This window comes from Coturnix japonica, chromosome 1 (genome assembly GCF_054131305.1).
Source record: "Coturnix japonica strain WE chromosome 1, WE-NBRP24, whole genome shotgun sequence".
Classification (NCBI taxonomy): domain Eukaryota; kingdom Metazoa; phylum Chordata; class Aves; order Galliformes; family Phasianidae; genus Coturnix; species Coturnix japonica.
In genome coordinates this window covers 17,590,573-17,710,730 of record NC_140663.1, presented here as the reverse complement: position 1 = coordinate 17,710,730, position 120,158 = coordinate 17,590,573, and the positions used below count along the sequence as shown (strand labels likewise).

The window sequence follows — 120,158 nt, the reverse complement described above, 5'->3', positions numbered from 1 at the left end:
TCCCACTAGTTCAGCTGTAGATCCGCTGGTAATTTTTGGTTCAGAGCTGAGGATCGCTGTCTTAGCCTGCAGAAAACACCTCACCTGATCTGATGTGATTTGGCAGTTCATCTGCTTGGGGGCACAGCGTGAACCCTGGAAGCCGCTTCTCCACTTCATGATGCTGCACCCTGATTGTGTCAACAGGATCAGCACTTTCACTTACGACTGCTTCAGGCTCTGCTGGCTCAGCAAGAGCAGAGGGAGCTGAACATGCCTTTACAAGGACCAAGCTAAGATGCAGGTCTCTGCTAATATGAAGCAATGCCGAAGGAGTGTCTGTGCTGTTTCTGCCTGCTCTGTGGCATACAACATTCCTCGGAGATGAAGGAGCACGGAGATAGGAAGAAGTTTACCAAACAGGAAAGGCCTTGGTCCTGCTGCGGCCAGCAATCCCAGGGGCCAGCAGCCATGCTGGGGTGCTCTGAGGTGCCCTCGTGCCAGAGCTCTGCAGTGAGGCAGCAGGCACTGCTGACAGCTGTGGCCCCAGTGCTGGAGCATGCATGGCTGCAAGTCGTGCTCTGGTCCATATTTGTAAAGATTTGTTGTAGTTGAATGCCCCATTTATTTGCAATTACAAGGTGGGTCACTGGTGTCTGCTGAGTGGCCGGCTGTAACACATATATTGGGCTCTTAAAGGTTTGCTTTTAATACTTAGTATATCTTCTTTAAATGTCATTGTTGGCATGGGATTACGTGGAGGCCAGGGGTGGATGCCTATAGTTAGGAGAGGCTTTGGCAGCTCTTTCATGGATTTCTCAGGGTTTCAACTCAGCTTTAAATGCTCTTTGTGTTAAACTGAAACAGTCTCACTGAATTAGGCACAGCACAGGTACATCTGGGGTCATGTATGAATATATGTGTGGAGAGTCACAAAGACTCCTTCTGCACACAGCTTTTAGGCACAGCTATTTCCAGAAAGGGGTGCACACCTCTCCCTGCCCTCACATTATCACAGTATCACAGTCTCGTGCGGGTTGGAAGGGACCTTAGAGATCATCAAGTCCAACCCCCAGGATTCGAGCCTCCTGTGTAGCAGAGCGGCACTTCTACCCTCCCTCTTCTCTTCTTCACTACCACCATCCTGCTTCCCAATCCTTTCTTCTATCTCACCTCTCTGCCTCTCATCTCCTCCTCTCCTTAGGAACCAGTAGCAGTGAGAATGGCATTAGCTGCAGTTCTATTGTCTTCTGTGTGCTCTGAACACAGAGACTGGGAGACATCTGAATCAACCCAGGGCAGGCTGCAGGCAGCTTTGGGTGGGCATTTGTCTCCCCCATTCACAACGGGCTCTCAAGAACTTGCAGTAACAAAGGATTCACACTAAACAGTCCTGCCATTAAAAATCCTTAGCACCACGAAATCGTTCAGGCACCCAATGCTTGGACACAGGCACAGCATCCTTGCAGGTATCTTCTCTGCAGGTAAGAAAGACAGACCGTTCCCATGCCTTTGCAGCCTCACCTGTTCAAACATCCTCGTGCTTTAAGACTCACAGAAGCCAAATTAATATTTACCTCCCGAGTCACGGCCTCTGGCCAGCTGTGGCAGTGCTGCTCCATGTCTCTCCCGTTGTCGCCGGTTGGGTATCAGGTGCCTCCGGGCTCGCGGGGCTGTGGTGCCCTCTGCCGGTCCCCTGGTGTTCTGCGGTTCTGGTTCTCGCTCCATTCACTCCCGCACTTCTGTTATCACTCAGAACGAGCATCCTAAGGCCAGCTCTGATGAGCTCAGCGGTGTGGAGTATATTTATGTTCCTTCAAAACAGGGGGCATCATCTGCACTGCAGGCAGTCTGCTGACAGGGAGATTAAAGCGTACTTTGCTGCTGGGAGAGATGCAGCCTGTCCATTCCTCACAGAGGCCAGGGCAGGCAGACATTGCTGATAACCATATTAGAAGATTGCCAGCCAGGCTCAGAGGGCAACATGGTATCAGTGCACCTGTTTCTGAGGGGACACGACCCCCAGCAGCACTGTGATGCTCTCAGACTTGCTCCTTCAGCACTGCATCGGAGGGCATGAAATGCTGCACGTGGCTAGTACTGCTCTGATAAGGCTGAGCTGGGAAGTTGCATGAGCCAGCCTGCACTATGGATCAGCTCAGCCTCATCTAAACTCCACAATTTAACCTTAACCTATTTACTGTGCTTGGGGCCAGTCCATCACTCCTGGCCCTGTGAAACACAGGCAGACATGCAGCCTGCTGTACCCATATGGAACTGGATGGTGCTGATGGGACCAAGGCCTACAGCCCCCCTGTTCTTCCTCTGCTTCTCTCCCTTCATCTCCCCCTTCCCACTGAATTAGCAGCAGATTAGCACAGCACTGTTCAGTGTAGGGTAAGCTGGGGCAAGAGAAGCTGTTCGCTGTGTCAGCACAGGGCTGTGTTCTGCATCGTTTGTGTGGGAGGCACTGGGCTGATGTGACAGTCCAGAGTTTCTGCTGCTTCACAGGGAAGGCTGGGAAAGCAGCAAAACAGTGAGGGAGCCTGGAGTGGCACCAGTGACTGTTTCCGTTCACCAGACATAACAAGCAGTCCCACATTAGAACACAATGCCAGTAGGCTTTGGAAGACAAAGAGAGACAATGAAGCTATTATAGATGGTCTTGTTCCTACACACAAACAATTAATCCACGCAGCGCTGTTTTCAAATAATAACAGTCTGGATTAGAGCCACGGAGCAGAAAAGTCTGGGCTAAAGCCAACTTGCAACTCTTAGCACACACTATTCTGCCTCAGATTTGAAAGCCGTATGACTGTATGAGAACCTTTTGGTGTAGTCACACAATAAATGAATTACAGATAAACGCAGAGTTATGAATCACTGAAAATCACTGCTCATAATGATGTGAGATACGTGTACAAGGATTAAAAGGATGGGTCCAGTACTTTAAGGTTGTATTGAAAAGATGCTGTTAACACAGTGTTTTCCTAAACTGTGCCAGCTTTCAAGTCTCTGGTCCAAAACCTGTAAGTGCTATAAGGAAATGGCTGAAGTACTGAAGGAGGAAAATAGTGTGGGATCATTCTTGCTGGAAGTGAAATCTCTATGTACGTACATATGCGTATATATATCATACTCAGATAAATATCTGCCATGGAAAATTTCAGCCCAGGGTAGTTAAAGACTTTAAAAGAACACAAAAATTGTCTCAAAAAATGGAAAGTAATAAGCAGGCTTTCCTATAAGAAAATCCAATAAACTGCTTGTAATCCTCATATTTGCTATCATGCTGATAAGTGCTTTATGCATATATATGCTCTTCTCACTGGTGACAAGTGACAGGACGAGGGGAAATGGCCTCAAGTTGCACCAGGGCAAGTTTAGGTTGGATATTAGGAAACACTATTTCACAGAAAGGGTAGTTAAACACTGGAAAAGGCTCCCCAGGGAGGTGGTTGAGTTGCCATCCCTGTATGTGTTTAAGAGCCGTTTGGATGTGGTGCTCAGGGATATGATTTAGTGTAGGGTCGTTAGAGTTAGGGTACTATGGTTAGACTGCGGTTGGACTTGATGATCTTCAAGGTCTTTTCCAACCTGGGTAATTCTATGATATGCAAACAAGATCATTTTATAAATAGTGCAGCGATTCAAAGAAAATTGTAGTAAGAATGTTTAAGATTTTACCATTCTAGGAGAGCTAAAAAACATTCTTCATATCTGGGCTTATCAGAGGTGACAGGCAGGCTGACAAGTAGTTGCCTCGATAAAGGCAGCGATCCTCATGTGATGCACTGTTTGCATGTGGACTGTTTCCTTTAAATAAGGCTTTCTGTGACCTTTACAAGAGGCGAGAGTGATGCTGGCTCCAGGACAGCACACCATGTGACAATACAAGGAAGCTGTAAAAGTCCACGGATCTGGACCCCAAGGCTTGGAAAGTCTTCTGGTGCTCTAATGTCGCTGCTTTATGGGAACTCCGTAACTGTTCACCTCAGCAAGGACAAAGGTTACAGTGACCCTGAGATAACAGTCTGTGCCCCATGGCGTTCTTCAGCTACTCAGAACAGTGCATGGTCACACTGTCCTCTGCCTGTGGTGGCATCTGTCAGAGCCTGGAAACGTGGCAGAAAGAACATTGTCATAATTAGTATTATGGCATTTGTTTCAGATAAGATGGGAAAAGAAAATGAGGTTTAAAGAAGTAATCATCGAAGCCAGCAAAACTGATGGAAAATTAAACCAAGCAAGTGAAAGGTGGGATAGATTTCTGCTGCTGCAGATCTTGGAAATCCCCCTTATCCGTGGAAATTCTTATTGGTAAGTGCAGATAAGTAGTGTAGGCAAGTATTATATGAATAATGATCTGCCAAGTACACCTAACTGCTGCCACAAATACATTATATAAATCCCAGCATGTGAAATACTTCATACTTTCAGAATCAAATTCAACAAGAAGAAATGGAGAATTAATAATAATACATCCAGCTGTTTTTCAATTCAGGCATAAATTGGACGATGTTTGAGCTTGTCTTCTCTTCCTATTGCTCTCTGAAATGAAAAGCTTATTTTCCCATTCCTCTGACATGGTATTTTGTCAGTCTTTCCCACCCATCCACCCTGCACGCTATTTAGATACATTAGCATTGAAACATAGCTGATGTTCAGCATATTTTCCTGTGGGCTAACTGGAAAGTGCCCTGAATTTTCCTTGAGGCTCACCCACGGTATGGGTCATGTTACCCCTTGGAACTCCTGTGAAACTGCAGCTAAAATTACATTTTGTCTTTTATTTTAAGGTTAAAAAATGCATTAGACGTTAATTATTAACCCAAAGGAGCTCCGATCCTTGCTATTAATAGCAAAGCAGCTGATATATAATAAAGATTGTATACTTTAGTTCCTAAAATTAGTTCAGTTTGAGAAACGTCCCATTGCTGCTGTGACTATTTTTGTGAAGTACATTCCAAGAAACACAAGGCTGGGTTCTGCCCTGGGATCACACTTGCTTCAGGCTAAGACATTTCCTGCTCAGATATGCTGGCTGTAATTACACCATTCTGCAGCTCTGGTCTGTGCAGGCAACGTACCACAGTCTGTGCTGCCAACGGCAGCAGGTGATCCAATATTTCCTCTCATATCAGGGGTCTGTGAAGGTGCCAGGTGTATGTGGTGTTCCATAACCTTCTAATTACCCAAAGGGACTTGCAACTGGAAACAAGTTAATACATTTCCTTCACAGCTAATGGGAAGATCAAGGAGAAATTCTCTCTTCCTCCTAGCCCATTTTCTCTCTTTATCCCACCTGGGCTTGCACCAGACCCATGTTGCACAGCAGTCACTGGGAAGGAGTGAAAAGCTATGACTATTATCCCATTTCATTCAGTTTTACATAAAAATCATGTCATTCACTTGATTCTGATAAATTTCCTCATACTGAATACCTACTCTTCCTATTGAATTAAATGGGATTTATGGTATAAGATACCCAACATGACAGAACATCACAAAATCAGGCTTTAACACAAGTAAATGTTCTTGTGGTGTATTTATTGAGCTCTCACAGGACACAAAAATACCCATTAGTTGTTAAAGCATCAACAGCATGCTGCTGTAACATCAGCAGGACACTACAAGGGCATCACAGCAGTTCTTGTTCAGGTACTTTGGCGGATAAAGTGCAGTTTTGTGAGTCGTGCCATGAAAATCTCATTTGGATATTCAAAGAAAGCAAAACTGTGAGCTCTGCTTTTCTTCTGAGAATCTGTAAGTACTGGAAAAAGGCTGGGTTATCTCAGCAGATATCACCATCACAGCTGTCTCAAGGCCTTTCTGGCACCTCATTTCCCCTTTAACAAAGCCATAGCATGGGATGAAACAGAACTGGAAAAGTCTGATTTGCAGTTTCTTAGGCCCAAATAACAGATTCAAATGGAAATACTAAGCAAACACTGACCAGAACATCACACTGCACAGCTCTTTCAGCCTCCCCACACAAAGCATTATTTCACTTCCTTCCAGTAGCAAAAGAAGTTGAATTCAGGTGTCCTTATTTGAGGCAGGTGCTCACAACCTGAAGGTGCTGGAAAAAAACAAAGGGTGGGGAAAAGACTTTTCCTCCTCTCTGCTTTGCATTAGTTGCTAAACCCGTATGTCCTTGAGAAGACCTGCATAAACAGATACAGACAGCATGGCAAAATGAAGAGCTGATTTTGTGTATCTCCTGAGACAGAGGGGAGATCAGGATTCCAGGCTGTTACCCCAAGTGTAAAGGAACTCCTACATAGGAGTTCCTATCTAGGAGTTCCTTTCTGCACCGCTAGAAATATGAAACAGTATCTAGACTCAATCTGCCTCTGGGAATTGGGGGTGGAGTTTTCAGAATCTAAATTCAGAAGTTGATACTTTCATCCCTTTTGTGAATGCAGCTGGTATTAGCAGCTACCCATGTAATTTCAAATCTAATTTATCACCAGCAATCTTCATTTTCAAGAGAAATCTGTGCATTCCCTTCACATTAATTCTCTCTCCCGAGGAGGGAGCTCAAGCAGAAAACCACAGAGAACGCTGTTAAAAGAAGTAAGCGCTGGGAGAGAAATAAGGAGTATTGTTGTGGAGAAATGACAATTACCTTGAAATATGTAAATCACAGCTCAGTTCAAGCAGGGTATATTCAGACTCTGTCATCGTTTACAACACTCGAGACAGGCCTAAAACAAGGGAACACATTTTCCACAACAATTCTGATTTTCAAACCTGTACTTTGTTCCTACATGGCACAATGCACCCTAAGATATCCCACCCTGCCCAGCTGCTTTCACTATGAGGACAATTAATAACAAAAGCATTTTTATCTGCTTTCTTTAATGTGGATCTCTAACCTTCAGATCTTATAATCTGAGACAAACTCTCTGGTTTGCCCCATAAAGAAGGGGCTGTAGCCCTTCACTAGGACTGTCCAACAGAGCCAGTGCAGCCCTTCTACTGGTTTCAGCTGTCTGCAGTGCAAGACCTCGTTCTGAAAAAGATAAGTTGTGAGAAAGAACAGGGAGAAAATACACAGAGCCACGTGAGATAAGAAAACTGCAGTGGGTAATGCTGAAATGTGGACAGCTAGCACTTCATGGACTCAAAAGGAAAAACACTGATATTAAAATGTGTAACATCCTAAGAGAATAGAACAAGTGGCCGGAGGATGGCAACTCTGCAACAACCAGCCCATTCCAAGGACGGCAAAGAAATTTCCCTGCATGACAAACACCTGGTGGGCCAATGGAGACCTGCTGATCCAGAAGAAAGTCTCCTCATGAAGTGCCACCTTCAGGGCTTCCCAACTTAGGATCATAAAATCATGGAATCATTAAGGTTGGAAAAGACCACTATGATCACTAAGTCCAAACATCGACCCATCACCACCATGCCCACTAACCACGTCCCAGGGTCTCTAACTTCAACACAAAGATTACAATGAGAACACAATTAAACCTAAGGAGACAGTACTGAAGGAGATGATAAGGATATGAGCAACAGGGTTCTCGGACTTAAATTCTTGATGTGATTATAGTATACACAAATGGGAAACCTCAGTTTTACTGCAAGTTATATGACGGAAACTTGGAAGGACTGTCTCAGACCTTAGAGGAAAAAAGAAGAGACGGACAGCTTGAAATGCACAGTGATCCAGTGAACTGCACAGGTTACAGATCCTTCACCAGCCTGTGAAATCGTAACAAGCACTTTATTAGAAAATTTCTTTAAAATCATTATTATTTTTAAGCAATGCAAACATTGATGGCAGTCTGATAGCACGTCAGTATACAACAAAACTAATTTCTTAAGCTGCTGAAGACATAGGAAGGTCAGCTTTGTGTCCTGAGGTGGCTTTGAGTCATTTCTGTTCGCAGAAGATGGTATGAAACCTTACGAGGAACACGACGTACCTCTTGTGGTGCTGACAAGAAGTGCCAAAGAGACACCACTCACCCAGTGCAAATAGCGGCGGGGAGGCACGGCTATCACTGCTTCCTCTACAGTTTCTCATTTGATGTTTCTTATGTGGCACGTAGATTTTCTTTAGCCATGAGGTTGCACTGCAGAGCTGGTGTACATGAAGGGCACTCTCGTGCCAGACCTTCCATGGGCCACCTGTAACACAGCACTGGAGGACATTCTCCGCTGCCGTTTTTCGCCTTTCCTGGTGCTCAGCGTGACGGTGGGGAAAATCAGCTGAGTATTTAACAGGGTCAAGCAGGCTGGAAAATAGCTTCCAGCCGGGCAAAGTGAGACAGACGAACGACTGCATCGTCAGTTACCGTTCAGGTACACATTTTAGGGCTTATTTCTTTCAAGCACCCTCCCAGAGCAGGTTAACGCACAAACACCTCAGCGTTTCAGCGCGGCTCGGTGTGTGAGGGGCAGGGCGGCCAAACGCCGGCGGCGGCCGCGCCCCCGAACCGGGTGTTGAAAAGGGTCGGGGCGGACAGCCGGGACACTGCAGCACGCCCGGCCGACGGGAAGAGCTCCGCACCGCCGTCCTGGGCCGAAGTTGGCGGCCCCTCAGCGCCGTCATGACCGTGCTGAAGTTATCCCTCATGGCTTTCAGCTTCGTCTTCTGGGCGGCGGGGCTGACCATGCTCATCGTCGGCCTCTGGGCTAAGGTGCGGCTGGGGGGCTACCTGGCGCTGTCGGCCAACGACTCCCCCGGCGCCCCCGCCATCCTCCTGGCTACGGGCACCGCCGTCATCGTCTGGGCCTTCCTGGGCTGCTTCAGCGCCGCCACCGAGCACCGCGGCCTCCTGCGCACCTACGGCACCTTCCTCGTGGCCGTGCTGCTGGCCGGGCTGACCGCGGGGCTGTCGGCGCTCCTGTACCGCCAGGACATCGCGCGGGGCTTTCGAGAGGGGCTGCGCCAGGCCCTGAGCGACTACGGCGAGGACGAGGGGAAGGCGGACGCCCTGGACGCTTTGCAGCGCACTCTGAGCTGCTGCGGCGTGGACAGCTACCGGGACTGGCTCTCCACGCCCTGGGCGCTCCGGCTGAACGCCTCGGTGCCGCTCAGCTGCTGCCGGGACCGGCGGGGCTGCCCGCTCGGCTCGGCCGGAGCGCACGGCCTGCACCCGGACGGCTGCTTCGGCAGGGTCTCGGCCTTTGTCAGCGGCAACATGTTCTGCGTTGCCACCGCTGCCCTGGGGCTGGCGGTGCTGCAGGTCGTTGGCATCGTGCTGGCTTGCCTCATGGCTGCCCGTGTCCCTGCTCGCGTTACCGCCCCGCACTGAGACCTTCCCCAGGTCTGGCCCTCGTCACCTCCTGCTCCCTTCGTTCCCCTGGATCTGGGAGATCTGGGTGTGCCCCGTCTGGAAGGCCTCTTCATTGTCCCCCATTTCACCCTTCCTCTGAAGTCTGTTTCCTCTGCTGGAGCCTGTGCCACGTATGCCAACACCACAGGCATCTCCACAGCCTCTTGGAGCTGTCTCCTATCCTGGCTGTGTCCCCTGCATGACAGCAGGTTTCCACTTCCCCCCAGAGCCTCTGGGCACAGAGTGGAGAGCGACAGCATGGACAGACATCACCCTGTTGGGCCAGATGGACAGCTGGGTGACAGCTCAGCAGATGTCTGGGTGATGTGAACAGACAGAGGTACTGAAATGGGAGCAGGAAAGAGAAGAAGGCTCGTGGGAGCAAGGCAGACATCTCAGCATTGTATTGGAGCTGCTGGAAGATCGGTGTCATTGGGATGCTGGAGTGCACAAGTGGCATGTGTGGTCCGGGTGGGTCTGGGGACAGCCTCTGCTTGAGGAACTGCCCTGCAACATGCATCGCACCACTGTGCTTCACTCTAGTGAGTTCCTTGCAAAGATGTCCAGGTCTAGACATTTCCACCATAGGAATTAGGAATTTAGCTAGCAAACCTGTAGAGAATAGGTAAATGCCAGCAAAAGGGAGCAGGACAGGAAATCATCAGTGACAGGAGTAACAGCCTGGGAGGGGAGAGTGGAGTTTCCCGGGGCAAAGGGAATTAGCAGTAGGGCCCAAGTAAAGAATGTGCTGGAATGAAGAGTGAGGAAAACCAGACTTTGTAGAAGTAGGCTTCTGAGATTTCATGACAGTGTTCCTGGGGTGAAGCCAGGGCAAAACTTACATTTAACTCCCAAAGATTCTGATTTCAGGTATTTTTGCTGCTTGTAATTGTTCGTGCCATTTAAAAATACCTGGAAATGCCACTATTTTTGTCTTTTGTGGCAGTGAAGCCCTTTCCTTGTTCTCTGCATTTCCTTTTGTTTGAGAGAGGGACTGATTGGTCAGTTCTGTGATGAATTTGTCCAATCTGTAGAACTGGAACTGTTTCTGACCTGGGGACAGTACTTCATTTGGCCTATTAATGACTGCCCCTGACCACATGAACTGCTCTGCGCCTAAAACACAGAGGTCTGTACATCACCCTTTGGGTGAGCAGTTCTAGTCAGCACGGATGGATGGAGCCGACAGTTGTGGGTTAACAGTTATGTTGTGCCTGAGTGTTAGTGGTGCTTTCATGTACCTTCCATTTGCTCAGACATCAGGTGGCTACGTTAAATAATCAGGCTCCAGCTAATGAGTGCAATGCAAACAGGTTTCTCAGCCATTTGACAATTCATCTGCATAGATGAACTCTGGATACGTGTTGGGAATCTCTTTTTAGAGCCAACATTTCATTTTAGTACTGTTTAGTTTATTTTTTTTTATAATTTCTTGTTTTAAATAATGGAATTGCTGTTGTTGTTTATGAGTGTCCCTGTACTGACATGTTTTTGATGGTCTTTTGGAGCTGGACCCTAATGGAACTCTGCTGTTTTCTGAAAATCCTGGTCATTTTGTACAGTCTTAATAGTGTGTAATTTGTATGAGAAATGGTACTTCAGAAATAAAGTAGTGTTACAAGTAGTACAAGTCACTGAATCCAACTCAGTACCTGTGTTTGTGTATGTCTCTGCAAGCAAAATGAAGTGTACATTGAGATGTAAAGACAGAAGTATTTTTGTTATTCAGAAAAATAAACAGTAAAGCAGAGATTGTGGGGAGTGCTGGAAAGGAACATGGAGTTGCCTTGTATTTATGAGAACTGTCTTCGCCTGAATCAATAAGCTTGGAAAGTTACAAGAATATTGCTCGGGTCTTTTTTTGCACCACAGGTTGCTCATTTATTTCTGATATTGATACAGTTTGCATTGTATGACAGGCAGCGGGCAGTCAGAATGAAGGATGCTGGTGAAGCCTGCTTGATCTAAAACCTTGTGTTGACATTCCCCTTCAGTGCATGTATTGTTTTAAGCCGTTTAAAGAAGTTTTAAATGAATAGGAGTGATAGGAGCCAGCTTTAAGCGTACCACTGCGTGTTTGTGTGCTGGCCAGGCCTGAGTCTCAGGACATCACATTAATGTGATGAATAGTTGAAAATGGAGACCGCTCTACACGTGGTCTGCGCTCACTGGAGTAGGATAAACCTTGGCACGTGCTCACAGAAAGGTTACGTATCCTTGTAACGCTGCAGGGTGGCTGTGAGGTCTCCTTGGCTGTTTATTGCTAGTTCAAGAATAATCCATCACAACATTAACTTTTGTAGATGAATGGGAGAAATGCCATTCTTTTCTAATTAGCTCCCAGATGAGCAGATTCCCAGAAGCTGTTCGAGTTGTCTCAACTTCTTTGTGCTCTGTGGCCAAATTCTAATTTAAAAAATGTTTTAGATTCAATCTCATTTTTGTTCTGAATGGTCAGAACAGCTGTAACTGGAAGATGTTAAAGCAGATGGCACCATTGCTGCAATATGTAGTTGTCTTCTGTCATCCTCTTCTGGGCACAGTTTCTTACACTTTAAGAAAGCCCGATCCCATCTTTTACAACTACATTAGATGTGAGTTGATGAATTAAAAACCATACCATAATGGGGGCAAGCTGTGTTGCAATTGTAGAAACAACAGCGCTGTTGTTTGGACAAACTGAGCCTTAGGATTAGCAGCGATAAGATTAGCCCCCTGTTATAAAACGAGGACTGTTTTGTAACAATGATCACGAATATGACTCCAGCAAATTTCAGGGCTGTTCTGGTCTTTTACCTTACGTCGGTTACTCAGTGTACTTGTGTATCGCTGAGTTTCACTATACAGATAACCAGAATGAAAAGTGAGCTTCTTAATGGATTGTGAACCTTGATAGGAGGTGGCATCCCTGGGTCTCCTCCTCATCACATCCCAAATTGTGTCTCAACCAGCTGACAAAAGAGAAGTTGAAAGAGGCCACTGTAATTTGCTGAGAAACCAGCGAAACATAATGAGGCATTAAACAGTATCAAATATTACAATGCCCACACATTGTCAAGCAACATGGAGACACACATTTTCAGAAGCTGATTGGATATGTGAGTTTGCACATAAAACACTGACAGAAGAAAAGATAGGGGCTATTGAAGCATCGTAACATTCTGTCCTTCATATTAACTCTCATTTTCAGCAAACACTCACTACTGCCTATTGATAATGATTTTAATCCATGTAATAGAATTTAGTAGAGAATCTTATCTGGGCCACAGGATTAAACTTATGGAAGTAAGCATTATTTGTTATTATTTCAAATGCTGTAATCATTCTAGAAGGATTTCTCAATTGGAGCAATTTCTGTGAAGCCTTGCTCCTCCCTTTCTCCTGTTGTGCTAATGTCTGGAGTTGTTCTTAGGCCTCTTAGTGCCTCTTATGGTACCAGCATGTTAAAATGGTGAGCCGTGCTCTGTAATAAAACCTCAGGAAAGGAATCTTTCCTGTTTAGCGTTCATCGTTTCTGATAGCCCCAGTTCTTCCAGCTCACAAGGGATGGAGGCAGGGAGTATCCCTGGTCAGTTCTAGGACTGACTGGAGACCTGGGACCAACAACATCTTGCCTATAATACACATGTCGGTTACAGTGGTCTTAATGATTTCTTACTATTCAGAGTGCATTTTCCATGGCCTTTCCTGTGCTGTTTGATTTCTTGACTCTATGTAGTAGTACTGTGTAAAGGTAGGTTACTGCTACCTGTTAGTAATTACAGGTGACTAAATTGGTAGCATTGGGAAAATGTCCTCTGCAAGAAGGTGTTCTGCTTTCTGTGATTTCAGCATTCCTAACACTAGACAAAGGAAATCTCTCCAAGTAATGATGTCTTTTCTGTTGTTTTAAGATCTTTTTATTGTTGTTTATCGAAATGCTGGTGCTTCCACATGGTAAAGATCCCCTTGGAGGACCAGAGCAGTGGTGTCCCTGCTGCTCATGCCAGCCCCTGCTGTGCTGAAGGTACTGCAGGAGTCCCTGCTTCTGGAGCAGCTCAGTGCCGCGAGGGGATTCTCTGAGCAGAGGACTTTGCCTTCAAGTCCTGTCCCATTTTGATAACCCATGAAGACACTGCAAAACATCCCACTAGTGAAGCGTGTTCACACTTTCCCATCCATTTAGCCTTTCCACGTTTCTATTGCTCCTTTGGTTGAGTTTGTTGTTGCTGTTGGTTTGCTGAAATGATAAACTGTGCAATTTGGGTAGAAGCTAAATTTAAGGAAATGAAGTGGCTTTGGACCAGCTCAAGTGGTTAATAAATGTAGGTGATTATGTTCAGAAGGTACCACTGAGTGAATTCAACAGCAAATAAACTTGTCAGTAGATGTTTTCCTGAGAATGTGGAGGCAGAATTCAGGCCTTTCTTCCAGATACATTCCAGACCCCCAGAAATTCATCTTTGTGGCTTGAAAACAGTGTAGAGCTAAATTTTAAATCACCTGATAGAAGTCATTGGAATGTACGCCCACTACTAAATCAACTGCTTACTGTAGCTCTCCCTACCAAATGGAAATGGAGATGGGAGTGCTGATAGGTTATCCTTAATTTAACTTGGAACTCTTTTCCAGAGCATGTTGGCACAAAGCTGGAAGCCATTGGGAGCTTAAAATCAAACCTCAGATGCAGGATCTTTAGGTTCTTTTGTTTTACAGTACCATTGATAGTGACTTCTATAAATGATTATAAAAATATGATTGTGCAGTCTATAAAGTAGTGTGTGCACATCTCTGTACAGTCTGATTGACTGTCCTAAACTTGGAGTTAATCTACAGATAAAAGTGGGGGCAGTTCTCCTACATGCTTTCTGAGACCTCCTTCAATAAATGTGCTCTGACAATAGAGCTGGTGTCTCTGAAAGTAGCCAGCTGCCATACAACTTAGTAGCAGGAGAATCCTTATTACTGCTGGTGCTGGTCACAGCAGTGTTCCTCTTCAGTGATTCTCCCTGAATTTAATCAGTGCAGTGCAGTGCTCTGTTACTGAACTGTACACAAGCAGCGACCAGAAAAATGGAGTGTTTCCATTTGTCTTTCCACATAACAAATGTGGAGCTGAGACCTTATGTGAAGAATGCATCCTCATCTGCAAGGAGAAATCAGACGTCACTGTCCATCCCACACAGCCCCCAGATCCGTGTTCATTTTTGCAGGGCTTGTAGGAATGGCAGTTTTTTGGTTCTGTATTTTTATAGTCTGTATAAACAGAAAACTCCACGTGGAGCAGGTCAATGACTGTGTCATGCTGATACCATGAGAGATCATAGCTGGTGTGAAGGCTGTTAACTGGCATGGGTGAGCATATGTTCAGAAATAAGAAGATACTCTGAAATGAGAATGCAGACTGAGGATGTCAGTTCATCTGAGTAGACTCTACAGATGAGAAGAAAATAAATACAATATCTTCCTCCTTAGGATTTCTTTTGAAATCCATTGCTTTAGAATTTTGTTCCATTTTTAGTTTTGCAGAAGAGGACCTGGCAGCTGTGAAGGATGAACAAGAACCCGCAGTTTGCCCTTGCAGCAAAGGTGGCTAACCATGTCTTGGTCTGTATTTAAGTGTAGCCAGCAGGCTCAGAAAGGAAGTTGATTGTCTCTGGGATTCATGAGGTTGCATCTGGAGTGCTGTATCTGGTCTGGTTTCAGACGAGGAATTGACCAGCTGGAACTTATCTGAATGAGGGCCACCAAGACAGCGTGGGAGCTGGAGAGCTTGACAGATGAGGAGAGGCTGAGGGAGGTGGCTGTGTTCAGCCTGGAGAGAAGACTTGGCAGTTGGTCATGATGCTGTCCTCACCTGTGTTGTGGCACCATTTTAGGATACCCAGTATGGAGTTCTCTGAATATCAGAGCTGTCTACATCGGAAGATCCTGCACTTTGTTTGGCCACACGGTGATTGCTCACAGGAGCTGAGACACGATAGTCACACTTCAGGACTGAGGCAAAACTAATGAGAAAAAACAACCCTTAGATGAGCAGACACAGTCTGCAGGATACACGACTGGGCAGTCCCAGCACCACTCTGCCAGATAGACCCTGACAACCCATCATTACATACAAGAAAGATGAATGTTTAATTTCAGTCCCACTATGTCAGGGACAAAAAGCAGTGCCTGTTTCACTACCTTATCCAGCCATTTCAGGACAACTCTTTTCATATTTATGTCCAGAGATTTTTTACATCATTCATCACCTTCCCGTTCCTGTTCTCGAGGCAGGCTGGCTGAATGGAGCAGTGCCAAGAGGAGGCACTCCGGATGAGGGCTACAAGTTCCCATTGTGCAGTTGTCCTTCCCTCACCCGCTCTTATGGAGGTTTTCCATTTAGAAGGGACTGAAGAAGCATGGCTTAGCCAGGAGCGGAGGCCCAGAGGAACCCAGGACAGACATCCCAGCTGGTGAGTCTCCATGGCTCAGTGAAGTGCTGTGTAAATCTGCCAGCCTGGGCCGCAAAGCTTCCTGTCTAGCTGGGGCAGAGCACACACTGGCATCGCTAACCCTGCTCTGGCTGCAGCGATGGCTCCCGCGGAGCTAACTGAAGCATCTCTGCATGCCGCTTCTGGGGTTTACTCACTGTGGTCACCAGCCCGGATGAGTCTGTACTCATTGTGTACAGAGTTGAGCCGCTGGTTTATGGAAGGGCTGGATCACACTTTGGGAGAAACATAACCAAATGCTGAACAATAGCCACTGACTGGTAACAGATGTGGCTACATCAGTCAAGTGTTCTGGATGCCTTGCCTCAGCACGCAGCTGCTTTTGGACCAGCATATAGCTAAAGCACAGTCCTGTGTTCTCATTTTCTGTGTCGTGGGAACGTGTTGGAACGTGTTACACGCTCTGAAGAAGCCAGGATAAATGCCAGTTACAAATGTGTTATAAATCCAAACCCGGTAAGAGAAATCTCAGTATTGAAAATATGCTGCAGTTCTTTTTGGCACCTTTCAGCTACGTTTGATTTACATTAAGCTTCAGTAGAAAGGTTGGGAAGTTGCAGTATGATGCTATGAGGCATCGTATCATCACTTACCAAGCAGCGTGCCTTGAGGCTGTTGTTGATCATTCTTATTTGTGTGGGCACATTTCGGAAAGCGGGAGATCATAGGTGTCAGATCACAGGAGGCGCCCTTAGGCACAGTGCTGAATGATACTGCTCGCCCAGATGATGCACTTCTGGAAGCAGGACTTGTGCAGACACAACCTGAAGGTTGACACGAGTCTTGGAAATCTGGGGTGCTAAAAAATGAAACCGCCTCAAAGTAAAAGGCACCACGTATCCCATTTCTTTGCTGTGACAGTGCCCTGTTACGTTCTCAGCAGGAGTAAAACTAACCCATGAAATCATGTCAGTCGTTTTTAAAGTAGGAAATAAGAAGTAGGAGATGGTTGGACTAGATGATCTTGTAGGTCCTTTCCAACCTTGTGATTCTACGATTCTATGAGAACTTAAATATTTTCATTTATTATTCAAAGTTCAGAAGAAATAAAGTAATTCAATAGGTTAATGGACCATCTCTGTGAAAACATGATTACAAAGATAGCTCCATGTAGAAAAAAACATTAATACTGTGTGACATTGTGTAGCTTAAGTTGAGCTCTTCAAACCCAGGAACCTTTCCATAATGATTAACTGTTTTCCTGCAGAACAAAGGCAGGCTCCATCTGTCTTTTGCAGATCCTAGCTCAGAGCATTGCCAAAGCAAGACAGCTTTAGATCCAGAGGGCAGCACACCTGTGTGTCTTATAGGCTGCTTACCAAAGAGCCTTGTACCCTGTAATGAGGGGAAATAGCATGGAGGAAGCCAGGCTGACCACAGATGGGTGACCGCTTCTGCTGGGTCTATGCAGACCCAGCCCTGCTCCCTATAGGCTGCCCTTCCTTAAAGGTGTCACAATACCACACATCTATTCGATGGCTTTTCCCAATTTGCATTTTGTTCTCTGATCTGAAAAAGGAAGGAAGGAAGGAAGGAAGGAAGGAAGGAAGGAAGGAAGGAAGGAAGGAAGGAAGGAAGGAAGGAAGGAAGGAAGGAAGGAAGGAAGGAAGGAAGGAAGGAAGGAAGGAAGGAAGGAAGGAAGGAAGGAAGGAAGGAAGGAAGGAAGGAAGGAAGGAAGGAAGGAAGGAAGGAAGGAAGGAAGGAAGGAAGGAAGGAAGGAAGGAAGGAAGGAAGGAAGGAAGGAAGGAAGGAAGGAAGGAAGGAAGGAAGGAAGGAAGGAAGGAAGGAAGGAAGGAAGGAAGGGAGGGAGGGAGGGAGGGAGGGAGGGAGGGAGGGAGGGAGGGAGGGAGGGAGGGAGGGAGGGAGGGAGGGAGGGAGGGAGGGAGGGAGGGAGGGAGGGAGGGAGGGAGGGAGGGAGGGAGGGAGGGAGGGAGGGAGGGAGGGAGGGAGGGAGGGAGGGAGGGAGGGAGGGAGGATAAACCACCACTTTCCTGTTTCATTTCCTGTTTGACCTTTTCTGCCTGTGCATTTTTACTGCATGTATTTCTTCTCCCTAGAGACAAATGCCTTTGCCCTGCTGCTAGCACCTTTCAGGCTGATACACCTTTGGGAAATTTGGGCTGTAAGTGCCAGCAAACATTCTTTAATTTCATGGGTCACTTACACAGGTGTTCCGGCACGATACGATCAAATACTCATCATTTCAGTGACTGACTTTGCTCATCTGCAAACGAGCCGTTAAAAGGAATTTCACCTTTTTTGCAGCTAGAGGCACAGATTGATGAGGAAAAGCCCTGCCCACAGCAGTGCTGCAGATACATGCTGTACATGGGCTGCCACCTCTGCTCAGTTTTGTCACCTGGGGACGTTTACACTGGTTGTGAAACTGATCCCATAGCACATCTCTATCGATTTGATTTGTACCAAACCAAGCTTTGGAGTTTAACTTCACACTGATCTTCAACAAGAAGTTGCCTCGAAAAGGTTTAATTTCCCTGTGAGCTGCTGGGGTCTCTGGGTATCCATAAGGACGCTTACTCTGCTACTTTAGAGCAGAGAAACGTGACAGACTGCACAGGGATGCAGTGCCTCTGAGTAAGCACAGGGCTGAGCTGCTGGGTGCAGGCAGGTGCCCTGGTGCCACCCAGAGGTGCTGCCTGCACAGAGCTGGCCCCAGCTGTGCTGCTCCCCACAGCCTCTGCATCTGCTCTTTTCTGTCCTCCATCATTCAGTCCTGCCGTGTGATGGGAACTCCCTGCTGCTTTCAGTCACAGCATTCTGCTGGAACAAGTTGCCCAAGGAGGTTGTGGATGCCCCATCCCTGGAGGCATTCAAGGCCAGGGTGGCTGTGGCTTTAGTCTGGTGTCATGGTTTAATAATGGTTGGTGTCCCTGCCCATGGCAGGGGGTTAAAACCAGATGATCATTGTGGTCCTTTTCAACCCAGGCCATTCTATGATTCTGTGACTAAACTGAGCTGCTCTGTCGGCCTTCAGTCCCAGCTCATTTTCTCTGGATGTAATTACAGCCTGCTTGTCTCTGCTGCTCCTGTAGCTGCACTTGGCAATTCTGTCTCTGCTTCCTATCAGAAAAGCCATTTCACTTCACTTGAGGTGACTGCACTTCACAAGTGGGTGAAGGGATTTCTGAACACAGCATGAAACGCATTTAACTGAGGGTTATTTTTACCTGTTTACAGGCAGAACACAGTGGATGTGTTGGTCAGCAAAGGAGGTGGAAGCTGAAGCTTTCCAGACACGCATCTGAGAGGCATCTGGCTGATAACAGAAAGTAAAGCAATCCTTCTTTTCTGAAAGCCGACCCTTTCCCCTGGCAAGGTAAATCCAATTACGGTAACTGCACTGATTTCATTGCGGCGCCACTGGGAGCACTCTAAATCCATGAAGGAAACACAAAGCACACTTGGCAGATATATCGGAAAATAATTGCAGGCTCTTTCTGTGTAGTATTAAGATCTTTCTCAAAGCTGCAAAGCTTGCTTGCCAGTCAGGGCTGAGTGCTTACAGCCACACTAGGCTTGCAGTGGCCATGGAAGCGCTGCTGCTCACTACCTGGACAGCATTTCTTTGTAGCAGCCTTTGTAAAAGGAGAATTTCTGCTCTCCCATCCCTGGCATTAATTTGAACCCAGTTTCTCAAGTTCTGTGGGAATATACTGTCCTTGTTTCTGTCACCTGCAGTTAAGATAGTTTGGGATTTGATTCTGAAATTGCATGGAAGGTGATACAGCTTTCAGCTGTATTTGCTCATTCTTATATCTACCTTCAGGCAAGGCTTGAATGTTAATTGCTGTCATTGGGTGAATGTATAATTAATGCAATATACAATTAAGGTAATGCCTAATTAATTGCTCTTGTAGCTCATTTAGGAAGCCTGTTATTGATGCTAGTTACCTGGATAACAGCTGAGACTGTAACAAATACTTTTTATTAAAACCAGGCTAGATGGAGTGAACAAATGGCAATATTTTCTCTCTTTTAATAACGTTAATAATGGATTCTGTAGGAATACTAACCAACAAAATTGGTCTTTTAATGACTGTAGTTAGGATTGGTTCATGTTCAGGCTAGCGAAGTCATATGGGAAATGTCAGCTTTTGGATTAATCAGAGGAAATAGATGTTTGCTCATTTCTGAACCTTTCAGTTCCACTTCAGCACATTGACTGTGATCAAATGCAGTTCTGATGTTAACAGAGATGTTTTTACACGTAGCTCCCATTTACATTATTGCAGTCTCCAGGGAAGAGAGGGAGGAGCTGCTGTGAGCTGGTTAGAAACATTCATTGTGTATTGTTTGTAGGAATGGTACATCGTGTTTTCTTGCCACGTGCACACAGCACAGGTGACCGAGCAGACCTGTTGGACTCCTGTAAGGTAACATGTGAATACTGAGCAGCACATTTTAGCCCAAAGTAATTCAACAGGTTATGAATTTGTTCTCTGTCCATTAAACCCCTCCACCCATTAAACCCCTTCTCCAGTGCCAGTTACCCACACTTCAGTCCTCTGTTGGAGGGGGATGGAAGAAAGAGTGATGCAGGAAGGTCATTAAAAACTCGTTTCAGACTTTATCTGCATCTCCATGGTCCCAAATTAGTGGGGTGAGCTTCCATGCACCACATCTACCACGAAGGCTCATCAGCAGACAGCCATCCTGCAGTCGTGGTCCTTGTGAGCACCAGGACCAAGACATTTGCTGCTCCATCCCACTGAACGCAGAGAGTTCATCCTGACTGCCCCACAGAACTCAGCTTGGCAAAGCAGTGGGAGCAGCTTCTAGTCCAACCCAGGTGACTGGGATATAAACAGTTCAGGCTGATTTAAAGGGCAGGTGACTCCATTTCACTTGTAGAGGTTTTGTGTTTGAACTCTCCAATTAAAAGGGAAGGATTCAGTATATCAGCGTAAAAGCAGATATATTTTAACATTTCAGAAGGCAGTTATGGGAGCTATCAAGAGGAAGATGTTCTAACAAAAACATTTGAAGGTAATGTATCATTGGCATAATGGTTTTGCTGAATATTAGGAGTTACTGCTCCAGGAATGAGAGATAATGGGACCAGCATATACTCATTACCTAGTGCACAGGGAAAGTCGATTAGCTGATTGCCAAGCTGCTAACAGAATCTATGTTATCTTATTCATACATTTGCTGCTTAATTAACATTCAGAGGGAAGAAAATGGAAATGATGCCATAAAATCCTCCATTTGTATTCAGGTACGGCAGCAACTTCTATGCCATAAAATCTTTATGTGTCAGCCACCCACACTTAACAATCTTACTGGTGTTCCTCGAGAGCCAAATGCTCTGAGGTTTTGTTTCTGCTGTAAATCAGTGGAGGAAGCATAATTAAGCCTAACTATTTGTGTAGTCATGTATTATTCTGAACCTGATAGATTGCTCAGCACAGTCCGAGCATGTTGAGGCACATTTGGTATCACTTCAGGTCTTTGGCAAAACGAACAACTTAACATGTAACGCTGCAATGGTGATACTGGTGTTCTGGTCTCTAGGGAGTGTCCTAATGGAGTAAATCCCACAGAACACAAGATTTCCTTTTAAAAAGGTCTGTGACAAATTACATTTTGACTAGAAAATAAGGGCAGAGCTTCACAAAACTGGCCAGAAGGGCGGCCTGTGGCAATAGGCCTTGTACGTGTGTCCGTTTGGTAAAGCAAAGCTTGTTCTTCGGTGAGAACGGGGGCATCGTTCAACATTCAGTGTGGGATAATGTGCAGTTACCACACAGAGGTAGTGAGTGCACTGTAAATCCATAGTGTAATTGAACTCCATGGCACTAAATTACTGGCTGATGGAGTAACCAGTAAAACCCAGGTGTGGTGTCTATAGGAACTGGCTTTAGAATAGTTTTGATGTGCAGAGAGGGATACAGAGGAGAAGGAGGGCAGCGTTACAGAAGGCAGCCTGGCAGGTAGGGACGTCCTGGTCCTGGGAGGAAGACTGTGGACTTTGGCTGAAGGGAAAGGAGGCAGAAACAAGTTAGTGTTCTAGTGAAAGATATCATGGCTGCATGACCTTTGTGTGTGACTTGCTGGTGTGTGACTGTGGCCTTTGGTTGTTGTGGGCCCTGCCTTAGCTGCCTTGTGCTCATTGCCTGCTCTCTTGTGAGATCAAGCAAGCCAGGTCAGCTCTCTGGTGCCTGTATATACTGTACAGCAAAGGCAGCAGCTTTCATTTCTCAGCTTGTGATGCTTTGGCCTGCAGGAACAAAGCGGGCAGGCCTCCAGCCCCAGAGGGTGCCTGTTCAGAAGCAGTGCGAAGGCTTCTTGGCCAGGGCTGCACTACTAGTCTGCGTCAGCTGCCAAGCAACACTGCTCTCCAAACACTGGGTACTGATATGTCATGAGTTAGTAAGTTATCTCATCAGATTAGATGCTGGGGAAGTTTTTCACTCAGAGGGTGGCCAGGCACTGGCACAGCTGCCCAGAGAAGCTGTGTGTGCCCCATCCATGGAGGCACTCAAGGCCAGGTTGGATGCCATGGCAGGGCTTGGGAATGGATGATCTTGGAGGTCCCTTCCAACCCAAGCCACTGTATGATTCTCATCAGAAATCTCCTGCCTTAACATTGCACGTGCAACCTGTCATCAAGAATCTTGTAATCTATTGTTAGCCCCAGCAAGAAACATTTAAAAAGCAGTGAATCACACATCATAATTTGTTACACAATTTAAACGGAAATTAAATGATCTTCCATGGATTTTGTTTCAGTTTAATTTCAATGCTTAGGCTAAAAATAAATAAATAAATAAAATTAGCATTTGCAGTGAAAAGAATGTTTCTGTTTTAATATGGATTTGCTGAGGAAGGCAGAATGCTATAAAACATTAGGTTTTAATTATGGCTATGTAAAGCCTTGGGCCAGAACCTCCAGAGGAGATGTTTGGTCTGCGGGAAAAGAGAGGAGTGTTCCTCCTGCAGATATTTCATCTGACAGCCCTCAATTCCTCTGGTGTTTCCCAGAGTCTGTGTAACATAAACCTTTATGAATGCAGTCAGAGAGAAAATGAGGAAAATGCTCTTGCTTTATGGGCGAGAATCTCTTTCCAAGGCTTTGCCCTTGGATCTGTGCTTGGTTCCTATCCTGTGGTTACTTTAAAATGAGTTTTAGCTTAAACAAAAGGTCTTATGGCAGCAGACCAGGCCTCCTTGGCACTTGAGAAGAAACTGATGATTTAGTGCAAATTAGGCAGTGGCAGGAAAAGCCAGCAACTCATAAATAAAGACAGCTTTGCAGAGAGATCATTTTGACTGCTGGTGTGGGACGTTCTGACAAATCTGAGGGGACAGGAGTTAAACAGACCTTTGCAAATATAAAGGAATACACAGAGAAAAATACATATTTGTACATATGTTGTAGTGTTGGCTTTTCCTAGGCAGACTCTCCCTTTCCACAGCAGTCCCCTGATTTCATGTGGTCTGAGAGTGGCTGCCAGGAGGGCAGCTGGGCTGCTGTGGGACCATGGACTGGGGGTCTGCATGATGGCAGAGACCTTGGATATCTTGAATACAGATGATATGTTGTTTCAGTGTGGGCAAATACTACACTGTGAGGACTTTGTCTATGAGGGATGTTTGCTGTACACCAGAGAAGCAGCAGGCGCTGTGTGGGAGCAGCATTTTCCAGCCCAGCTTCTTTGTCCTGGCTGCTGCTGGTTGCAGAATGACAGAGGGGCTGAGGCTGTGGGCCCTCTGGGTCCATCTGCCCAAGCCCTGCTCCAGCAGGGACACCCAGAGCAGGGTGCCCAGACCCATGTGCAGGCATTTGAAGAGATCCCTCCATGGAGGAGACTCCGCAGCCTCTAAGCAGCCTGTGCCAGTGCTCTGTCCCACACACTGCATGTCAGTGCTTCCTGGTGTTTAGATGGATCCTCCTGTGTCCCAGTTTGTACCCTTTGCCCCTTGTCCCGGCACTGGGCACCACTGAAATGAGTTTGGCTCTATCCTCTTTGCACCCTCTTTCAGCTGTTTATGGATATTGTTGAGATACACTTGAACTTCCTCCAGGCTAAACAGGCCCAGCTCCCTCAGCCCCTCCTCACAGATGAGCTGCTTCAGTCTCTTTGTCATCTTTGTGGCCCTGTGCTGACTCTTCCCAATATGTCCATGTCCATCCTCTGCTGCTGGACTAGAGGGGCTTTCCTTTCACTTTGTACCCCATGGGCTCCTCCAGCTGCTTTCACTGCAGTCACTTGAGGCCTTCTCAGGTATTACAATATTCCCTTCCATGGCTTTGCAGTCATCTTCATACAAGACTATCAGTCTCTTTCACTCTGCCTCATTTTTCTCTATGGCTCTGGGCATCCCTTCACATTATGTGGGCCTTTCCAACAACAGGCTAAACCTGTCAGCGGGAAATGTGCCGGACTGTATGTATAGGACAAAGAGTACAGAGATTTCCTGGTTCTCATTCTGGCACATCCTCTACCCAAGCTTTTGTGGATGAACACATCCATCACTTCACAAAGGAAGTTCTTGAGTTGCTCCCAGGAGCTGGTTCTCTCAACAACAAACTGTCCCCATCTGCCCCCTCACTGCGCACCCCAGGCCCCACTTCTTGTCCCAGAGCAACAACTGCAGTGACTCTCATGGCTTCAGTGACACACTACAAAAGCTCCAAGAACAAAAACAGTAGAATCTGTGAAGCACATGAACTTTCTTTACAGGCATCTGCAGTAGAGCAGAGAGGGGAGTTTTTCTCTTATCTCATGCAAGACATCAGATTTTGCTTACAAAGCATGCATTCCTCTCCCAGGGATTTATTGTGCACTGCATGGATGTGTTTTTGGAAAGACAGGCTGGTGAATGCCATGAGCCCTAAGATTATAAAGCAGAATGATTTCTAGTTAACCAATGGAGCCAGTAAACTTCTTTGCTCTTAAGCCCAGCAGGAGCCCCAGAACTTCTTTCAGATTAAGCTGGCTTTGGCTCTGGGCTAATTCATCCTGTGAATAAACAGCAAGTCAGCAAGGCATTAAGTCAGAACATCAGTAACCACTGAGGACAGCAGGATTGACTGGGCAGCGTTTCGCTGTGACCTGCAGAACCCCGAGGTTCTCATTGGTGGTTGTGGTGGAGTCACCCATAAATTTTTCTGTTTGCAAAGTGTTGCAAAATAGCTGAGCAGGGCTTCAAACTGCTCAGAGAACAGCAAAAGCTGAAATGTTGTTGCTTGTAAGTAATGCACATAGAATGTTTTCCCATTAGTTATAGTCTGTTTACAGGCAGAGCGGAATGTTCCTCATTACAAGCCAGCAAATATTGGAAGGTGTCTGGAAAATAACTGTCCTGCTTAAAACTCCTGCTGTGCTCTGAGGGCTGTGCTTTAGCAGAACGATTTTACTGAGAAAACCCATTGTTTCTTTAAGGAAGAACATTCTGTGATCAGTATTCTACAGTGCTTCTGGAAGGGGAGGAAAGGAAAAGGTGTTTTGTGCTAGAATTCCAAGAGCTTTCCAGCAGCACACAAAGATCCCCCATTACTGCGCTGTCCCACCTGTGCAATCTCATCTCTGCTTCAGACACAGCCTAAGTAGCTTTGGGACTAATTGTCTCACCTTCCTGTGCCTCAGTGGCTTTATCTGTAAGCTGGGACAATGGTGATACGTATCTTCTAGAGCTCAAAACCAGGGACTGATTTGCTGTCAGCATCGAAATATGAAATACCCAGCACCCCTAATTCAGCATGGAGCGCAGCCTCATCACTGTCATGCCCAGCAGCAGGAAATTCCAGCGACGAAGCATGTTGATGAGTTGGGCAACGGTTATTGGAAATAAAGATTTCCATGTATAGCTTCTTTGCAAAGCAGAGTCTATATGCAAAATGTGTTTACATGTATATACAGCATTTACAGGTACGTAGCTGGTACAGAGAAGCTTGGATGTGTTTGTGTATATGAACAGGGAAATGTTAGTAGCACCAGTGCTAAAAAGCATTACTGCACTAAATAAATCCCAACAAAGCACTTCTGTAAGTGTGAGATGGAGCTGGCTGGTCTCCTGCTAGGTCTGCCAAAAGATGCTGCTGACACCTGTCCTTGCTGTCTGGTTGTGTAATGCACTCTGAAGAAGTACCCTGAAGAAAAGGGTTTCTGTGGGACAGCAGCCATTAACCCTCATGGGAGAGCAGGTCCTCGAAGAAGCTGTGTGTGTAGTCAAATTGGAGCCATTTATGTGCCTGAAAAGAAAATGTAATTCTAGTTACAAGATTGTGCATGACGGAATATAATGCAGGGGGGCATTCAGCTCACCTCCAAAGCCTGGATGTGCCACTGACCTCAGATGAGCCTCCACAGATGGCAGCTACTGGCCTTGTTTGCAGTCCATTCATGCTCCACTCCCAAGGTGCCCACCTGGAGAAAGCTTGCAGGACTTGGCTGCGCAGGTCCAGGTTTGTTTTGTAGAACCTTCACACTGCTCTACCAATTGACAGATAACAGTGATGTCAAGCACCCTCAAATGGGTTAGCAGAGGGGTGGTCAACCTATGGCCTAGAGCCGTAGGCAGCTGGCAAACAGCTCAAGTGCTCGCTCACCCCAGGCAGTCTCACACAGAAGGCTCCACAGCGCTGGGACCTCAACAGGCCCATCCTGCAGCCATTCCTGGTGTTCCTTCCCCTGAATGTGCTACACACCCTGTGGTTTATTTCTTGATAGTTGGCTGTTTGGGCTGAAAACGCTGCACAGAACTGAAGTACTGTATGGGGGAATAGTGGTTTTACACGTCCCACCTACTGCTTCTACCAACATCCCACCCGTATGGCACTACACTAGGACACAGTACGCATTAAGCTATTCAGAATAGTATGTATTTATTTTCAGTGCTATTGTCATTAAATACTGGTATCATATATCCATGTCTGAGGTAATAAATTAAAAATAGATTCAAGATTTCAATCCTGTATTTGTGCTGCGTATTTCTTCTACCATTCATTATACATAATTTGATGCAAACACACATAGTCCATAATTCTGGTAGTAATATTATTTCAACACAGTCACTTTTTGTTTCACTATCATTTTGCTGAGAATGGTTATTGCATGATACATTTTTAATAGATGTTTTAGTTATACTAGAATTTTCTATTAAATCACACATATCAAAGTTATAGGAAGATGGGGATGAAGATGTGCTTTGAGCCAAGGAAGGCAAATATTGAATCTGAACGATAGCACATACAGCAGGATCATTGTGTGCTTGCACTAGAGTCCAGATCCAGCAAAGCTACTTCAGTATGTGCTTAGCTTTAGAAAGAACATATGGGTCATTTCAGTGACGTCCATAGCCTTAAATGTTTGCTGAATCAAGAACTAGCCAAGCTGGGACACCTCAACTCAACTCTTTAGTCCTGTTATTTGAATACGATTTTGCTGGTTTCATATTTTGTAGGATATTTTGCAACAACCTCTGTAAGATTTTTCACCAGTGAAGCACCCATAGAAGTTTCTAACCTGGTTCATAAATACACTATGAAAAAATAAGCAGCTACGATGACTCTCTTGTAACGCGATTTGTTAAAAGCAACAAACACCTGGTTTGAAAAGTTAGTAATTTTTTTTTTCTTTTCCCATGGTAAAATATATTTAAAAAAATAAACTCTTCATTTCAGCATCTTCCATCACACATAAAAGCTCGTTAAAGGGCAGGGCGTACCTCAGGTATTGTCATTTATAAATGCAAGAGGTTGAACGTATCCATTCCTTTTGCACTTAAATGCTGCTGGTGGTAGTAAGGCCCTTCCAGCTAAGTCTCCATCGAGCCCAACGTCAGTGAGCTAAAGAAACAAACAAACAAAAATTGGCTTGCATATAACTAGTTTGTAATCCTGAATTGAAAAAAAAACAAACACCTACTTTCTGCTTAGGAAAAAAACCCCTCTTATTTAACTACTGCCATTAAAAAAGCATACCTCACCTCCACGTCCTTTTAACTTTCATCAGTGATTCTGAATGCAAATGGTCTAAATACTCGCTACAGTTACTGTGGCATGCCATCAGACTCCTAGTGTTCATAAGTTGTGCTAAAACCAATTCAATCAGGAAGCTATAGTTCAGAGCTAATGGTTGTCTTGGTGTTAAAGGTCTACTTCCACCAGGTTTTACTTATTCTATGTGGTAAATGACAGTGCTCATGACGCGATCCTGAAAAACGGTTTGGTGTTATTACCAAGAGCTATAGTTTGTATGAAAGCTCTCCATGCTCATGCAGTGAAGTGCAGTGTTGAAGGAGATGACGCTTCTCACTGCACTGCCTTGGGCTTGGCCACCAGAGAGCAGCCATGGGGCTTCAGTACTCCACCGAGCTCACGATTGCCATCGGCTCATCAAACGTTGCCAGCCGTATCTGCTTAGGGGTGGGGATGGAGAGGATCTCCCCCGTGTCAGTCGGGGAGTGAATCCCATTGTCGATTATGTTTGAAACCTCCTCCTCGTGATCCTCATACAGCGTGTTGATGTGCAGCAGAGGGTGGGTGGGGTTGCAGTTCAGTGTGGGGGCTGGTTCTGCTTTGGCTGTGTTCAAAGTCACACTTGTCGCAGTGGTCGTGGCTATATGGTTGTGGTTGCATGTGACAAAAGCCCCAGCAGCAGGCACATTTCTGCATGCCTCAGATGAGTACAGCATCTCTTTTGCAGGATGAGGGGTGTCTAGAAGAAATCAAAAGAGCCAGTTAGAAGACAGGCAGTCCTTCACCCTCCTGGTGCATCACAGAGCAGTGTACTCAACCAATAAAGATGGTCCTGCTGTTGCTTTCAATGGGAGCAGGAGAGGACTCCAAAATGAATTTTCTTGGTATCTGAGAAATCCAACAGGGCTGTTTTTATAACAACAGGATTGTAAGCTCAGGGAAATGGGACAAACAACAAACGGGTTTTGTAAATCTCACTTTCTATGCATGCTCATGCTTCCTAATGTGAATGGTATTTTTGTAAAACGAGCAGAAAACAACTGAAAAGTATCTTTTACTCTCCTCTGTGGTTTGGCAGATGTTTTTCACATGTTATGATTGAATGTTTTGACAAATGTTATGAATGTTGAAACCCACACGATGGAACACAAAATGCGCCGATATTCTCAATGGGAAAAAATAGTGGTTACATATTGTAAGCCACTTGTCTTTAGGAAGAACTCAACAATTTGTCATCAACTGATGTCTCTTTCCAGAAATTAGAAGTCTGCCTTACCTGATGGACTGCAATGTTGGTCTAACTCAAAAGCAAAGCTGAATACGTCTAATTGCAATGGAGAGTAACAGAACCCCAAAACTACAGCAATTATTATTCACTCTTAAGATATTCAAGCACTAATTTAGATGAAGGCAATTGAGACCAGAAAACCCCAGTAGTTTTGAGGAGTTGAAATCAGAGCAGGTGAACTGATAAGGAAAGCTGTAGAATAGCTCACATGCACATCAGGGAGTTGGAGGGCTCTAAGGAGCATAACGGTTGGAAGTGACAGAAATTTTTATACCTCAAATCACTTCTTTGCTGGGCAGTGGGGTGACGGTAGCTGTCAGTCTGTCGAGGCCCAGTGGGAGGTCTTAGCTTGTAATGAGATGAGAGCCATTGCTTTAAGTACGTACAAATCTTTCTGCACAGTGTTTCTTATGTCAGTAGCTTACAAAATCAACAAGATATATATCTGCTTGTCAGCTTATCTACTGATCACTTTTCTTAGTGCCTACATGGCTTTCCCCATCTCTCCAGCATACAGCAACTGCTGAAATGTTTGGAAAAGTCCTTTAAGGCAGAAAAGGGTTTACATTTGCAAGACACATGCATGGAGCTGAGGCACAGGAGTGCCTCTTGTGAGGCCGCATGGGAAGTGAATGGTTGAATTCCCAAATCCCAGACCAGCAGCCACACTTCAGACTATTCATCATTTGGTCCACATGAGACAGAGCAATTTAAGATGTTGTTGGGGTGAAGAACAACATAATGTGAGTTGTGCCTCCATAGGTGGCAAATGCCAGTCCCTAGGAATTGGTAATCAAAGGGATTTATTTCTATATAACTTGAGAAAAAAAGCTGATTTGAAAAATGCCAGATGCTGGTGGAGCAGGAATAGTGTTTTAGAGGCTGAACTCTCCTTATTTTCTTAGTAAGACACAACTATTTTAATAGCAGTGAAAATCTGCTTACATTTGAAAAACTACCTGCAGCAATAACTTGCAGGCTGTTTTGTACGGCTCTACCTGAAATTATGCTTATTCTCCATATAGCAGTATTCTGACAGAGACAGAGAACTACAGTTTCTGAAGCCTACGCATCCTAATGTTACTGCTTATCCCAAAATCTATCAAAGTAGGTAAAAAAGTTCAAATAAGCTTTGCGTTCCTGAAGATCACTACAAAAATCATGACCTGTGAAGGTGGTACTGTCATTACAATATACTGTACCTTTGAGAGAGGAGGTAACGTGTACTATGACATTCTCTTCCTGGTTTAGAAATCCACCCTCTTGGCTTTTTGATGTAGGCATCGAGGGGATGGCTGGAATCTCTGGCTTGGATTTTTTACTGCTAAGTATATATGGATGTACATCCAAGGAAAAGTGCCGCGTGTGTTTTTTTTCACTGCCTGTGCTCGGGACGGCGTTTGACTCAGTTTTATGAGCTGATGATTGCTGTGAGGTTTTTGCAGCAGATTCTAACAAGGGAGCAATCAGGCTGTCCGTCGCCGTTTTCCTCCGCACAGGCTTAGGCTTTTCAGGTTTATGATTTTCGACCTTCATGATGGCCAACTGCTCCTTGAAAGGCTGAGGAAGTGGATTGGTAGTTGGGATCCATTTCATCTTCTTCCTTGGTCTCTTAATGATAAGCTGCTCGTTGCCGTCGATGTCTGCTGGGTCGACACTTGGGTCTATTGTCTGGATCCCCGAATCTCGCATGGTTGGGGTGGCATCATGATTTGACTGGGCCAGCGCCGCCAGCAGTTGGCGTACCACGTTGTCATACATCAGATCACTTTCATTCGTAATAAAATCCAGACGGTTCAGTGATTTTATGTGGTCCCGATTCTCATTGCAAAACATAGCCAAAATATTAATGTCACAAAACTGGGACTTCTGCCACTGTTTCTTAGTCTTTATTCCAACTTTGTTCAGTTTATCAAATATGAAGTTGGACTTGCGAAATATGAAGAGGTGAATTAAGTTGATAAGGATGATCAAGTTCATGAAGCAGAGGAGAAAGATATCTACGCCTGCAATAATCCGCTGGAGCTGGACAGATGGCAGCTTACAGTTCACTCTGATGTGCAATTTGGAGCTGCTTGTCTTGTCTGGAGGCTCTCCTAGAGCACACGTGAATTCATTTTGCTTCTGTGTAGCATAGTAGGTGGATAAGTATGTAATTGGTATGATGCTTAAAAAGATGATGAACAAATGTCTCGCGAGATAAAGCTTAGCTAAGAAGTTACTTCGTCCTCTTCTTTCCAGGTATTTCTCAAACAAGTTCTGTTCAGGGCTTTTTTCCTTCTCTGCGTTCTCAATGATTTCTCTTTTCTCTCTCTCTGTGATCCCTGGGCCTTTGGACTGGATCTGTTTCTCTATTTTTGGTGCCCGTCCTTCAGCTGCGCGGTGGTAGCAATTATCGATCTCCTGAAGCAAAAAATTAAGCTCTGAAGTCAGTCGGGTGGAGGCCAGAAATTCCCAGCCCAGAGCTGGAATGTACATTATCCCAGCAAAAGCCAGCAGCGCATAAGGTAGGAACTTATGCTCAAACAAGGAGGGCCAGTGGCTGGCATCAACTCCTGGCAAGGCATCTTTTAATTCTGTCCAACAATATCCTCTGGCATACAAGGCTTGATCGCGGGTGAAGTTGTGTGGTGTGTAACAGTATATTGGCTCCTCTGTATAACAGAGAGAAAAGTCACTGCTGTGCATTTAACCTACAAAAGGAGCTCTGGAAAATAAACATTTCAAATGATATCAATTTTACTTTACTGTATTTTTACATGACTGTCCATCCCACAATGTGCATTAAACAGCTCAGCCTGCGTGCATCTTCACAAGCCTACAGGTAAAGCTATTTACCTGGAAGCTTTATGATGAACCTACACTAGACACCTTAGCAAGGAATAGATACTTTGCTTCTGTTACCTCCCTGAGAACAATACCCTAAGCTAAACTGTGGCCTGAACTCTGGAAATATAAGACCTAGTATGCACTATGTATATTCAGCATGTTATGCTGGCATATGTACTAACACTGAAAGGCTCATCCAGGTAAAATTTAAGGCTTATCCCAGCTAAATGTTCTTACAAATAAATAGAAAAAAAAGATATAGTTGAAAACAATCTTTTTAATCCTTATTAACAGTGTCTTCTCATTGGATATGGTGAAAAAAATATCTGCACTAAAAGCATTTAGTCAGCTGTATCTCAGCTAACAGTCGGAATTAAAGCATTACCAACCAAATCAGAATCCACTGTGTTAACTGTATTTACCACTGTATTTACAATTATGTATATATATTTTCTTTGTACAGTGTGCAATTAAATGGTGCAACTCAGTGCCCTACGGTATTATTGGAAGCAACAAATACAGCAGATCAAGAAAGCAGCTAGACAAAAGTAATGGAGAAGAAAGTATAGCAGGAACTATTAAACACAGAAAATTATATGATTATACATATCATCTTCAAGCCACAGGCTGCTGGACAGTGGGAGGGTTTATGCAAGAAAATAATACCACATGCTTGTCTATTTTAACACTCCTTCCTAAGCATTTGGGTTTCACCACCACCACAGACAGGATATTGGGCTACAGGGCTTTGACCCAGTAGATGCATTTTGTTTTCATGCAATTACATTTTTCTAACAATGGATATGAAAGTAAGACAGAACAACTTGTGAAAGTTAGAATAGCATTAAGTGCCCCAAGAACAATGATCACTTTCAAAACACCCTCTTCAAGTATGGAGACTGTATTTTAATGCTTTGGTAAGCAGAACAAAAGGAATATAATTTACACTGTTCTGGTATACCTTAAAAAGAATCCTAAGACAAGCTCCACAGGAAGAAGGTATGTTCTCTTGAGCTGAGAACTGCTCAAGAAAACCAAGCTTGCTCCGGTTCTGAATGCAGTCTATAACTCTGATCGAGAACAGCTTACTTGAAGAGTGTGGTTGTACTGTTCTCTTACTAATGCAAGTTATGAAGAGAAATAATAAAATGTTATGTCATTTGATAACAGCAATCAAATGCTAAAAATTAACAATCAGGCCAAAAAGCCTTTTTTGGCTGTTTTGGCTTAACAGAAGAATCCTTAGTTGACCAACTACTTCTCATATCCAAGTAAATAAAAAGCGTTTCCTAGGGCTGTGATAAAATGCTGATGTATAAATGTATCCTCTGAGCTAAAGAACTACATGCTAAAGACTGCATATTTTTAAAAAGGAATTCAGGGAGGATTCTCTTCTTAAAATATAACCAATTTGAACAGAATAATGTTACCCAAGACAGGACATAAATTGAATAAGCCCTATAAACTCCTGAATATCACTTTTGAAAACTATTTTATCATGATCCAGCTTCAACCTTTCTCAGAGGAGAGCTTAAAGCACTCTAATGTTACCAAAATTCCCACTTAGGCTACATTCATGTATTTACAGTCATCAGTTACAAGAAAAATATTCATTAACTCTCATCTTCAGTAATTACATGCCCTCCAAACCCTAACCACAAAGGGATGCACACACAAAAAATTCAGCTCTAACTACTGAAGAGTTACTGTATGATTTCCCAGGAGACTCCTACGTGAAAATATTCCCACAGGGAAAACAAGCAAGTAGCTTTGAGTATTCCTCATAAACAGAGATATTTTGAATTGGGTGTCCCCAGGCTTAGTAGAACCTGCCAACATGGAATTTAAATTACTGTGAAATACGTGAGTTCACTTCTCCTGGATCTCAACAGCATGAATACGCGGGAAGACAGCAGGCATTCATTCAATTCATCCACAAAGATTACTTTTGGAATCATCTATCAGTTGCTACTACCAAATAAATGGTAGAAAGTTCACCTCAATGAGGCCTGACAGGCTATGGTGATTTCTGGTGAAATGTCATATATACAACAACAAATAGTGACCTAATAAATAAATAAACAAATGAATAAATAAAAAGGAAACAAATAAAAAAGTCCTTTAACATTTACATTTACATTGGACAAACCACTTGGCAACTATCTGCACTCTGTCCACTGACACTGCTTCAGTGTAGAACTGAACAGCTGCACAACTTCAGTTTGGGCTTCATAGCATCACTGGAGGCTACTTCAAAAATACTGAGCTGCCCAGCTCAGTAAGGAAAGCAAATGCCATTTTAAAGAAATTTGTTTGCTTTCTTGTCACACATCGTTTAGCTGCTCCCACTTCCTGCTAGGTTGTGAGATATCTCTACTGGGATAGCTGAGCACGGTGCCCCATGCTGATTCAGTGTTGCTGTTTACTGATGCTAGTCTCATATTTTTTGGCGTGTTTATTAAATTGACATGACTTTATGTGCCAGGTAAATCCCAAGACCCTTCAGACCAAACTCTTATTCCCAGCCAGTAGGACTTGATAACTGATTGATGTGGAGGAAAGATTCCAGGGTGATTTTATTCAAACAATTTTCTAATACGTTTGAGTCATACCCACAGTCAGTGAATGTCACTAATTCTGGTAGCTACAGCACAGGGGAGTTGAGCTTAACCTTCACAGCACAGGACATGACTCACAAAGCACAGCATCACTCTGGGGAAGCTCATTCATCTAGACAGTGGAGAGGAGGGGAAGACCCTTCCAGACAATGATTCAAAGCAAAAGTCTAATTTACCTGTTGCCTGGAGGAACCTGTCTCTCTTCATTGACAAGAGGCTGCCAAGCAAGATCATCACTCCGTTTAAGTTAGCTTTTGTGAATGCTCCTTAGGCAATAGCAGCATTTTACCTTGCATTTAACATAGCATTTAACACCATGAAGGTGTTTGATCCCATCATACTAGGGCATGGACCGTTTCTCCTCTACTGCAATCTGTGTCAATCAGGAATAAATGAGAAAGAAAAGCATGATGTCAGTAATGAATCCTGTTTGTATGAAAGATGGCAGCAACATACAGCTGGATCTCAAAATGCCTATCTGCTGAGGATGGAAGAGTGATGAGTTGTTCTCACACACACTGCTCACTAAGCTTCAAGCCCTGCTTAACACACGTTCAGTTTCATGAAGATATGTCAGCCGACTTTTTCTGATGCAGTGATGTGATAGATAAGCAGCAATAAAAAGGCAGTAAGAGTGTTATCACTATAGCTCTGACACTGGATCATACAATGTGAAAAACATATTTGCTTTTAGGTCTATATTCAGTTTCTACTGATGCTTGTATTTCACTATCAAGCAGTTCAGGAATTTTCCATAGAATAAATCCAGATACTGTGAAATGCATCTTTTCCCTCAAACTCAGCAGTTGAATATGGAATAATTAATTATACAGCTGTGTAGGAAATGGTCAGGTATGGTTGGGAAAAGTTTTTGGAAAGCTTAGGGGGCACTATTATGATTGGGTGGGTTGGTCCTCTTGGGAGTGTTAAGTGGAATCTATCCCTACACACTCTGACAGCTACACTCCTGTGAGCTCAGGAGACAGTAATTCCTACTGTGTGCATCGGAAGCAACAGTGGAAAATATAAGACAGTACTCAACTAACCTGTAATCATTATGGGGAGCTGGAACACTAAACTCAACACTTCTTCGTTACATGTTGTGGCCTACTGTACGAGTTTCAGAGTCAAATCTTGGGAAGTTTATAGTCTGAAGGTCTGCCCTTAGGCCCACCTACAACAATGCATTAACTGCATGCCAGCATATTAAGTTCAACACAGCTGTTTCAGAACAGAATCACTTGGAATAGCTGAGAATTCTGTCTTTTGCAGTACTTACCTACAGCCATTGTCATTCCCACAAACTGTACCTTGTAAACAACTTGCTAAGAGATTAAGTAAAACCAGGCTAATGTTCTTCAAAAATGATTTCCACATAAGAAAAAACTCATTGATATCAATAGATTACAAGGTATATTATACTTTATCCTATACTGAGCACAAAGATGCATAGTAGGAAGCTTTGCTTCCCTTTTTTAATATCGTTAGATAGGAACAGTACATCAGATGTTTTCAACAGTTGTAGATAAATATGTTTTATCTTGCTTGATGTTCACATAAGTAGTTTCTAGAAATTCATAACATGTCTCATTATTAAAATATGAGGCATCTCAGTAAATCTTTTCAGACATACAAATAAGATGAAACAGTGGAAGAGGAACAAATTACTCAGTTGTGGAATATAATTGCATTATGCCAATTGAAAAATTAGAAATGTTTTTTCAGGTTTCATTCTGTGCCATACAACCCTACTCAAACAGGGAACAGTGACTTCCAGATAGTATAGCAGTACAAAGGGCAGACTTCAGGGAAGTTAGAGAACACGGCTGGGAGAAGAGAACCAAGGTAGGGAGAGGGATAAAGGCAGGGACTGTGCTCAAAAAACTCTCTAGAAAGAATCTGAACACGCTGTATGGGAGCATAGAAACCAGGTGATGCCAAGTCTGCTGCCTGTGAATACATACTCTTGAGACATTCATTTCTGTTTTTTAAATAAGAATAACAATACCAACCTCTGAGTATTCAACACAGTAAAAAAATAAACCCTGTTCCTAAAAAGACATAAACTTCATGCATTGGGCAGTTTCTTTGAAGCCAATGAGATTACTCACGGTGCATAAAATTAGGCATGTGCATCTCTTTGAAGAGCTGACTGCAGGGGATTCAATTTCAAGCTTCAAAAGCACTGTTACATGCAATAGTCAAAAGATATTTAAATAAATACGGACAATGCATTTACAATGCTTTTGGTAAACATCAGCGCACCCTCAGTAGGTCTGCAGATGATACCAAGCTGAGTGGTGCCATCAATACATTGGAAGGAAGCCATCCAGAGGGACCTGGATAGGAGGAAGTTTTTCACACAGAGGGTGGTGATGCACTGGAACAGGTTGACCAGGGAGGTTGTGGATGCCCCATCCCTGGAGGCATTCAAGGGCAGGCTGGATGTGGCTCTGGGCAGCCTGGTCTGGTGGTTGGTGGCCCTGCATATGGTGGGGGGGTTGAAACTAGATGATCATTATGGACCTTTTCAACCCAGGCCATTCTATGATTCTATGATTAAAAAGTAATAAAGGAAAATATTAGCAATACACAGTATACAACCCTATATAAAAGGGCAAACAACCCTTCACACCTACCATATTCTCACTATAAGTATATTCACCAAAAGCAAACTATGAAGTACAATAAACTGTAAATACACCCTATGATTTCTTTTAGAATTTAGACTGAGAAAGAAATCAGACCTCATTAATCCTCCAACTAAACTGCATGTTTCAGTGTTCTAGACCAACAATTCAATAATGTAGGTGGAACAGAACCATTTCCTGACAGCAGACAAAAGAAGAAGAAAAAAAAAAGGAAATTAATTTTCAGAAAATATAATTGATAAATGAAAGAGACAAACCTCTTGTGCTTACTACATCAAGACAAAGGTAAGCATGTTTCTTGTCCTAAAAATTCTTTGATACTCTAGAAATAAACATGCAAGCAAGCCAAACAGGCAACCTTGTCAACTCATGCTCTGACTCTGACAGACAAGCTAAGAGGGAACGCCAGTGGGAGGATGGACCAACTCCAGACACCTGGGGTTAAGTCATAGGGAAGCATATTGTTAAGATGATTATTTAATGAGTATAATAAACTGCTGATTCACCCAGGGCTTTAGAACTTTCTACCAGTCATCTTTTCATCCTCTTGAAGAGGACTGTTAAATCATCCTTATGCAGACGCTCAACCTGCATACAAAGAAAAGGTGACATGTCAGTCAAGTTCTCTGAAGAGCTCCTTGTAAAGTCCTCTCCACTTGTCTGTAAGGAGAAATTCAGTGTTCAAGTAGGCTCTCTTGGTTAGCAGCCAAGGTAAATGAGATGTTTCCTGAATTCAGACACAGATGCTAATATTTGACAAGTGTATCCTACCACGCTGTTCATCCCCCCATCAGACATACATGCCTCATTCATCTTGGGTACTAAAGGGAATGCACAAGCAAGCAGGTAGAAAACCGTTTATTAATGAAACTGAAATAATTTATTTTGTAGCTTTCAGTATATTTTAAAAGGCAAGGAAGAAACATCCTGATCCTTTTCTCCCTGCAAAAAAGAGAACAAAAAATATTCATGTAACAAAAGCTGAAAATGTAGTCTTAGGAAGTACTATGTCATCTAAACAGCAAACAGATTTTACATGCCAGCCAGAAGCTTCCATAAGGAATATCAAAGTCTGCTTTGGATGTGATTTTAATAAATGATGGCTAGTATCCAAATCAACTCACAGCCAAATAAAGAACTCCCTTAATTTAGCAGCTTTATATCAACTACTTTATTTAAAGGGTATTTAAATGTTAGATATTAGTACAACATGAGAATGGTTTCCTGAGGTTACATTTGTGTATCAACTGCAGTCATGCAGTCCCATTTAACTCACTGAATAAGAAGATACAGTGTTCTTAGAACTAAGCCATAAATTAGCAAGCTAATTATTAAGAATTATTAATTCATCAAAGCAAAAAGACAATTCCTTTACCTTTGTTAGGGAGTATTCCTTCCAAAGAATATAGGTTCCATGCCCAGGAAGTCTTCCTAAGGTACAAATTTCTCCATGGTCAACAAGGTAAGGTACAGCCTTTTTTGACCACTCTCTGAAACCACTTGTCCTGTTTAAGAAAAAAATCTTAAAAAGAAAGCCCCTAAAGAAATGAGACAGGAAACCACTGCCGCTACTAAGTTTCATTTATCTATATTCTACAAGTATTAGTATGTTACAAGTATATTCCTGTGCAACCAACTTGAGGGAACCAGGTTTCGCAGGAGAGTTGGACTAGATGATCTTTAGATGTCCTTTTCAATCTCTACAGTTCTGTGACTTCGTGCAGCGTTAGGCATAATGGGTGAGATGTAGCCAATCAGTTCCAAAGGCTGATAGGTAATTGGTTTCCATAGGGGTGTTCCCCTATTTAGAACATGGAACCTTTCTTCTTCCAAGACTGTTGCTTGAACTGCCTGTATTTGGTTATCCGGTCACTAAAATAACGCACACTTGCAGTGGATATATAAATTTACAGGCTATATTCCCTGTGAGCTCTTCTAAAATTAGCTGGTATGCTGAAGTTCACTTACCAGCAACGTGAGGCTTAACAACCCGTAATACCTGCCCAACATATTCCGGGAAAGATTCCTGCTTGGTTCATGTGTTGAAGTCTGTTAGAGCGTTCCAGAAATGGCAACTGTTACATGGAAGGTGCAGAAACACCTAAAGGAAATCCCTTGGGTTGTTGTTATGGAGAATTTTTTCCTCAATAATGAGCTACCATCACTGTATGACGGCCAAACAGTACGGTGGTAATGCCATCAGAAAAAGAGCTTATCTATAGTCACTGTACTAGGTACTATAGTCACTGTACTGCAAGAACACAAATGCCAAAGTGAAATGAATTCCTGTGAAACTGATGATGGACAGGGGGGGCTTCTCAAACCAAGGGTGAAGTACAAGACACACAGACAGGAATCAAAAGGAAACAGCAGGTTTGTTCTATTGCATCATTGCATTTTAATGATCAGAAATGAAAAAGAATGATGGCCGTAAATACAGTAGCAAGAAAACTTCTTGTTAAAAAGTAAATATCAAGTAGTTATCTCATTAGGTAGTTACATTATTTTAACATCATAGTATTTGGAGGAAGAGATGACTGGTCTACTGCTTTCTGGAAAAATGATCCCTCCATGGCAGGGGAGTTGGAACTAGATGATCTTTAAGCAGTCCTCCAATATAAGCCATTCCATGATTCCACTCTATGTACAGAGAAACTGAGTTTGTTACAAAGTATCACAATTGTGTTGATCTAACACGATAGAGCAAGGAGAATCTGACCCCAGGGTCTCTAAAACTTCCAGTGTGAATCCCATAGTAGACAAGGCACGTCAACCTCACAAATGATTATAATGGGGGTAAATGGGATGAAACTACAGTATAGGAAGTTCTGCACGAATGTGTGGAAGAACTTCTTTACGGTGCTGGTGACGGAGCACTGGAACAGGCTGCACAGGGAGGTGGTGGAGTCTCCTTCTCTGGAGATATACAAGACCCGCCTGGACGCCTACCTGTGTGACATGGTGTAGGGAGCCTGCTTTGGCAGGGGGGTTGGACTCGATGATCTCTAGAGGTCCCTTCCAACCCCTACAATTCTGTGATTACCTCAGCATATGGCTGAGAAGCTTCAGAAATAGTCACGGAGCTCCAAACTGCAAAAAATGCTCCGTGCTTCTCAGCAACTGTCTGCACTGCTGCTCTGGTAACTTCTTCCAATTTGCATGACATGCATGGTACCACAAAAGCAAACAATCCTAAACCTTGCTATGGTAGGAAGTACCACTGTACTGCCAAATTCAAATGCAAGAGTACTAAGTCCTTTATGATGGAAATACCTGCACTGCTTCCACTGTTTGCTTAGAATAAATCCTGTACCATGTGAAACAAAAGAAACCCCTACAAGAATGCTGCCAGCCCGCTGTGACATAATTCAGCTTTTGTAATTCAGTGTGCAGACCTACCCAGCCTAGTGAGAAAAAAGCTCCAAGAACAGCCTCAGTGTTACTCATTCATTCAAAATACTCCCTCTTGAGAAAGACGAATTAATTAATTAGCTCTTAAAAATAGTTTTCACCATCTACATGTTCAGATAGTTGAAGTTATCTTCAAGCACACATTAAGCTAAATCTCATCCACATTTTGGACCTGTTCACATACAATGATAGTAGAAAATGAAGGGGTCAATATAATATATGATTTTTGCCCTATGCTTTTACCACTAACAATAATCATTTGGAAAAATGCATTCACTTTTTCTTACTTTACATGGCTTTAAGTGCACTTAAAGAGTAGACATGAAAAATAAGCTCAAAAGTCAGCTCACACTCAAGCCAGGGAAGTGAGTGTGTAAATATGTTGCCCACAACCTGTAACAGATACAAATGAGAAAAGTTGACCAGAAACGCAAATTAAAATGTCATCTTGTAATACAGAAATCCTCAGCATATACTGTTTCAAACAGGTGAAATGCACAGCGCTGAACTGACACATACACTGTATGCCGTATTGAAGTCAGCACTGCTTATGCAAAATTATTACAAAGCAGAAAAAACAACATAGAACTTGAAGTGACTCTTCATTTAACTTACTGTCTCCCTCCATTACTTTGCCATGAGAATTTTCTATCAGAAGGGTGGTAAGAGGGCTGAGCTACGTAACTGCTAAGACACACAGGAATACATTACTAATTACGAGCAACTTGCTGTATTTGGCAGGCAGTGATTTACCAATGTAGCAAGAAAAATCAATGCCACAGCTTGGCTTCCAAGTACAGCATAGCAATCAAGCGGATGACTGTTTTGCTTTGTTTTAATCAAGTGTTGGTACTGAAAAACTTCTGAGGGAAAGCAAACATGACTGCAATAATAGAATGATTCACTGTGAATGGAAAGCACAAGGCGCTATACATGAGAGATATGACTTAGCCATTGCTGTAGTTGACAACATGAATCCTACAGCTTGGAAACCAAAATGTTCAACACTGTGAAGATAGCACATAACAATAACAGCAATGGATTCTCTTTTGGGGCCTACCTTACAGAGCGAACATCTCACAGACATTACTGACGGTGTTGCTGTTCAACACAGCACACTGAAGCAGTGTTTAAACACAAAGTAAGCAGCTCATAATGAGAGCCAAGTATATCTTCCTCTACTGTACAGAAGAAGAGGACCTTTCACTGCAGAAGGCTGCCATTCACTGCCAGCAGCACCATTGCCAGCCAGAGGACACAACATAGCACAAGTTGATGAAGAGCAGTTTTCAGTACCCAACAGCCTCCTGCTTGTGGTTGTGGACAGTGTAAGCTAGTTCCACGTGGTTCATATGTGTTAGTTCCATGGTGAAACCAGGGAGTGTAGAGGATGAAAAAAACATGGAACAACTGATCCCCGTCAAACAGATACTGCATCTTGCAGTCTAGTACTATGTACTCTCCAAAAATAAATAGGCTTCTGAATCATCAAATCAAACTTCTAAGGAACAAACCCCAAGCACGATGTGTGCAGGAGTGCTGCAACTGGTATTAAAAATATACACGGTATAATGGGGAGTCACAGCACTGTCCTGAAAGAAACCATAACCCATTGGTATTCAGACTTAAATAAAGGAATAAACTGTGCTCATTGAAGCAGTAATTTCTGAAAGAAAACAGAAAAACAGGTATATTCCCTTGGGGCTATTACCTGTATGCACCGCTGCTCTCAACAACAAAACCACTCCCAGAGAGGTTTCCTTCAGCCAACACTGCCAGCTGCAGGCACCCTTCTGAGCAGGGCTCAGAGCCCCGTCACTCTGGAACACAAGTTCCACTCATAGACCAACCCATCCACTCCTCAGCAATTCTGGCCTCCAAAACTTTCCTTGGTGTCCTTGAGGTCAACACGTGCCAGGTCATAAATACGTGTTCTGGTTGTGCATGAAGTCTGCCCTTTGGTATCTTAAAAAAGAAGACAATCCTTATTCCTATTTTGTGGGTGCTTGTTTGGGCTTTTTTGTGTGAGGTAACTGACTGCTGCTCCTGAATGACCTTATGATGACCTTATGATGACCTTATGCCATGTACAAAGGCTGCACTTGCATTATTGTAACTATTTTTCTCAGAGCTTCCTTTCTGGGATCACAGTCGCTTGATGGAAAAACAGTAGAGGAGGATTTGGAGACTCAGAAATGATAATATGAGCCCTTAGCTGAGGGACCTCCTGTTATCTTATGAAAGAAAGTCTGGGCAGTGCAAAGAAAGGCTGTATTCATTTCTTTTTCAGGAGAACCTGTGCAAGCATTATAGAATTCATGATTTAATTTCTAAGCATTGATGTATAGATTAGAACTCTCAAATATGAGGACAAATAATCGCTTATGTGAACAGCAAACATGCTCACCTAAACAGCCGCTTTATCCGTGCCATTAAACCAACCTTACTAATTAAATGACTTTGTCTTCACCCACAGGAAAACTACATTACAGAACATTTTATTCTACAGACATAAGATTTTTAAGACTGTACATGGATTATCACAGTTAAGTTCATGTGCCATAACACACTCCCTCCGCCATGTGTTTCCCATTCTGAGGCCATAACTGAGGCACTGAAGGGCATCAGGAAAGATCTGGGAAGCTCCTACGATGTTAACAACCAAAGAAGAACCTTTAGACAGTGCTTCTGTCAGTGATTTTTGCACTTTTAATACGTATTATATAAGTACTATATAAATTGCAATATCCGAAGCAAGAAAACAAAGTTCCACCCTTTTTTTCTTAAATATCAGTGGCAGCGCACGTGTGAAACACAACAGTAACAGCAGAATGAGGAACGAGCTCACAGTCAGCAGGGCTATTGCTATGACCTCACTCAGCGTCTCCAGACAAGCTTAACTTAGAAAAGACTGAGTAAATACTGCTCTGGTAATAGAGTTGAAACACCCGATTCAGGTCACACTGAAGTTAGCGGGAGTTCTTCACTAGGAGAGTGGTTAGGCCCTGGAACAGGCTGCCCAGGGAGGTTGTGGATGCCCCGTCCTTTGAGGTGTTCAAGACCAGGTTGGACAGGGCCCTGGGCAACCTGATCTAGTAAAGGCGTATGTTTGGTGGCCCTGCCAGGCAGGGGGGTTGGAACTACATGATCCTTGAGGTCCCTTCCAACCCGGGTCATTCTGTGATTCTGTGAGTTTTGCTTCTGAACTCTGAAGTAGAATTGAATCCACTAATCCTGAGCTCTTAGGCTACAACCCAAAGAATCAACCCAATTTCATTGGCCCCTTACAACCTGTACAACTTGCTCTTGTATCTTTTCCCTTTTTCCTCATATTTTGATGGCTGTAGATCAAATGACCAAACAAATGGCATCAAATGAGGTAAAAGCACTGTCCCAGTGACATAAAGAAGGTTTCTGTGTTGCCTTGAAAATCTTTCTCTAGACAAGACACAACAGGTTACTGCTCTTAAGAAGCAGATGATTTTATAGGGCCAAGAGAGCATACAAGGTCTGTAACTAGAAACAAATGCCATTGCTTTCAGCACTTCTGAAACAAAAATCAACTGAAACATTCAAGGCCACGACTGCCATCTTAGAAAGGAGTCTTCCACGGCATAAAACAAACCCAACTGCAGAAACACGGGCAGATGTGAGCAATGAGTGAAGTCAGTAGACATCTTCTCTTCCAAAAACTTGCTTGGCCCACAGTGTGGACATGTGGAGGAACATCTGCTGTACGAACCTCAGAGTCACTTACACTTGTGGCTCCCTCCGCAATCTGCAGCCTCAGAGGATTTGTTCAAAGAGTGTTACAGTTACTGCTGTCTGCACAAGCAGTGATTCATCAACAGACCTGTCAGTGAACTCACACAACAGTAAGGGTGCATAACCTTTCTTGCTCCCAAGGTCAAACTGAGGCCTACTAGCAGTAAATCACCAGCACTGTGAAGGCAGGTATATAAGCAGGCACTCTCAGTGCCTTCCGCAAATGCCTTTTTATTACTGTTTCCTTTCTACAAACCAGAGGAAGGGATCCCAGCACTTCTCTATTCTACACTAAGGATCCACAGAAGCAGCAGTTCCCTGCCTCTCAGTCATTGCAAAAGGACAGTTCTCAGGTGTTCAGCAGGCTCATTGTGCCCTGAGAACATGGTCTTATGAAGAGGCATCTAGATGACCATGCAAAAACACGAAGCTATCATCAACTGTGGCTGAAAAACTTTAGATATTTAAATATATTCAAAAAATGGAGTGAATTCAAAATGCTTAAGCTATCATCCAGAAAAATCTCCACCTAAGGTGCTTTTCACAAGCAGTTACTCTTCTAAGTAACAGGACAGTGAAAGCAAAGTGTTAAGGATGTCTGTGTTGGAGGTCAATCCCCAAGCTACATGTCAAGGACTGCACTCAGCTGTGTTTGGATGGACTGCCCACAACCAAGTCCCACTAACCATACGAGCTACAACCTGCCAGTCTGTGTATTAAAACACTGGTAATTTCACATGGATCCCCACTGTGAAGCTCCAGGGGACCAAACAAGCCACACAGTGCCATGCACACTCTTCAGGCCGATGCATGAGAGAGGCAGTGATGGCTACCTGCAATGCTAACAGCCTGAGAGCTGCACAATGTATTGGGTCAATACTTTCCAAGGCTCATCAACACCTGAGCCAGCTTCAAGGCAGGAAGGGCCGTGCACTGTGAGCAGCAGGCAACCAAACAGGGATTCTTGAACTGCAGAAATCTGTATGTAAACTGTAGGCCCTTAAAAGCCAACAACCATCACGCTGGAGACTTCTGACACGGCCACACAGCACGGCACCAGGTGCCCGTACCGCGCCGCTGCCCCCCGCACAAGGCCGCTCTCCACAGCCGTGAGGGCGCGGCCGCCCCGCCCCGCCCCGCCGCCCTTACCCGCGAAGTTCTTGGTGAAGACCAGGGTGACGAGCAGGATGGGGATGAGGACGGTGCCGATGGTGACCACGCGGTCGAAGGGCAGCTCCAGCTTCAGCTGCAGGAGCAGCGCCGCCAGCGCGCCCGCCTTGTCATCCTGCTGGCCCGGCAGGATCAGCTCCTTCAGCTTCTCTCCCGCCAGCAGCGCGGTGGCCATGTCGGGGTGGTTATCGATGATGTGTTGCATAAGCGGCGGCGACGGGCGGCCTCACACCGCCGGGCCTCCCCGGGGGCGGGCGGCGCGATGCGCTGCGGTGCGGTGCTGCGCTGCGGGCGGCTCCGGCCTGCGGGGACAACGGGCGGCGGCGGTAACGGGCGGCGGTACCGGCAGCGCGGCCGGGCCTCGCCATCCCGCCGCCTCTCGCCCAGCGGAGCCGTGCCCTGCGGGGTCGGGCGGCACCGCGCGGTAGCGCAGCCCCGGCGGGGAGAACGGAGCGGCACGAGGTGACGGCCCGGCACAGGAGCGCTGCCCCACACGGCGCCCCGTGCCCGCACCGCAGAACCGCCCCGGGGCATTACCTGGCGGCTGCGCCTCTGGCGGCTCCCGGGGCCGGCGAGCAGAACCGGCGGCTCGGAAACAGCGGCGGAAGCTGCAAATGAACTCACGCCGGACCTTCCTGCCGGAAAAGGGTCCCCGCACCTCCAGCAGCGACGCGGCCGCTCCGGGCGCGGGGCCGATGCTCGGTGCTGCAACGGGCGGCCGGAGCCTGCATGGGAGCGTCCGACCGCACCGAGCGGCGAGAGAGAGGGGAACGCGGGGAGGAGCGGAACGGAGCGGAGCGGAACTGAACGGATGGCGGGAGCGCCGAGCTGTGTGAGGTTTTAAAGGGAACGGCCGCGGCCGCAGAGCGGGAGCCAGCGGAGCGCAACACGTTGCGGGGCACACGGCGATGCCGCGTCCCCGCGGGGAGGCACCGCGCATGCGCCGGCGGCGCTCCGGGGGCGCGGGTCGAGGCGGAGCGGGGGGATGCGCCTCGTCCGGCCGCGTCGCAGCGCCATGAACGGGGCAGGGGCGGCGGCTGCCGTGGCCGTGCGGTGCTGCTAGGGACGGCGGGCCGTGGAAAACCGAGCTGCAGCCAAGAGGACGCAGCCCCGGAGGTCCCCAACCCGGTGCGTGTCAGAATCACAGAATGACCCGGGTTGGAAGGGACCTCAAGGATCATATAGTTCCAACCCCCCTGCCTGGCAGGGCCACCAAACATACACCTTTACTAGATCAGGTTGCCCAGGGCCCCGTCCAACCTGGCCTTGAACACCTCCAAGGACGGGGCATCCACAGCCTCCCTGGGCAGCCTGTTCCAGGGCCTAACCACTCTCCTAGTGAAGAACTTCCCCCTAACATCCAATCTAAATCTTCCCTCTTTTCACTTAAAACCATTTCCCCGTGTCCTGCTACTGTCAGCCCTTTCGAAGAGTTTACTCCCCTCCTGGGTGTAAGTTCCCTTCAGATATTGAAAGGCTGCAATGAGGTCACCCCACAACCTTCTCTTCTCTAGGCTGAACAAACCCAACTCCCTCAGCCTGTCCTCATAGTGGAGGTGCTCCAGCCCCCTGATCATCTTCGTGGCCCTTCGTGTCAGGACAAGGTGCTCCGTTAGGAGCCGTTCCAGCTGCTCGCCTGGCGGAGCTCATGCGGGGTTAGTCACGGCTGGTGGAGCAGCCTGAGGGGCAGAGAGCCTGCCCAGGAAGGACAGCTTTCAGCTCTGCCTAACGGGAATCATGCCATGCCTTCACAGCCGTGCTGGGAGCTCCTGCAGCCCCCGGGCCAGGTGGGCACTGAAGCGCATCTCATGGCCACAGGCGCAACCCGGCCGGCGCTGTGCCACAGCAGGACGCGGTGCTGCACTGCAGCGATGGCACACAGACAAAGCTCCAGGTCACAGCTCCTCCGTGGGTTGTTCCCGGTGCTTATATTTAGCAGCGCTCAGATGAGAACCAGAGATACGCTTAAACAAACATTGGTGACGTTTTTTCCCCCCTCCAAGATTTGCAGTTGGCATCTGCAGCGCTGTGTGAGCCAGGCGGAGGTTTTCATCTTTGCCTTGAAATTTCCCCGCTCGCTGTGAACAATAGTGTGATCCTGTTTGTTAGTCAAGTTTAATTACTCCAGCTTAAATTATGGCTGCAAGCTTAAAATAATGCTTCTCTGTATGGGTCCTTTCCATCCAAGCGGGGATAAAATAAGCACGGCAAGAGGGATGTCCTGATGGTGACAGCCCTGATGAAGGAGCCCAGACAGCAGAGAAGAGCTCTGAGGGTGAGAAGGGAGAACTGTCACCATTGCTTGCTTCATTTTCCTGCTCCTCACCCTCCATCTGCTCTGTGGCAGCAGAGGCAGCCTGAGGACCAAGGCTCATTCAAGGACCAAGGCTCATTCTCTGCCTTGTGGGCAGAAGACAGAGAAAACAAACCACCCTTCAACCCCCTTGTCCACATACAGCAGGTTCTTGCTCAGCAGAGTCCTTGGTTACCAGCAGTGTGCCCGGCAGGGCAGGGTGGGAAGCAGAGCAGTAAGGAGCTTGCTGCAGTGAACTCCAGAACGGAGCTTCCTACCTGAAATGCAGGGTGGATGTGCCAGATTCTCTTGCTGTGGCTATATTTGGGCTATACATGCTTTTTATAAGCCTCTGCAATACAGCCTTTACATTCTAACAACAGAGAACTTAAAACTTGTGCTACTTATGTACATATTACTGTGCTGTCAGTGGGACCATGCTGAGCTAGGTGGACTGACAGCCTGAGCCCGTATGGTGAAACAGCAGAATTTTGCTCCAGACTTTCAGCATTGTGATCGTTTCTCTCTGCTGTTCACAGTCTTGTCCTGCTTGTTGAAGTGTTGCTGAAAGACTACTTTCCTAATCCTTGCTTTGTAATCTCCTTTTCAAATCCTCTCTTTTGCTTGTCCAATTACTTAAAACAAGCTGCTTGCTTCTTGTTTTCCAGTCTCTATTGTTTCTCCTCATTTCTTCCCCTGCCTAAGCCCTTTCTCCTTGTCTGCTACTGAGATGTTGACTCTGGATACTTCCTCATGTTTCTGCCTGAGGAAGTAGTACCAGCCTCAAGTAGCACCTCTGAGGAGCCCAGTATAAACATCTGTACAATAGGAGCAGCCATACTGGGTCCATCTAGTCCCATATTGCATCTCCTCGAGCAGCTGTAACAGGGCAGTGTGAAAATGAGGCAGCGTGCGGCCCAGTTCCCATCCATCTTTTCCATGGCACAGGTGCTTTTGTAGGCACATTATATCTTTCCTCCAAATCATACCTGGTTCCACGTTTAACATGCAAAGAGTCCTGCTCCTGCAGAGAAATAACTGTAAGTCACTCACTCTGTTTGTTAAATGAATGTGATGTCTATGAATAATTTAAACCCCTCTTCTGAAGCTTTCCTCATGATAATAACATTATGTGATTTAATCATATCCATTCTGTAATCTTTCTTGGCAAGGTAATGTTTCTATCGCAAGCTAAAGAGGTAGTCAAGATGGAACGGTGCTGTCCAACCAATACATGAGGGTAAACAGAAACCCACAGTAGGGCAGAGGCTGAGATGTAGCAAAATCACTCTTGTGTTTTCTGACAGACACCGTGGCCAAGTTTCTCAGCAATAACATGCTGGGCTGCTGTGTGTGCTGCCGGATAATCCAGACAACGATCAGACTGTGATAATAATCCCGTGCTAATAAATATTTCACAGGCTGCCGGCAGGGTCAGAATTTGATTTACAGATCAAAGTCGAAAGCCTCGTGAATGAATTCTAATTAATTCTAACTGAAGATCAAAACAGGATTGTTATTTTGTGGATGGAGTTGGAGTAAATCACTTGGTATTCCCATTCAGAACATTCTTGAAGGTAAAGTGTGTGACCTTTTAGAATCTTGTTGTTTTCTTTAAGTTCTGGAAGTTCAGAAGATTAAAAGGAAATGAGTAACAGCGAGAGATTGATGGCAAATTCTGACAGGGAGACCTGCAGCCTCCAGAAGTGCTTACCCTCTCAGAAGAGGTTACACTACCTGTGGATGCCGTGTGAGATGTATCTGTTCAAACTTGAAGGCATCTGAGCTAGATATTGCAGAGTACTGCTCTGAATCAGTAGAAGGAAGAGAAATAAGTAATGTGATGGTGCAGTTAACGTGACAAAATGCAGATGTCCTCTTCAAGATGAGAGGAATCACTTCCACATTGTAGGTGTCTGCAGTTTACACATAAATCCCACTCACTGTCTATTACAGTCCAGCTTGGCCCAGCTCAGCCATTTCCTCTGTGTGCTGCCCTTGTCAGTTCCTAATCACTTGGGAACTGCTGCCTTTTCATCTGGTGGTTTTAACATCACTCCTGCTGCCAGCACTCTTTCATGCATTCCCTCGGGGTATCTTCACTGAAAGGATGAGTCTTCTTTGGTAGCACTGGAAAGGAGCAGTAGGACTGGAAGGGAACCGGGGGGCATTACTTCAGCCAAGGCCGCTGCTCTGAGCACTGGAGCCACAGTCCCATCAGCCCAGTTCTGGAATGAACTGCTAATCTCCAGCATCACAGAACCAGCTGCTCCTGTGGTGCAGAGATGCTTGTGCTGGGACTGCAGGTAGCACTGGTCATTCTGTGGTTGCAGTGCTGATGGACCCAGTGAGACAAGGCAGCATAGAGTAGCCAGCGGGGATCGACAGTTAGCAGTGACTTGTGACAGCGAGTCTTAGCACAGAGGTGAGATTTTGGGCAGTAAAGTGAGAGGCCAGATGATAGTGAAGAGTGGCAACTAGCAGCACAGCCTGGCTGTGGCTGCTGGCACTGAATGAGGCTTTGGCAGTAAGAGGAGGCTGTGTGCTCCCTATCAAGAAAAAGTGACTTAGCAGTAAGATGTAATGCCTTTGCTGACACTGGTGAAGTATTTTTTGCAGCAGTGCACATCTCCGTGCTAATGGGTCTCAACTTCTAAGCTCATATATGTCCTATCGTCTCAATCTCTTGGTTCCCTGGGGAATTCTACTCAACTGGACCTTAAAAGTTCCTGCTCTCTTTGCTGTACTGTATTTCTTAAGCAGAAATGTGTGATCAAAAGCAAATTTAGCTCCTTTTCTTTCGGGTCTGAAGAGCTTACGCTTATGGCCTGGGTTCTTTCTGCCCTGCTCAAACCCTGGGGTTTAACATCAACTAAAGCCTTCCATGGGAGCCAGAGTGCTGACCACAACTAACCATTCAAGGGCAGAGATACTGCGTGAGCACAAAATGGGTTTGCTGTGATGTGCAGGCTGTCTCTGCATGAAGTGAGAAACTGCATGGCTTAATATCATTATGGTGTTACGGTTGTGGAATCAAGAGATCTTACAGTGGCACAAGCCAAAAGGCCACACAGGGTCTAAATGGGGAAGTTTTGTGGTGGCTCAATAGCGCAGTTGAAGACATTGGAAAACCCAGAGGTTTTCTTGCCTCTTACAAGGTGCTGGAATGCTTCTGTAGCAGGGAGCACAGCTGCATGCAGGTTGCTTATTGCAGGTAGTGCATATGGTACTGGAAAGGCTGGGCATGATAGTAGATGTGACCTGGCAGTGAAATTACCCACGTGTGACTGATGATACATTTAGACAAAGGCCACTGAAACAGAGAAACTGAGACCAAGGAAAAAAAGCATGTTAAAAATCTATTTGAATCCAATTCTGACAGTTTATATGACTTCAGAGGAGAGCAGAGACATGAGCGTGTTGCTTATTCAGCTGATGCTGTCTTTCTGCTTGCTTCTTCCAGTGTTGTTTCTTGTTTCATTCTCTTCCTTCAGACTTTCACGTTCTGACAACAGAACGCACAGCACAGGCTCACCTGCTTTGCTCAATACAGACTGTGATCAGCGACATTCTTTCAGACTCCAGTCTGAAGCTTGCAAAGCCAATGCTTCACCCTGCCAGGCAGTGGTATGATCTATCACATGGAAGGCTGTTATAATTCCAGTTCAGCGCAGCCAGGAGCATTTAAAGTTGAAGTAAACTCGTAATGTAAATTCACAGGGAAGTACAGATGAGATGATGATTTTTTTTCCTTTAATTAAACTTGATTGAAGGTGTAAGAGCTGATTCCTGCTGCTCGTCCTGCGTGTTCAAGCATCACAAGCTAAAATACATGAATATCATTTGGAGGAAGGAGCAAAAATCTCCAGGACTCATCTCACTGTGCAGCACGCAGTTCCCTGGTTGCTGATTGCCTCTCTCTGATCCCATTAATCTTGCACTCTGCTGCACGCTGGCTCTGCTTCAGCAGGATGGATGGAGAACGACGCTGCTGTAGCTGATTCTGTAGCATGATTAGGCATTTTACTGAGAAGTATGTATTCAAATTCTTTAGGCTGAAGGGGGCCTAAATGACAGATTTCTAACTTCCCAGGGAGGCGTTCTAGCCCCTGTGATACCATGTTGTCTGGTATAGGGTACTGGAACTGCATTAAAGAAAAACAAAGGAAAACACTAATGCTGTGAACTTACAGTTGCTCAAAGCATTCAATTATGCTCAATTATTATCTTGCCTTCAAACAGATGGCATATGAAGAATAAGGAAAGTTTTAACCCTACATCTTGGCATGCAGAAACAACACAGCAGAGATTCCTTTTCTTGCATGCTTATTAAGGAACTCTAGCTGGATGGGGTTGCAGGGAGCTCTGAGATCTGCAAGATAAGCTGTGCTGCCAGCAACCTGAACATACTGCTGCTCCCCTGCAGGAGTAGAGAGGGCTGTAGAAGATACTGCCGCAGAGGCACAAGGCAGAGCCCGTGTTCAAGGAGGTGGAGAAATGCAGAAGGAACACTGCAGAGAATTCTGCACAGGTTCACAGAATAATATCAACAAAGGACGTGGTAGTCTCTGGTCATCCTCACATCACATACCCATGTAAAGACATGAGAGAGAAAGGAAACTGAGAGAGGCAGGAGTGATATTCCTGCATTACTCATCAGTTTCTGTGTTGGTGCAGGTTGCAGTCTTCTTGATGCAGACCATTAACTTATTATCCATCAGCGACTCTCTCTACACGACTATTTTAACCCTCTTGGGTAAATCAGTAGGATTAATACAGGTCACTTGATTTAAATTAAAATTAATATCAGACAACACAGTTTCATTAATGCAGTTGAGAACAGTGAATAAGCTGCAGAGTTCAGCGATACAGATCCCCATGTCTCCAAGCCAGCAATCGCACATTTACATTTTAATTGTTGTTTTATTCTGAAAGGAAAATAGAAGCCCTCAGCTACCCAAAGCCTTACAATTAATCAGGCACAGAATAATCTAGTAAGACTAACAGCACCACCATCCCAGTAGCATTAAAAACAACCAACCCAACCAACCCTAAAAAAAAAACCAACAACCCCCAAAGGCAGAAGCAGCTCTTCAAAATCTGTAAGCTATCAGGGTAAGATGTCTTAATGCCAGTTCACAACCCACAAAGCAGTACGTGCATTTGCAGTAATAACTCATTGGAATTGTTAGGCGTGGCACAGATTTGAGCACATATGGTATCCCTAATTTCCCTCGCCTGCTTGAGCCTTAATTCTATAGTGCTGTTGAAGGAGCACTGGTTAAGGGATCCATCAGTATGTAGGCTCTGCTTTAAACAAAAATACTTGCCTCTGGTTTTCCAGTTGCAGATCACGACACAGCAAGTCATAGATGTATCTGCATGCTTTTGCAAGCTCGACATCCAGGTGATTTTCAGGCTGGTGCTATTTTACATGTGTTCTACACACACAGGCCAACCCTACTCTGAATCTTTCTAACAAACTGGAACTGCAAAGTCAGATTGCTGCAGGCCTCTTTCATTAGCAGAATGAATTTCTTCAGCCATGCACCATGGCTCTGGAAGACTGGAGGACGTCCCTTACAGCCATGACATCCTTCAGACATTGTGGAGCCATCGCTGGTCATCCCATGTCAGCAGGACTGTATAGTCCCACCTACCATGTTGTCTGTGTCTTGTTCAGCTGCTCCTTTAGTGTTGACAGATGAGAAAGCAGTCACAGCATTCATCTTCTTTGCCAGATTTATGATACATGCCGTGTTCAATCTCCATACTCAATGCCTTCACATAATTAGGAATGGGCTCTCTGATCTTGTGTCCCAAACCACAACTGCCAGCAAGCAATATGCAGGCCCAGCAAAGCCACATGCCTTGGCAGGCTAACACGACTTCTGCCCTTGAGCCTGCTAAGAAAAAGCAAGTCTCACAATGCACCACAGGGAAGAGTCCTCCTGGGAACAGCTCTGCATTCTCATGGAAAGGATGGATTTATCCCCACCAACTTAGGCACTGTGTGGGCACTGATCACCACTGCTTGGAACCCGTGTGGGAGCAAGTGGTTTTTGCCTGCCTCAAGTTTGGCATCCACGTGTACAAATGCATGGAGACTTCCCAGTTATGCGCCTGCCTTGTAAGGTCAGTTACTTCTCGTGTATCTACAGGGGTCAGACAGCCTTTGTCACATCTTTTGGTAGATGTTGTTGGTTATGAGTTACTTTGGGCATCAGGTTACCTTCAGATATGTTCCAGCATGGACGGAACTGGATACAGGAAGAACTCGGCATCCTGAAGATTTCAGCTGATGGCACCTTCATTGTTAGAAGAAAATATCACAGGACAGGTAGTGCAGAACCAGAATATAATCTTCAGTGGCTCTGGCTGTCTGATGTTTGTCAACAGACATCTACAAATGGAGACTCTGGCATTTTTTTTCCAGACATGGGCATATTTTGTTATGGATGCCAAAACTGATTTCTGGAATGAGAAGATTGGAAAAAAACTACTCATAAAACCAGTGCGTAGCTAATTATAAAGGCATTTTTAATAGTAACATGACAATAAATGTAATAAGAATGATTTAACAAAGAAAATAAGTTATCACTACTGAAGTGATGACTCATAGTCATCCTTTGGGTTTTGAGTGTAGCATAGGCTCAAATATTTAGGCCTAATTTCAGCTTGGGGAACTTGCAGTGGCTGAACCAAAGAGATGAGAAGGGAAACATTATTGCACCATTGCTCAAAAGCAAAACAAATATTTGTGAGAAATAGAAACAACTCTCAGCAGCAGTGAACAATACAGGTGCCTCTTTTTGTGGTACAGTAAAAAACTGTTTTACCCCCTGCCAGAACCAGCTTGTGTCTGAAAGCACCTGCATTGCATCCTGCAGTAGAACTGCTGTATAGTATTTGCACCCACAAACTCACAGTAACCCACTTGCAGATCTGATCTGCACGAGTCAAACAGCCTTTTCTTCAGGATTTCCAGCAGCAGGGGCTGAACTACTGCTATAACCGAACTACTGCTATAACCGAACTACTGCTATAACTGAACTGCCCGGCGCTTGGCAGTAGTGAGCAAACAGTGAAGTCCTCCCAGCCCAATGGTAGCCATCTTCCAGCTCTCCATGCGGTTTGCTGGCTTGGGTACAGTGCGGGAAAAATGCAAGAAACTGTGGAGCTGGGGAGGGCCAGAATCATAGAATCACAAGGTTGGAAAGGACCTAAAAGATCATCCAGCCCAACCATCCTCCCATTACCATTACTACCACAAACCACTAAACCATATCTTGTAGCTCCTCATCCAGACACCTCTTGAACACCACCAGGGATGGCGACTACACCACCTCCCTGGGCAGCCATTCCAGAAACCAGTTCCCCGGGGATCTGGCATGCTGGGCAGTTTTATCCAGGTCTTACTATGTATTCTCTAGGTATAAATGCTACCTAGACTGGCCTATCCTGCTGTGCTGCACTGAAACTCCAACTCAAAACCTGAGTGTAACTTCTCTAATGTATATTCTCTGAGTATTTTAACTTAATGTGAAAACAGATATGCAAACAACTCCAACATCTAAAATTTATCACAAAACAAAGCTGAAAAAGGTTTGAATTAATACTGTCTTATTCCAGAGAAAATTAGTAATTACTAAGTCCTACAGGAAAAGATAACGCCGCAAATGAATCTTCCTAGATACACTGTAAGGGATTTCCATTTGGTTCAAACAGTTTAGATGAATTTCAGATTTGTTTTTGACTTCAGTCTTGAAAAGATTACTGAAAACACATTCTCTTCATTTTCCTAGTGTGGGGGGAGTACAGAGAAGAGGCAAAGGACACGAGTTTGAAGAAGTTCTGATCAGGTGTGTGAATTATTTTAAGGGTACACAGGGGAGCTGTGGCCTTAAAGCTATCCAAAAGCTGACTGCACATGGCCCAAGCTGACCCTGTGGGATCTGCTCTGAGCAGTAGATGATCTCCAGAGGCCCTTTCCAAGCTAAACCTGTTCTATAACCTTATGTTACATCAGTAGAGTTTCAGGTCTTGTTACAAACTGGAAGGATGCCCAAGCCCAGAAAGCAAATACTCCTTTGAGTGCGATACACAGTGCTGGATGGCTGCTGCAAATCATGCCCTTCCCTTCCTGGCTGTAAACATTTTGCTTTGTAAGTTATGTCACTCTGAAGAGCTATTAGGGTAAGATTACATGCACCATGTATCCTAATGAGCTGGATTCTCATCTGTCAACAAAGCTTACTGGTTTTCCTGTAATCTTGTGAATGCACTTCTGTAGCCTGGGGTAAAACATTTTTAGTTCATCTGCTGTTCTGCTGGTTTTGTCACATCTGCACGTGCTGTTGGTTGTGTCCCCAGTCCTGTAAACTCTGACACATTTTCTTAATTTGATGGTCACACACAGCCAGTCATACTAAAGTGCAGATATTAGTAAAGCCTAGCCACTGCATCTGAGATTGCACACGGCCTGCAGTTGTCCATCACTTAGCACTAGCTGGCTGCATTAACTTGCCTGTACTGAGCTGCTTACCTCTGACTAGAGAACATCAGCAGCTGATTCATGTTTGATTATGCTGAATGTGTATTATAAGATGCTGGTTTTGACACAAGCCCTTAATGCTGAATTTAAAGAGCGTGTCTAATGCCACCAGTGGGTTATTGACCAAAACCCTTTTGTCTGTGGGGACAGACAACTGATGAAGTCTGTGTGCAGACTTGGAACAAATGAACCCCTAACGGCCAAGGAACCAATTAATTTGCAGATGATTTATTATGAAGTTACTTAAAAATATCCCAAATAATTCTGAATTTAAACAACTTCTTTACCCTTGAAGAAATTAAGAACTTCCTTTTATCCATCATTACAGTGGGCGAGTACCATGACACAGGCAAGGTATTCTTTGCTTAGGAGCAGTGGTAGAGCAAATGCCACATGTGGTATCGTAACTAACATCAGTCACTGAGGTAAGGGCAGATGCTGCCCTGGTGTGAAGGCTGTGCAATGGATATGATTTCCTCCTGTCCGTCCTGCCACGGCACCTTGCAGTCCTTTCTGTGGGCAGGAAGGGGAGGCCTGCCAGCTCAGCACAGGGACAGAGCTCCTCTGTTTCATAACTGATGTATTTTGCAGAGAAGCCGAAGAGACGACCAGGTGTCACTCCAAGAATCCAGAAATGTGACTAATTTTATCTAATATATTGGGGCAAAACTGGATAATAAAGTCTGAAAAAACTGACTTGATGTAACAGTCTTTTTAAAGGCATCTTTAACATATTAAATACGTACTTACGTGACTCGGATACGGAAAATTAAACCGTATGAATAACCTCATGCAGATTCATAAGCTGCATGGATATTTGATGGAAAAGGCTTATAGGTTTAGGTTATTCAATAAAGCTTTTGTTGGAACAGAATTAAATTAGGATATAATGACATTTTCATATTAAAATTAAGCAAGTTTAAAAGAAGAAGTGAGAAAAAAGTCTAGTCAAGGCAAGGCAAGGTAATCTCTACACAGTCAGATGCTGCCCACGGGGCAACGGGCTCCATGGCTGTGGGCCATGGCTGTTCATTGTCTTCCCAAACCCTTGGGAGGGAAATTAGTCTCTGCAATATCAGATCATTATATAATTTCTTATCTACATTTATGAGAAATACCCATCTTTAATTAGTAACACAAATGAAACTGGAATAAACTATTAAAGGAACGTCATACAGGTAAAAATCTTAACCAGTTTTCCTAATGAAATCTGTGAAAAGCTGACACAGAATCATAGAATTACTCAGGTTGGAAAAGACCTTAAAGATCATTGATTCCAACCACAACCTAACCACATCACCCTACTGACAAGGCTCTGCTAAATCATGTCCCTGAGCACCACATCCAAATGGCTTTTAAACACTTCCGGGGATGGTGACTCAACCATCTCCCTGGGGAGCCTATTCCAGTGCTTAACAACTCAATGTACACTGAAGAAGGAATTAAGACATCTATGCAAACCTCCACGTACATCAGCTAAGAAAGCAGAACTAATTCTCCCAAAGTCTCATACACACAGCAGGGCAGTGGTGGCAGTGGGAGTTAAAGGGGCCGTGCAGTTTCTTTAATGCAGGGGATGTATCGCTGTGGTGCACTGCAGAGGGCATGCAGTAATTTGTGGCGTGGCTGCAGAGGGAGGTGCACGTCTCCCGGGCACTGCTGACGCAGACGCTGTCAGTGGGGTGGGAGGATTGCTGGGTACCGGTCTCATTCTGTCTGTGGGTCTGCTCAGGTGCTGATGGATTATTAAACCATGCGCCTCTGCTGCAGCGTACACTGGCAGCTGTTACACAATTTGCATTAAATCAGTGATTTTCTAATCACGAGGAGAGGGATCCACGAGTACCTGACAAAGCATCATCACTTAAAGGTTTTCAGCCTCCGAGCACACCGATTTATACTGACGTAGAGACAACCCGCTTCCTGAAAACTGTACTCGGGTGTTTAAATTACATCACTTCCTGATCCAAGCCCTATAGCGGGATTCCTTCTGCTGTCTGTGGAGAGCAGACAGTGCCATTACACACAGCTTGCACCTGCGCTGTGTAAAGGAGGTTTCTGAAACATGATTTCAGAACATCAAAAATGCCCACTTAGAACATGACTTCAAATGCAAACGGTGCACGGGTACCGACACCCTGAGACTTCTAACACTAAAAGTTCGTGTTTAATTTCTTGTGTTCTTAATTTCTTGTGTTCTTAATCAGTTCTGTGGGCCCCAGATTAACACCGAACTAAGCAACCGCACTGCCCCAAAGGATTGGTAAAAACTCAGATGATGAGAACACAGAAATAGCAGATCCCTTTTTGCAGTAGGAAACCAAGGAGCAACTGAAGTAGACACTTTGGAGCACACTTGCTCCAGGATCACAGTTTTACCTTGCAGGAAGTGATGATGAACTTGGTGTGCAGGGGACTAAGAGAGGAAAGAAAGCACTTTTAAAGCACTTGATTACATTCAAAAGATTTTAAAAAATGCACCTACTGTGTTAAGTTTCAGCTGGTTCTTTGAATGACTTGTTATGAAGTGTCCGAGGACTCATTTATACACGGAACGTGTTTGGCACCACTTACTGCGCACTTCAGAACTCACCAGGCTGCTGGCTGCCATGTCTTCAGTGATGTGGTAAGCAGGGCTGCTCCCTGCTGCCTGTGTGTTCGCTCTTGCAAGGCCATGAAGCAACACGATCACCAGGAGGCAAAGGTGAAAAAACAGGATGGAAAACTATTGTGAGCATTTAAAACTTCTTTTTCATGCTGAGAAAGGTGTCAGTTCATTTTATATCAGGGTATCCCTACAAGTAGGACAGCTAAAGTTGACTTCTGATTCCAGACCAAAGCTTGCTGACTTTGATCTCATGCAGATCTGCAGTTTTATCTGGACAATGTTTAGATGTAGAGCAACTTATAATTACCAGCAGCGATCTGTCTGTAATGAATTTATTTTTATTTATGCTATTAATAAATTCTGCAAAAATTAATTGTGCTCTTTTGCAATCTGTTTCTTCCCATGCGTATTTCTACAGTAAGTCAATTAAAACAAATTCTGTTCCTTGGATTTTTCTCTTGCTAGGTCTTCCTGTGCACGTAGCACTGCCTGCATGTACAGTGCGCTACCATGCAGGCCACCTATGCTCATAGCGCACAATAATTTGTAGGATAACTTGAGAACATTCTGAACCTTAAAGGGATAATATCACAGCTGCTATTTTCAGTGCAAATGAAACAATAACATTCACCTGCAGTGCATGTGAGAGGACTCATTGCCTTGTTAGCGGTACCTGGTACAGCATGCTTTACAAAAGCTTGACAGTGGTAAAATGGATGAAAGAATCTAAATGAAGAATTTGGCAAATGGGTTGCTGTTAAAAATCAGTGGTGGCTTAAGTAAAATTAACAAAGAGCCTCAGAAAGTCACTTGGTTTCTGCTTACTGACCTTTCAGCAATCCCATCATCCTTATGCTTTGGGACATCTGGCGAACATACAGCATTAAGCCAGGCAACGCCAACACGACCTCAAGGGCACTCTTCACAACAGGAAATACAATAGCGGTTTAAATGCCTTTCGGTCACTGTCCTGTTCAATGCAAAGAATGCCTGCATTTTAATCACTCTGCAGGAAATGTTATGCTGGATTTCTTCTTCCGCCTCACTTATCCCATCTGTGCTGTGTTCTTGTTAATTTAAGGGAAGCCAAAAGGGAAATTTTCACTACCCTTCAGTCCCCGCTATGCTGTTCTCATTGCCCCAAGCCACAGCTGTTAGCAGCAGAAGAGAAACCACCACAAGCCCCGTGACTTCCCACACCGTACTTCCAGCATATCACAAACTGCCCACGTGCCTCCTGCTGTGCGTTTCCCCAGCTCACTGCTGCAGCTTTGTGCAGAGGCTGCTCTGCTGGCCCCCACCAGCCCCCACATTGCACCAGCCCCGTGCTGAGGGCAATTCCTGCACCTGGCCACCTCATCTCACAGCTGTGCTGCTGAAGAGGGCCAGCTGGAATCACCAGAGTTGCAGGGTTAGGACTTCTCCTTTGAAGTTCTTAATAGTACGTGATACAAGGGGTTACTTCAGAGTTGCGGCACTAAGGATGATTCTGCTCCCTGTTCAACCTGCACACCAGCAGGACAGCTCCTCTGGCTGCTGTGGCCCCTCTAAATACACACCATGACTGACAGCAATACCCAGCCAGGCTGACAGTGACCGGGCTCCTCTTCCTGCTGTTTACACACAGATCCATTTTGTTGCTTTTCATGTTGTTTGGAGAACACTGATGATCCGTTATGGAAATAAACACTTCTGCTGAGCATCCTTGTACTAAAAAGCCCACTGAAGCATTTTTATTGCATTTTTGTATTGCACAGAAAGGTAAACCAGTTTACTTCTGCATCAGTGACCTACACTTCTTCAGCAAGAGCAAGAACCGCAGAACTCCATTTTCATTTCCCAAATGCTGTCCTTCACCTCTTACTTACACTACTTTCCATTAACTAGGAACATAATGGTCTCCTATGCTTGTAGGGAGAGACGACACAGGCAGCCATGATAGGTTTTAGAGTTATGCGAGAGGAAGAGAAGTCACATATGGAAGTCAGCGTGAAGAGAGTAGCGGTTAGGAAAAGCGACTTATTGGGGGTGATCTTTACTTTAAACTGTCTATTTTCCCTTTGTAGACTGTGCTTGTTCCTTACTTACAGTCTCTTCCATCTCCTCAGTTTTTCCTTCTTGATGTTACAGTTCCTCAGGAGAACCTCCCGATTTGTTCGTGCCCTTCAGCCAAATTCCAAGCCCTTCCAAATGGAACATATCGGCAGCACTTCATCCTCCACTCAGGGACAGCTGTTCACTCCACGGTCTGCAGTTTGCCTTCCAGAGCACATCGCCTCCCCGCTGCTCCTCAGCAGGACACAGCAGTGCAAGTGTCTCCTGGTGCCTCACGGAGCAATTCCCAACAGACTGGTACCAAAGTATCATTTAAGAAGTACTGAAACATGGCAACACCTAACGCTGTAAGGAGCTGAAAGAGGTTTAAAAGGATTATTTTACACTCCCATTATTCACTGTCCTAGAAGAACACCCTCCTCCCAGCTTGCACGTTCATTACTATTGCTATTAGAATAAAGCCAATTGTTTAAATAATCGGAGTACATAAATTTTAGTAAGCCTGCTAAATCTGAGACAAATTGTTTGTGATTCTGTGAGCGACTGTCCTCTTCTTGTTAGCTGCAAAAAAAACCAGTAACACTTTTTAAGAGAGTCTGTTTCCTATTAAGATTTAGAATACTCTTTTTTTCTGATATCCGAGCTCCAAAACACTCAGCCCAGTGTTCCCTTACACCTCAAAGCTGATTCATCTAAAGAAGAAAAGTGCATTAAACTTTCCTGACATCGTAAATTCAAGGTTCCAGAAGATGGTAAACAGCAGGTGCAGTTGCCTGTGTGCTGTGAATTCCATTTCTTGCCCTGCTGATCTAATGTCCTTATTGGAATTTGGGCTCTGGAAAGAAAACACAAGGTGTAGAACTGACCACTCTTCAGGAGGATGAAGAGTAGAAAAGACAAACAGGGCTCCAACCCCCCATTATCTGTTGCAGTACAACCAGTGTGCCTGCAAAGCCTGTTCAGTGTGGCAGGGGCAGCACCTTGCCATGAGTGTTTCCTGGACTACATGAGCTGGCAGGACTTACATAGTTTGGCTGATGTCACAGGAACCCAGTCTGACCTTCAGTATGCTGCTATGTAGTTGCTAGGGATGCAACTCTGATTAGATAAAGCACAGCTAAACATCTGTTAGGACAAAACATAGGAGAAATAATGGAGTATATACCCAGCAACTCCTACACCAGTCATTTAGCCTGGCTTGACCTATACTGCACCACTGTGAACAGAGGAATGGCAGCAATTTCATTAATTTAGGAGCTTTAAAAAGGTAGAATGAACAACAGGAGGGACTGTGCCTCCAATATGCCTTCATATCCTAAAATGCTCTTTGTAGAAGTTAAGTCAGCTTGCAAACTACTGTGATTTGAAGAGCAATGTAGTAATTCTTCAGTATCTACCTTACCATACATAAGGCCATGGAATCACAAATGAGTCTTGAGTTACACCTAGTGATGAAGTAAGTGCTATTAATCTCTCTTATAACTTTACTGTTCTTCAAATAGAACATAAGAACACTTGAGAAAACTGTCACCAGTACTTATAAGCAGTAGTAGTGGAAGGGAACTAAAAGACCATTTAATAGGACTATGTAGTTGCTGTGAGATCTAGTCCATCATAATCCTGAAAGGAATACATACAGGAGATCCCTCAACAAGGAACAGATTCCTTATTGGACAGATTCCAAAGGTTTATGTAGAATGCTGAATGGCATTACAGCCATTGACATTTTCAGTATAATACTGCAACAAACTGTCCATTATGACTTGTTCAGGAGTAATAACAACTAACCTGGCAGAGTAACAAACCAAAGAGACAAGGCTGATGAGGTTGCAGTGCTGCTCAAACACAGCAGTGACTCAGACTGGATAAACACACGAAGTATAGTCTAGGTTCTACACAGTGCGTCACCATACTGCGTATCTGGCTTTGATGTCTCACCAAGCTATAAGCTGCCCTATCCACACATTAAGCATTGCAGAAGGAAGTACAGTGCCCACCAGAAGTGAACGTAGTATGAGCTGACTGCAAATCAAATCTTGTTTTTACCCCTCTCTTTGTTTCTCTGTAGGTTACCTACATTGTTTGCTGCAGAAAGCCATTGGGTTCTACTGGCAGTTTCTGAACAACAGCAGCTAACTGCCCAGCTTACTTTTGAAATGCTGTATGGCAATATTTAGTCAACTTGGAGAGAACAACACATTCAATTTAAGGTAACAGCACAGTACAAAATGGAGTTACAGTTTATGTTCATTGTTTACTAAGTTCAACACAATGCTACTGTACAGAATCTTAATAGAAACACAGCAGTTTTCACTGTCTCCCCCCACCACCCACCTTTTAAACCCATCATTTGAGGCATTCTGACATAAACCATAGCAGACAGATGGACTGCAGCTGAGAAACAGAATCCTGTGTCATCTCAGACACGTATACAAAGGCTTTAAACAAAAAAAGCAGGGCCTTAAGTTTGGTTGGCTTAAGATACTCAACATCAGCCAAGTGGACATATTCACTCATCATTCCAGTTTAATCTAGAAGGCATTATCAATGTCACACTCCATAACCAACTAACAACACAAAAACATATTCCTGAGATGGAAGAGTTTCAGGAGGCACTACACGAGTCTGAGAAAAACTGAAATGTCAAGAAAAAAAAAAGTTAAAGAAAAATTAAAATACAAGTTCAGCAATAACTTTATTCTGAATGTTGTAGGACTCACACACACCCGCTCTATGCAGAAGCAAAATGATATACTTCTAAACAAAAAAAGCAAACTGGTTGCCTGTACGTATCATTTTATAATGATAAATTCCAACTTTTTCACTTCTTGAAAGGAAATATTAGGAAGCCTCTGTTGGATAAACTTCAAGGAATTTCAGGATGCATGCCTTTCCCCAAGGCCAAAAGGTGCAGGATTCCTGTTAAGTACTCTTAGCTTCAGAAACAGAAGAGGACTGAATGCATCTTGAACACTGAAAAATTAGTCACACCTGCCTATTAAAGAGATAAGATAAAAATGGATTTTGATTACCTTTCCATGAACAAGAACAAACACCCTGATAGTCAATTTCAACTAGAAGATAATATTATAATATTATAACAATATAATAATAATATTATCTAGAAGATAATATAGCAACATTTTATATGATCCTAAAAAGGATGTGTTTAACTAAATCAAGAAAATTCTTTGAGTATAGTACAGCTACCATAAATACTTCTCCCTACAGCATTCCCCCACTCAAATCCTTCTGTTCCCCAAATACATGCTGCAATATTTAGGGGTATACAAAATACCAAAGTCCAAAACACCCTGTATTTAATATTATGCTAAGACTCTTCTTACAGGATGGAGGAATTACGGTTACATGTTATGTTCACACTATTTACGACTGCAAATTCAAACCTTAAATTTGTAGCACACGTTTTTCTATTTCTCATCTTTCAAATAACCTAAGTCTGAAAAATGTCTTAAATTGCTCTGTGTCTAGGATGGTTAAAGTGAAGATGAGATACTCACTGTTGCTGGCTTCTCAGCTCAGAAGGCAGGTCACAACCTACATAAGCATTATTTGTTACACTGTACTCCAGTAGTGCACAAAAACAGGGATCCTACAAGAAAAGATTAATGTTTATATTAAACATGTTACTCTGTGTAATGAACTTGCCAACAAATTAACATGGCACACAAATGCAGAAGATTTAATAGCACATAAACAGAACAGCGTAAACAGTGCAAGAATGGAGCAACAAAGCAGGAAGACAGGTAGATAGATATATTAAGTTACATGTGTTGTGGGTAGGTGTGGGGAGACCACACCTCCCACTCAGTTCATTTCATGAATACTGTTCTTTTTGTCCAGAAGGTCAGAAAGAACCATGCATGAGCCCAAAAAAGAGATCTCTTTTGCAGGTAGTTACATTAATTGGTAGTAATCACTTCTACCTCTGTCCGTTTAAAAATGAAAATAATTACATCAGAACACCCCTTCCATATAAGTCATTTACCATGGAAAATACCACACATATATAATAAGAAGATATAAGAAGAAAACAAAAACAACTTACTTTCACAAGAAGATGAGGATTTCCTATGACAATCAGCAAAGCTTTTGCTCTAGTAATTGCTACATTGAATCTCTTTGGGTTAGAGAGAAAGCCCAAATAGTACTCCTCTTCAGCAAGTGTGTCTTCGTAAGATCGCACCTAAAGATCACACATAGAGACTCAAAACTGGAATAATGAGAAACCAACTTACTTTACCACAGTGTAACTTTAATCTATTAAAGAAATATAATTTGCTCACTATATCAAACCACAGCTCAATATGAACAATACACAAGTTAGCTTCAATATCCAAAATTCAGCTATTTAGCTGATTTCCCACCACTGGTTTTCCCAAAGAAGGTCTATTTTCCTTCTATTTTCCACTAATGTAACTTCAGCAATTTCAAGGGAATGGTATATTAGCTTTATTTGAGCATCAGGAATATCCATTGTAAGCTGAAACACAAGATGCCAACATAAAATCAGTGGTTTTCATGATGTTGCCTTATCAGTAGAAGAAATGCTAGAGTTGATGGGTTTTTTAATGTCCTACAAATCAAGAATATTTCGGAGTGTGTCAGTCATCTTTGCCTTTCTGTGATCAGTCAGAAATTTTCTGAAAGATTCCTTTATTGCAAAGAGTGAAAACAAACAGCTCTGCATTCTCATGTTTATATACAAATTTCTAGCGATACAATGTGCATCTCTGTACTATCATATTTACACAGATGTAGTCAACCAATACTAAATCAAGGAAGTTAAGTACTGTGAGAATGATGTCCTGTTACCATTGTACTGCTGGAGTACAGACAATAGCACAGACTTCCTTTTCCCTGTCCCTTCTTTTGCAAGGTATTTTACAGCTTCAGATTCAAATAGCCAGAAGCCAGAAAAGACATTGGCCAACATCCCATTACTTAAACAGCAGAACACTTCAACATCATGCATCATGAAAATGCTCACGAAAGACTGTCAAGTGTTCTTCAACAGTAAAAAAGGGTACTGGATTCCTACAGTCAGCACTGGTGTCGGGGTAATCATCAGCTGTATACGGTAATTCTCAAACAGAAAATCAAAAGAACCTACATCAACATTCATAAGCTGAACAATGACTATGGATTACTGTGGTTTATACAGTTCTCTCTAATACTTATATTGCATCCAGTTTCTATCATCTCTCAGCATGCTTAAGTGAAGATATATTATCTGCATGACACTCTAAACTCATTTTGAATTACTTAGAAAGGTTTGAAGTCTACCTCAAAATATCTCAAAAAACAGATATACCATCCTGTTTGCATGCATTTCAATTAAACGTTTTTCCCAACTACTATGACAGAAGAATGACAAAATTAGTTCCCTTGGTTTTCTCAAAGCTCCATGTCAAAAAGGAGCTACAGAGAATTAAGAACACACAAATATTCTAGACAAGACCACAACAATTATACATACTGTTGATAAGATGGTAACCATGCACTCTTGTCCTTGAAACTCTTCTACTGTGCCAACTTTAATATCTGACAAATCAATGCTTCTCAGAAGAAATTTAATTTTTTCCACCTAGAAAAAATGTTTGAAGGAATTTATTTTCCTATTTTAGAGTGGATTATTTCAAAACCAAAGACATGTAGAGTAATTTAACACAGACAGGTTGTAGGGAATGCCTACACCATAGTCAGCCATCATCTACTACTAAGGTTTTAAAACAAAACAGTAGCTTTTCCTGCTATGTACACTTCTTACATGACTCAACAGGAGGAATATTTGCTACCTACATGTAAACAGAAATTAGCACGTTTTCTGATAGATTTTAACGACATGAACAACTTAGATCTTAGGTGTTTATCCATGCAAGCTCTTCTTCCATCATGGAATATGTGCCAACCCAAGACTTACCACAGGGCTGTGCAGAGATTCCACCTCTCCTTGCTACTTGCACCATACAGAGTGAAAAAACTGAGGTTTGATGGGAACATCATTAGTGAATGATAAAACAAAACACAGTGAATGTCTGATATATGCTTACCGACTTTACCAAACCAGAGCAGCAACACAAAACTACAACTTTAAATACAGTAACTTTGAAGTTTTAAATACTAGTTGTACCTGCTTGCGGTATGGTGTAATAACTCCAATATCTGTCACTGACACTGCAATGCTTTCATTTTTAGCCAGGTGGCAACAGTACTGCATTACTTGAACTGCTTCAGTTGGATTAAACCATGAAGGACTGTGACCTTCACGAGTTTCTTTGCCCTGTATTAGGAGAAGCAAAGTAAGAAGATGAAGAATTAGCAAAAACTAACTACATATTTAACCAATTATAGTCTTATACATCTTAAATGCAAAACAAACAAAAAACCTAAAGAACAACAGAAATTGTGATATAAGAATATATACAAATGTCCTTCTCAGCTATAAATCCTTTTCAACCATCTGTATGATATGATGGCAATGCTTTAAATATGTGACAAAGAATATAAATCTGAGCTCAGAATTGCAGGTGTTTGCAAGCTGTTACCCTGCTTTTGTGCAAAGCAGAAGAGTTCAGACACAAGCATCTCCAAACACTGGATAAACCACTTATTACTTCATTAACTTCTTGGAACACCCACAAAAACTTTTCTTCTTTAAGTACCAGTTTTATCCTTGACTTTTTAATCTTTGATAAACTTCTAGTTTTAGTGGCTTGCCTCCATTCTAATGCAGCAAACTCTTAACCAGAATTAAATTCCATACTGCTAAATTTGTCAATTTAAGTTTTTATTAAAATGATCTCTAAAATGACAATACCCTGCAACCTGCAGCTGCTTAAGTTTTTAGAAAGCTATTCGTCTTCAGTAGCTGTTTTGAAAACCAGATGGTCAAGAAGCCATACTTCTTGAAAAAAACTTACTCTTTTTCCATTTTCTTTCTGAAATCCATTCTAAAGAATAGAACTTTTGTCTACAACATTAGCAAACTTCTATGAAGCCTCTTTATTTACACTTAGACTACAGGAACATTTTACATACCCTTACTCCATGAAAAATTAATGGAAACCCTTTCCTGGGCAGTTTCTCCCAGTATAACAAAGAAGTTACTACTGAAGCGTCTGCACAAACTTCCAGCTCTTTATGATAAAACAATTTAGACGGTAAGGCAAGCAATGCAGAATGCGACCTGTAGTTGTTTATGAGTTTTGTGATCTGCAGAGACAAAAAAATAAAATCTGTAACCAAAATGGGCAGTTAAAATCAGAGAATATCCTGAGTTGGAAGGATTCATAAAGATAACTGAGTTATGCATCAGACTTCAAAGTATGCAGCTCCCAAGAAGACCACTTACCATCTTGCAATGTTCAGCTTTCCTAATGCTCCCCCAAAATTGTAGAGAAGGCAAAAAAAAAAAAAAAAAGAAAAAAAAAAAAAAGCAGCTTTGATCTATAAGTAAAAACAGAAAACAAGTTCCTTCCCCTCCCTAAATGGGAAGGAAATGGACCATCTCAGAAGTAAGAAGACTGACACGATACCTGAAGACCTTTGAGATTCTTTAAGCCCTCATTTCCTGCTGTCTTACTATGTGAGCTCTCCTTAAAGGTTTTAAGAAGTTAGAGCATCTATTTGGAATACACATTCAAAATAATGAAGACTTACTACTAAGCTAATGTTCAAGCAAGACTTAAACCTAAGCATGGGAATTAAAAGGCCAAAAAAAAAAAAAAAGGTGTTAAAGGTGTTAAGAAAACATCAGCAACCACAGTTCATCATTCTTTACCTGAAAAAAAAGCAAAATGATTTAATTTTACTCACCAACAAAGGGTTATATGATCCATCAGCACTAAAAGCATCCTCATCTCTCAGGTACATATTTCTTGATATCAGTCTTTCCAGAAAGGATACATTTAATCCAAATGCCACTGCAATTCTAGATTTTATTAGAGGCCCTAATTGCTTCGGATCTCCAACCAGAACTATCTGTGTATTTAAAAAAAAATATCTATTAAAGCTGTTATTAAATGTAGTCTCAATAACACGCACACTTCAGAATTCCAAGACGAATGCACATCAAATTCTCCTCTTTACCCCCAAACACCTCATTTGTTTGCAAAGGGTTAGACCCAGAAAAGAAGTAAATTGCTGTTTATTTCAAAATATTTTTGACATATTTCATATACTGAACCCTGACCTTCTAATGCAGACTAGCATTCAGACATAAAACAATGACGTTAACGTGTGGGAATGAAAACTGTGTTAAAAATCTAAAACCAACTTAACTGTACATTTGTGAGGTTTATTACATGCACCTACAACTTCACACTCACTATCAGGAATGACAGCTTGCAGTTTGCACCATTCACAATGCTAATAACCTTTTTTCCTTTCAAGAGACAATGCTAAGACAACTACCTGACCATTAACTTCTGAAATTAATCCAATGGGAATCAGGCTTTCTGGCTCACTTGCTTGCCCAGCCTCATCCAAAATCACATGTGTGAAGTGTCCAAGCCTAGAATGAATAAACATAAACTCAGAACTGGGCATTTCCCCCCCACACAGAAAAGTTAATTCTGCCACCCCGTGGCTGATCTAAGCAATTCTGTAAATGTCCCTGTCAAGCACACCAGGCATCTCCATGTATACAGCAAAGGCTGAAAATACATCAAAAAGCAGAATGCAGTCACTGTGTTTTTCTTTCTAATTCTTCATCTGTGAATTCCCCTATATATTCTCTTATATACAACCACCACTTATCTTAATTACAGCTTTATTTATTAGTAAGGTTAAGACAATTGGGCAAACCTTCCTCATTCTCAAATGCCTCCAAGTATTTCATTTGAATAATGAACTTGCTTTAGCAAAGACAACTGCTAGCCTCTATTTCTATAAAACAGCTCTTAAATCAGTTAGGCACTTAAGAGTGTCCTTTTGGAAAACTGGAAGCAAAATCAGAAGAATCTTTACTTAACAGCACTTTACATGGTGACTCTTTACAACTAATAAAGACTATAAAAAACCTGCAATATGATTCTTAGTGGGAACTCCTAAATGCTTTTAAGACAACATGACTGTAACCAGCAATGTCACTGCTAAGGCTCCCATTGCTAGTGGTAGAAAAACAACTCTGTCAAAAAGTTTTCTTAATTTACTGTGAAGAAATTCGCAGCTGAGACATTATTAAGAACAAGAGGTTAGCCATGAAGCCAGATATCTCAACAATACTCCTGTTTGTAGCACTGTACCTCATTCCTGTTTGATAAAACATTCCTGCGCTACTGCAAGTGGTAATTATTATCCTGAACCACACTGCTTTCCAAATATCATCACCATCCTTGCAGTAAGGTTTCACGATGTCATCGATTTGCTGCAGAAACGAAACAGCATGCTTAGCAAAATACCGATGGAATAATTAAAAAACCAAAATGACTTATTTTGGAAGTGGAACTAAATGTTTACACTTAGATCAATGCACTGAAATGAATTCTCGGTTTAATGTGCCTAAAGAAGACACATGCATTCTCTTCACCCATCAAGACTGTATATATGTTTCATACAGAAATATTTTTCAATTTATCTTCTGGAAAACCTAAATTAGTTACTACTTTCCTAGCCATGTCTCTTCAGCCTAATAAATATTGACAGTTACATTAATAAATAGTATTTTAAGATTAAAATATTAAAAAAAGAAATATTAACTGGCAGTTATCTGTAGTATTTACCTCTACAGATCTGCAAGTAGCATTGACTCGGACCATAGATCCTGGTTTTAATTGATTGCTTTGATGCAGCCGCAAGCAAATCAGATCTGTTGCAGCGTTTGATGGTGCACAAACCAAGATTCGACTATCTGGTAAAGTAAAATGTATCTACATTCAAAAAGATGGACAGAAAAGAAAAACAAAAAAAAACAAACCCACAGTTATTTGAAAAAGTAGCAATAGCTCAAACATAACTTAAACATATATCCATTTTATTTTACTGAATATAGAATCCAGATAGAATCATCCATCCTTTTGCAGTTCAAGAACACTGCTCTTGACAGCCATGATTTAAGTGTTCTCAAGCTGAGTACCCTAAGAGCAGAATTACTGCATGGTTATTACATTGATGCATACCATGCTTCAAGAATCTATTATTCAGTTCCAGAATCACAAGTTGTTAATATTCACTACAGCTTCAAGTTATTAAAATAAGCGATTCAGGATTTTTTTCAAATTCATATTAATTTCATCATTCTGAGCAGCTCAGTGAAAAGGCTTAAGAACAGTATTTCCAGTTCTTGTTGAGGAAAAAAAAGAAGTGATGGTACTTACAAAATCACTGTAAGTGTTCCAATACTGAAAAGATTAGAGACTACCCACTTATCATCCATCATTACCTGTAAAATAGCTTCAACTACTGTTATCGTTTTTCCAGTTCCTGGTGGTCCAAACAGAATATAAGGTGTTGGACGACATTCACCACTCAGTATCCTTTTCACTGCCAATTTCTGTTGCTTGTTAAGCATAGGATTGAAAAATTCACCAGCTCTCCACTTAGTTGTCTCACTTTCTTCAACTATGATCAAGAGAAATACATATTAAAATTGCGAAGATATTTTAAGCAAACAACTGCAATTCACATTATGCCTTATTTTTCCCCATTTTCCTAGGACAGCACAGAGAAAAGACAACATCAATAATTCAGAAGTATCCAGGATCTGCTAAAAAATTAATTGACAAAAAAGGATTATCATTATCTACTTCAATAAAAAAACAAAACCGTGAGAACTTTATTCAGTAATTTGAACATTAAGTTTTTTTTTTAATTTTTTAACCCCCCTTTAACCACAAAATTTCAGTAAACTTTCAGAGACAGCATTAGATGACCAATGGTAACCATAAGGACCACTAGAATTTCCCCCTCCACACCTCATTCAGTTTAGCTGCAGCTTTCCACAATAGAATCTTATTAACTCCTGGACAGAAGTGCCATCTAGGTAATCTGCTTCCCAATATCAGGGTGCTCAACTGCTGAAGTCACACTTCTCAGATAAGCACAGACATGACAGGCACTTCCTGAAACCTTTCTAAAATAGTTACCATTTTCAGCAAAGTAGACATTCCAGCAACAAACTGGAAACTGAATGTGGCCAAAAGGATTCTAGTTGGTGATTAGGAATAGTTAGTTCACTGATTACAAACCATATCACTGGAAGTCTGCTTAGCTGAGGATGTTTAAATAATCCACAGAAGGGCTCTAATGAAACCTCCTGCCAGTAGTGCTGTAAAGTTTCTCCTTAAAAGAGATGAGGACATTTGAAAGACACTGTACTCTGCCCCTGTTTGTCTGAAGTGACTGCAATTCTGACTTAAATATCGAAGAAAGTAGTAAAATATACCAAGCTGGTTTGTTTCTGCACAAACAGTTGCTGCATCTGCTCTGTTTATCTGCCTCGATGCCATGCATTTTGCCTGTCTGTTCTGCAGCTTTCTGACCTGGAAATAGCAAACAAAGGTAAACACATTTAGAACTTTACAGAGACAAGGAACCATGTTCACTAATTCTTGAAATTGCTTACTTTTATTTTTTCCCCATTAAAAGGCTTCAATACTTCAATAAATAATATCTGTGAAGCAAGAGAGTAGAAGATGATGCTAGGAGTTCCCATCTTAAATTTAAGGTTTCTCAAAGTTGCACTTATGGTAACTTTAAACACCTACTTCAACAAGCACTATAGATACTCAGATGGGGATTTTGAAGCCATGGTCAAGTAACTTATCTCCTTCCATAAAAGCTAACACTCAAGTTCTGTGAGATGATACCTCTCAGACTGCAGCACAAGAGGAAACTCCTTGTAGTGGCACTTGCAGCATTCCGGATCATATGCTGCAATTATCTTAATAATACTGACTCTAACAGTAATGATAAGCGTTAGTGTTGATTACTCCTTATACAGGACAGAGGTACTTGCTTCCTAGCCACATTATCCTGGCATTTTTGGTGCTTCCCTAGTGCAATGATGCCAGGAGAACATTGCAAGGCTTAGGCAATCCTTCTGATTAGTCACTCTACTACTTATCCAATGGGTACCAATGACAACCTGAAAAGATCAAAGTTTTAGGGAATCATGTTGCTCTGGGGTAAGATTATTATGCTTATTCACCCCTCTAGTCAACCAGAATTGACCCAGTAGAAGCAGGCATCTTGCAATAACTAGCTATGCTGTGCCTCCTACCTTTATGTCTCTGCATCCATGTGATGGAGCATTTTGACTGGAAACCATATATCAAAACCAGACATATGTCTGAGCTGTTACTCAGAACAGGATGGAACAGAGCAGCAACATTGTCTAGCAGTGTCTGTAACATCACACCATCAGGAGGAGGATATGGTTAAGACTTCCCACAAGCAACTGGCATTAGTCTCCTGATCACAAGTTGTGCTGCTCAAGGGAGATTTCCATCATTCACACACCTAATGCAATTCATTCAAGAAGATACTAGAGTGCGAGTAGCAGACAGCCTCCTGGTGTAAGTGGCAGAGGCAATAATCAGGAATAATGCTGAATATATAAGACACAGATATATATACCAATGTTTACTGTAAATACTGCAAGACAACTGGCTCAGGATCTGGAAGAAGGCTAAAAAGGTACAAGCAAAGTCATAACTCTGGACCTTCAGCAAACTTCAGCTTCTTAAGGGATCATGAAGCAAAATAGCCAAGGAAGTTGTGTGGAGGTGCCCAGGAGAACTAAAAGCTGCTTCATAAGACAACATAATAAAACCATTCTGCTCCACAAGATCATCAAGAATTTCAACAAGTCTCCTTTTTTAAGACTGTAGCTTCATGATGAATTGTTGGAATGCAAGTGGGAAACAAGCAAAGTATAAAACATGCTGTCTGGACAGCTGGATAAAATATGGCAGGTCAAAGTCCATTTAAACTCACATTTAAATGCAGTACCAACAGAGTAACAAGAAGAAATTCTGCAAACAGTTGTGGTGGAAAGAGAGAAGCATTGTATGGGTTCAGAAATAGATGACAGAAGAGAACTTATTGATAGATGACATAAGAACTGGTCAACCTGATTTCATTCAATAATGAAGGGACTATTATTATGCAAAGAGAAGAAAAGCAGTAACTGTAATAATACTCCTTTGCTTCAAGTAAGGCTTTTGAAGTGGTCTATTTACTGTGGCATTCTTATTTTGGAGCCACAAGAACATTAACTAGATTAATAGATGGTTTGGTGAGCAGAAAATTGGCTGGATTATTGGGCTCAAGGGGCGCTAAATAGTTCAATACTCATTTGCAAACAGGTCACAAACTTAAGTACCCCTGGTTGTAGTTGGGATAAATGTTATCTTCAGCAACAACTATGTTGAGAACAAATACATACTGAGTAAATTAGCAAACAACGCAAAATCAACAGTCTTAGCTGAAAAGCCTGATGGCTTATCTTCATTTGAAGAAATATCACAGTAGGATCAAAAAATCCTCACGAAAATCTAAACTGAAAGCTCTGCAGCTGGGACTGAGTAACTGTATGAATCAGGACAGGCCATGAAAACACTAAGCAGCAATCCCCAGGCCCAGATTGGGAAACTGAGTTACTACAAATTCTTGATGCATGCAACCAGCAAGTTACTATGAACTGCAGAGGCTGAAACAACTTAGCGTTTTCAGTTTGATGAGGAAGAGGTAAACAGGCAGCCTAATGCCTATAATGGCTTAAAACAGAGCTAGGAAAAGAAAAAGGGAAAAAAAAGAGAGGCCAACGCATCTCAATTCTTTGTAGTAGCATATAATGTAACAAGGATCCATATCCAAAGTTGCAGACGAAAGATTCACACTGTGAATGGGGGTGGAAATATTGTAAAACATTGAGAAGGTTATAAAGATGTAGAACCTCTGGACAAAACCAAATAAACCTAACCCCAAGGCTGACTTGATTCAGCATTGGAGACGATCTACTTCAAATAGGAAAGAGGACTAAATAGCATTCTGAAGGTTGTTTTATGGAAGACTTCTATAATTTCTTCCTATAATTTAACTAAAGAAGCCTAGGTAAATCTGCACAGATCAGGATGATTAATGTTTCCTGCCACAGTGAAAGAACTTCACATACCTTAAAAGTTGCTATGAAAACTAGTTTAAGGGAAATCTGACAGTTCAGATTATTGTAATACAGGTTGTTACTAGAACTTTCCATTCTAGATGGGAGGGTCAGCTTAACAGCATCACTTGTCGTAAAATTTACCTTTTTCAGGTAAGCAAACAAACTTCTGTCATCAGAAAGTAGCAGAATGTGACTTCCATTATTTGATGCTCTCCCAAACAAATACTTGTTAAAAAACAGCTGAGAAGTACGTATCTGTTACAAATGTGGATGCTGCTCAATTAGAACAAACATTTACAGAGTTACCTCATTCTCCTGCTGGGAACACTGCTCAAGGCCATCATCAACTCCATGATACTCAGTGATATTCTGGGTCTTGACAGTTTGCGGTGACTGTAACAGAAGCTTTTCCGGAAATAACACTTCAAGTTCAGAAGAGAAAGCAGAAAAAATTGAGAGCCGCTGAAACACACATTTTGCTGATATATCAATCTGTTTTTATAACTGGTTTATAATCCTAACACAAAAGTGGGAAAGATCTGTGCAGAGATCACATGGACCATTCTGCTCAACCACAGAACAGGGTATCTGTGCTTTTTTGTTAAGTTCTGAGATAACACAAAATACTGCCGTTTCACATACCCCTGTTACATGTGTGATTTATACAGTTCTTATCAGTTCAAGCTATTCACAAAAATTTGTTTCCATTCATATTCCTTTTGATGACCAGTCAGACTCCCCCCTCTAAATTTAGAGAGCTGCTTTTCAATTAAACGAACAGAAAACTCCTGTAAAAACAGACTGTAATGCATCCATCTCAGTATGCCTTCATGTGAAAGCAATATAGAACAGTAGACTCCCTGCAACCCTCTCCAGATAGCTTAAGTCAACTGAAGTGTACCTTTTTCACCCAGATGCTTAGCTTGCTCAACTGCCAGCTGGCACCGCCTGCTAGGAATCCTGTTATAACAGCAGATCAACAGTTTGTGGATTAAAGTAAAATCCCAGATTTTCATAAACTACAGAAGCATTACGGTAACCAGTACATTTTCTATGCAGCAGTGCTTAGAAAAATAGTTTTGCACAGAAATACTACAGTGTACTTATTGGAAAATATACTGTAGACATGTCAATCAACAGCCCTGCTATGAGTGTTAACACACCTCTAGCCCTGCAGTGAGAAAGATGACCTTTTGTTTCAGGGTCGAATAGTCTTTCACATAAATGGAAGACCTATATACAAATAATATGCCACAAATAAAGCATGAGTAGTTAACATCAGCAATTTACAAACAGTCCTGAAGTCATAATGGTATCATTTCTTCTTCAGAAAAAAAAACAACCAAAAAACCAACAACTCACAAAGAATCACAGTTCATACAACAAAAAAAGAACTGCAGGCAACTCCAGTAACTGCTTCAGTGCCAGGTGGTGGAATAACCACTTACACATAAAAACAGAGACACAAACCAAGTGTACATAGTGACTACCATTGCAGCCTTTTACCAAGGAGGAGAGTGGGAAAGAGGTGAAAGATTTCGCTCTTAAGATCTTAATTGTGCCCTTCCTGTAACTACCAAAACCACCAAGGGACAGTGTCACGTGTTTTTAAAAGTTATTTGCTAGAGGAATCATGCATCTTGTAGCAAATCAACACAGCTTTGTGGAAGTCTATAAAAATACCTGCAGTGAACAAATTCCACATCCATGGGTTCTGAGTTGTAAGCCCGTTCAAAATCAGCGTTACATTTAAGAGTAACATCTTCATCGCATATCTGTGGGGAAAAAAAACAAACATCAGTTTATTGATGAAGAATTTAGTAATTTATACACACAAAAGCATATTTGAAATTACTGGTAAACACCTCAGCCATTGAGATTTACTAACAACCAATATATTATGGTTCCAGATTATGTTATGAGTGCTTTCAGGGCAGGTAATGATTATAATCTAGAGAAAAGAAAGTCCTTGGAAAAACTAAATTCACAATAAAAATAAATCACTTAGTAGATTAAAAAAAATATTTAGCTGCCTCAAAACAGGTTAAGCCAGTCTGTAATTGCATTAATTGCCAGCTTCCCCTTTGAATCCTGTGGATTACAGAAGACAACAGAAGACAAACCTTACTTACCTCAGTAACATAGGCAATGTACTCTATTATATGCTCAGAGTAGACCTGACTTTTCAGTATCACCTTATCACCTAATAAATAAAATTAAAAGATAACACACTGTTACAAGACATAGAAATAAAGTACTGCAGTGAGAGTTTTACTTTCTGTGTTGCATAGTTAAGATTTGCATAACACATTCTACAGCAAACTTGCTGTTTCCAGGAGTATCACATCAGGCACTAGTTCTGAACTGCTATATACAACTATATGTTACATTCTAAAAGGCATCAAAGATTGATGCCACCAGGCTTTCGACATCTCCTCTGATCAGTACCTGCATACCATAGTACTAGATATTACTGACTTTTTGGTTTTGATATACCTATTGCTTTTCACATCTCACCGCGTTGCAGTTTTTATTTTTGTGGAAAAAAACATCCCCTTTTTTACATGAGAAGCCTGGAAATAACAGATCGCTTGTAACGGCAGACATACATAACACTTCTTCAGACAGCAGCCACAGCATGACTGTGAGACACAAGCAGTGCAGTTCACCTGTCTAGTAGATAAATGATTTCGTGTTCAAACTTGTTAAAGACCTCCTTAAGTAAATGACAATGCAACTGAGTTGGTATTGCAGTGAAAATTCTCAATGTGGTATTCAGCTTTATCTTACATTAATCATTACCCACAATCAGGTGAGGTCTGCCTTCTTCCACTCCTGGCACCTCCAACACTAACAAATTCCCGTTCCTTTTCAAAGTAACCCCACACATGTCAAAATTTCTTATTTCCATTTCCTGATGGATCTCTTCAAGCCACAAGAGAGTAGAAAACTTTGCTTCATAATTTTCCAGATTAAGATTCTGAAAGAAAAATAGTATACATTACATTAGTAATCTCTACACTGAAATACATTAATCCCATCAATCTTTATTGTACTAAACATATCTAAAATTAGACTGCACAGCAACCAGGTTGCACCAAATAGGTGCATAAGCACAGCATTTAGATAAATGAATCCTTTAAACTCCTGTAACAGACAACACAGAATCTGTATAGTCCTTGGACCTAAGATACAGAAGCCAGTCAGCTAAAGAAGTAATTATGCCTTGCCTAACTACAATGGCAGTTTCAACACCTGAATTCAGGGGCAGTTTCGAAACAGAATTCTACTGCTCACCAAGTCCAGAAAGCATAAAAAGAAATCTTTGTACACTGCACATAGACAGAGTCATATCAGCCTGCCCTGTTTGATTATTACACAGCTTATGACAAGCTGAAAGAACCTGAATTTTCACCTTCAGAGCTTAATACATCTCTCTGAAGAGGTTTCTCCAGCAGCCCCAAACTCTAAACAACGACCAACACCAAAGAATGCTTTCACTTAGAATCCATTCTCACTTACATGTAAGTCTAATCAGCAGCGCTGATCTTTTGCCACCTTCTGTAATATCCCTCCCCAGCATCAACAGCTTCATCAATCTTGCACGCTTAGCATTTTCCATTCTTGCAAAGCTTGGATTCTGTGACTGACCCAAACTTATAAAAATTAAAGGATACAGAGAACAGTCTTAGTCTACTTGCTAACAGTATCACAACATCTTCTATTATACTAAGGGCTACAATTTTTTTGCCAAATAAAGGCCAGTTTGAAAAGACAAATTTCTTATTACATTATTTCTTATACAAATCTGTAGTTGCATACCTCTGCTAGGAGAGGCTGAAAGCTCAGAATATCTAACTTCTGCTCCACGCATCTTCTTAACGCGTTCGGTATGGTATAATGTGGGAGGAAGCTTGGAAACTTTCTGGTAATTCTAAAACAGAAACATATACTGTATCATTAATTTTAATAAATCCAATGATTGCTTCAAAATTACCACTGTAAGTTTGCTATTCTGACATGAAAGGTAAGTGTGCCTACTACTGATTATACAACAACACTATGATCTTCTTTGGTTATATTTTTATAATTAAGCAAATAGTGCAACTCGATACTTAGAAAATTATTTGCAAAAAGCAAAGTTCTAAATGAAAGATGAACATCTACAAATTGATCTGACAGAGGTACCAGCTGCTTGAGGATTTAAGAAGTCAACTCCAAACATGATTAAGACAGACAGAAAGTCTGAAATAACCGTCACTTGTAGGACACAGCTGCAGAGTAATATGAACTGCATTCGTACATATGTAGTAGAGTGTTTCTGTTTGAACAGATTACAAGGAATCAAGCAGTTCATTACTAAAAAAACCCTTCTGTCAGTAAAGTCTGAGATTAACATGCTTATAACACTTATGAAAACATGCACAAACTCTTTCAGTTTCACATTTAGCAATACGTATTATTCTAATACTATATACAACAGTATTAGACAAGTACTATTCTTCTCCTTTTCATTTCACCATACCTTCTGTATTTAGGGGCAATCACTGTTGTCTTCTTTAGCTGAGGTACTGAAGTAATGCCAACCTTTCTTGCAGAAAATGGTTCCACAGGTGCTATTAGTAATTCTGCCTCATTTGTTACAGTAGTTTCAATACACCGTCCGATGGTAAAATCAGAAAATCCGAGCAACAAGAGCTCTTTACTGTATCCAGGATTTCTTCAAATAAGAAAAAGTTATGTACTTAAAATCATTGTGTACGTATTTTGTTTTTCCTGGTCATAAGTACTATTTCTTTTCCCCAATGAAAAGGTAGTTCTCATGCCAACTCAGTAGCAATATGAGAGCTGCTAACTTGGGGCAATTCCCTACTTCACTTCCTTTCCGTAACTCAGTCCAAGTATCACCTTGTATATTGAAAAAATAAAGAACTTAAGACCTCTGTTTCATCAAAAGTTTGGCTAAAGAGCAAAATCCCTCTGCTTAACCAGATACAGAACAAGAGGACAGGAGTATCACTGGATCTGAACAAGATGACACAAACATTTCCCTCAGAGGAACCTACAGAGTATCCCTTCTGTGTACACAGCAGCAGCTTTACTTTGTCTTGCTTAAAGGGACTCAGAACTGTCTTAGCTGCGAACACATCAAGTGGAAAAAGCAGGAAAGATCCCTTATCTTCTTAAAAACAGTACTTTGTATGTGTAAGTGGAGCTGGGAACGACTGATTTAAAAAACAAACGAACAACAAAAAAGAAAACAACACCAAAACAGAGGGAATGGTTCTTTCAGATCCAGCTCTAAGGAGTTTAAGACCAAAGTCCCTGATGCACGTGCTCCAAAACACCTTAATGTGCTCTTCCTAGCACTGTCCAGAGCCAGATTCTCTGACTGGCACCAATGACACAGTTCAATACTGTTAATGTGTGTTTGAAACAGGAGCATCCCAGAAGGATTTCAGCTTGCTTTTGCTTTGGCAGAAGTACCCCTTTTTCATGCCAGCTCATGCTACCTATTCAGGCTAAAGCTGTGGCCTGTTTTTGCTCTGATACGCACTCAGTGCAGACAATGAACGGTGCAGATTCATGGCCTAGAATTTCAGCCTCTGTGGTCTTTCAAAGCAGCCAGCAAACATTTATTACCTTCATGCTGCTCTCTCCCACGGAGGGTTGTGCAAACTGTTCCGTGTTATTAGAAGATTCTCAGGTTTTGTGGCATTTACAGTGAAATACAACTTGCTCTTTCTATGCATGCCCTTCTCCATAAGGCCAGGGCGTACTCTCAGGTTACTTTTCAAACTACAGCAAAATCATCCTCCCATGAAAATTCCTCCCCCCGCCACATCATTTAAAGTGGTAACAAAAGTAGTCTGCAAGTTAATGCACTGTTACTTCAATGAGGGTGACAAAGAAATCTGCAAACCTCCATGAATTACTGCTATAAGGCAGAAAGCCTTTTTTCTCCGGCACAGATAACCTGCATCTAATGTCACTGACTAGGAAAGTTTGAGACTGTGATATACAACAATGTGAATACGATTTCAGAGTACTTAGAAGATGTGAAGGAAACACATCAGACAAAACACACAAATCTCCTACAAATGTTAGCTCTAGTGCTCACAGAATTACTGACTTCCAGATGAGAATACAACTAATTGGAAGAGTTACCTTCACTTTACCGCCTCTGTCCAGAAAGTATCTAGTCCTACTATATTTCATCATTAACTACTAACTTTCCATTTGACAAAAGTCACAACTAAGTGCTGAAATGCTAACTTCTTCCAATCTCTGGTACAGATGTCTAAATCCTCTGCTAATACATACTAGCTTACTTTACACCAGAAACATTCTATGATCAGGTGACTCATCTAGTGGATGAGAGAAAGACTGTGGATGTAATGCACCTATACTTTACAGTTGAAGGCTTTATGGCCTCTTACAGTATTCTCCTGGAGAAGCTGGCAGCCCATGGCTTGTACAGCTGTAATCTTTGTTCAGTAAAAAACTGGCTGGATGGCCAGGCGCAGACAGCAGAGATGAATGGAGTTAAATGCAGCTGGCAAAGGGTCAACTGTGGTGTTTCTCAGGGCATGAGCATTAGGGCCAGCCCTGTATAACATCTTTACTGATGATCTGGATGAGGGGATTGAGTGCACCCTCAGTAAATTTGCTAATGTTACCAAGCTGGGTGGAACTGTTCATCTGCCTGGGGTTAGGAAGCCCATACAGAGGGATCTGCATAGGCTAGACCAGCAGGCTGAGACAACTATATATTGTTCAACAATACAAAGTTCAGGGTCCTATACTTTGGTCAGAACAACACTACACAATGCTATAAGCTTGGGGCAGAGTGGCTGACAAGCAGCATAGAGGAAAAGTATTTGCGGTTGTTATTTGACAGACAGCTCAACATGAGCCAGCAGTATGCCTAAGTGGCCAAGAAGGACGATGTACAAGAAGCAGCCTAGTCAGCACGAGCAGGAAGGTGAAGTTACAAGTCCCTCAGTACTTGTAAATGATGAAGTGACACCTTGAGAACTGTGCTCATTTTTGGACCTCTTACTATAAGAAAGACGCTGAGGCCTCTCTACAGCCTCAAAGGCGGGGTGGAGGTTGGCCCCTTCTCAGTTAATTATGATGAGTGGTAACAGTCTTCAGTTGTGCCAGAGGAGGTTCAGTTTTAGGAAGAATTTCTTACCAGAAAGCAGTTGGGCACTGGAACAGGCTGCCTGGGGAGGTGCTGGAGTCACCGCCCCTGAAGTTCAAGAAATTGGCAGATGTCACACTGAGCTACATGGTTTTAGTGGGCATGGTGGTGATAAGCTGATGGTTGGACTGGATGATCTCAGAATCATTAAGATTGGCAACTACCACTACGATCTCTTTCTGTTATATCAATCAGTACAAAGAAATACTTACACAGCCGTGCATGTGATCACAACGAATGTTTTTCCACCTGGTGGTATGACAATTTCTTCAGTTATATCAGTGCCATCTCCTGTTTGCTGCACATCTTCTCTTTGCTCTTCTTCTCCATCACACAGATTTTCATCTTTAACCAAGGAAAAGTTTTCTTTTGTCTTTGATAAGTTTAATTCCTGAGGATTCACTCCTGCAGAAAACAGATTATAATAAATTCTATTGTCAGAATTATTATAGCTAGCATTGACAAGCCTTTTCAAACAAAAGTATAGGTCTTCTGTGGAGTCTGCGTTTGACTGTACCTGAAATAACTCCATTCTTCATAATGGAAGTATTAGTCAATGACTCAGATGTTGCTCCACAGGGATTCACTGCAGCTTTTGCAACGCTTTCTTGATTTATTGGAGAAGATGACAAATTTGCTGCTGGACTGTTCCAGTATTTTTGAGAAATCCGAAAACTAAATTGCTTGTCTTGCACCCATCCAGCTAATCTGCAGCTGATTAAGGACTGTGGTACACTCCCTTTATTCCTAGAAGTAGTTATGAGATTAATCACATAATTAAACTCACTGTTAGCATCAATAACGGGAACTTTAATCATACATAAAATCATAATGGTTCATGGGGTTAATTCACCATTATTTTACAACCAGAAACTGCTCTGCTTCTTCTAGTTCACAAGGACTAGAATTCTGCTAGATGTTAGTACTTCTAGGTCATATAAAGTACCATACAACAAACAGCAAAAGAACCAGCAATGTGCATATGGAAATGCTGTCTATAAACTGTAAGTAACAGTAAACCCAGTCACAACAAACAGAACATTCAGTTCTGACTCCATTTGAGCATCCATACCCAAAAGATTAGGATTTAAGAGACTTATGGTTGACAAGTCCCAGAGAACTTTCTGAAAATGGCAGACTCTTTAAAGAGACTATCCTGATGTCATTGAATCTAACAAGAAAACTTCTCCAAAATGCCTGGGTTATCTGAAGACCATAAACCACAACACTTAACAATGAAAGGCTTCCACATGAAATACAGGTTTACACAATACAGAGTAGTGGAATGGAAAAAAAGATTAGAACAAGCAGAAGGGCTTACTCTATCCAAATGATCATGCTTCTAGATTCCCCCTGCTTCATAGTTCCAAAATCAGTCATGTTTGATACCTCCAGCCCTCCTTTGTTTCTCATTAAGTCTTCATAAGGTTCATCTGTGTCATGTCCATTTGATTGAGACTGCCTGTAAGAAGACTGAATTTTATAATAGTAGTCTTGAAAGAAATAGACTTCAAAAGTATTTTTTAACTCAGCAGACTCAGAAAATATCTTTAATAACTGCCATACCAAAGAACAGTGACAATGTTTATACAGAAGCAGTTAAGAGAGTCGACCTCATTTACTTACACTTCCTAAACCTCTAGGTTACCTTTATTAGTTTAAGCAAAAAAAACCTGAAAACAACAAACCTTTCATCAACACCACTATAAACCAGGGTAAAAATTTGAATACGAGATTAAAATGATTAAGAAGTTAGCACTTTCTTGAAGAGCTGAACCAAATGGTGACTGAAGCTACTATGGACCTTCTCAGGAGCTGAACCAGGAAACAAGAGAGACCAGGTCCTTAGCAAGAGTCCAGCTCAGCACTGGAGCTTGAAAGAGAAAATGAACAGATTGTTTAAAGATTTTTAAATATGTAAGTGCTCAGGGTACATCTTCTGCCTACTGCAACAATCTGAAAAAAAGTACACTAAAGAAAAAAAAACTTTAAAAAAGCTGGAAACCAAAAAGCAACCTTTAATACTTTTGTCACACTATCATTGAAAAAAGCCTACTAGTCACATACTTCTTCCTGTAGCTATCAGTGATCAGTTTTGGCTACCTGTAAAAGACTTCTTTAAAACTGTTTCTACTCCACAGCTAGAAAAGCTATTCAGTTAGTTAAAATGGCATTTCAACAAAGCTTAATAATGTCTCCAATACTTGTACACTCTGTGTACCCCTTAGTTATCTAATGCATCAAAGTAGAAAATTAACACAGCTGTTCTTTATTAGCTACATCAGAGATGACTTTCAAAGCCCATTCCTGTACCTGTATCACAGCAACTCCCACTGTGAGTATAAGCTGGGAGATATGAGGATGAAGAACTGACCTGTTGAAGAAGATGTGAAGTGTACTGGTGGACAGTTAGCTGGATATGAGCCAGCAATGTGTCCTCACAGCCCACCGTATCTCAGGATGAATCAAATGATTCATGGCCAGCAGCTCAAGAGAGGTGATCCTGCCCTTCTACTCTGCACTGGTGTAGACCTCACCTGGGGTACTGCGTCTAGATGTGGAGACCTCAGCACAGGAGAGACCTGGAGCTGTTAGTGTGTCTAGAGGAGAGCCACAAAAATAGTCCAAGGGATAGAACACCTCCCTGTGAGGACAGGCCGAGAGAACTGAGGCTCTTCAGCCTGGAAAAGGCTCCAGGAAGACCTAGAGCAGCCTTTCAGTATCTAACAAGGGATCTCTATGAAAGAAGGGAACAGATTCTTTAGCAGGGTCGTTTGTGCCAGGACAAGGGGAAATAGTTTCAAACTAAAATTGAAGACTGCACATATGAAAATTTTTATTTTCATTTCTTTATTTTTACAATAAGGGTAGTAAAGCACCAGAACAGGTTGCCCAGGGAGGTGGTGGATACCTCATCTCTGGAAACATTCAGGGTCAGACTGGATGGGGCTCTGAGCTGCAGATGCCCCATTCACTGCAGGAGAGTTGAACTACACTATCTTCAAAGATCCCTTAAAAAACGCAGAGATGGAATGAAATAAATTATCCCACAGACAATATTTACAGAGATCTGCCGTGCTCTCCTTTGGACAACCCAATTGTTTCACTGCTTATCTTCTGCCAGCAGAATCAGCCCACCAAGGTCTTGCTTGCACTGAGAATGCTACCTTGAAATTGTGATTCCAGCTCCAGATTTCTCCTGCAGAACTGCTATTGACTAGTTACTTTATATTCCACACTTGTGTAGTGGATTACTTGACAAAATTTTGCTTCTTCCTATATTAAACTGTATTTTACTTCACACCAATTTTACTAAGGTTTCCAACAGTGTCATCCTCACTAGAAGACAATGCAGAGTAGAGAAGATGAAATAAAAGCATGAGCTTGGCATTTGCTAAACTGAGTAAAATTCAGTCCTTGCCCAGCTACATCTCTGAGCTCAACCTGTTTTACTTCTTCAGTAGGTACAGATCTTCCACCTTCTGGAAAGGAAGGAGAAAAAGCCAGGACTAAAACATATCACTCTCATCTTCCCAACAGACAGAAGAAAAATTAAACTGCAACTTATCTCTAGTTGTTAGCAAGTGGAAGGAGAAAAAAAGAATAAACATTACCCATCCCGGTCGACTGGAGTCAAGCAGAGAGCTCTCCAAACATAAAACGACTGACTGCTCTCCACCACAACCACATTCACTAGATCATTTATACACGGTGAATATCCATAAGGAAGTCTCAGTGAATCCAATGTGAAAAATATACTCTCATCTACTGTACCAGTTCTTCCACACAAGCTGGTAATGTGAACCTGCAACAGTTTGTTATTCACTGTTACTTGGTATTATTTGCTTAAGCTAAGAGGCACAGAACCAATGCTTAGTTTTCTCTGCACCAGTTGTTTTAACAGTACAGAATAATCGAAGATCCAGAATGCATGAAAGACAAATATACAGCTCTAGCCTTGAATCATTATTTGTCTTTAGCTCTGAAAGCATAGGAAACAGAAGCACTTGATTAAGTATTAGGTCCCATGTGAGAGAGAAGGTAATTTCTCATACTCAACAAACAAGTATTATTCTATGTAGAAATTTAAGTAAAATACAATAATCCATAAAATTAATACAGGCTTTCCCAGAAGGCACAAATATTTTTGGGAAAATAAAGAAGGGATCATTACTATTTTAAAGACAAAATAGTTGGACAATTTAAATACTAACTAAAGTAATGACTGTGAAATTTATTAAGAGTCTGAAAATCCATGCATCGTTATTACAATCTGTGTAACTAAACCAATAGCATGCACCAATAGCATTCAGAATCAATAGCCAGCACATAAGTTATTCAATTTGTACTAACTAGAATATGTACACATCTTCAAAAAGCTCAATTATAAATAAACTACAATCATTACAATAACCCTGTGGAGTTGATATCTTTTAATTTACTGTGCTACATAAGTTCTATCAATACTAGCAACTCTAGAAGTACCCACAAAACCCACCACTTCACACAATTCCTCTTATAAGAATAAATTTACAGTAAATTTACCTTGTCCACTCGCTTGTATCTCAAAGGCTTCACAGCAACTGCTTTACTGCTCCATGTTCCCGGATTAATGAAATACTTTGCTTGCACACAGTCACCCACGCAAGGTTTAAAACCTACATAAAGTAGAACATTTCTCAAGTCCAATTGCTATCTATTACATTTACAGTATTCCCAAGCAGAACTTGTTTAAGTTCAATAATGAGATTAGCCAAGACAATGTGCTATTCAGATTCACTGACTGTGAGATTTTCTTTTCAGCTCTTCCTGTTTCCAGTAGGTTCTGACAAACTCCTTAATTGATACCAGTGGAAAGTACATTTGTGTACACCAAGACAGCTTGTAAATTACACTCTATGAAAATGAACAGGCAGCTTCCTTTGTGCAAATCCCTTTTATTTGTTTCACTACATACACTTGCACTCAGCTAAAACTTCCCTGGGATGTGGATCACATGCTTACCAGATTAACTGAAATTAAGAAAGAAAAACAAGAAATCTCCTACATACCTTCACAGACATCTTCCATTGTGAAAAGAGTATTATGACTAATATAGCCACCATCCTTAAAGAGAGAGGTGATATTACCAACTAATGTTTTCATATGTAGTTCAGAAGCATAGCAAGCAGTACTGTAGTTTTCCCATGTATTCTGGACTGCATCTACCTGTTTTTATCATAAAACAAAAAAAATAAAAATTCACAGAGATGACACAAACATGTATATTTAAAACAGTTGATATAAGTCTTAGAATTCTAACTGCTGCTGGATGTCAGTCTCCTTACCAGACCATTATGTGCTCACAGTAGTTGTTCATTTTTGTATATATGTTAAAAAAAAACCACCACACAGTAGTAAACAGCAAGTACCTTCCCCTTTAAGAGTCTGCTGTATTATGCTTCAGTGGCTGTCAATGCTATAATTACAGATGGATCTGTGAAATCTTTTTGATGCTTCTCTTGTTTAAGGCTACTGGAAGTTTTCTTAATATTATATTGACAACAAAAACTGTATCTTCATACCTGCAACTCCATCGTATGCAAGCTGAACTAGAACATCACTATTACAGAAAGCTTATGAATACATTGTGCATTTTGCTCTCTCAAGTCATTCTTTAATCACTGAAAGTTGAAAAGACCAAACATCTGCTTTTTAAGTGCTCTCCCTATTACCATCTCATACTTAAGTAGGCCTTTGCAGAGACCAGACCACAAACTATCAATGTATACAAACCCTTTGTTCACCTAACTGTGTTGGGGCAAGGATAACAGCACCTCTGGTTGTGCTTACTCCAGAAGCCCACTAACAGTTCTTAGAAGGGTAAGTTTTCTTCCTTGCCACTGAAGTGCCAACAGTGCTACAGGAGTCCCTGCTCTACAGTTCAAACACTTGCTCTTCAGAGTTTCTTTGCTCTCTGCAAGGACTGGTAGAAGCATTAACAACAATACCGCTGGATAGAAGCACTAAAGTTCAGCAAGATCTGCTGACTCCAGATGGTATGTAGTAAAACTGCACTGCACAAGAAAGGAGACATCAAATTCTTTTATGAGGCTAATGAGCATCGGGAAGAAGGAAAGCACAAAGAACACACACAAGGCATGTCTGCAGTGATTAAACAAACTCAACGAAATGCCTAGAGACAACCTTTTAAATGAATAATATACATATAGTGCAAGCATACAAGCCAGAGCTTTAAGTTAACACAGTCAATAATATTCTTTTTAAGACAGTGTTCCATAAAAAACTTAATTCAGAAAGCAAGTATCTACAAATTCACAACCAAAATAAGCTGAGCAGAAAACTAGAATAACACTCGTAAGTAAAACAATAAAAATAACTGAAAAGAGAACAAAAATAGCTGCAGTATTTTCACTTCTACAGGAAGATTAGAAACTCTGAAAGTATTTACTTACCATATAATGTAAAAAAAGTCACAGTGATAAAGGAATCTATACCATGCTGTCCTCCTCTTACAGATCAGCATTTATGCACAGACAGAAAACACAGCCCTACACCCACGCTTTTCACAAACATTACAAGTAATTTTACACTGATTAAATGCTATTACTATATTTTCACAGGCCTTTTTTTTTTTTTTTTTTTTTTTTGAGGCACAGTTTTCACCCAGAACATTACAAAGCAAGAATAAACAGTTTTAATATTACTTGATTATTCTTGATCTTAATGCGGATACTGGTATATCACCTCAAAACAAAAACCAGTCATGGAAGCTCCCTGAGTTAGCTCTTCTTTCAATGGTGGCTTGCTCAGCAAAGGAATGGACAAAGAGTTCTATGTAAGAGAATATATAGTGTCTGTGTAAGATTTACAGTGAGTCTACAGGAAGACTTACCCTTGGCCAGGAGAAGGACACCTGGCACATACCTGCCGTGGTATCATGCATAGCTGTGGAGCTAACAGCATGACCGATCCTATCTCAGTACACTCCATTGCAGCAGCTGTTACACTGTTTACTGTAAACAACACCATACTGTTTGCACAAGTGAGAGGCAGTCACAAAGCTGTTCCAGTCTGGAGTAATTACAAGTCTCAATCAGTTTATTCCCAAAAGCTTACAAAATACACTATGATATAAAAAGCCAGTACATCAAGGGAAGCAATTATCCCCATTTATTCATTATTTGTTAAGACTGTATATACAATACCGCACGCAGTTTTGTGTCAGTGTGATTACATTTGTCAGGAAGTTGTTTTCTCCTGCCTAAGGGACTAAAGAATCTTATTTCCCTATGCTCAGAAGAAGCTGTGATTGAATTGCTATTGACTGCTTCGAGCAATACTCTCAGTGCATCTCAACTTTGTGCTGCTACCTAGAAAGTGACCCACAATTTAAATCAAGAACAAACTGCATTCGTTTTTATTCAAGTATTTAGGAATATGTCTTTGGAAAAGGGACAACAGTGCTCTTCTACTGCAATTAGATATTTTACATCAGTGATTAACATACAATCTTGCAACCAAAGGTGAAAACGCAGGACTTCTAGTGTAGAAAGCTTAGTATAACCATGATTACTCTAGTCCAAAAGTAATCCAAAATGCATTTCTTATTCTAATCCAAGAAGAAAAGTTAAATCATTTTCCTTTATTTGCAAGAACTTGCAGACTACTGCATCCTTTGAAGATGGACTTTGTCTCCTTACTTATGAGATTCTACTAATAATAAAATTATATGAGAATATCATACAAGATACTATTTCTCTTTTTAATTGCGCTTTCACTAGATTACCTTCCACGTTTCCTTTTAGACATATAGTCTGACTCTCGCTACTTTTCTTTCCTTAATCTCATTTAAGCAAAGAAGCAGCACTGTCTTCAAAAAGAAGCTGTTTCGCTGAAGAAAAACTCCCTCAAAATTCTGATCACTTTACTGCTCGCTGTTATCCGACACAGTTCTGAGAGGAAAAAGGATTTTATTTACTTTAGAAACATGAACAATTGCTGAAGTATATCCCAGATAAAAAGAGGGGAAAAAAAACAACAGAGAGAAAAATGGAAATACGCAACCTTTGAAGTCTTCCTGAAATCAAGCATTAAAAAGATGTCTCAAATTCAGATAAAAAAATAATAAGTAAATAAAAAACATCACCACAACCCGAACTCATTCTTACGAGCTACTAACATCTCAGAAATAGTTTGAGCTCATTAGACAATAGCAAAGCAGCTCTGGAGCTCCAAGTTTGTCGAAGTACCCCCATATTTCCTCAATAGACTTCACAGCTATATAAAAAAACATTTAACAACCTAAAGCCACACGGTGTAAAATGTAACTCAATTAGAAGAGAGAGGCCACACTTCCACTCAGTTTTACCAGACAGAACAGTGGCTGTCAGTTCAGCCATTAGAAAAAATTACTTGGAGGCCTGCATTTATTTTAATAAATAAAACATAGCCTCTAGGCTATTTCCATGAAGTCTCTAGAGAGGAATTTATCATGTGCAATTCATTATAGCAGCCAGAAGGTTTGGCTTCCCCGTTTAACTTGGTGTTTACCCCTTGGACTGATATATTCAGATGAAGAATTATGCTTACTACTGATAAATAATGATTACCTAAATGGCCTTCAGCCAGCATTCAGCATCTCTGCATTGGTTTCCTATTCATAGGTTAAGTAGATGCAGATCTTTCCATAACGCTAACAGCTACAGTGACTGATTAAATTAGTTTTAAATCCTAAGATCCTTAAATAATTACCCCTCCCCCCCCCCAAACTTTCTGGACTATCACCCACAGTAACACGTATTTTACAGGAAGCAATTCTTCTATATGCTAAACATGCATCTGCATCCACACATTCATATTGATGGAAAGACTGTTACAGTGCATGGAACTGTGTTATCTAGAAGTGTTCAAGCAATCAATTGCCTGTGAGACTACGGCTCACTATTTACAAAGAGCCTCTTAGCCAAAAGAGCAGCTTTTCAAAAGCTAAGTATCATAAACAGGCAGTGATAAAATCATGACATTTTCAGTCACATATGTGTACATAAAGGTCACACATGTAGCACATGCCTTTCAAAACAAGCATTCTTTCCTACACTTCAATTAGATGTTTTATGCAGCAACAAGGCAGCAGCACTGCATGCCCTGCACAGCACTTGTGCATATGCGGCACAAACGCTCCCACACATGCACATGAATACAAGTGGATTTCCAAGTGTTCTGTAGTTTAATGTTCTAGTTTGAACTTCAGACACCTGGAAAGTTAAAATAAATGGATCAAACCCACAGATTTTAAGGGAGGGGGGGTCTAACCTTACTTTGGTTTGTTACCAACCAAATTGCTGCACATGCCAAGATAGTATTAACTTGCTTACATCACACAGCTGGTTATTGCTGGATGCTGCTGGCACCTTACAAAAATGCCTCAAACAAGAAGCAAAATCAGGATAAAAAAACCCAATAAATCAGGATATGTATGGCATAAAAGAACGGCAGGAGGCTTCTGAAATCCCAAATCAATTCAGATTTTTTATCTCCCTAGTTTATGCGCATATTATCTGTTGATTTAGTTTAGCAAAGGTAAGTAAATAGTAATCATGAAGTTTTTAAATCTGGTAACTGGCTATTGAACTCACATTACATAACTTTTGTTAATAACTTACCACTTCCTCCTAATTGAAGCACAATGCTGAAGCCACCATGATGATTATGTTCTTTATAACAGCACAACCTCTTAAGTTCCCTAATTACAGGTTCTCAATTTATAAGACTGTACTTTAACTTTGAAATCACAATCACACACAGACTGGCTCTGTATAGGCAGCTTGCGTCCACCTGGCCTCACTCATTTTAGCTTGGACTGCTGTTCAGATATCTGAGTTTGGTAGATGAAATACAGCAGTTCTCTGTTGTACTTAAAGTGAAATGCAGTTAAGCTGAGTGGATACAACCCAAGAAGATGGGCTCTGTACCACCCAGATACCATCTGCTCCTCCTGTCAGCCTTTCAAGCACCAGTCATGTTAACATACGAAAGGACACTCAACACAGCATCTCTGTGTAAGCACTCAATTTTCTCAGGCACTTCTGAGTTAAGCCTAAAGCATTACAGTAGATTAAAGTTGGAAGGAATGGATAATCAAGCCTTAAGTGAGTTTACAGATGAAGTGTCAAGAAAAAAATCATAAAAATAACTGAAGTTTAGAAAAAGTTAATATGCAGATTTGTCACGAGTGTAATTAAATATTGACACAATTATTTCAACCAATAGTATAGTATATACTGCACGTAGACCGACAGTCAGAGACTGAGAACAAAAGGATAATATTCTAAAGGAACCCAAATAAAACAAGTTCAAACTCACACATTCCCAGTAGGTAAAGAGCTGGCAGATTTGTACTGTTCAGGAGACTTACAGAATCACAGAATTATCAAGGTTGGAAAAGACCTACAAGATCATCTAGTCCAACCATTACCAATACTTCCCAGCTAAATCATATTCCTCAACACAACATCCAAACGTTTCTTGAACACTCCCATGGTCGGTGACTCCACCACCTCCCTGGGCAGTGCATTCCAATGCCTGACTACCCTTTCTGAGAAGTAATACTTCCTAATGTTCAGCCTGAATCTCCCCTGGCGCAGCTTAAAACCATTCCCTCTAGTTCTATCATCGATTACATGAGAGAAGAGGCCAACCCCCAGCTCACTACAACCCCCCTTCAGGAAGTTATAGAGAGACTTAATATATATGGACTTCTAAAGTCTTAATGTACAGAGTGAGACCCTGAGAGACTACGGTTTATATTCATCTCTTACCTTGACAGCCCTCAAGCCATTTGATATTTTGTCCTCTTCAACAGTAGCAATAACTTCCTGTCCTACAGCCAGCGGCATATTGTTTACAACATCATGCTCCGTGAAGACTATCAGGTCATTTATCAATCCATAATCATTGCAAAATCTTGTCACCACTCCTTGAACGGTTTTTAGTTCTTTGTCACCTGCATTCACAGGAAAAGGTTTGGGGTAAGAGCAAATCACTTGTTCACAGAACCATTCAGCAAGTAATGAATGAATGCTACCAAGAGTGCTATCACTTTAATAATATAAAAAAATCATTCCCTTGTCCAACTTGAATGTGAAATCATTCAGTTTGCAACTGTTGATATTTTTAAAACTTGAAGACTTACAGTGAGTTATGGTTTCAATTAATGAAAAACGCCAGTTAAGTAGAAATAATGTTTGTCTTGAAGCTGTATGAAAGAATTGCATTATGAAAAGCTTGAAATGAACACAACAGCAACAACAACAAAAAGAAGGAAACTGCAAGATAAACAACTTTTCTCAAAGGCTTTAGACCAACAGCTATTTGCAATATTCTCCACACTAAAAGAAACAGTTCTCAACGTTGTTTGCATAGAGAATCTAACACATCTGAGCTTTCTATACTGCAGGAGGAGGTAAAGTGAATAAGCATGATGTTATACAAATCAATTATTCACAGCTGTTTATATTATAGTCAATATGCCTATAAACTAAGATGTGCTGTTCCTCTGGAAATCCATAGTTTCCAATCTTTTGAATGAGAAGTAGTATATACCTACTAATTACAGAAACTTCTACACAACAGCACTGCACTTCACTTTCAGGCTTAAACTAACACACTTGAATCCACTTTTTACTTCTAAGGTACTATTAGCTCCGCTAACAACCAAGACTACTAGTAGGGCAGCATATTTTGCTTTCTGCGTTCATACATACACAAAAAGTACTACTAATAAGTTTCAGTAAACTGTCTTTTTTTAAGACCCCTTTACATTTATCACAGTTGATGTTCATCTTACAGCTGACACAGAGCATCTACTGAAGACATTTGGGGCGCTCCACCATGTTAAGCCTCCCTACAAACTCAGACCAACCTCAAGCAATTAGTATTATCTTACAATCCAAACACAACATTACTATACACGGAAGAAAAACCAACACATTTCTACTGTAAAAATATATGCATATATTTTCAAATCGAAATACAACGCTGTGTTTAAAAGCTGTAATGCTGTATAATGTGTATGAGGCTCCACATGCAAAAAACACAGCTCTCTGTATTGTGTGGCACTGAGTTCACAGAAAGTGGCTTAGAAACAAACATTCCAGTGGGAGCTCATGTAAAAACCCTCAGAGCACATTGATAACGCACTTGAGAACACACAGCAGGACGGGCACACGATGGACTGCACTTGTACAATTATGTGGTGCAGTGAACAGCACTTACATCCCAAACTAAGTTTAAGCTACCTGAGTAAGAAGGAAAACTTTTAAAACATCTTTTCATTGCTTGTCCTAGGCTTAAACAGAAGCGTCTCCTGGTTTCTCATGTGTCTAATTGTGCAGCTGCTCCTCCCTCATGCACGAGGTCTCTGTGTAACTCAGAATCACAGAATGACCCGGGTTGGAAGGGACATCAAGGATCATGTAGTTCCAACCCCCCTGCCTGGCAGGGCCACCAAACATACACCTTTACTAGATCAGGTTGCCCAGGGCCCCGTCCAACCTTGTCTTGAACACCTCCAAGGACGGGGCATCCACAACCTCCCTGGGCAGCCTGTTCCAGGGCCTAACCACTCTCCTAGTGAAGAACTTCCCCCTAACATCCAACCTAAATCTTCCCTCTTTTAACTTAAAACCATTTCCCCTAGTCCTGCTATTATTATTACTCCACTAAAAGCATCCTGAACACACACCATTCTGAAGCCTCCAGCATTGAGGTTATGCTGTCACCTCCATTTATTCACAGAAACAGTGTGAGTTTATTCACAGAAACAGTGTCACATGGGAAGGCCAAAGGCACCCATTGCCCACCACCACAACAGGCCTTCACACCCCGCTCTGTGCCCTCACCACAGCCCAACTAGCTCTGGCGATGCCGTGTGAAGCAGCTGCCGGGCACACCATAACGAGGCTGGGAGCCTACAAGCCGCCCCTCTCCCCGTCCTTCCCTTCCTGAAGCAGGCTGCTCCCAGACCAGCCCCTTCACCGGGGACAGGACCACCGCGACCCTCAGGGCCCCAGCCTGGTGCGAGCTCCAAACCCAGCTACACAATCGAAGTGGAACTTCTCGCACCTCCTTCTTCCCGGCCATCCGCAGGTCTCCAGAAGTAGGAGACGACCTTGGAGATCAGGCCGAGCATCGCGCACAGCGGCACCACGCCGAGCACACCGCCCGCTACCGCTCCCACAGCCCTGCAGCGGCCCGCCGCGCCGCCGGCCAATCACGGCGCTGGCTCGGCGTCACGTGACGGACGATTCGGCCGTGGCCGCCGGCTGTGTGTGGGAGCGGGGCCGTGACTCCTCAGTGTGCTCGTGTTGTGCCTGAGGGTGATAGTAATAATAGTAATAGTCTCGTGTGGGTTGGAAGAGACCTTAGAGATCATCGAGTCCAACCCCCGGGATTCGAGCCTCTGGTGCTGCAGAGCGGCACTTCTACCACTTGTACCACAGGGGAGATTCGAACCCCGGGCCCTGGTGTTGTAAGGCGGCATTCCTACCACTTGCGCCACTGGGGCACACACACCGGGGTGTTAAGGCGGAGGCTGATGTGGGAGGGCACATGTATGCACGCAATTCCATGATGACTCTATGATTTCTGATCTGGAGCACAGGCCTTATGAGGAGCGGCTGAGGGAGCTGGGATTGTTCAGTCTGGAGAAGAGGAGGCTCAGGGGAGACCTTATTGCTCTCTATAACTTCCTGAATGGAGGTTGTAGTGAGCTGGGGGTTGGCCTCTCCTCTCATGTAATCAGTGATAGAACTAGAGGGAATGGTTTTAAGCTGCGCCAGGGGAGATTCAGGCTGGACATTAGGAAGTATTACTTCTTGGAAAGGGTGGTCAGGCATTGGAATGCACTGCCCAGGGAGGCGGTGGAGTCACCGACCATGGGAGTGTTCAAGAAACGTTTGGATGTTGTGATGAGGAATATGATTTAGCCGGGAAGTATTGGTAATGGTTGGACTAGATGATCTTGTAGGTCTTTTCCAACCTTGATAATTCTGTGATTCTGTGATTTCAATGAATCATGTTGTTGTTGAATTACTGTAATAACAGCACAAGCGTGTTTCAAAGCAATGGAAAGAACTTTAGAATGTTACACATTTTATAAGCAGCAAAACCAAAGAATTTGGTCTCCTTCCTTCTTACACCCCCCTTCAGATGCTGAAAGGCTGCTCTCATGTCTCCCTGCAGCCTTCAGGCTGAACAGCCCCATCTCTCTCAGCCTGTCCTCATAGGAAATGTGTTCCATCCCTTGGATCACTTCTGTGTCCCTCCTCTGGGCACACTCCAACAGGCCCATGTCTCTCCTGTATGGAGGACCCCACATCTGGATGCAGTTCTCCAGGTGAGGCTTCACCAGCACAGAGCAGAAGGGCAGGATCTGCTCCCTTGTTCTACTGTCCACACGCCTATTGCTGCAGCCCAGGATACCTTTGGCTTTCTGGGCTGTGAATGGATGTTGCCGGTCTGTTTGCCATCTCTCCTCTCACAGTGTGCTTTAGGTATTTGGTGTAAGCTCCTTTAAATTTAACAGAGGGCATTTTACAAGCGAGTTTCTGAGCTGGTGAGCTCAGCGTCCTGGTAGCATTGTCAGGAGCAGCAGCACAAGGCCACAGAGGGAGGGTCCAGGAGGTTTGGCAGTGTAGCCTGTGCCTCTATGGGAAACTGCTGTAAGGCTGTTTGCTATGGGAAGGTGGCGTGGTCTGTGAGCAGATTCCGGGGCGAGGGTAGCGGTTGTCTTCGGCAACCTTTTGTACTTGTACAGTTAGCTTAGCTCTGTTTAGGCAGGGAAGGGCTAGGAATGCACTGCAGGCTATGTGATGCTTTTTATAGAGCTCTGCACAGTTCCTAGACCAAGGAAATTCTGGCTGCCAGTAATTGCACATGGGTTCCCAAGCCTTGCTCTGCAGTAACTGGGGGGATGTGATGCTAACTGGAAGGAGGGACGTGTGAGTATGAGTGCCTGTAGTCACTGATCTCTTTAGAAGGCAATAAATTCCTGTCTGAAGATCCTTCCTGTGACTTTATTTACGAAAGCCTTCACAAGTTGTTTGTGCTGCTCAGCAATCTTACTGCAAGTTGGAAAAGGCAAGTATTTAACCTGGATGTCCTTTAGAATGTGAATGTGCTCTGTTTGTTCATTGCATCCATTTATTAGAAGCATATAATACTGCAGTAGCATGAAGTGGATAGTATATATACTGATCAGACTGGTTTCAATTAATGTGAAAGATCACAAATCTAAATAAAAATGTGTTGCAATGGGGGAGCTGTTTTGAAGCAACTGGGCCTGAACTTTGTTCTGTACCTGCCCCATTACATAAGCTGGGAAACCAAAGAATTTGAGGAATTGGTTCCAGAGAAACAAAGTACTTCAAAGAGCTGGTTTTAAGACCTGAAAATACCAAAGTAATGCAGATACTAACAGTGGCAAATGATCTAACGCTTGCTACAGCTGCTTTGGGTGTCTGAACCCTTTCAGTTGTCATTAGTAGCTGTTAAAGTAAGTTGTCCTTTGAAGCCTTTTAAAATTTGATATGATTATCATCTCTTGATATCATTTGACTCAACTTAGAATAAAAATACATAGTTTGTAAACCTTTTTGAGAAGTCTGTGATGTCCTACTGGAGTTGTTGCATCTTCTGCAGTCTTTGTGCAGGTTTCTTATGCACCTTTTAAAATTAGTAGGAATCTCTTCATACAAACACCTTTGTACATCACCTGGGGCTGTAAGGTCATTTGGGCTCTGACTGCCAGATCATGACTTGTGCATTTATGCACAAGTACCCAGGATTTTGTACAGAATCTGAAACACAATATAAAGGGAACTAAAATAAAGGACCCCCCCCCTCCCCCCCCTCCCCAGAGTCTGAGTAGAAGCTGAAGTCAGAAATTCTAGTGTTTTTGGTTGAGACAGATGAAAAATCTAGAGAGTATCATAAATCACACGCTGAACTTCCATGCAAAAAGTAAAGCAACAAATACAAGGACGTGTTCAGGAAAGGGTGAAGAAGGAATCACAGTGTAAGCAGATGAAATGCTGTAGTGCCCTGATTGAGAGAGATGGCCTTTGGGTTCCATTCTGGCTGGATTACTTGGAATTTTCAGCAAAGCTTTCTAGTGTTGTTATGTGCTGCTTTGTGCAGCGACATAAGAGTTTCTAAATTCATTTTTACTCAGTGAGATCAAATAAATATCTGAATAGTTCTCCATTTTCTCCCTATATTGACTTAAATGGTCAAAATGGAAAAAAAAACCATGATCTTATTTTATATCTGTACTAATTTGTGCTAAACTCTTGCTCCTAGAACCTAGTAGTATTTGAAAAGGATGTGAAGTCAGCATTATCCATTTTCCATTAAAACACAGCCTTTGAAAGGATGCAAGGAGTGGAAATACTTGCATAGCATGTCCCTCTTGGAGCAGAAGGAAAGGCTTAATTACTCACGACAGTTTTGTTAGGGTACAGGGTTTTTTTTCCCCTCTTTTCTAAAACACTATCCAGCTGTGTATCATGCGTGATTAATTTCCATGTTTCAGACTATTAAAACTGTACCTTTTAATATATATATATATATATTTTAATATTAGCTTTCATTTTGAGAAGAACAAAATCACAGTCAGCCCAAAATGAAAAGTAGGGGTGCTCTGAAGTTTTTTTTAGCATGCTTTAAAAAGGTGATGCTCTTGGCCAAAAGTGCTGAAAATCTAATTGTGTCTTCGTTACTTCATTAAAGTGTACACAAAAGCCCCTGTCAGTGCTGTAGTTGTCAAGATGCCAACATCTTCAAGATAAAAGCATTCTTTCTTTTTTTTCTTTTTCTTTTTTCTTTTTTTTTTTTTTTTCTTTTTTTAATTGCCTAATAAGCAGGAGGGGGATCCAGTGTTCACTGGCCATTGCATGCCTACTGGATTTTAAATACATTGTGTAGTCATCGTGGTCTAAGTATGAATGTCAGTATGATGCCAATGTGCAGGTTTTATCTGAATGGTCCAGAAAGCCAAGCTTAATAGAAAAAGATAAAGAGTTCTACAGTGATGATAAGGATCTCGATAAGTTTTTAACTTGTAACTTCCCAACTTTTTTTGATACTTGAATTTTTTACCAGTAGGTTATTCTAGAAGAACACTGTGTTATAAATAGCTTTTGCTCTTTTGAAACAAAGACTAGATTGTTGAATATCATTATCACGAGTTATGATAATAACTAAAACTGATAAACTACAAGGATGATTTAATTTAATATGCCAAGTAAATGGTAGTACAAAAAAAGCTGTTTGAAACTCTTTAAATTTGCTGGTGTGATTTGGAAGCAGCTCTTGACGTGTGTAGTGCGGTCATTTTCCAGTGTATTCTGTTAATTAAAATTCAAGAAGCATTTTCCTGTTCCCTGGCTTAACTCAAGTTTTTGCTGTGCTTTTGTTCCGTATCTGAATAGATGTTGTTGAAAGCCAAAGTGTAAGGGAGAACTTTTCAAAGACGGCATGACTCACTGAGTGGTGAGAAGATCACAAAGTGTACGGGCATCTACGTTCACGGGACTGTTTTAAACTGACAGTTAACTTTTCAGTCAGAGGTAAGCGTGAAGTTTTTTAACTGTAGAAAAATGTGCAGTAACTGTAATGTAAGGTACTCAAGGTATTGGAACGGATTGGCAAGCAGTGAGATGAACAGAACGGGGCTAAGCGAACAAGCAACATGGTTGCTATTGGATGAGTTAGAAAAAGATCGCTGTAGCTGAATTGCTGTGATTTTGTGAGCTCATTGGTGTCATGGTGAAGTCGGTCATTTCAGATGCCTGGTGAGTTTTAAAATCAAATGCAATTTAACATCTAAACATGTTTAAAAATGTTCATCTATACCACAGGGTTCTGGTTTGTTTTTTTCCAAATAAATAAAAAAAAGGAATGGTTTGGTGGTAGGGTTACCCTCAAATTATGCCTCTCCAAAAATATTTTTGAGATCTTACCATAAAAGTCTGTTGAGTTTGTGTGTAGAAACACAAACTTTCACTTTGTTGGTATTTAAACTGTACTGCAAACCATGGCTATACAGTGTAATTTAGTTACTTAGTGCAATTAGTTCCTATCAGGCATGCGTACTTCAAAATATAAATACAGCTCTGTACAAACTTTTACTTGTTTATTCTTCTTAAACAGAAAAAAGCCAAACTTATTTGGGTACTGATCCAAGTAGATGAAGAAACTAACTTAGATTTTGGATTTTTCTTTGTTCTCTGCATTGCCGTTATTATTTAGTTGCCTTTACAAAGTGTTATGACCAGGGAAGAAGGTTACCGAGAAGAATTCAGCTATGACAGAATGCCAACTTTGGAGCGGGGAAAGCAAGAGAATGGAAATTATATACCAGATATCAAATCCAGTGACCTTCAGCTATCAAAGAGGCTGCATCCTTGCTTTATTTACAGAACGTGGATCTTTTCTTTGCTGATGGGTGTAAGTACGTTACCAAGAGTAAAAATTAAACATCCTAGGGGGGGTTTCTCCAGTCTGTTTTGGTTCAGATCATTTGGGGAGTCATAATTATACAACTGATAGAAGTGAATAGAAATATTTGTATGGAAAGGAACAAAGCAAACTTAGAATGTAACATTTAATTGACTAATAATATTCTTTGGATCATTTTTCAGTAACTAAATACACTTCATGAAGGCTGATTTTTGTATCTAACATTAAATGGAGTAAGTTGTAGTTGTAACTTAATATCAACTTAATATTACTTGCCCTAATATCATTTTGGCACTAAGGATGTATGCAATATGTAGTTGTCAGATTTTACTTTATGTGTTCATAAAGTCATGGAGTTATTTGATAGGAGTCTAATGTAATGAGTAACATACTTATGTTTCTTTCATGAACATCACAGTGATGTGAATTTTTGTATCATTGGTAGGATCACTGGATACTGATCTTGCACAAGCATGACGTTACTCCATGCTCTGAGCCAAGATACTTACAGCTCATTATAGCAATTACAATTAAGTCTTTTTATTTCTGAGTTGGTATGTTTTGAAGAGTCATTTTTTTTTTAAGAGCTGAAATGTTTCACTGTTAATAGGGTAATTAACTGTGAATATTGGTAAAGCCAAACAGAGGATGCAAAGTACAGGCTTACTTAAGTTGTCTGAAACTATTTATTAATTTATTTATCTATCAATTAATTAATTAATTAATTAATTAATGTTGAACCCTGTGCGATTACCCTGTGATAATTTCCTTAGTTGCCTGCCAAGTCAGGACACAGTACCTGATTCAGACATGCTTGCGTGGTATTAAGTCTTGGTAACCAGTGAAACATATTCCTCAGAACTCAGCATGCTTAGATATTTTGCTTCAAAATCATTCACACAAAGACTACATTATTGTCCATCAATAGCTCAGTTTCAAAGGAATTACTGATTTTTATCTTTACAGTAGTTTTATTGTATTAATCTGTGTTATTTGTTGCTTTGCAGACTTGCCTCCTTATTACCTCTGGGTTTTCACTCTATCTGGGAAATATTTTCCCATCTGAAATGGATTATTTACGTTGTGCAGCAGGTTCAGTAAGCATTCTTAATTATTTGCTGCGGCTATTTGACAGCAAAACCAGTAGATTTTGTATATTTGTTTCCCTTTGTATTTAATCTTTTTTATTATTAATTTATTTCATGGAAAATTTAATTTTATGTAAGAGTTTATTAAGTTACTTTTCAGCCTATGACTAAGGAAATAGCCGTTTTCATAAATAGTGTTGTGCTGCCATTTTTGTTAACCAGCTTACCATGGGCAGCTATTAATTATCTGCATGAATGGTATTTCTCTGCTTTTGTTGAAGAAAATTTGCACTGTTGCATATTTGCAGAATTTCTCACCTAAATACTACTGGAATGTATTTCAAAGTATTACATTTTTCATTATACTTTGCCATAATACTCAAGAACTGTGGCAGACTGAAAAAGTTCTGTTTTATAATTGTTTTATTAATAATATATGAATATGAATCAACCATATCTGACATTTTTTCAAAATCCAGTAATTTTTACTGTGCATTTAGACCCTCATATATATCTTATACTGTTGTATATGATTGTCTTACTCTTTAGGTCTTTGCTTCTAAGATGAGTCTGATGTACTTGTTTTGTGACAGGATTCTGTCTTGTCATTACTGTTTTGCAACTTGACTTGCAGATTTATTTAAGTTAGGTGCAAGGCTAATGCTTTAAGTACCACGGGTTGTTCTGTTGGGGAGCTGTGCCTTATCCTTCTGCTAGAGGTATTAGAATAATTTTGAAGCGGTATTTGAAGTCAGTGTCTTTGCTAAACATTAGTTTAGCTTCTGAGATATATCTTTTTCTGCCTCTTTGAACTTTGTATTTACTGAACATTTCCAGCGATCTCATAGATACAGAAGGTTAAGTGACAGATCACTTTCATGTTGTGTTTGAATGGCTTGCTGTCATTGAAGACATTGGGTGTCTCTATGTAGGCACTGTATTTCAGTTCCTCCTGCAGATAATGGAGGCAGTGTAGTTGGGAGAGTCTACAGAGCTGTATATTCTACTGACTATTAAATGTCTATCTTAGGAAAAGCAGAATTGCTCTCTAGAATGTATTGACCATCTTGACTAGGGGTAGAAATCAGTTGCCTAAACTCAGTCACATTGTGTTCTAGAGACTAGGGTGTGCAGGATATAACTGTTTCTGTTTGTGATGTTAAAGATAGGTCAGTTAGGTGTTAAGGAAGTGCTGCCAAGAATTTTTAATTTCCATATTAATCTAATTATAGAGGTTCCATTGTTAAGCCGTCAGTGCTCAGACTTGTGAAAAGATAATTAGTGAAGGAATGCAACATTTGTTACATGATTCATCATTAAATGTGAAAATCTTATCCATAATTTTAGCTTAGTATTTTTTACTTATGAATATATTTTACTTATGAATATATTGTACAGTTACATATATCTGGAAAACAGACTTTGATCTGTAATAGTGTGGTGAGGAACAATTATGGGCTTGAGAAATTACTTTGTGAAACTTCCTTTTTGTGTGATTTTTCCATTTTGCTCTGCTCTTACGTAGTGAAATTTTCCTAGTGAAACTATCAGAGGTTCTAGGCATGATTCTTAAACTGTAATTTCTCAGCAGATTGGTTTTTACCAAGTTTTTCAGAAGAGTATGGCTGAGATTTTAAGCAACCATTACATTGTCATTTTAAAAGTATATGGAGGCCCACTGCAGGAGTAACTGTGTTTTTCTTTTCCTTCTTAAATATCTGATGGCTTCTAGAGTTAATTTAGCTAACAGAGGCACAGAATGATGCATGAGGTTTTCATGCATTCCTTTACGCATCACATTGTGCTGGGTAGCTAGACAAGAGTGAGGGGTATTACCAGTTGTAATTAATGAGCCCAGGGAAAGAGGGTGGTCTTTTCTTAGTGTTTTTATTTTCAGTTTGTCCAATTATTAATTGTAATAGTAATATTAAATCTGACTCAAAAATACATATTAAAAATATATTTAATAATCTTTGTGCAGAATATCCCACTAGTTTTCTCTCTTAATTTTCCCAGTGTATTCCTTCAGCAGTTGTGAGCTTTGCTATAGCAAGGAATAAAATTAATGTGGTAAGTGTAAGAGTTTTTTGGCAATTATATCAATTGCATCTTTTTTTTTAATCTCTGTTGTAAGATGAGAGTAAAACCTATTCTGAAACTTGTTTTACAGATACCCAATTTTCAGATTCTGTTTGTCTCTACATTTGCTGTTACAACAACATGTTTAATTTGGTTTGGATGCAAACTTGTCCTGAATCCATCAGCTATAAATGTAAGTTAATAGAATAATTGCTAATTAATGCAGCATTTATCTTTGCTTTACCAAAGAAAACACACAAAAACAAAAAGGAATGACACGGTTCTCAGTCTGCATAACTTTACTTTTTGGAGTAAGACAGGACCTGAAAAATTAAAATCAGAGATGAAACCTCATGAATAAAAGATACAGCAAACTTACTGGAGATCAGTATGAAGATGGAATTCCTGTATTATATTTTAAGTTCATGAGTATGAATGAGATGTTGAAAGGCGCTCCAGTTTTACCAACTGTAAAGATATTACTTGCTAAAGAGCTAGCTATGCTATCTCAATAATGTCTGTTTAGCTCCATATTTCACAGATGCTGAACTTGTAAATTAATTGTATTTGCTTCATCTTAGAAAATTCAGTATATGGATTGGGCCAATAAGTAAAAAACCTGCTTTTTAAATGACAGAACAAAGTCCAGGTTCAACTTTCTGTACCTGACTTTCAGAAATGGAGTACTGAGGTCAATGGGAGCTGTGGAGATTTAACACACTGGACAGTCCAGTCAGGTGAACTGGTACTGACTTTAGATAATAGGCAGTTTGTGCCTGTGTTTGATGAGATGACATCATGCCCCTCTGGGTTTCTGCATATCTATGGACAGTTTACATCAGTCAGTTCTTCACATGTTAGTTTTTTGCTAGAGTAGCAGTTACCTCATGCATTCCCTCACCACCTTCCAAGCAGGGGGCACAGGGGCCTTTATCCCTTTTACATTCCTTTCCTGGTAAAGCATACAGATATTAGAAAATAGTCTAATTATTTTGGGAGGGAGCAAAAGTATGACTTAATACTAGTGAGTTCTTACACATTCCCTTCCACTAGTTTGTGGACAGGATAGCAACCCCATCAAGACAGTGGACTTCTGTGTCTGCACAGGAAGTATAAGTCCAAGGGACTCATTTTGCTCCATTATCATTCATGCGTGTTCTTTATGTATGTATTTCAAATGGCCCTACCGGCCAGTAGAATTGAACCCCAGCCTTAGTGGCTGGCTGAGACGACTTCTGCTGTCTGTAAAGACTATATTACCACCTGCAGTACTGGAAGCTTGGATAATGTGGGTGCATGGAGTTACTAGCGTGTAGGTGCTTGATTTGGTTGCCTCAGCAGAAGTGTGTGCCCCAGTGTACACTGGCTCACTTTGTTTTACTGTAGTTATTGATCTAGGAAGGCATCAGTCTCCTCTGGGTCCTCTGTCACTGTTTGTCAGGCCTGTGCAGATGGTTTGGAACATCTGTAAGATTCTATGATTCTGTGTGTGTGTTTAAACAGCTGTGTTGAACTTTAAATGATTTAATTTTGAATTCTCTGTTTCTGTGGTTTCAACAATCTACATTTTTAATACCTGTTGCGTGTTCAGAGTGAATGTGGTTAAGGCTGTGTTGATCCAATATTTTCTTCCCACAGAAAAGGATTAAGGGCATAATTTACATGATTCTTTGTAAACAGCGGTAGTTACAGTGAGAATTTTCTTGTATGCTTAGAAATCTAACACTGAATTCCCATTGTTAGCAATGGTTTTAAAAAGTGTTTACTTCCAGATTTAGCAGTATTTCTATTAAAAAAAAAATACAAAAAGTAAAATACCTGAACTCCAGAACTGTAGTTGTTTTTACTTTGGTCTGGTGGTGTTGAACTAGTTTTTGTTAGTGGAATGCTCTATCTGATATTCTAGGCAATCACATCAGAAAAAATACTGGAAAGTATTTAAAAAAAACAAACCCACACCTGATTTATTTACTACTTTTCTTTAATTTCCATTACTTCCTTCTTAGAGCTAGCACTAAATGAACTAGTCTGTCCCTGTAATTATGGTGCTTCCAGACCCAAACTTTAAGATCTGCTTGATGCTGCACTGTACAATGTGGCCTTGTCAGCATATCTTGGTACCAGTGTTACATGTCAAAACATTGTCGTTTACAGGCTGGATTCAATACCCTAAAAAAGGCCTTTAAAATCTGCCACCTATGATCTTTTTCAAAATAAATAAATATACATGTATATTATGAAAGGTAAATGTTGTAGAAAAACTTAGATTTGATCATCCCATAAATTGGTCTGCCGTGAAGAAGCGCTGTAGTTCACTGAACGTAGTAATATGGTTGTATAGATTTTTAATGGAGTTAGTTCTCCTTAAACGTTTGGTGCCTTGCCCAATGGCCACACCCAGCCACCAGATATTTTTGGGCTGCCACTGGAAAAGAACATAGTGCTTCTGAAGAGTTACAGAGGGAGATTTACTCTGCCTAACTCACATGCCTCTAGAAGATTATTAAACCCACATACAGTTGATATTGTCTCATGAAAAGAGGTAGATAAGGAACCAAAATAAAATACTGAGTATTCCATTTGGTGTATTCCTGTCTTGAAGAACAACGGCAGAAGGAATGGCAGCATATGTAATTTTACATGGTAATGTAGTTTGTTAGACCTGCAAGAGTTGCAAAATTGCATCTACTAGCACTGGGTAGAACACAGAGCTAGGATTCTTGGCGCAGTTCTTTGGAATGTGTTTTCATTCAGCATTAGGCATTGTATCAGACAATCTGCATTGCAGTGTAGAGTTTGGAAGCCTGTGGCCCTCTTTCTCTCCCAGTGGATTTCCTTTGACCCCCTGGGCTAGTCATACTCCTCCTTGTTTGTCTTTCTGTTTCTGTGAGTTTATGACTTGCTCATGTTCTTATGCTCTATGAGTTTATGATTTGCTGCAGTCTTCTGGTTTCATATGGGAGGTCCTGCAAAATGCAACAGTACCCAGTACATCCCCCTTGTCATTATTGGAAGAAGATAGTGTTCTTCAGGCAGATTGTTTCCATAATTGAAATAAATGTCTCTTTCTCAGATTAGGTATTCTCAGTATTATGCAGACAACTAAGTGTTCTAGAAATTCATCAGAAATAAAAAGTTTTTAAAGTACCTTATCAACAGATACATCTAAGTGTCACAGAATGTAGATAGTTGGATCCTGCCCCTCATGTTAATTTTAATGTTAAAGATGTAACTTATTTATCTCTGGAATTCCACTGGCAGATAAATTTCAACTTGATTCTACTTATTCTGCTGGAAATCTTCATGGCAACTACTGTGATCATTTCAGCTAGATCTACTGAAGACTGCTGTATGAGAAAGAAAGTAGGTATCCTTATATTAGAGTTGATTGGTTTTTGATGTTTTTCTAAGTAACTTTAAAAAAAGTGTTGGATTTTTTCCTATATTATTATACCTGGACAATGAATTCAGGTTTTTCTTTAAGTGCTTTTCCAAATCACACCCGTTCCTGTGTTACTTCTTTTACCTATTACTGAAGCCATTTCATGTTCTGGTGGAAGTGTTGTTTGCTAGACAAAGTCATACTGTAAACTGTCTTCCTTCAGTTACCGTGTCAGCAAAATCAGAAGGATTTACTTCAGATTTTCAGAAATCTTTCAGGCTTTGAAAGGCTATGGTAGAAAGTAGAGAAGAGAGATGCCTGTATTTCACTGTTGAGGGGTGCTTGAGGGGCTCGTCTGGGACTACCTTGCTTATTTTCACAGTGATTGATGCAGTCTTGCAGTCTGACATTCTCAGTTATTACTGGGTGTTGCTTTTGGTTCTGATGTGTCAACCAGATGTTACCTGCCACCTGTAACAGGATCTGTAACAAGTTCTACAAAATGTAAAAATAAATGTATTACTTGAATATTTTTTCAGTCGTGATTTTTATTTTCTTCTAGAATACCACGTATGATAGTACCGTTATTTTGAGTAATGTCAGCTTTCCTACCCGAATTCTGAAGTCATACTCAGTAAGTACTCATTTTGTGTCTGTATATCTGTATACCTATTCCTGCATCATCCTAAGTGCCAAACTCCTTTAAAGTTAGGAACAGATTAATGTAGGTAAGCAATGAAATAATTAAAATCAGAAATACAAGATGGATCCTAAAATGCATCCTAACTGAATATTGTGAGATAAATAACTGCCACGTACAATGGGAAAAAATTACTTAATGACTTAAGCATAAATACTGTAAACTGTTGTTTAGTGGAGCTAATAAATGAGAGTATAAGCATGCATAATGAAGCTGAACTTGCTTTCATTTAGGCCAGCTGGAGTTTTGCCATATTTTCCATCTGCAGAACATTGACTTTTTGTGTATCTAATAGCATAAATGCTTTTTTTCCCCCCTCCTTCCAGTGATTTCTTTTCCACAGGCAAATAGGAATTTTGTTTTTAAAATGTACTATTTATAACTTGTGTGCTCTACTTTGTTTTAGGTAATTGAAGTGATCATTGGAATTTCATCAGTATTTGGTGGCATAATTGCTTTAAATATGGATGTTCTAGTCTCAGGTCCATATCTTTCAGTAACATTCTTTTGGATCTTGGTTGCTGTAAGTAGTTCAAAATAAATGCTCTCTTTTAAAATACCATATTTGATTTTTCTTTTTCTTTTTCACTGTACTGTAATGTTTATTTGACCCAGACATTAATTGGAAATTGCTGCATTCGAAATAACTACTTCAGTATATCTAGTCTATTATGTAATGATTGTTCTATTTTGATTTACAAGACTTTAGTCCTTAAACATACTGTGATATGTTTTCAGTCACCAGTAACATGGAAGTGAGTAATAAAACAAGGGTTTTAGAGATATTATAAGTGTTTCTCGGAACAATTCCTAGCTTTTAGAGTATTTCAGCCTGCAAAGTAAAAACCTGAGTTGAAGTTTAGTGTGGTAGATTCCTTAGGATATCACCTTTAGTTCATTAGAATTAACTGCTTTAAAGCCTGAATCTGTGGTTGTTAATGGTAGTCACTAATAACAGCCTGCACCTATAAACAGTACACTTGTAAAGGATGTAGTGTTACTCTACTTGCCACAACCTGAACAAGCTGAGAAAGATGACTATGAATTTATATATGGCTCCTATGTCTGGAAAATCCCTCTCTGGAAATGGAAAAAAAAATTGTAAACAACTTATTCAGCATGCAGAACTCACAAAGTTCTGTGGGATTCATTAGATTTTAAGGCAGAAGCATCAAGTTTTGTGTTTAATATTTCATTATGTGTCGGTTTAATGCTTGACACTCATTTAAATGTAAGCTAAATGGAGATTAGTTTTATCTCTGTTTCATTAATTGATGCACAGCACTGTCATTAAAATACATATGTTTCATGTCTTTATTAAATTTAGGATATGATCTGTGATTAGTGGGAATCACTCTTACACAGTTGTAAGTTGTGTAACTGTAAATCCTTATTTTGTTACACTTTCTTGTATTCTATTTAGTGCTTTCCTAGTGCTATTGCAAGTCATGTGGCTGCTGAATATCCAAGTAAATGTCTGGTAAGTGTGTAAAGTGCCTGAATTTTGCCATTAGAGTGTAATAATGCTCATATTTGCCTGGTTGTTTGTAGTTACTTCTACAAGTGTAACAGATGTACTGTATAACAAGAGTATTGATTTTTCTGAAAAGAAGTCCAGTCCATGAAATTCTAAGAACTGGTGGGTTTTGTTTGTTTGTTTTTTTGGTTTGTTTTTACTGGTTTCTTAGAAATGAATGTTGCTTTATGGAAAAGAAATGCCTTATATGGTACATGGATAAACGCTTTTATGCTTCTGAGCTCCATTCCGTTATCCTTCCATTATGTACTGTGCTTTCTGAAGGAAGAAAATTAGGGATGCAGCCCATATATGATCTAGAACCTGTTATAGACAAATTCCTGATCTATTTAACTAACAAGAAAACTGAAGGACTTTGTATAAAGTTCATTTATTCCCTGAGTGTCCCAGATGTGCAGTTAAGTCCCCTTAAAACATCTGCTCTAAGTTACAGTCATTCAACCATACTTAAGTCAGTAATAATGCATGACCACAACAGAAGTCGGAATTTGATCCTTTAGGATGATATTTGAATGAAAACTAAGCTGCTATTTTGTTGTAATAAACTTGCCTCAAAGCTCTCAACTTGATTTGAGTGGTTGTTTTAGATTTTAAGTCTGCAATATCTGCTGTTAATTCTCAGTATTTCATGCATACTGAAAAAGAAATGATACTTTGTTTCTAGCTTTTAAAATTTGGTATTGTTTCCTCTGTCTGCATTTGAAAGACACTTTAAAAATTAGACGGAAGTTCTGTCACACTTCTTAAAAGAAAAATGAATTATAAAACAGGAGCGTTTTGGCTAGTAAACTTAGTCAAAGCTTGCTTCTGTATCTCCATACAGCATGAATGGCTGTTAAGATTTATCTTGTGTGTGTAGTCTTACACTTCTGTTATGTTTGCTTAAAGAGGTACAGCTCACAAATAGCATTTTTACTTGTTTTTTTCCCCATTTAATATTTATAATCTTATTTTATTTAGGTTGAGGTCCTGATTGCCATTAGTAGTGTCACATCCCCATTGTTGTTCACAGCTTCTGGATATTTATCCTTCAGTATCATGCAAGTTGTTGACATCTTTAAAAATTATCCACCTGCTGTTAAAGTATGTATTTTTATGTAATTGGAAAATTAACACCTACCTATTAAAGCAGCAACAGAAGAATGAAGGTATCTATGTCTCTATTTTTAGCAGTCTTATGATGTACTACTGTTGCTTCTGATGTTGATGCTGCTAATTCAGGCATGCCTTACTATTGGAACTGTAATACAGTGTGTAAATTACAAGACAAAAATGAAACTGCAGGATTCGTCCTGGACAGAGTCGCAGGTTAAAAAACAGGAGTACAGAACAACAGAGGTATGTATTTATAACTACAATGAATTTGAAAAAAGTAGCACGAATTTGTAGCAAAAATGATAGGCCTTGCATGACCATGTTCTGATAATGAGATATCAGTGAAATTAAATGTTTTAAACGCATGCAGAAGTTTTGGACCATGAAATGAGTTGTCAGTGTAGTTGTGTCTTATCAAGGGCTGTGAATTTCCAAGGGAGTGAATTTGCTAAGCTGAGTTAGTTCTAAGTTCCCTAAACTGCAAATGGGAAGTGTTAGGTACACTGAGCATAGAATCAACACTTGGAAAGCTGCGTGAGTCGCTACCTGTGCTGGTCAGTTTGAACTAGTGAACAGAGGAGATTGTCTGGAATTCCAGGGCTCTCCATGTCCTAAGTATTATACTAAAGTTGGTAATGAAGATCAAAATAGACATCCTCTGTTTCCTTCCTGCACTTAAATGTTCAAGCCATCCTTTCAGTTACAGAAACAGTAAATACTTTCATAGAGCATGGTGATGCTAGTATTGCTGGTACCACTTTCCATGTAGCTTGAGTGCTTGCCAGGGACTGGTGGAATCCAGATATGTCAGTATGCACAGATTAACTTCATGCATCTTCCAGTGCAGCACAGCACATTTAACCTGTAGGCTTCCCTCATCTCTTCTGAACAAAGTGCTATTTTAAGGAAGAGAGAAGAGTAAATTGTGTTAACTGGATGGTTTCTGTGTGGCCCAGCACTGGAAAGGTTGAATGCTGGATTCGGTCCTCGCTCTAAAAGGAGCACCCACAATGAAATAGCACTGGATAAAATGTGTGGGAAATACACAGTACACAGCAATAGTACAGCTGCTACACAACTGGTGATAGAAATTGGAAGCTGTGGATTTAAGTGCTCTTCAGGCTGCTGAAGACATTCAGTGGAAGTCACTGATCATTTGGATCTGTGACCTGAGAGTTATGTTCTGTATAAAAGATGGAACTCAGCAACATTTCCACAGCTGCAGGTTACATTTTTGAGCATAGGTGATGGCATGGCTACACCATTCTCTTCTGAGGATTATCTAGGTGTCTGTTAAATGCAAAAAAAAAAAAAAAAAAGGAATTTTCCTAGAAAAGCAACACCTTATTTACCCTGTAGTGTTTAAACACAGGAATAATGTTACAGGTGGAGGTGGAGGTCTCTGTGGCTTTTGTGTAGTCTGCATTCTTAGGCAAGATCGTAGTTTACTTGCATGTGTATAGATGAATCTTGCTTCAGTTGCTCTGTTGGGACTACTACTAGTTACTATTTTGGGCTCAGAGATTTAGGTGGTAGAGCTTTTAAGTAATTTTTTGACAAAAATTGACAAGATGGCTGAAGTTATGTGCTTAAAGTAGGAATTTGTCCAAATTTCATTGGCCCAAATGTTTAAGTACAACACAGTTTACATTATTATATTTGTCTGTTGTAAATATGTACTATGCAGTATACAAAGCTTTACAGTTTATAGCATATACAGTATTCAGACTGCAACTACTCGTGTTTATGATCTCCCAGATTGTCTCAAGTTTACTTGCTTAAAATTCTGCTTTTAACCGAAGCATTGTTTTGTGTTTCCGTTTGTTTGAAATTTGTTTACTTTCAGGTTTCCAATAATACCTTAAAGGATTTTGACAAAGACAAAGCCTGGAAAGCAGTTGTGGTGCAGATGGCTCAGTAGTTTGGATTCTGCAAATACAGCCGCAATCCAATCCAATAAATCTACTGTTTGAATTAAGGCTTAAATCTTTTCAATTTATAAACAGCAACATAGTTACAGCGTTAGGAGCCAATAAATAACACAATCAATATTGCTTTTCTAATCATTTTGAGATACGTCGATAACATTCTTAACAAATCTGTCTTTTCTGTTGGCATCTGCCTCTTAGTCTTCCTTTTAAAGACATCACTGGGGAAAAAAGCAATGACTCACATGCTGATAGCAAAATAAAATATGACCGTAGGCTTCATGTGTTTGCAAGAGATTGTAATAACTGCAGTTATGCAGTCAGGGTAACTGATAAATGCTTTTGTAAAGTTATGTATACGAATTATAATTGTTATTTCTGCTTATACTTCACTTTTGTAGGAGTTGTAAAGTTCTTTTTCGTTTCATTGCTTTTATATAAATAAAAGTCTTTGTTATCTCAAGGATATGAAATCTCAGATATTGATTGATGACTGGATGAAGACAGTTCATGAATCACTGTAAAGTGAAAGCAGAGAATGTATTTAGAATAGTTTGAATGCATCTCAGCGGTTGGCTTTCTTGTATGTGGTAATATGCTTGACTTGGTTAAAGTGAATCTGTATCTAAAAGAGGTATCTTTTTTGTGAAGTGATGGCTTTGGTTATGCAGAAGGTAAGATTTAATTAGATCTTCTGTTACTGAGCACTGATGGAGGAGAAATCACTAGTAAGTGACACATGCTTACGGAACCCGCTTTCTTCAGAAGGCCCTACTTACAAGGCACTGAGTTTCTTTAGTCTCTTTTTGCATCATATGATTTGAGAATCTCTTTGAAATGGTAAGAATCTTTTAAGCTACTATTGATTTGGTGTGTGCTTTCAGGAATGACCAGGAAAAGCCTAGTTATTACAGAGTGAAATAGTTTGTTTACCTTTCTGTGTATAGCTCCATCAAGAATGTGGATTCAGTCTTGGCAGGAAGGAAATAGCTGCTCGGGAGATAACTTTACAATAAGGAGAAAGCCCTGGTATAACTTAAGGATTGGTTCTTGTGGAAATAAGGTTCAGTGGAAATAAGATCAGTGTCTTCTGGGCATATTCCAGACATGATGCGACACACCGCAGTTAAAAGCTACCTGCAGTTTTTAAGATTACAGAAGCAAAGATGGAGGAAGATTGAAAGTGCATTTGAGAGGCTTAATATATGCCCTAAACAACACACAGGTGCAGGCCTGTGCTGCTGCCTTGTCGCATTTAAGCCTGGGCAGAAACCTACAGCTGGACGTAAGTCCAAGGGACAAGAGTTATCGCCCCCTCTAGCGTCAGCTTGGTGACACAGCACTGTGCCGTGTTGCAGAGGTCCTGCTGGGAGAGTCTTGCTGGAACCAGAACTCAATGGAATGAATGGTCGCTATGTACAGCTGCTTAGCTTACCAGGAATTAACGTCATGGTTTGAAAGAAGTAGTCCTAGCTAAAATAAATTTGGCTGAGGCGCTTAACTTCTTAGATCCTCCCTCATGCTAGCAGTGACTGGTATCTGACTAAACCTGCAGAAATTTATCAATTAAGGAAAACAAACCAAAAAAGGAATACTTTCCTGCTGTTTTAGTCAGCCAGCTTAGGATACTGAAAAACTCAGAGGCCCTCTTCCAAACTTTGAATATGAATTCAGTGCAGGAAGATGACCAGAATGTTTGTTTTCAGTTCCTCTTTTCTCTTCCCCTGTCACATTTCTTACCTGTGGTTTGCATAGTCATGTGCGCCATCTTGTTTCCATCCCCTGTTCCAAAAGTCAGACTCGTATGTGATCCATACCAGGAACTGAAAATTATGGCCGACCAATATAATTTGTCTTGGTAGACCACTATCAACAGAGTTGAATGTGTTCTCCAAGTAGAAAACGGCATGGTTTGTGATCTGCGTTTTGTGTTTCTGAAGAGTATCCATCAGATCAAAATAATAAAATCTAAATTAGTTTCAGAAACTGGATTAGTCAGGCTTCTTTGGCGACCGGTTTGGTTTTATAATATTTTCCTGTTTTTTCAAGTGTTAGAAGTACTAACATTTGTACATTACTGAGAAGTCCCCCAGGGAGAAGCTGACAGCCTGAAGATTATGCGAATGTCATTCATTTTGTGAACGATTGTATCTTAGGTAAGTATCTTCAAAAGATGAGAGTTGGATTATCCTTTTTCCCCCCTAAGCTTGTGTTACCTGTCTAATGCTGAGGTGCTTCACAATAAACTTTTTCTGCCCCTGGGAAAACATCCAAGGAGTGAAGTAACAATGCTGGAGCTGAGCGTGATGATGAATCAGATTTGTGCGGAAGGAGAGCTGTGCTTGCTTTAAGCAACGAAGATGAAAACAGTTTGATATTGGCCAATTAATTTTGAATGCATATTTTGTTAATATCAAATTAAGAACATCAAATGTGATTAAAAATATACATATTGTTTTTCATACATCCTTTTTGAAGACAGGAAAGGATAAAATATCCTGGTGTGATGCATAGTGCAGCTTTCCTCTGAGTATATTTTTGAACGTTTCTTAATGAATTAGCCTCTCTGCTTCCAGGTCTGTGTTCATTCTTTCAAAATTGTACCTCTTCAGTGAACGAGTTATAATCTTTCCATCCTCTGAGTCTCCTAATTTGAGAAGTCCTTATTACGTGTGTGTTAGCAAGCAGCCATTTCTTCAGAGGGCAGGCTTTGAGGTTTAAACTGGCTCTGCGCTCTTCTGTTCTACTTCTCATGATCTGTGGAGGCAGAAATCCAGATATTCACTGTTTTTTGGGATTCTGGTATTAGGAACCACCCAGAAGTGGTTGTCCAGCACTGGTTGCTTTCAGAAGCCCCACCAGAGGGGAGATGCTGATGGCATACTCCCTACCTCTGTCTGTTCTCTTTGTCTCTGTAGTAGTGTCGGCTGGCTTGCCCACTAAGGGCAATGCAGGGATTATTACTGATCTTGGGTGTCCCCAGGCACACCATTTAACCATTAACCAGGATTAATATCAACTGCTTTGGTATTTGTTTTTCTAGACAAAGACCTTGATTCACTGGGGCTCAGTTCTGGGGATATGTACTGTTTGCCAGCAGTCCTGGTTTGAATTATTCACGTTCTTCTGATGCTCTTTTACTCAGTTCCATTGAAGTCTATGGAAAGAGCTTCGTTTAATTCAATATGGTTCATCTTTCAGTCTCTGTATTTATTTTTTGTGTTCTTTCCAACATCTGATTTATATAAAAAGTTACATAAAATCAGAATTTTACCCATGTTGTATAAACCCCGAGGTTCCAGATTGAAATGGAAATGAAAAATGATAGCATAAAGACACAAACCTACTCCATACTGCCTGCTTCTGTGGTGTAGGTTCCAGAAAGACACTTCTGATGCTTCCATCTGACCTGCCTAAAAAAGCCCAAATCCCTCAAATCACACTCTATCACTCTTTGTTCCAAAGTTTTAAAATTGCATGGTTATCCTTTCACAGTTCAGTGTGTTCCCACAACCCTCATTTCAGCTGGGGGATTGAGATGCTACTAATGTATCTTAGTTGCTGCTTATGTTTTCAAACCACAATATCTGGTATGAGAACTTCTTTAATGATCTCCCCATTGTAGAAGTTATTTTTTCACTTGTACTGTCACAATGGGCCAAACTCTGAGATTCAGATACATGACATAGAGCAGGTATTAGCCTGGTGGCTAGCAGAAAAAGAAGCCATTAAATAAGTACAAGATCTGCTCCAAAAGCAATGCCTCCCATTTTATTAGTTTGGCCCATAGAGTCGGAGGCAGATGTTGGTGGTATGGCAACACAGCTTGAACCTTCCTGCTAATATTTATACAATTAGATGTTGTTGCTTTGTGACACATGCAACTCTGAAGCAGATCCCAGCTCTGGAGTAGTGTCCTGCCATCTTACTGTCAGGTCTATTGTGAAGTAGAATCACTTCAGGGACTTTGCAAATACAAGTTGGCCGAAGGTTAGCATGCTTTCTCAAAAACCTACATCCTAAGCCAAGAAAGGACTTAATTAAACCAGAACCCTTTTCTATGACACCTAGGGGTGCTGGTAATTGTTCTGTGCAACACGGAGACCATATGATTTCATCAACCTACTTACTACAACTGAATGAGGCAGTTTTTGCCTAATGATGAAATATTTGTTTATAAATGCAAGATACGGTGTCCTCTCTTATGATGAAGAACAAAGATATGTTTTCCTTTCTTACCATCCAGGACAGATACAAGAAGAGAATTTGTATCATGATTACATGGATGGAAACCCTTGGAAATTGCTAACACTATTAATACTGGACTATTTCTGCACAAAGCCACAGAATGTATGACCTAAGCAGTCACTTAGTCAGAATGGCTTTTTTTTTTTTTTGTCCCCATAGAATATTTAGCTGGCTTTGTAACATACTGCATGAGCTCTGGAATCTCACTCCAGGGAGCAGAGCAGTCAGTGACAGCAGATGTTCACCTTGCCAGATGAAACATGGTCACATGTTATTCACATATGGGTGCACGTTTACAAAGACAAACCAAATTTGAGTTGGGCCTTGAAAACCGAGCACATTACAACATCAAATACATTCAGAAACAAGCAGTTCTTTCACCATCTCCTCATGCATGCGTAAGTAATCTAATATTTGGGATGTCCCGGCAATGCACATCTTACAGTGGTAATGAAGAATGGAAAAATATTAACCTTCAAGATACCTCATTTACCCCCAGGGTTCTTCAGGAAGATGGAGTAGATGCATCAGTCATTCAGCTACTTAACTACATCTAACATTTGAGCATAATTTGCATAACTTATAAAGTTTGGCCTTAAAGATGCATTCCTTTCTACTACATGAGAAGAGAATGACATTTTATAGCATTTAAAAGTGAGCTTCCTTTAGAAAGTTGCACAGCTTCCATGGCTGTTGTAACTTTCGGAACACCTGTGAGCTGGATTGGCAAATGGGTCATAATCATAACCTGTGTTGTATTTGAAAAGTGCTTGCATACTTTTGTTCTTTGCAGCTTTTTGGAAAGCTGTGTGTTAGCATATACTTAAGCTGGAAATAACCGCATCCTCTGAAGTCAAGGCTTCTTACACACTTAGAATACAAGGTTCCCTTCCACTGGAGGATACTGCTTGCATGGCAGATATTTTGGGCGTAGCAAATAACTATTGCTGCAACAAAAAAAGACATTTTGGTAATTGGAGAACTATTCTAAAGTAGTCTTATCTTACTGATAACGCATTGAAAGAAAGATCAGTGATCCTTCACTGTGAATAACAAACACACGGAACAATTAAAAGGTCAAAGTATTCAAAGGAGAATGCATGGCTATGAAGCTGTCATTTGCAGACTAAGTACTTCTTCCCTGAGGCTCTTCAGAGTTCTATACTCCATCAGTCAGCTGACTGGATGTCCACAACCTGGACAGTCATCTTAGGAGTTAAATATGGCCTCTTAAAAAAACCCACAAATTGTTCCTTTTTAAGTATACAAAAACAAACCACACTTCTAATCAGAATAATAATATGTTGTTTCTCTGGACTTCCCCAGAGTCTGATTTCTTCCTTTTCAGTAGGAGGATTATTATTAAGTACAAAAACAAAGATTATGCAACAGTTCAGAAACAGATTTACTTCCAAACATGCAAGCACACACATACAGAAGTTTTTAAGTGGATGTTAAAGTATTTTTAAGTGGCACATGAATATCACTCACTCACTTAAAATTTGTTTCATATGACTGAATGTTTGATGATATGAGCAAGAGGAACTTGGCAGGGTTTTAATTTTAGATCTGCCCTCAGAGAAACGAGGCCAGTGCCAACCCAGTGCTTGAACAAAGTGTTTTTTTCCATGCTAGGCTGAGAGTTAGTCAAAGGATCAATTCGCCAGTGTTTCATTTCCAGAGGGCAAGTAGGCAGTGGAATGCCTTTAGAGTTACTGAGGTATTGATTAGATTTAGTGAAACACAGCTTACAATAATGTGATTTATTTTAGAAGACTTCTGGAATACAGCTGCTTCTGTATTCCTCTCCAAGAGTGTCGTTTAAATGCCAGTCGTGGAATACCACAGGGTGCTGAAGAAAAAAAGCAAAAAGGGATGTATGTGCAGACATAGGTGTTAATTCTTCTTCTTTTTTAATTGTTTTTTTAAAGTAGTCAAGGAATAGCTTACAATTAATATGTTTTTAAAGGATAAGTACTGCATTTTTAATCTATTTTTTCCCCACTGATGTAACTAAAATGATTGGACTGAGGCCTGTTGTGTGAGCTTCAACAAGACCAAGTGCCGAGTTCTGCACTTTGGTCACAGCAACCTCATGCTTGGGGTTACCATACCTGTCTGGGTATGCTATACCTCCAACTAAAGCAAAGTGTCTGGAAAATTGTGTGGAGGAGGACATTCTGAGGGTATTAGCTGACAGCCATCTAAACATCACCCATCTGCTGAGGCAGCAACTCAAGTGCTGTGCTCAGTTTTGGGCCCCTCAGTACAAAAAGACACTGATGCCGTAGAGTGTATTCAGAGAAGGTCAATAAAGCTGGCGAGGAGTCTCAAGCACAGGCCTTATGAGGAACAGCTGAGGGAGTTGGGATTGTTCAGTCTGGAGGAGGCTTTGGGAGATCTCACTGCCTTCTACAACTACTTGAAAGGAGGTTGTGGTGATGTGAGGGTCAGCCTCTTGTCCTGGGTAACTACTGATGTGACAAGAGGGAATTGCTATAAGGTGTGATGGGGAAGTTCAGTTCAAGAAAAACTTTTTCTCCCAAAGAGTGGTTAGACACTGAAATGGGCTGCCCAGGGAGGTGGTGGAGACCCTGTCCCTGGATATGTTCAAGAAATGTTTAGATGTGGCACTGAGGGCCGCGGTTAGTCAGCATGATGAGGATGAGTTGATGGTTGGACTTGATGATTGTAGTGGTCTTTTCCAACATTTATGATTCTGTGATTCTATAAAATGATTGCAATTCGAATTTATTGTCATCACAGCTGCTTATACATTCTCTAGAATGTATATTGCTCTAGGCATTTATGTATAACAATTACATTATAATTTCAGTGACATACAGAGAATTGAAAGGGTGAATGCAGATGTATCTGGAAACTGTAGTAAGGATCCTAAATTCCTATTATAATTCAGATCTCTTCTGAATCAAAAAGGTTGACTGAGTTTAATTGTCTAGTGCATCTAATCCATTCTTTTGCAATCACTGGGTGACTTTCCTGAGGAGTGAAGACAAGTGTTAAGGAAACAATATCCCACTTACCTCCTGCTGGCATGTGCTGGTGTAATACATATTGCTTTATCATATGATCTAATTGCACAAGTTGCCCTTGGCCTAATTCTGCTCTTCCTTTTGTGTGGCTTTTATTTTTCTTAAAAGCTTATATAAAAAAATGACTTCTATCTAAACAAAGAATTATTTAGAAAAAAATCTTAAGGAATGAAGCTTGCTTCCATTGACGCATTGGCACAAATCATTACTATGAGCTCCATTTCAGTTAGATCAGAGATGATGGCTGG

General features: G+C 41.5%; 3 protein-coding genes and 1 pseudogene across 21 annotated transcripts; 2 read left to right on the top strand and 2 right to left on the bottom strand.

The window, feature by feature from the left end:
* The first annotated feature begins 7,685 nt into the window (after positions 1–7,685).
* LOC107308501 (tetraspanin-7 pseudogene) lies at positions 7,686–10,919 on the top strand (annotated as a pseudogene). Its single transcript, XR_014935817.1, has one exon. The product of XR_014935817.1 is annotated as a tetraspanin-7 pseudogene (transcript).
* Positions 10,920–26,584: 15,665 nt separating this feature from the next.
* PANX2 (pannexin 2) lies at positions 26,585–46,358 on the bottom strand. Of its 7 annotated transcripts, XM_085518811.1 has the most exons (5): positions 45,968–46,358; positions 45,410–45,732; positions 30,189–31,640; positions 29,261–29,334; positions 26,585–28,437 (listed from the first exon to the last, which is right to left on the bottom strand). In XM_085518811.1, the coding sequence occupies exons 2-4, from the start codon at positions 45,633–45,635 to the stop codon at positions 29,303–29,305; spliced, it is 1,710 nt and encodes a 569-aa protein (XP_085374937.1). In that variant the 5' UTR covers positions 45,636–45,732; positions 45,968–46,358; the 3' UTR covers positions 26,585–28,437; positions 29,261–29,302. The 7 variants fall into 7 exon arrangements, with proteins under 7 accessions (XP_085374937.1, XP_085374759.1, XP_085374888.1 ...); XM_085518633.1 differs by lacking the exon at positions 29,261–29,334; XM_085518762.1 differs by lacking the exons at positions 29,261–29,334; positions 45,968–46,358 and adding an exon at positions 34,610–34,806 and having other exon boundaries at positions 30,189–31,693; positions 45,410–45,555.
* A 16,816-nt stretch (positions 46,359–63,174) lies between these two features.
* MOV10L1 (Mov10 like RNA helicase 1) lies at positions 63,175–95,504 on the bottom strand. Of its 3 annotated transcripts, XM_015852378.3 has the most exons (27): positions 95,404–95,504; positions 93,099–93,283; positions 87,330–87,486; positions 86,824–86,936; positions 85,893–86,083; positions 83,600–83,740; positions 82,796–83,025; positions 82,491–82,683; positions 79,597–79,791; positions 78,894–79,005; positions 77,874–78,051; positions 77,204–77,274; positions 76,755–76,846; positions 75,973–76,031; positions 75,378–75,493; positions 72,348–72,444; positions 71,346–71,524; positions 70,687–70,833; positions 70,210–70,331; positions 69,377–69,476; positions 68,780–68,944; positions 68,003–68,176; positions 67,095–67,244; positions 66,441–66,548; positions 65,010–65,147; positions 64,462–64,553; positions 63,175–63,935 (listed from the first exon to the last, which is right to left on the bottom strand). In XM_015852378.3, the coding sequence occupies exons 1-27, from the start codon at positions 95,468–95,470 to the stop codon at positions 63,926–63,928; spliced, it is 3,582 nt and encodes a 1,193-aa protein (XP_015707864.2). In that variant the 5' UTR covers positions 95,471–95,504; the 3' UTR covers positions 63,175–63,925. The 3 variants fall into 3 exon arrangements, with proteins under 3 accessions (XP_015707864.2, XP_015707872.2, XP_085374648.1); XM_015852386.3 differs by lacking the exon at positions 70,687–70,833; XM_085518522.1 differs by lacking the exon at positions 63,175–63,935 and having other exon boundaries at positions 64,458–64,553.
* Positions 95,505–99,807: 4,303 nt separating this feature from the next.
* On the top strand, positions 99,808–113,075 carry MLC1 (modulator of VRAC current 1). 10 transcript variants are annotated; one of them, XM_085518332.1, is made up of 12 exons: positions 99,808–99,908; positions 100,591–100,788; positions 101,808–101,892; positions 103,905–103,958; positions 104,059–104,160; positions 107,229–107,330; positions 107,912–107,983; positions 108,456–108,572; positions 109,473–109,529; positions 110,547–110,669; positions 110,757–110,924; positions 112,528–113,075. In XM_085518332.1, the coding sequence occupies exons 6-12, from the start codon at positions 107,271–107,273 to the stop codon at positions 112,600–112,602; spliced, it is 672 nt and encodes a 223-aa protein (XP_085374458.1). In that variant the 5' UTR covers positions 99,808–99,908; positions 100,591–100,788; positions 101,808–101,892; positions 103,905–103,958; positions 104,059–104,160; positions 107,229–107,270; the 3' UTR covers positions 112,603–113,075. The 10 variants fall into 10 exon arrangements, with proteins under 10 accessions (XP_085374458.1, XP_085374141.1, XP_015707837.2 ...); XM_085518015.1 differs by having other exon boundaries at positions 101,808–101,897; positions 110,760–110,924; XM_015852351.3 differs by having other exon boundaries at positions 101,808–101,897.
* Positions 113,076–120,158: the final 7,083 nt, after the last annotated feature.

What these genes read in the sequence shown, in the direction of transcription:
- PANX2 (XM_085518633.1), bottom strand. Translation starts at nt 45,635, where the DNA reads ATGCAACACATCATCGATAACCACCCCGACATGGCCACCGCGCTGCTG. An exon ending in CTTCACCAAGAACTTCGCGG is followed by an intron (nt 31,641 to 45,409) that starts GTAAGGGCGGCG and finishes TCTGTTATACAG; the next exon opens with AGGAGCCAATATACTGTTAC. An exon ending in CGTTACCTCCTCTCTCAAAG is followed by an intron (nt 28,438 to 30,188) that starts GTACAGTATATT and finishes GATTTCTTCTAG; the next exon opens with ACACCCCTCATCCTGCAAAA.
- MOV10L1 (XM_015852378.3), bottom strand. Translation starts at nt 95,470, where the DNA reads ATGCTCGGCCTGATCTCCAAGGTCGTCTCCTACTTCTGGAGACCTGCG. An exon ending in GAAGAATGGAGTTATTTCAG is followed by an intron (nt 82,684 to 82,795) that starts GTACAGTCAAAC and finishes TGTTTTCTGCAG; the next exon opens with GAGTGAATCCTCAGGAATTA. An exon ending in TTTCAGAAGTTAATGGTCAG is followed by an intron (nt 68,945 to 69,376) that starts GTAGTTGTCTTA and finishes TTAAATACACAG; the next exon opens with ATAGTTCTGGTTGGAGATCC.
- MLC1 (XM_015852351.3), top strand. Translation starts at nt 100,609, where the DNA reads ATGACCAGGGAAGAAGGTTACCGAGAAGAATTCAGCTATGACAGAATG. An exon ending in GAATTCTGAAGTCATACTCA is followed by an intron (nt 107,984 to 108,455) that starts GTAAGTACTCAT and finishes ACTTTGTTTTAG; the next exon opens with GTAATTGAAGTGATCATTGG. An exon ending in ATTATCCACCTGCTGTTAAA is followed by an intron (nt 110,670 to 110,756) that starts GTATGTATTTTT and finishes CTCTATTTTTAG; the next exon opens with CAGTCTTATGATGTACTACT.